Genomic DNA, 144,179 nt, shown 5'->3' with positions numbered 1-144,179 from the left:
TTAAATCTGCACAGTTCCTTACTGATTACAGTAAGATTTCATTTATTTTCTTCTTGTCTGGCGAAGCCCTAGCCTAGGCTACACCATTATGGGAGCACAAGAGTTCCATAACTTCTGATCTCCAAAATTTCTTAGCCATATTCCATACCATATTTGAAGAACCTGGTTGAGTTTTGTCTAATGCGTCTGTTCTCCTAGAGTCCAGGATGGCTGTGCAGTAGGACATAAAATTTAGCACATTAGCTTCAGAACTATAATGGAATGACTAGGCACTTCAGATAGAAAAAAATATGACCTGGCCAGCGAACATACTTAAAGAATCTCAACTCCTTGGCCTCTATAATTAATACTAGTAATTATTAGGAAATTATAGTACCAGTGTTTCTGGTGGCACAATGCGCCACACAGCTGTGCTACATGGTACATCCGTTATGATCCCCGCACATCCCACAAACAGCTCTATTACATGCATTCTGATTCACACATATCACACACACACAGCTGTGGTACATCCATGCTGATTTTCAGACATCACCAGCTCAGCAGACTCCTGGATACAGTGATCAGCCCCTGGTCACGTGATCCCTGACTCCACCCACACAGGTGATCACATGAATGATGTGTCCGAGACCTCCTGTACTCCTCTGTAATCATATTCATATTTTCTTGCGATCTTCCTTTGCACCGCAAACAAATTAAGACATATGATAAATGTCTGCTTGAACAGTCCAGTTTGTCCTTTCTGGCGTACATCATTTCTGTAGTTCTCAGCTGGCCTAAACCTCAGAGTCTGAAGGCTATGCAACGATTTTTGGGGTTTGCAAATTATTATCAGCAGTTCATACCACACTTTTCCTCTTTGACTGCTCCGTTGTCCGCCACGACTTGCTGGACAAGCAGAAAAGGGAAGCATTTAATATCAATATACAGGAAAGAAGAGCCATCTATGCACTTAAGAGGAACAAGGAGATCACCATTAAGCCTGCAGATAAGAGTGGCGCTATAGTCCTCATGAATATATCAGATTACACGAAAGAAGCACAATGACAGCTAACGGACACCGGATACTACACCAAACTGGATCAAGACCCAACTCAGAAATATGTGATGCAATTGAGAAAGGTCATCAAAAGCCTGTCTATGGACTCCACAAAACTTTTGGACTTGATACCGGAGAACCCCTAGGGTTGGAGTATTCTATATGTTTCCCAAACTACACAAAGCTGGCAACCCAGGGAAGCCAATTATCTCGGGTGTGGGAACCTTCACTGAAAAAATCTCAGGATGGGTGGAAGGTGTCCTGAAACTACTGGTGAGGAATACAATTAGCTACTTGCAGGAAAATACGGACCTACTAAACAAACTGTCAATCATAGGTCCCCTCCCAGATGGTGCAATCCTGGCCGCAATGGATGTGCAGTCCTTATACACCAACGTCCCACATGAAGATGGACTAACCACTTGCCAGGTGCACCTTGAGGCCAATGGGGTTACTTCTGAGTTGGTGTTACAACTCACAAGATTCATCCTCACACACAATTATTTCTCCTTTGAAAAAGAGATATTCCTGCAACTCACTGGGACTGCCATCAGCAGTAAAATGGCACCACAATATGCCAACCTTTTCATGGCAAAACTGGAGAGTGACTTTTTGGCCTCCTTCCCCAATAAACCATTGGCCAACTTCCACTACAGTGATGACATCATAATCATCTGGACCAACACTAAAAAAGAATTAATAAAATTCCATGAGAGATTCACCCCACCATAAACCTGACATTAAGCTACTCATATACAAAACTCAAATTTTTAGGCACCACCATAAAAATTTCGAACAACTCAATACAGACACACCTATACTGGAAACCAATTGATTGACCCACATACCTCAGATTTGACAGTTCCCATCCTAAACATATCAAAAAGTCCATCATCTACAGTCAGGCCATCAGATACAACCGAATTTGCCCCAACCCAACAGACAGAGAGGGACATTTACACAATCTCCAGGATACCCAGAAATCAACTACTCAAATACAAGAAGAAAGAAAAAATGGATATGCACCTCTAGTAGTGACCTATAATTCACAGCTAGAGGTACTGAGGAAGACTGCAAAGAAACTCAATCATACTCTACACAAGGATGACCGTTTGGGGGGGCGAAGCCTGACCGCTGACTGAGATGGAGTGTTGAAAGCAGAGCTCTTTCTCACCGACACCTCTGGGACCCGATACAGCAGCAATCTTCAGCTAAATATGGGCAAGATCGGCAGAGACAGAGGGGGAGACACTCAGAGCACTCCCAGAACACAGAAAGGACAAGCTGATATGCAGCGATATCTTAAAGAACGGAGCACCCGCTCTCCACGCGCTCCGTCCAAGATGGCGCCGGCTCCGGAGACCGCAGCATATAACAGTAAGGAGGGAGATGATGGGGCTTCCACAGACGGAGAGGAGTGGGAAAGCATCTCTAAGGGATTTATGAGAGAGTTGTTCTCTCAAGCGCTGCATCCTCTGAAAGCAGATCTAAGTGAGATAAAAGACGATCTTAAACACATGGGGTGCAGGGTAGAGGAGCTGGAGACCGCTGCAGCCTCTATCACCTCTCATTCTTTAGACATGTAAAGAGCAATTAAGGAGCACCACAATCAACTTAACAAATCTTTAATACTACAAGAGGACATTGAAAACAGGAACAGACAAAATAACATCCGCAGCAAAGGTCTGCCGGAGTCCTGGGCAACTGATTGCCTGATAAAAGGGGCTAAAGAGTTGTTTGTTTTACTTCTTGGAGAGGAAGGAGCTGCAGGAATAGTTATTGAGCGAATTCACAGAGCCCTCAGACCCCCTCCCCCTGCTTCAGATCCCCTGAGGGACTTTGTGTGTAAACTGCTCTCATTTCCAGATGCGGTGGCAGTTCTGAGAGCAGCAAGGCAACATAAGGATTTATGTTATGCAGACGCCCCACTGCAGCTTTTCCAGGATTTGGCCCCTTCGACCTTGTTTAAGCGACGTCTGCTGCACCCACTTCTGGAAGCACTCAGGGATAAAGGAATAAGATATGCCTGGTTATTCCCCTTTGGCCTGGGGATAACCCATAAGGGGCGCAAAATTAACATCCGCTCTCCTGAAGAGCTCCAACAGTGTTGTCAGCTCTGGATATTGCCCCTATTGAAATCCCAAGCTGGCTTCCTCTTCCTGAGCTTCCCAGGTTCCCCAATCTTAAGGCATCCAAAGGCTGGATCCCGGTTAACAACCATAAATCTCCAAAGGGCAAGAAAAAGAAGGTCAGAGATGATACAGATCTGATGGACACATGAGACTGCTCCCTGATTCATCTCATAACCATCCATCCGATGACGGTGCTGTCAGTTTCCTGCCAACGTTCCCTGTTACGTTATACGTTCCGTCCTACCTCTGAGACTCTCGATATTTTGGGGTCTCCTGCGAGGGGGCCAATGTTTCTAGGAGTGGCAGGTGGCGCATGTTCTAGACTCTAATTCAGACTCTGATTCTGTTCCTCTGGCTGCCCCGCCTCTGGTGTGACAGCCGAGGTAGCTGAAGCGTCCCCCCCTCTGTCAACAGTGGGTGGATGGGGGCTCCTCCTTTCTTCCGTCACTTACAGATATTCCTTAGTTTCCATATGTTGATAATCGGCATAACATAAGGATAAATATGCATGTTGTATATTCTTTTCTTTACTGTTCTGTTTACTTAATGTCTCCCTCCTTCTCGGCTAACTCTCCCTGTAATAGACAGGGCCCCCGACCGTGCCTATCAGGTCAGGCCGAGTGTTCTTTTATCTTTGTTATTATAGGTATCGCCGTTGCGCTACCTTGTAGTGGCTAGCCCACCTAACAGAGAGGATCACACAGTTGTGATAGACCTCTCTACTTTAAGCTAAATTGTACTACACGAGTTAGTGTAATTGTTTCATCTTTATTGCTATTTCATCTTTTCCCCCCTTTTTGTTGTTCGTCTCCCTCCTACCCCTTTGTACACTCCCCTCTTGTTTCCGCCCCCCCCCCTCCTTTTACCTCCTTTTATCTCCTCTTCCTCTCTTCTTCTCACCTATTACCGGGGGAGTCTCCCACGTATATGATAAACCCTACCTTAAGTGTAATACTCTCTCTTTGCTTCCCCACCGGACAAGCAGCACGAAATGGAAGATCTTCGCATAACCTCCTTCAATGTTCGGGGCCTCAACACGCCAGAAAAGCGCCATGATATCGCCCTACTCCTCAAAAGATATGCCACGAAAATCCTTCTTCTTCAGGAGACCCACTTCAAGGGGGACAGGTGCTTCGCGTTGCCAGGTAAACATTTCCCACAGAGCTTTCATAGCACCTATGCTACATCAGCCTCCAGAGGGGTTTCAATACTCTTCCACAAAACTCTCAGCTTCACTTGCAATTCGCAATATACTGATGGAGACGGAAGAGTGTTGTTCCTGAAGGGCTCCATAAAAAACAAAATTCACAATCGCCAACTTATATGCACCCAATACCGACCAGGTTCCCTGGCTACTTACCCAGCTGGAGGTATTGAAACACTTCGCAGAGGGTCAGATTATCATGGGGGGCAACCTGAATGCTACCCTAAATCCCAGTCTTGATGCATCCACAGGCCGTTCCCATATCTCACGGGTGAGGCTGAGGAAGCTTAATAACAGTCTGCAGGAGCTTGGATTGGTGGACGCCTGGCGTCTTCTACATCCAACAGCGAAGTATTATTCATTCTTTTCGCAGGTACATTCGACCTATCAGAGGCTCGACTACCTGTTCATTTCCTCCGGTTCCCTTACTGCACTAGTAGGAGCTAAGATAGACATGGCAACTGTCTCCGACCACGCACCCGTACATATAACGCTTCGGCCCCTCCACCAGAGTCCCAGGGAATGGAGATGGAGGCTTAATGCGTCCTTACTGGACACAAAAGAAGAGGTTACAACTATGAATAATTTGATTGAGGAATTCTTCCAACTTAATTCTGGAGGGGAAGTGGATCTACCCACAGTGTGGGAGGCCCACAAGGCCTTCTGATCGCACTAGGCTCCAGAGAAAAGAAGCGTCTACAGAGAGAGATAGATGATAAACTGTCTCAAATAGCTAGAATAGAACAGATGGCAAAGCTCTCACAGACGGAATCCCTCCTAGAGAAACTAGCGGAGTTAAGAGGAGAGCTGTGGCTCTGTCTTGACTCAAAATTCAATAAAAAACATCCATTCATGAAGCACATTGTCTATGCCCAGGGTAATAAAGGGAGCAAATACACGACCGCATTAATTAAAAAAGCACGGGCTAAAATTGCGATCAATGCTATCAAAACCACCCCGGACAAGCTAGTGACTTCATCCAAAGAGATTGCTAAAGAATTCCAACTCTTTTATTCAGACCTGTATAACCTTCAGAAACAGCCACCAGACGAAAACGCCCTCAGTGTTGAGGACCAAATCGACGCTTTTCTCCGACGATTGCCCATACCAAAACTTAAAAGTGAAGAAGCATGCGAACTTCTCATACCTGTGACACAAACAGAGGTGAAAGATCTCCTTGCCTCCTGCCCACCAAATAAAAGCCCAGGTCCTGATGGCCTAACCCTTCCTTATTACAAGGCCTTCCAAGCGATATGAATACCCAGGATAACTGACCTGTTTAATGCTCTTCTTACGGGAGCATCTCTAACCAAACAAGCACAAGAGGCCCACATTACCTTGATACACAAGGACGGTAAGGATCCCACCCTATGCGGTAGTTACAGGCCTATTTCGCTCATCAATTTTGACACTAAGTTATGGGCGAAACTCTTAGCTAAAAGACTAGACGGACTAGTACCAATATTGATCAAAGCAGAGCAGGCTGGATTCGTGGGGGGGAGGGAGGGCAGAGACAATTGCCGTAGACTCCTTCACGCCATACGCTACACCCAGGCACATAACATTCCACTGGCCTTTTTAGGCACCGACGCAGAAAAGGCGTTTGATTGAGTCGATTGGAATTATATGAGATCTACATTATTGCAATATAATATCCCTGAGGCATTTGTATCGGCTATATTCTCTTTGTATGCCCTCCATCATGCGAGGCTTAAGGTCAATGACGTATTGTCATCCCCCTTCGACATCAAAAACGGTACCCGTCAGGGCTGCCCTCTCTCCCCCTCACTGTTCATACTCGCACTGGAGCCCCTTTTACTTCCAAGTCAGACACAACCTAGACATAACAGGTCTAAGTATAGGAGATGAGGTCTTGTCTACGGCAGCTTTTACAGACGACATTGTCTTTCTCGTAACCAACCCCGAAAGGGGCTTCAACAGATTGGTCGAGCTTCTGGACGCCTTCGGCAAGATCTCGAACTTTAAAATAAATTTTAATAAGTCAACAGCCCTCAACATCTCCATCCCCCACTCTCTCAGCAAATCTATCAGTGCTACCTTACCCTTTGCGTGGTCGGAGACTTCCCTGGTCTTCCTTGGTGTAAGAATACCGAAAAAAATAAAAGACATATATACAATTAATTTTGTTCCACTGCTGAATCAAGTCAAAAAGCTTCTTGACAACTATGACATTCCACTAATTTCTTGATTTGGCAGAAGGAACATTTTGAAATCTTGCATTCTTCCAATAATCTTATATAAAATCAGGATGCTTCCTATTCACCTACCAGCAGATTTCTTTAGAGCTATCCGCTCAGCATTCGCAGCATATGTCTGGAGGCAGAAAAGACCAAGACTGGCATATAGTCTAATGATAAAAAGAAGAACGGAGAACGGCAGGATTTCCCGCGGGATTTCCGCCACTAAAAGCCTGCATAGGAGTGCATTACAATACGCACTCCTATGCAGACGGCCGCGGTTTGGCCGCGCGAAATGTCGCGCGGCAAACAAACCGCGGCATGTCCTATTTTTGTGCGGGGCTCGCAGAGCCTCGCACAGATACGTCACTCACCCGGCCGCCGGCTCCGGTCTGCGCATGCGCCGGCTGCCCGGCAGCCGGCACATGAAAGAGCCGGGGCCGCCGGGCGCGGGTGAGTACGCGCTCGTCTCTGCAGGAGCTCGGGTCGTGTCCCGCGGTGAGAATTCTCGCCGCTGGATCTGACCCGCTCGTCTGCAGGCGGCCTAAGGCTACTGGCTAGACCTAGTTCACCCGACTAAGGATAAGCTACTCCCCAAGATAGCCTTGGCTCGCAACAATGACGTGTGTCTGGACGATCTCTGGGTCCCTACAAAAAGCAGATACAGATCAAAAGATTTCTGCCCCCTATTAAGAGGCCCCTGTGAGGTGTGGGATGGGGCAAGAAAAGACCTCGCCCCAACACCTTCCCAAGTCTTCCCACTAAGCTCCATATACAAATCTTTACACCTTCCTTCTGACCCAGGCACTGCCTCTGTCTGGAAGAAATTCAAAGATCTCAAAGTGGGCGACCTACAGAAGCTAACTCACCTTCCCACTGCTGAAATTATACAGAAACTTCTGCCAGATTGGTCTCCCTCTTTCTTACACCTGGCATCAGTAGGAAGGGCATTAGAAGTTTTCAGTAGGGCTTCCAACTCATCCAGACCCTTGACACCGTTTGAAAGGTCCTTAAAACATAGCAATTTCGGTACGAGAAAAATCACCCTCCTGCGAAAACAATTCATTATTCCACAGACTCCAGTTAAGCCTTCCTTCATTATCTCCTGGGAAAAAGAGCTTAACCTATCTCTATCCCCAGGTGAAGTGAAAACGATTCTGAACACATCGTTCGGTTTATCCCCTTGCATCCTAGCGCAGGAATCACATTACAAATTATTAGTTCGCTGGTATAAGACACCACAGTGGCTGCGGGCTTATAGGTTGGCCCCACACGATAGATGTTGGAGGTGTGACAGGGGAGTGGGTTCATATCTCCACATCTGGTGGGATTGTGAAAAACTGGAACCCTTCTGGAGGGGAGTGGAGTGCGTCTTGAGGAAAATTAAGCCCAACCTCTCACTCACACCGGATATGGTGTTTTTGTGGAGAGTGTCACCTACATTCCATCCCATTAAAGACAAATTAATAGCCTTCTTTATAGACGCGGCTAAGGCTCTGATTCCCTTGCACTGGCAACGCGAGGCACCTCCATCTCTGACACAATAGAAGAACAAGGTTGACATGCTCTATAACCTAGAAGAACTGTCTAGCTGGCATAATAACTCACATGAAAACTTTATCAAAATCTGGTTTCCCTGGCGTGATCTGAGACTCCTTGACATCCTATCTCGCTAACTTGCCATTGCTTCCTCCCACCTGATCCTCCCCCTCTCTTTATTTCTCTTCTACCCTCTTCTCTTTCATTCCCCAACTCTCACCCCTTTTTTTCTCTGGTCAATCAGTCCCTTGTTTTGTCTTAATCTGTATAGTCTAAAGATTATATCCATATATTTTTTGTCTTTTTCTCGTGGAACCCTACGTTAGATGTATAAACAACCTAAGGAGCAATTTGTATAAAGCTCTATAGAAGTGAATCCATTTAACCTTTCTCCAGATACCCATCTGAAGCTTGTGTATGTTTTTTTTGTGTTAACGAGAACTGCCTTTACTTGTAACTCTGGAAAACCTTCAATAAAAATCTGATTTAAAAAAAAAAAGGATAACCATTTGAAAACCATATTCCCGGACCCGCCCCTCCTATGTTATAGTCAACCTCCTAATTTAAGGTACTTTATAATCAGGAGTGCATTGCCCTCTGACACACAAAAAGGAACTTATCCCTGTAAGGTAAGGAGCTGCAAGACTTACTCACATATACTGACTGCAGACAGGATACGGATCCCCAACACACAGCAGGACTGTAAGATCCCGGAGACATTCACATTATCCACGTCCAATGTACCTGATCCGCAGCAGTAGAAGTCCTGTTGGGGGGCTTTATATCGGGGAAACAGAACAAAAACTGAGAGCCAGGATGAGATCTAATCGCCACTCAATTAGAGAGAGAAAGACTGAATTACCTGTGGCAAACCATTTCTGTGGTCAGGGACACAGCATAGAGCAGATGAGAATTATCATACTGAAGACCAATTTCAAGTCGCAGCATCACATAAGAATTTGGGAGTACAAATTTATGGCCATGTTTGATACCCTCAAGAATGGAATGAACCTCAGCCCGGGATTCTTGCATAAGTGGAAAATATGAAAGGTCTAAAGAGGGTCAAGAGGGATGTCCTCTTCCCAATAATTTTTTTTTGTTCTTTAAAACGTCATAAATATTCAGAATTTGACTTGTAATAATGTTGCCATCCAATGGGTGGTGCTGCATCTCCTTCCATATGCAGGTTGAAGGAGAGATAAGACACATCATAAAACTGTCACATTCCTGAGCTCAATTGCCTGATTAAGTATTTATGTCTCAGCTCAGTTTATCTATTGCTTAAGTTTTGAGTGCAAAACAATCTCAAATTTCTGTGAGTGAACATTTGTATTTCAATCAAAAGAGGTGTCCTCTCTGCATTTGTATATTATATATGTGCCCCATTCAAACCAGTCCCATTTTAGCCTGAGGAAGAATCGATAGAAGATCCAAAAGCTTGCTGTAACATCATGTATTTTTGTTAGCCATTAAAAGGTATCAGATCTACAGGGTTACTTGGTTTCTCTAACTGAGAACCATCACACTTTGCTCTACTGGCTAACAAGGTACCAAACCTTTTTTGCATTTTACCATGACTTGTTGGGGTGCTAAGCCTAAGGATTTATTCTCCAAGGCTCCAGGACCTTTGTTAAGCTGAAACACACGTTTGCCAGTGCCCCCATTTTTCACCACCTGGAAACCTCAAAACCCTTTTATCTGGAATTCAAAGCTTCTTCCCTGGGGGCAGGAGCCCTTTTGCACCAAAATAATTCCAAAGTCCTTGTTCATGTTGTTTATGTCATAGTAACTTTAATAATAATAATCTTTAGTTGTATTGCGCCAACTTATTCCGCAGCACTTACGAGCATCTCAACAACTATAACATCCTACAGTCTAAACTTTAATCAACAAGATTCCCTTGTCCAAACAAACATAAATGTAGCTGATAGAATTATGCACCCCCTTCTACCATTCTTCCTCATCTGTCCTTTGGCAATTTTCCTAGCTTCCTATGAGAATGACTGTAGAATTCAAGTCACTGTGATTTACCATATCCATTAATAGCTCTTCCTCACCTTTATATCACTGACCTCTAATCCACAACTACTAATCTAACCTCTCACACTTTCTACTATAGTCTTTTGCTGTGATCCTCCCTCATTATTTTTTCAATGAACAGTTACAGAAGTTTTCCCCATTCTCTGGAATTTCTTTGCCTTGCCTTACAAAATCTTTACAACGTTCAAACAGTCCCTTGAAAGATGCCCCTTTAACACCTTAAGGACCGTATTCCTTTTTTTTTCATTTTTGTTTTTCTTCCCCCTTTAAAAAATCATAACTTTTTTATTTATTTATTGACATAGTTGTCTGAGGGCTAGTTTTTTGCAGGAAAGTTATATTTTTCAAAACTCTTAGTGGAGTAAAATGGAAAAAAAAATTATGCGGCGTACACACTGCAACAAAAATGACCTGATAACTTTATTCTATGGGTCAGGACGAATACTACGATACCAAACTTACATCGTTTTTTTTTTTTGCTGAACTACTTTTATTTATTCAAAGATGTTTGATTTTTTTTTAATTATTTTCTGCTGCCATCTTCTGACAGCTATAACTTTTTAATTTTTTTTATCAACATAGTTGTGCAATGTCTCATTTTGTGTGGGATGTCCTGTAGTTTCTGTTGTACATTCTGGAGTACATATGACTTTTTGTTCGCTTTTTATTCCATTTTTTCTTGGAGACAGGGTGACTAAAAAAAGCACAATTCTAGCGCTCTTTTTTTTTTCCTCACATCATTCACCATGCAAGGTAAATAATGCATTACCTTGATAGCTCAGACTTTTATAGAAGCAGCAGTACCAAATATGTATTTTTGTTTTATTAATTAAATTCTTTTTAAATAAATAAGTCAAAAGTGATTTTTTTTCAAACTTTTATAACTTTAAAAAAAAATAAAAAATTAAGTTGAAGTTTTCTAAAATTAATCTTTACTTTTTTTTGTCCTCATAGGGAACAAGAACTCGCGATGCTTTGATCGCTCCTGCAGTATGATGTAATGCCATAACATTACATCATACTGCGATTGGACAGGTATTCTATCAAGCAATTCCTCAGCAATGGCTTGATAGGAATGTTGCTAAGACAGCCCTGGGGCCTCTCAGAAGGCTCCCGGCTGGCATAACACCCGCATGGCTCCCTGCAATCTCATCACAGGGGGCCGTATGTGACCCCTGAACATCAGTGGGGTGAATTAAACCCCGCTGTCAGAACTGACAGCGACATTTAAAGGATTAACAGCTCAGATGAGCCACGAAATTTCTTACAGCCAGCGTCCACATTGTATGGAGGGAGATCCCCCCACAATCTCCATTCATACATACCCCGAACATGCAGGGCATAACCATACATCCTGTGTCATTAAAATTGATCTCCTACTCCATGTTCATCTATACGTATCCAGTACACAAATATAAGGGCTCCTTCACAGCGTTGGTGGTTCAGCTAGAAAGCAAAACAAAATAGTGCATTAAGCTGCCTTATTTAGTCCTGAATTTTTAACAAAATGCCGGACTGCTGGCCAGAAATGGAACGGATCACTTTATAAGCAATGGGTATGTTCAACGTCGTTTGGTTCCATCACTAGATGGATCTGTTATGACAGGAGTGCCATTTTCCTGTTCCTTAAATGGCAACCTGTACCATGACAACTTGTGCCATTTTTGCCCCCTAACTCGGGGGTAAGAATGGTACTGGTTGTCATAAAAGACATACAGATGATGCTTCATGTGAAAAGGGTAACTCATATCAGCCTAACAAAAGACTCCATCAAAAGGAAGAGTGGCCCATCTGTAGACAGTCAACTAATTATGGCAATCAATATCTCTAGGTACTATGGGGACCTCTATCTTACCTTTCATTTCCCTGGGAAAAAGTGACCATAATAAAATACATTTTAACTTGTCTTTCAAGAGACAGTTTACAGGGCTGCTACAAAAATACTAAACTTTAAGAAAGCAAAGTTAAATCAGCTCAGAGATGCCCTTAAATTTACTGACTGTGGCAATGTCCTCAAAAATAAGAGTGCAGACAATAAATGGGAAATGCTTAAAAACATCCTAATTACTAACTGAGACGGGCTCATACCTTACAGTAATAAAATAGTTAGTAATAGGATAAAACCAATGTGCTTCAAGATGTAAAGAGAGCAATAAACAGCAAAAAGAAAGTGTTTAAACTACTAAAACAAGAAGATAGCGAAGAAGCAATAAAAACTTGATAAAAGCAGCTAAGATGGAGACAGAAACTTATTGCCAAAGAGAGTAAAACTAACCTGAAACTGTTCTTTAACTATATAAATATTGTAGTAAAAAGACTAATACTGAAAGTGCTGGGCCTTTAATAAGTAATACACTGTAGAGGGTAATGAGGAGAAAGCAAATCTATTAAATAGTTATTTCTGCAGTGTATTCACAGAGGAAAATGAAATGTTAGATAAGATGCAGAGTGATAATGTAAGCTCTCCACTAAATGTCACCTGTCTAACCCAGGAAGAAGTGCAGAGCCATCTTAAAAAGATTAAAATAGACAAATCTGCGGGTCTCGAAGGCATACACCCCCCCCCCCCCCCCCCGATTCTGAAGGAATTAAGTAATGTGATATACAGACTAGAGATGAGCGAATGTACTCGTCCGAGCTTGATGCTCGCTTGAGTATTAGGGTGCTCGAGATGCTCGTTACTCGAGACGAGCACCACGCGGTACTCGAGTCAATTCCATTTCCTTCCCTGCATGTTTTGCGCCATTTTCTAGTCAATAGACATGCAGGGAAGGCATCACAACTTCCTCCTGTGACGTTCCAGCCCAAATCCACCCCCTGCAGTGAGTGGCTGGTGAGATCAAGTGACCGCCAAGTATTTAAAGCGGTCCCGCCCGTGGCTTGCCTCAGACACATGCTGGCAGAGATTAGGGAGAGTGCTGTTCCTGCTATAGGGAGAGTGTTAAGCTACTGTTAGTGTCTTCATGAACCCCAACGGTCCTTCCTAGGGCCACATCTGACCGTGTGCATTACTGTTGTGGCTGCTGGGAGCAGTTTTGCACAAAAATTTTTTTTTTGTCATCTTGAGCTGTGGAGACTATAGCGTTTTCAGTCTGCAGTCAATTATACAGAGTATAGGGGCAGTACTGGTGAGGCAGGGACAGTGGTAGTGTAGAATCCTGTCAACAAGTACCCCAACGCTCCTTTTTAGGGCTACAGTGTGTGCATTACTGTTGGGCTTCTGGGAGCAGTTTTACACAATCTTTTTTTCATCTTGGGCTGTGCAGGCTATAGCGTTCTCAGTCTGCAGTCAATTATACAGAGTATAGGGGCAGTACTGGTGAGGCAGCGACAGTGGTAGTGTAGAATCCTGTCAACAAGTACCACAACGGTCCTTTTTTGGGCTACCTGTGACCGTTTGCATTTTACTGCGTGGCTGCTGGGAGTTGTAGTGGCTCATTCTTACCCAGCTAGGCTTTTTTGCAGCCTTGAGTATAATTTTTTTGGCCTACAGTGTGCGTAACATAACCGCTGTCAGCCTCCAACTGCAGGCCAATAATTGCATAATTTTTCACACCGCTCTGTGCGTCCCGTCAACTTCACGCACACCGCGCGGCAACAGCCCCTAATAGAGGGAAAGACATATACACGCTATCTAGGCTGTTTGCTTTTTAAAAAAAATTTGAAAAAAACCTCCTTCTTAAGGCTACCTGTGACCGTGTGCATTTTACTGCGTGGCCGCTGGGAGTTGTAGTGGCTCACTATTACCCAGCTAGGCCTTTTTGCAGCCTAGTGTATAATTTTTTTCAGACTGCAGTGTGCGTTACATAACCGCTGTCAGCCTCCAACTGCAGGCCAATAATTGCCTAATTTTTTTCACCACTCTGTGTGTGCCGTCAACTTCACACACAGCGCGCGGTGACAGCCCCTAAAAGAGGGAAAGACATATACACGCTATACCTTTGCTACAGGAATATTACAGGGGTCTGTGTATACTAAGAATGCACTAAGTCTTCCCATTGCGGTGTTCTACCTATCTGGACCCCCAAAAAACCCAGACTGACTAGGGCATGGATTGTGGGCCAAGGCCAACATGTATTTCCTCTCACGTAACTTCAGCTATCCGGGGCACTGCAATGGGGTTTCTTTATGTACCGTCTGTGTGTTCCTGCTAGCCACCCATGCTGTGGGTGCACACAGACTTGCCATAGTGGAGTTGTACCTGCCTTGCACTTTAAAAAAAAAACAGAATGTCTAGGGCATGGCGTGTGGGCCGCAGCCAAAATGTATTTCCTCTCACGTAACCTCAGCTATTCGGGGCACTGCAATGGGATTTCTTTATGTACCGTCTGTGTGTTCCTGCTAGCCACCCATGCTGCGGGTGCACACAGACTTGCCATAGCGGAGTTGTACCTGCCTGGCACTTTTAAACAAAACCAGAATGTCTAGGGCATGGCGTGTGGGCCGCAGCCAACATGTATTTCCTCTCACGTAACCTCAGCTATCCGGGGCACTGCAATGGGATTTTTTTATGTACCGTCTGTGTGTTCCTGCTAGCCACCCATGCTGTGGGTGCACACAGACTTGCCATAGCGGAGTTGTACCTGTCTGTCCCCAAAACACTGACAGACTTGGGTAGGGTGCACAGTGCAGATGGTTTACCCCTTGCGTTGTCGATGAGGTATCCGACACCGAAACAGAATGAGTAGTGTGTGGACACATGGAGTCCCCATTGCTATGTCACTCGCAGCACCTTGGGCCACACAAGGTGTTTGCTGGGACAGAGGCTGACCCAGGGCCCGCTCACATACTTCCCACACCGAGTATTGCTGCATTGTGGAGATGTGTAGAAGTGCTGGGCTGGCATCGGACTCCCCTTTATGCCCACGTTTGCAGCTCCTGACGGAGGTGGCAAAGGATTGGAATGAAGATGGAACGTCAATCTATTATCAATTCTCAACAGCATTGTGGGCTATCCCCCCCCCCCCTCCCCACTTCGAAGAGGGTCGCTGCCTGGCCCTGCCAACCCTCTGCAGTGTGTGCCTTTGGTTCCTCCTCATGGCAGACGCACTTATAAATAGACATGAGAGTGGTGTGGCTATGAGGCCAGCGTGCGGCATGAGGGCAGCTGAAGGCTGCGCAGGGGCACTTTTGTGTGCGCTGCGGACGCAGGGTCGTGCGCGCGGGGGGGGCAGCATGTAACTCAGGAGAAGAGGCAGCGGTGTGTCCCGCAGGCAGTGATTGTGCTTGGTTGGAGGTAGAGTGGTGCTTAGCTAAGGTATGCCTTGCTAATGAAGGTTTGTCTGAAGTAAAAATTGTTAGGGGGGGGCACTCTTGCCCCTATTGTGGCTTAATAGTGAGACCTGGGAACCCGAGATGCAGCCTTGCATGTTGCCCCTCGCCTGCCCTATCCGTTTCTGTGTCGTTTCCATCACTTTCGTAGCTTTTGCAGATTTTCACAAATGAAAACCTTAGCGAGCATCGGTCATATACAAAAATGCTCGAGTCGCCCATTGACTTCAATGGGGTTTGTTACTCGAAACGAACTCTCGAGCATCGCGGAAAGCTCGACTCAAGCAACGAGCACCCGAGCATTTTGGTGCTCGCTCATCTCTAATACAGACCCTTGTTTCTTATATTTAAAATCTGTTTCATTGGATTGGCACTTAGTCAATATGGTACCTATAGTCAAAATGGGGTCAAAAGGTGAACCTGGAAATTACAGGCCACTAAGTCTTACTTCCATTGTGGGTGAAATTTTTGAAGGGTTAAAAGAGATACTATCCTGGAGTACCTCAAAGAAAATAGCTTTATAACTTCATATCAGCATGGGTTTATGAGAGATCGCTTGCTCCTGTCAAAGCAATCTGATCAGCTTCTAGAAGGAGGTAAGTTCTAGACTGGACCAGGGAGAGTCACTGGATCTTGTGTATCAAGACTTTTCCAGTGTTTGATACTGTGCCACAAAAAGATGTTGGTATATAAAATGAGAACGCTTGATCTGGATGAGAATGTGTGCAAGTAACTGGCTCAGTGATAGAAATCAGAGGGTGGTTATAAATGGTACATACTCTGATTGGTCACTGTTACTAGTGGGGTACCACAAGTCAGTTTTGGACCCTATTCTTTTTAATATATTTATTAATGACCTAGTAGAATGATTGCACAATAAAATATCCATATTTACAGAAGACACAAAACCATGTATTAACATAAAAGAGGGCACGAAGCGGTTGCAAGAGGATCTGGAGAAGTTGGGGCTTGGGTAGAAAGGAGACAAATGAGCTTTAACACTGATAAATGTAAAGTTATGCACAAGGGCAGGAGAAATCCATGTCACCATTACACACTAAATGAGAAACCACTGGGAAACACTGACATGCAAAAGGACTTGAGGATTTTAGTTAACTGCAAGCTTAATTGGAGCAACTAGTGTCAGGCAGCTGCTGCCAAGACAAATAGGAACAAATATGGGGTGCTTCAAAAGAGGTCTAGAGGCACATGACAAGAACATTGCTTTTCCTCTTTACAAGTCACACGTGAAATATTATGTACAGTTTGGGGCACTGGTACTCAAGAAGTACATATCAGAACTTGAGCAGGTTTAAAGGCGGGCAACTAAAGTAAGACATGGAATTTGCAGACTACAATAACCAGAGAGGTTATGATTTATAAAAAAGATGGCTATGGGGGGGACTTAATAACTATGTATAAATATATCAAGGGACAATACAGAGATCTCTCCCATGATCTGTTTACACCCAGGACTGTGACTGTAACAAGGGGGCACCTCTACATCTTGAGTAAAGAAGGTTTCTACACCAACATAGAAGGGGGTTCTTTACTGTAAGAGCAGTGCGACTATAGAACTCTCTGCCTGAGGATGTGATGATGACAAATTCCGAAAAAAAAGAGTTTAAGAGGCTCCTGAATGTCTTTCTGAAGTAGTACAATATTATATGTTATAATAATTAATAAGTTCATAAAGGGTTGTTGATCCAGGGATCATTCCAATTGCCGGATTGGAGTCAGGAAGGAATTTTTTCCCTTAAATGTGGAAAATTGGCTTCTACCTCATTGTTTGTTTTTCTTTTGCCTTCCTCTGGATCAACATTGGGGGGGTTATAGGTTGAACTGGATGGTCATATGTCTTTTTTAGACCTTACATACTCTGTTTACTATGTATTCTTTCTTTCATATTACCATTCTTTGTAGATTGTAAACCTATCCGGGCAGTGCTGTACTTTTTCTCTTGTTTCATCTCTTCACAGCTTAACTTTGTAATATGTATTCTCTATTAAAGCTTACCTATATATTTTTTACCATATAAATCAAAAGTGTATGCAGTGATAAAGTTTCTAATATATGTTGTTAAAGAAAAATGCCTCTTTCTCCATTCATTTCATATCTCTTTCTCCTTATAGATGGCTATATCACTGTCTGTAACTGTACAAACTGGGTGAGCTATGAGGCACAAAATTCATCAGAGCTTTCAATTTCACTGAGGGATCGTATAGTACAGACCAGAGGTGCAGAGAGACTTTGTGAGAGATAGCTTGGCAACCTGCACACACTTTACATCTGTCTTTTGCCTGTCTGCACTATTTTGCCTGCTGGACAAAGTATTTTATAATAAACTTTACTATTTCGTATCAGTTTTCGACTGAGAGCACCAACGCTCAGTCTTTTCAGTATAAACTATTAGTTTCAATGGAATGCTAATTCTCATGTATCATGAAGGAGCGCTCACACAGCCGACTGATCAAAACATTCAGTTAGTTTATTACAAGCAGCCACAGTAATCTGTGCTGCGGACAGGGTGCAGCAGGAGAACAGTGGCGTTCCCTTTTGGAGCTGAGCTCATGAAAAACTGACTATTAGATATGGAGCTTACAAGGAGGTAAAGCTGCTAACAAATGCAGAATTGTTCTGCAAATTTTAATTAATTATATGTAACACTACCCAGTGCTGAGTAATTTCTTCTTATTATTGTCCTCTAATGTACTGTAAATAAGTTAAAAGCTAAGGGATGGATCATCGCATTGTTTTCAATGTTAACAATGAAACTAGAGTAGAGTATTGATGTAAATTTGATGTACTGAGAAAATAGCTCTAGTAATAAACAAGAGGAGGTATGAAAGATTTAAATATATTGTCGTTAATAAGCATATTTGTAAATCAAAAATGACTACTTTTTCATCCGTAAAGATATTTGTAATAGCTATATTAATCTATAAAAATGTTTTCTAGTTTGCATTGAATTCTTCCATGAGCACCTGACAGCTGCTGCTCAGAAGTGGGTGGAGAATACAGCTGGGTGTAAAATTAGATAATATGCATCAATTGTTTTCTAGCAGAGAAATACAAATTCATAAACTATTCTTAAATGATTATCAAGATTGCATATTATTTAGTAGTACATAAATTAACTATAGCACGTAGTCTGGTATTTTGCAGTAATTGTAATGACATCTGTATTATAATCTAGTACAAGCACAAACACATGGCAACAGAACTCATACACATTTAATATTGGAATAAAAATGTATAACTGTTATATATACTAACCACATCAAAATGCAAGGCGCTTAATGCATATTTTGATCAAAACCTGTGGACCCAATCGACACATCCAGGTGATCAATTGCTTTTGGATGGGTTCCTAACGCTAACAGTTAGCTTTCTTTGTGCATGTGCCTCAATGGATTCAGGGAAATAGGTTTCCAGGCTGCATAAATAAAGGGCCTGGGACAGATCAGTTAATGGAGTACATGACAAAAGTTAAAGCAGCCACTCCTCCACAAATGTAAATGTAACAAAAAATAAAGTGCATTTTTATATGGTTAGTACATATAAAGGCTTTGACAGATGAGTGTATGCACAAACATGCTTGCCGCAATGGAGTGTATTTGCGGATAACCAAGGTTTGGTGATGACAATAATCAGGCTATTATGCACTTGTCAGAGCATAGTACTATAATTTTTGTGCTTTTCCGTGGAATAGAATGGGTATTAAAGCCTAAAAAGGGTCAGCCGTATTCTTTTTCCTGCATTTTGCGCCATCCTTGGTTTTTGTTAACTTGCTGAAGACTTCTATGGCAACTTGCTGCGTAAAATGCAGAAAGATAGGGCAAGTCCTATCTTTTCACTCATGCAGAAATTGCGTGCAAGAAACGTGCTCATGAGAATGAACCCATTGAAATCAATGGTTCTATTCACCACGCTTTGTGGCGTGATTTTTATGCGCACAAAGACAATCCCAAACACCTTAGTCTATTTAAGCCCTCACACTTAGGGCTTATTCACATGAGCATATATTGGCCAGCGTTTTCACAATCGGCCGATGTACGCTACCATCTGATGCATCGGATTCCAACGCATCAACTCACACAGGCATTTCTACGGTGGGGCAGGAAGGATACTCTTGGAACTATCTTCCTGGCCTGACTACAGCCATTGCCATAGACTCCTATGGGAGCCAATGACAGCGGCCGGAGAAGGGAGGTGGTAGGGTGTTTAGCAGCGTGTCTGCTAAACTCCCTTTCCCTTCTCTCCTCCTCTCCACTCCTTGCTGCTGTTTGCAAAGGGGGGTGGGGGTGGAGCTAAGCACCACCCCGACCATTGCTAGCTGCAGACAAGGGGCAGGGGGGGGGGCAGGAAGGGGTTAGACAGCCCCCATCCTGCTTCCTCCCATTGCAAACAGCTGGAGGGGAGGAGAGAGGAGGGGAGACGGTGAGGGGGAGGGAAGGTGGGGACAGCTTCAGTTTAACAGAGCTAAGATGCCTTTCCACACCCAACAGCCTATACGCCGAGCCCGTGGATAACATGGTAGTGTATATAGGTCGGCCGTGAAAACGCCGGCCGATATACGTTCATGTGAATAAGTTCTTAAGGTCCATTCACACCTGTGTTAGGGCTCCGTTAGGGATTTCCACATTTATTTCACTGAATTTTCAAAAAACAAAAAGCAAATGGAAAGCTTTCAGTTTCCTTCTGTACCGTCTGCTTACTGTTTTTTGTTAACTGAACAAATAGCTATGGCACACATGTACCCATGTATTTATTTAATTTAGAAAACAATGACCTCCGGCACTTCCATGGATACCAGGATAAAAGCTGTATTTTATTTTGACATCATGGATAAAAACATCTTCCAAAAAGAGTTTTTTGCGCTTACATGTTTTGAACAGAGTTCTTATTCATAGCATCAGTAAGAACTCTGTTCGAGAAATGTAAGCGCAAAAAAATATTTTATCCATGATGTCAAAATAAAATATTGCTTTTATCCTGGTATCCATGGAAGTGCCGGAGGTTTCAGTTTTCTATTGCTGAGGAGTGTGTCTGCACCTGTCCGTGCACCCGACGGTTGTTGTATCTGTGCGGTCAGCTGGCATTTTGGATTTACATTATTTATTTAATTTGTTTAAAGTGCTGACTTTGTTTTTTGTTACAGAGAAAAAGTAGAATGCTGGAACTGTTGGTAATTAGAGATGAGCGAGCATTGCCCTTAGTGAGTACCTGCCCGCTCGGGAGCAAAGATTCGGCTGCTGGCGGTGGGGGGAAAACGGCAGGGGAGAGTGGGGAGGAACGGAGGGGAGATCTCTCTCTCCGTCTCTCCCCCCCCCACTCCCCTATGCTCACTCCCGCAACTCACCTGTCACCTGTGTCGGCAGCCGAACCTTTTCTTCCGAGCGGGGAGATACTCGCTAAGGACAATGCTCGATCGAGCAATTGTCCTTACTGAGTATGCTCGCTCATCTTTATTGGTAATGTTGGAAATGCTGGCCCTCAGTGCCACACAAAATAACATACTATATTACTTTCTGCAACATTCACTTCTTCCATGACTGTCATGCTCAAGGCATATGGCCCTCTATGACTTTGACAATAAACATACATAATTGACTACCAGACTTCTGTATCTAGTAGTATTTACTTGTCTTGCTAGTGGGAGTTTCGTAGAAGAACTAGAGGGAATTGAGCTACAGTAGGTGGTGCAGGCTCTTGAGCAACGATGTATTTTACCCATGCTATAATCAGACCTTGATTGCATATAACTTTTTGTACTTTATAGACAAGGGAGTATGCTTTTCTGGGTTTCTGTCATGTTTGACATATGACTGTAAAGGCTATGTAATTGTAAACATCATAGATTCTACACAGGCCATAGTACTTTGATAACTACTATGGAAACTGAATGTGAAAGAAGTACCAATTCAATCTATGCATCAGGGACGAATTGGCCATTCCTCATCTGATTGCTGCTTTCAGTCCTCGGCCTTACTAATATTGAGGCCAAGGACTGGACATAGAGATCACATGATCGCACAACCTGGAAGTCAGTGGAGGACCAATAAAGCGCAAGATTATGGGGCCTGTTTGGAGTACAATGAAAGGTGATGGGAGCTGTTTGGGGGACTTTGGAAGATGATGATGGCTGTTTGCAAGTCATTGGAGAATGATGGGGGTTGTTTATGGGACATTGGAGGATGATGGGGACTTTTGGGAGACATTGGAGGGTGTTTGTTGTTTTTTGGGAGACATTGGAGGATGATCAGGTTTGTTGAGGGGACATTGGAGGTTTATGGCTGCTTTTTAGATGACATTGGAGGATGATTTGACTGTTATAGGGACATTGGAGGGTCATAGGGGTTATTTGGGGGACATTGAAGAATGATGGGGGCTGTTTGGGGGACATTGGAGGATGATAGAGGCTGTTTGGGGGATAATGAAAGATAGTGGGAGCTGTTTAAGAGACTTTGAAGGATTATGGAGGTTGTTTGGGGGACAATAGAGGATGCTGGGGGAATAGTTGGGGTACATTAAAGGAAGACAATAGTACATGATAGGTGCTGTTGGGGGAACAATGGAGTATTATGAGGACTGCTTGGGAACATTGGAGGATGATGGGAACTGTTTGGAGCGCAGTGGAGGATGATGGTAGCTGTTTTCAAGACATTGGAGGATGATGATGGCTTTTTGCAGGGTATTGGAGGATACTGCAGGCTGTTTGTGTTGAGCTGCTTTTTTAGTACATTATGCATTATGTGAGTATTATTTAACCCCTTAGCGACGACCCCATCGGGAAACTATGTCCTCAGTAAGTGGGCTTTAATCCTAAAGGACGTAGTATTATGCGTCCTCTTAAGATAAATGCCCACTTGCCTGAGGACGGGACAGCTCCATGCTGTCGGTGCCCACAGGTAGCCGACAGCATGGAGCTGTCACCCTGGGCTGCGGGCAGTCCCCCCTGGCATTGCGATCGGCGCTATACAATGGATAGCGCCGATCGCAATAAAGTAAATGAAACTGTGAAAAATGTTAAAGATTCAGCTGCCCTGATGGATCGGATCCATCAGGGCAGCTGAAAATACTCACCTGGCTTGTCCGCGATGCCCCGCGGCGAATGGTTCCTCCAGGACCCGGCGCCGCTCTTCTGCGCATGCGCGCCAGACGTATGACGTCATGCGCAGAAGGCCAGGAGCCCCGGCACATTCAAAATCTCCTGTCTCCCAGCTCCTGAAGGTAGCCAGGAACCAGGAGATGTTACCGGGGACCACGGTGAGCAGTCCCCAGGCCCGCGATCGCCGCTATCCATTGGATAGCGGCGATCGCGAAAAAGTTCAATAAGTTTTTTAAAAGTACAAGTTTCACCTCCCCTCATGGATCTGATCCATGAGGGGATGTGAAAATACTCACCTCAGGTCCGCTGATGTCCCCGATGTCAATAATCGGGCGCGTGCACAGAGGGGCTCGAGCCCCGGGAAATTTAAAATCCCTCTGTTACTGGCTGCCATGTGTAGCCAAGATCAGAGAGATTTCACTGGGGACATGATCACTGTTATCCTATGGATAACAGTGATCATTTCAAGTAAGGAACTGTGTAAAAAGTAAAATAAAAAAAAGTGTAAAAAGTAAAAAGAAAAGTTTAAAAAAGTAAGAAAAAGTTTAAAAAAGTTAAAAAAAAACGTTAAAAAAGCTTCTGTTTCATCTCCCCCCACGGATCATATCCGTGAGGGAGGATGAAATGACGTCCCTAAGGCCCGCGGATTTATCCGCGGACCTTACCTCAGCTTCTGCGCACGCGCCCGTCACCAAAATGGCTGGCGCAGCGCAAAAGCCGTGGATTGCCAGGGTAAATTAAAATCTCCCTGCTCCTGGCTACAAACCTTAGCCGAGAGCCTGGAGATTTCACGGGGGGCGCGGTGAGCAGTTCCTGATCACATGTTCGCCATTATCCAATGGATAATGGCGATCACGTAAAAGTTAAAAAAAAGGTGAAGGTTCATCTCCCCTCACCGATGCGATCGGTGAGATGAGATGAAACTTTTTACTGGAGGCCTCCGTATTTGCACCCCAACGCGATCTTTCTCCGTGAACTTTCCCGGATTCTGCACATGCGACCGCCGGCAAACGACTGGACACATGCACAGGAGGCGGGGAGCCCAGGAAATTTAAAATCTCCTTGCTCCCAGCGACCAACGGTCACTGAGAGCCTGGAGCAGTGACCTTGTTAAGCGGTCGCCAGTCACGTGATAGAAAGGTAGCGATCTACCTTTGGCCGGTCACACATGACCGGATAGGAATTACGGATTCCACACGAGTCTGATCCGCGCTAATACGCAGATCCAATCGCATTGGATTACACAATTCCGCTCACATTAGTGGGTCGGAATTGCGTAATCCACTCACAGAAAAGAGAACGCAGCAGGTTCTATTTTACCACGGATATCCGCAACATAGAGCCCATTGTGCTCCATGGTCGTGGATATACCCGCAGCCCATACGCAACTACCTTGTATACAGGCTGCGGGTACCCGTGTCATCGCTAAGCGACGGTGCGGGAAATGCAAACAAAAAAAAAAAGTACTGCGCATGACCGCCTGTGTGAGTAGGCAGTTATGCGCAGCACATTACGTGGCCGTACGCAGAGTGACAGCTGGGCTCACAGCTGAGATCTGCTGCAGACCTCTGCAAGCGGACTCCACCTACAGCTGCGTGAGCCTGGCGTTATTCAGACCGCTACCTGTAATACGCAATTTACAAGAAGCCCGGGAACGCTTGCCTTCCTGCAGTTCCAGGAGCAGCTTGTTGAGCGCCTTCTGTGTGAGACCGCCGCATCTCATCAAGCTTACGGAGACTCACAGAGCGCCACTTTTTACACCCCATACCTGCTACTGAGGTCACGAAATACCCCCAAAAAGCATGAGAGGAGGGAGGATACACGCTTTTATTGCCCCATGTACCCATCCCAACCAGCCTCCGTAATTACCCCTGTCTTTGGAAATACTACACAGTTCATATTATTACTTTTATCTAAGATTTGGGGAACGCCGAAAAGGGCGCGGATTGTGTGTGGGGGGGATTTTTTAAGGTGTCAATTTTTATTCCGTACAAGTGGGCAATGGGGCCTGGAATTTATTCAGTTGTGCCCTGCAATCCAACGGGTGTTCCCTCCATTATAGGCCTTGCCATCTGTCCTAAAGGTAGATTAGGGCCACAAGGGGTATGTTTATGAACACGGGACAAACAGGGGTATCCATTTTGGGGTGAAGGTCAATATTCCTATGTACACTGTACAAAAAAAAGAGTTTTTAAATTGACAAAATTGCCAAAAAAATGAAAATCGTAATTTTTTTCCTTCTGCTTTGCTTAGATTCATTCAAATACTGTGGGGTCAAAATATGCAATACACCCCTAGATGAATTCATTACAGGGTCTAGTTTTCAAAATGGGGTCATTTGTAAGGTTCTTTATCGTTTTGGACGCTCAATGGCTCTACAAGTGGGCAATAGGGCCTGGAATTTATTGCGTTGTACCCTGAAATCCAACGGGTGCTCCTTCCATTATAGGCCCAGCCATGTGTCCTTTAAGTAGATTAGGGCCACAAGCGGTATGGTTCTGAACACGGGACAAACAGGGGTATCCATTTTGGGGTGAAAGTCTTCATTCCTATGTGTGCTGTACAAAAAAAACAGTTTTTAAATTGATACAGCTGCCAAAAAAATGAAAATTGTAATTTTTGCCTACTGCTTTTCTTTGATTTATTCGTTAAGGGGTCTAGTTTTCAAAATGGGATCATTTGTGGGGGTTCTCTGTTGTTTTGGCCGCTCAGGGGCTCTGCAAGTGGGCAATGGGGCCTAAATCACCTTCATGCTAAATTTCTGTTCTGAAAGCCACCGACTACTCCTTTCATTTTGGGCCCTGTTGTGCATCCAGATAAAAGATTAGGGCCACAATGGGTATGTCTCTGAACACGGGACAAACAGGGGTATCCATTTTGGGGTGCAAGTCTTCATTCATTGTGTGCTGTACAAAAAAAAGCAGGTTTTAAAATGACAGAATTGCCCAAAAAACAAAAATCTAATTTTTTTCCTTTTGCTTTGCTTGAATTCATTCAAAAACCTGCGGTCAAAATGGGTAGTACACGCCTAGATAAATTCGTTAAGGGGTCTGGTTTTCAAAATGGGGTCATTTATGGGGGTTCTCTTTGGTTTTGGCTGCTCAAGAGCTCTACAACAGTGCTATGGGGCCTAAAACGCCTTCAAGCTAAATTTATGTTCTGAAAGACACTGACTACTCCTTTCATTTTAGGCCCCGTTGTGCATCCAGACATAAGATTAGGGCCACAATGGGTATATTTCTGAACACGGGAGAAACAGGGGTATCCATTTTGGGGTGTAAATCCTCATTTTCATGGGCACTATAGGAAAAAATATGTCTTAAAAATTACATATTTGCAAAAATATGAAATTTTATTTTTGCTCCTCTAAATTGAATTATTTCCTGAAAAAAACGGTGGGGTCAAAATACTCCTGACCCCCCTCAGTGAATACATTAAGGGGTGTAGTTTTTAAAATGGGGGGGGGGATATCTATTATTCTGACACTCATGAGCCTTTGCAAACTTGGCTTGGTGCAGGAAAACAAAGTGTTCCTCAAAATGCTGAAAAGTAATGTTAAATTTGTACATCATCTAAATGGTTAAAAAAAACACAAAAGTTTTTCAAATGTGCATTCAGAATAAATTTAACAGATGGAAATATATATCTTATCAAAAATTTGTACAGTATGTTTGGACATATTTGAGATATTACAGTTGAAAATGTGAAAAAATGACAATTTGTTCAAAATTTTTCCAATATTGGTACTTTTAATAAATATACACAAATTATATCGGTCTCTTTTTACAACCAAAATGAAGTACAACATGTGGTGAAAAAACAATGTCAGAATCATTTGGATATGCAAAACCTTTACGGAGTTATGCTATGTTGAACGACGCATGTCAGATTTCCAAAATGTGGCTCCGTCACTAAGGCACAAACAGGCTTCGTCACTAAGGGGTTAAAGGTACTCTTGAACTGAATAGCTGTGTGTAATGCTGCCTTATTCTAAAAAATATATATACAAAATGTTCACAATATATGTGTGTGTTTGTGTATATATATATATATATATATATATACACACACATTTTTTATTTACTTGTATTTTTTTCTTGGCTGGGTAGGGCACATTCTGAGTTTTACCATAGAACCCCGTGAGTTCTTTGAATGTTCGTGCTTTTATTTTCAGCTTAATTACTTCTTAGTTCCCTGTCATGCTGCAGGTTCTGGTCAGTAGACCTGCAGTAGGGCTGGTATACATTTGTAAAATACGCCATTAAACTGGCCATATAAAGAAGAAATACAGTTCCTGACTTTGGTTCTGTATGCATGCCTAGAGCTTGCTCTGCTGCTCTTTTTTATGCACTAACCTTGGTTCTGGTATTGTACAGTCATTGTCAAAAAATCAAGCATGTAGAAGGAGTTTTTCTAAATCAAATTAAACTTTATATGTGTGACTGTGATTTTAATATAAGTAAGTGATCACAATATAAAATCAAAAGGATACTTTATTGCTGAAAACTGAACATTTGAAGGGAGGCTCTAGTATGCTTTTGGTACCCGTATGGTTTCTTGTGGCATATCAGTCCACATTTGCTGTAACTGAGCCTCTAGATCATACAAACTTGCAGGCTGTTGAAGTTAGTATCCCAGATGGTCCCATACATGTTCTGTTAGCGATATATTTGATGACCGGGCAGGCCATAGAAGTGTGGCAATGTTGTGGAGGAATTCCTGGGACACATTTGCTGTGTGTGGCCAAAAATTATTCTAATGGAAAAACCTCTTCATAGCCCTCCAAATAGAGGCAATACATATGGCTTGTAGCATATATCCAGAACATGTTGCTAAGCTGTCATTGTTCCTCATACCACAGGAGTGACTGACTTTTATAAGCAATAGACCCCCTGCCATCACACCAGCAGTGGGGACAGCGTGCTGCTCTACAGCAATGGCAGGAATAAGGCGCTCACACCTAGACCTCCTGACACAAACATGAGCATCGTCAATGCTCAAATAAACCTGGATTCATCACTGAAGACAACCTGGTTCCACTCTGTAGCAGTCCAGTTTTTTCATTCGCAAGACCACTGCAAATGGAGGCAATGGTGAGTGGGTTCCAAAGGCATATACTGTAAATGTGGACTATATGTCTTTCATTACTTTTTTGTTCCTGTTTGTTTGAAATAAATAACATTTTGGACTCCCACACCAGCCTGTTGAGGTTACTTAGAGCTGACTTGGATTATAGAGAAGTCCAGCAGATCTAGAGAACACCTCTATGAAGTAAGTGAAAAATTTCTCACCTTCATTGTTTGTCTGCTATTTCTTTTTCTACCACCAGGAGCACAGGAATGTTTTACTTTTAACTGTGCTTGTTTATATGACCGTGGTATCATTACAACCTGAGGATTTCGCTATGCATCAGGACACCTATAGGGGATTTGGTGGTGGATTGGATTTCTAAACACATTGAAGGCAACTTTGGATTGGTGATGTTGACACCTGTCAACTGACAGGCGTTCCACACCAGGTGAGTCCTTCCTAAACTCCTATTTATTTTTTTCCTATTGTTCGGGGAGCACTATCCATATTTATATTTCTACCTGTGTCTGGATGTCGGACAACGAAACAGTTGGAGCTGCTCATGCTTGTCAGACAATCAAACGAACCTGTTTATTGGTGGTCTGCCAAGGGCATCCTGAGTCCAGTAGCATTGTGTGCCTGTCCCCATGCATCAACTGGTCCCAACACCTCCTAACAATCTGGTCAGAATGGCCCAGGTAGTGGGCAATTCGTCAATATGACCAGCCAGCTTCTCAGATTGCAATAATATGCCCCCTCTCAAACTTTGTTGACTGGGTAAAAATTATTTGATTACTTTGTAGAGGCATGTCTAGTGATCAATAAGCTCTTTATGAGCAGAAAAAGAAGTCTAGTGAACATGAGTAGCCTCTGAGAGCCTTTTCACAGGCCAAGGTCGAACCACTTTTAGGGCCTCATGTGGCAAGACTATTCGTCTAATCACACCACAACTCCAGTCATTTGCATATCTGCCTGAGATGTAACTGCATGCCAGGTTTTGTAGTAAAATGACTGCTCCTTCTGGATGCTTGATTTTTTTAAAAAGTGTAGTTATGTACTGAGCTTTATTCTGCTGCTGTGTTTATGTAATAGGTTTTGTTCTGGTGCTGTATATTATGAGCTTGGTTCTGGTATTGAATCTATGTACTGAGCTTGGTTCTGGTGTTGTATTGATGTTATGACCTTGTTTTTGGTGCTGTATTTATATTATGACATTGGTTCTGCTGCTGTATGTATGTACTGAGCTTGGTTCTGGGTTCTTATTTATGTACAAAGGTTGGTTCTGGGACTGTATTTCTTGTGAATTAGATAAACAAGTTAAGGACGAAAGGACACATTGTGGCTGGTCACACACAAACAGACTATGCTCACTCACTGTGACCCGTGGCCATGTACATTTGCCAGTATTTTGTGAAGCCAATTGCCCCGTGTGTTTCCACCCTTTGGGTCCACATGGCGGATTTTAGTGCAGATCTGCACCAAAATCTGCAGCATAATATTTGGGCTGCAGATTTTTATGCCATTTAGCACCAAAATCTGCATCAAAATCCTAACTATATGGTGTGTATTTTGACACAGATCCACAACTGATTTCACCTTTTCAATTGGAGGAGTGAAGTTTGATGAAGATCTGCATTTGGAGGCATTTTTTTAATTAAATGAATGTACTTTAGTATGAAAAACATATTTGCGGTAAGGTTTGATTAAAAATTTTCCACCATTTGGCTTCTGCTACTTCTGCTTATTACTGTATATAGTAAACTGCAGACTCATTTCAATAGGGTTCCGTCAGGGTGCTGGACTGATGGCTTACACTGGGTTCACATAATGTTTCACGAATCAAGTGGAATCAAGTGCAGGTTCTATCCTGGTTTCTGTTCTCCATGAAAAAAACCTGTATGAGCACAGAAACCAGGTTGGAACCTGAATACTCTAAACGGGTGAATTCTGCATGTGAGACAGAGACCTCTTGAAGGTGAAGGTCACATGTTTTTTCTCCCGGCGCTGCAGAGAGACCTCCGTCTTGAGGTACGGCCGTCTTTCTCCTGCAGTAACACAGGTGCCGATGCGCCCGTGTGATTGAGCCCTCATATAGTTTCCATCCCTGTCAGTCTTTTACATTGGATAGAAAATCTTCATAGACACCTTCTTCTTCCACCTCCAGGTATAAGGAATGATTCTCCAATCACTCCCTCCCAGGGATACTCCATACCAGACCGAGGTACTACCCTTTTGCCTTACCCTCTGCTCCTACTGTTTCTTCCCTCATTTCATTATTTTTGTAGTTCTGCGATGAAGAATGTCTGCTATGTTTGTGTAAGGATGCAATCAGATCTTCTGTTGATATCCTTGAGCACATACATACTCTACAGTATTTCCTTTAATAGATGGTTATAAAGATGGGTGTTTCATAAGGTTGGGATATAGTGGAACGCCCACTTCCATATCTATCTACTTTATGTATGTCCATGTATGTAAGGGAATATTCAAGGGTGTTCAGCATATTTAACAGTTAACAGATTTCCACCAATGTGCATATTTTAGACTATTTTTTCTTGATTCACTTTGGTTCAAAATATTTAATTTGAAGTACTGGAAGACGCATTTGAGACTTTGAATTCAATTGTCTGCAAAGTCTTTGTTGAGAAGTATAAATGGAATGAATGAAAAGAAACTGAACCAGAAATAGAACCAAGGATATGCAAAGTGCAAAAAAAAATGATTTAGGCTTCTGGGTTTGATAGCAAATCAAGTGTAAAGTAAATGTCATATTTCTGTCTTGAGTGTTCCAGATGAGCGAAAATAGTGAACACAAAATGATTGGCCTCAGCGACTGCACATAGAGAATAGTAAAGAAAAAACATTGCAGGAATGCAAAAATATTTTATTTATTCTTAAAATAAAGGGAAGATCAAGAAATGTTGCAACACGCAGGCTCTCCTGTTATCCAGTAAATGCTTAGAAATGTAGTTTAAGGGCAAAAACACATAAGCGTGTATATCGCCTTTATACAGCTATGATAATTACCGCTGTATAACTGTACAAAGTGAAGCCACTGATTTCAATAGGATTTAAGTGGTTTTGTTTTCACGGCTCTGGCCCAGACTTTAAAAAGCTGGTGAGGGAGAAGAAATTTTCTCCGTTCAGGTACAACTATGCTCCATAGCGGTGAGCATACTTGCACCCACGGCAGTGAGTTTTTGCCCTTACTAGGGAGTTATAGGATGAAAGCCACTAACATATGTATATGTTAGCTCTCTTGCTGTCTAAGAGACCTTTAATACACTAAATAAGTCGCACGACACACCACGAGCCGCGGTAAATGCGCACCAAAATCCACAGGCTATCTGCAGATTTCGATGCGGAATTAAAAATTGCTTAACAACTACCTGCAATTCCACGCAATGTGCAGTTGGACCTGTGGATTTTGGTGTGGAAGTCCACAGCTGCAGATGTGGCTGTGTCCTGTGACATAGTTCCATCCAGTCTGAAAGGTCCATAAATCCAGTTTTCCATGAGTTGTCAGTTCAGATTATTAGATCCATTGTTGGACCAGCACATTTAACCATAATACGGGCAAAGACATGCACCCATATAACGCATGTGTTGAATGTACTAATAGTTTAACTAAAAGATTTCAGCTGCAGTCCTTCCTTTGCTCTGTGACATAAATTATGATAGTTGTCCAATAAATAATCATTCAGCAGACACCAGTCAGTCCTGATTCAACTAGTCCCGATGTTGTGTACCTGATCCTGTGCAGTGAATGTTCTGTTGGGGGGGGGGGGGGGCTTTATGTTGGAGAAACAGGACAAAACCTGAAAGCAAGGATGAGGTCTCATCATCACACAATTAAAGAAAGAAAGACAGAATTACCTGTGGCCGAGCACCTTTCTAGTCACAGACACAACATAGAACACATAAAAGTCACCATTTTAAAAGGCAACTTCAAATCACAAAGCCATGGAAGACTCTGGGAGTGCAAATTTTAAACAACTTTTGACACTTTCAACAGAGGCCTAAATTCCTCAAGAGGATTCATGCGTGACTGGGAAGTGTGATAAATCTATAGCACAGATGACCCCCTGACACTAATTCAGAGACCATAAAACTTTCACATCTTTACCAGTGGACTATTTATGTATTTATTTCTCTACTTATCCTTTTGTGATATGCTTTTAAATACAAATTAATCACATCCATGTCTGTGCCTTGTCATAAGTATGTGTATATATATGCATGCCGCTTCGGATCTATTTTACAAATTATCATATGTCCAATGCACAATTAAAACTGATCACAAATACTACATCATGTCGGACACAAAGATCCAAAATTCATGATAAAATATACATTTACTCTTCTATAAGATATAATTAAAAAAAAAAATCATAAAAACAAATAATAAAGACACATGCTGGCACTGATACACAGAAGCAGATAATCACCCTAGGAAAGTGAGATAATAATGCATAACTGCACAGTTCTATTACCCCTAGATGAATATATATATCAGAATAAAGTGCAAGTGCAATAAACTAAATTAGAAAAACCATACATAGTGAATACGTTCCCGGGCGAAGCATAGGCGAAACACACATTGGGTGCGGCTGGTGTTCTCCCCAGTAGTATTATTATCATATGCACTTGTAGCTTATGAAGTTTCTTAAGTATTCACTATGTATGTTTATTCTAATGTAATTTATTGTACTTGCACTTTAACATATATTCATCTAGGGAGTGACAGGACTGTGTTAGTTATGCTGTATTAGCTATTTCACTTCTCTGGGGGATTATCTACTTCTCTGTATTATTGCCAGCATGCATCTTTATCTGTTTTTAGGATTTTTTTATATATGTATGTAAAACATATATTTTATCATGAATTTTGGATATTTATTTGTGCCCGGCATGATGTAGTACTGGTGATCATTGCATAAGATATAATAAAGAGGAATGTGAAATATTAAATACCTTCCTTGCTGCTTCTCACCAAATCAGATACCATCAATTGATTACACACACAAGCTGAGGAAGTGAATTGAAAAAAAATAGGAGGTGGGAGGGAGAGGAGTGAAAAAGAAAGAGTTTTAAAACTTACTGCTAAAACCAAGTGTGCAGCCCGTAACTGTAACAATCCATATGAAAAATACCCACTGTAATCCACTAATGATAGAATAAATAAGCGATGACCACCAACATCCAGAGGGACACAAATATGTTCTGTACATAAAAATATAACAGACATGTTGCTAACATAAAGGTGGTTTCACACCTACGCCCAGGGTTCCTCTTTCCAGCTTCATTTGGGGAGCAGGAAAGGTGAATTCCCGCAGTTGAGTCACCGGACAGAACTGAACGGCGCCAAAGGGACCAGAGAGCATCGCTCTTCTCAAGTAACTGCATTTTCATCCGAGTAGGGTCGGGGGGCGTCGGGGGTGAGCGGGAGGGGGGGGGGGGGGGGAAGAGAGATCTCTCTCACTCCCCCCCCCCCCGACCCCCCTGAGCCTGCTCGGATGAGAATGCAATTACTTGAGAAGAGCGATGCTTGCTCAAGTAACTGCCTTATCCGAGCATGCTCGCTCATCTCTAATATTTACCCTTACATGAATGCTAGGATCCACGGCTGCAGTTCACTACGGTCCCAGGGTTTGTTGTGACAGAAGATGTGACCATTGCAGTCAATGAGCAGCTGTGGCATTACATTTTTAAACTCCTGGCATCATGGTGCTCAGCATATAAGTACCGATGCCAGATGAATCTCTGAGACCGCAACGAGCTGAACACTGGATCCCAGCGGTTGCGGAGGAGTAAGTATCTGTCTCATTATTTTACCTCAGGTGGTCCTATTGGAAAGGGGTTGTCCAGTAACTTATTCTGCTTCTAGCTGTTTCTATAGACCACTTTGGATACCCCCGTTGTTTCATTCCAATGCAAACAAGCAACTGTAACCATTGGGTGTCATCAAAGCAATTTCTTCTTGCTCTGCATAATTCACCCATAGGAATAGCTTTCTCTGTTTGTTTAGGATGACAGAAGGTTGTGTGCAGCATCAAAAGTATTACCATGAGAAGTGAGTTTTAGGCTTTAATGATTATTATTCATATAAAGACTGGTATTGATGGTTCATTGTATACCAGTGTCCCAAATAATAAGGAGGCCAGCTATGTAACATCCAAACCTGACCAATAAGCCAGGCAAGCCAACATTCGATGAAAAGACAGAAAATATATACATTTCCTACCAAGCTATAAAATTGAAACCCTGTCTCCCTGAAAATAAGACCTACCTCAAAAATAAGCCCCATCATAATTTTTCAGGGGTTTTGTAGATGCAGAATGAGTTTTCAGGATTTTTGAGAATGCTTGAAGTATAAGCCCTACTCCAAATAAAGCCCTAGTTACAGTTAATAAAAAAGACAATATAAATAGTGTCTCGGCAGCTATACATGTAAAAAAGTTAAATCTTTTGGAGCAAAAATTAGTATAAGACACAGTCCTATTTTCGGGAAAACAAGGTGGCAAGAGATGTGTAATGTCCACACACATATGTATGTTTGTGACAAAGAGCCTAGTTAGGGCGGCTTCAGACAACTGTTTGTGTACATATGCTCAGCTCAGCACAACATATTTGTGCAGTGAATGAGGTTTATTTGCGCACATATTGGCGCATAGTACTGTATTTTTTCTGCATGCAGGGCGTGTTCACATGGGCACGTGACATACCCCTACCCGAAATTAAAAGACTGTATTTGTATTTTGTAGGATGAGTTCTAGTCTAATGAACCATTTTTGAATATGTATATAATATTGAATAAATTATTTTAGTTAGGTCATTAACCCCTTAACGACGGCCTCAGAAAGTGGGCCTTAATCCTAGAGGACGTAGTTTTATGCATCCTCTTTGGATTGATGCCCACTGGCCTGAGGACGTGACAGCTCCATGCTGTCGGTGCCCGCAGGTAGCCGACAGCATGGAGCTGTCATCCCAGGATGCGGGCAGTCCCCCCCGGCATTGCGATCGGCGCTATAAAATGAATAGCGCCGATCGCAAAAAAGTAAAGAAAACAGTGTTAAAAAGTAGTAATTCAGCTGCTATGATGGATCGGATCCATCACGGCAGCTGAAAATACTCACACGGCTTGTTGGCGGTGTCCCCCGGAGATCTGGTCCTCCCGGACCCGCCGGCGGCCTTCTGCGCATGCGCGCCTGACGATGACGTCACGCGCACGCGCAAAAGCCCGGGTGTCCCCGGCAAATTTAAAATCTCCTGGCTCCCGGCTCCTGAAGGTAGCCGGGAACCAGGAGGTGTTACCGGGGACCACTGTGAGCGGTCCCCGGGCCCGCGATCACCGCTATCCATTGCGATAGCGGTGATCGCGAAAAAGTTTAAAAAGTAATACAAAAGTGAAGTTTCACCTCCCCTCATGGATCGGATCCATGAGGGGAGGTGAAGATACTCACCCCCGGTCCTCTGCGATGTCCCGATGTCCCGGGACCCGAAATCCCCGTCTGCGCATGCGCGCCCGATGATTGACATCGGGCGCGTGCACAGAGGGGCTCGAGCCCCGGGAAATTCTAAATTGCTCTGCTCCTGGCTGCCATGTGTAGCTAGGAGCAGAGAGATTATAAAAAAAAAGTGCAAAAAGTAAAAAAATAAAAATAAAAAAAGGGGTAAAAGGTAAAAAAAAAAAAGTGCAAAAAGTAAAAAAAAAGTTTTAAAAAGTTAAAAAAAAGCTTGCGTTTCATCTCCCCCCACGGATCATATCCGTGAGGGAGGATGAAATGACGTACCTAAGGCCTGCGGATTTATCCGCGGACCTCTCCTCAGCTTCTGCGCACGCGTCCGTCACCAATGTGGCAGGCGCATGCGCAAAAGCCGTGGTTTTTTAAAATCTCCCTGCTCCTGGCAACAAAACTTAGCCGAGAGCCTGGAGATTTCACGGGGGGCCGCGGTGAGCGGTTCCTGATCACGTGTTCGCTGTTATCCAAAGAATAATGGCGATCACGTAAAAGTTAAAAAAAGGTGAAGCTTCATCTCCCCTCACCAATGCGATCGGTGAGAGGAGATAAAATTTTTTACCGGAGGTCTCCATATTTACACCCCGACGCAATCTTCTTCCGTGAACTTTCCCGTATTCTGCGCATGCGACCGCTGGCAAAACACCGGACACATGCGCAGGAGTCGGGGAGCCCAGGAAACTTAATATCTCCTTGCTCTCGGCGACCAACGGTCACCGAGAGCCTGGAGCAGTGACGGGTGGCCTCGTTGAGCGGTCCCCGGTCACGTGAAAAAATGGTAGCGATCTACCTTTGGCCGGTCTCACATGACCGGATAGGAATTACGGATTCCGCATGCGTTTGATTAGCGGTAATACGCAGATCAATCGCATTGGATTACACAATTCCGCTCACATTAGCGGGTTGGAATTGCGTAATCCACTCACAGAAAAGAGAACGCAGCAGGTTCTATTTTACCGCGGATATCCGCAACATAGAGCCCATTGTGCTCCATGGTCATGGATATACCCGCAGCCCATACGCAACTACGTTGTATACAGGCTGCAGGTACCCGCGTCATTGCTAAGCGACGGTGCGGGAAATACAAACAACAACGAAAAAAAGTGTACTGCGCATGACCGCCCGTGTAAGTACGCAGTTATGCGCAGTACATTACGCGGCCATACGCAGGGTCACAGCCGGGCTCACAGCCGGGATCCGCTGCGGGCCTCCACAAGCGGATTCCCCATACGGCTGCCTGAGCCCGGCGTTATTCAGACCGCTACCTGTAATACGCAATTTACAAGAAGCCCCGGGAACGCCCGCCTTCATGCAGTTCCAGGAGCACCTTGTTGAGCGCCTTCTGTGTGAGACTGCCGCACCTCAGGGAGCTTACGGAGACTCACAGAGCGCCACTTTTTACACCCCATCCCCGCCGCTGAGGTCTAAAAATGACTCCCAAAAAGCATGAGAGGAGGGGGGATACCCGGTTTTATTGCCCCATGTGCCCATCCCAACCAGCCTCCATAATTACCCGTCTTTGGAAATACTACACAGTTCACATTATTACTTTTATCTAAGATTTGGGGAACGCCGAAAAGGGCGTGGAGGGGGGGGGGGGATTTTAGGGAGTCAATTTTTATTCCGTACAAATGAGCAATGGGGCCTGGAATTTATTCAGTTATGCCCTGCAATCCAACTGGTGTTCCCTCCATTACAGGCCTTGCCATGTTTCCTGTAAGTAGATTAGGGCCACAATGGGTATGTTTTTGAACACGGGACAAACGGGGGTATCCATTTGGGGTGAACGTCTTCATTCCTATGTAAACTGTACAAAAAAAAAAGTTTTTAAATTGACAAAATTGCCAAAAAAATGAAAATTGTAATTTTTTTCTTCTGCTTTGCTGAAATTTATTCAAATACTGTGTGGTCAAAATACGCAGTACACCCCTAGATGAATTCGTTAAGGGGTCTAGTTTTTAAAATGGGGATATTTGTGGGAGTCTTTATAGTTTTGGACGCTCAATGACTCTATAAGTGGGCAATGGGGCCTGGAATTTATTCAGTTGTACCCTGAAATCCAACGGGTGCTCCTTCCATTATAGGCCTAGCCATGCGTCCTTTAAGTAGATTAGGGCCACAAGGGGTATGGTTCTGAACACGGGACAAACAGGGGTATCCATTTTGGGGTGAAAGTCTTCATTCCTATGTGTGCTGTACAAAAAAAACAGTTTTTAAATTGATACAACTGCCAAAAAAATGAAAATTGTATTTTTTTTCCTACTGCTTTGCTTAGATTTATTCAAAAATTGTAGGGTAAAAATACACAGTACACCCCTAGATTAATTCGATAAGGGTCTAGTTTTCAAAATGGGATCACTTGTGGGGGTTCTCTGTCGTTTTGGCCGCTCAAGGGCTCTACAAGTGTGCAATGGGGTCTAAATCACCTTCATGCTAAATTTCTGTTCTGAAAGCCACCGACTACTCCTTTCATTTTGCGCCCCGTTGTGCATCCAGACAAAAGATTAGGGCCACAATGGGTATGTCTCTGAACACGGGACAAACAGGGGTATCCACTTTGGGGTGCAAGCCTTCATTCATGTGTGTGCTGTACCAAAAAAGCAGTTTTTAAAACGACAGAATTGCCAAAAAAACGAAAATCACAATTTTTTCCTTTTGCTTTGCTTCAATTCATTCAAAAACTGTGGGCTCAATGGGGTCACTTGTGGGGGTTCTCTTTGATTTTGGCCGCTCAAGAGCTCTACAAAAGTGCTATGGGCCTAAAACTCCTTCAAGGAAAATCTATGTTCTTAAAGCCACCGACTACTCCTTTCGTTTTGGGCCCCATTGTGCATCCAGACATAAGATTAGGGCCACAATGGGTATGTCTCTGAACACGGGAGAAACAGGGGTATCCATTTTGTGATGAAAGGCTTCATTCATGCGTGTGCTGTACAAAAAAAGCTGTTTTTAAAATGACAGAATTGACAAAAAAATGAAAATCACAATTTTTTCCTTTTGCTTGGCTTGAATTCATTCAAAAACTGTGGGGTCAAAATGGTCAGTACACCCCTAGATAAATTCGTTAAGGGGTCTAGTTTTCAAAATGGGGTCACTTGTGGGGGTTCTCTTTGGTTTTGGCCACTCAAGAGCTCTACAAAAGTGCTATGGGGCCTAAAACGCCTTCAAGCAAAATTTATGTTCTGAAAGACACCGACTACTCCTTTCATTTTGGCTCCCGTTATGCATCCAGACATAAGATTAGGGCCACAATGGGTATGTTTCTGAACACGGGAGAAACGGGGGTATCCATTTTGGTGTGTAAATCCTCATTTTCATGGGCTCTATAGGAAAAAAATATGTCTTTAAAATGACATATTTGCAAAAATATGAAATTTTATTTTTTGTCCCCTAAATTGAACTAATTCCTGAAAAGAACTGGTGGGGTCAAAATACTCATTACACCCCTCAGTGAATACACTAAGGGGTGTAGTTTTTAAAATGGGGTCATTTGTGGGTGTATCTATTATTCTGACACTTATGAGCCTCTGCAAACTTGGCTTGGTGCAGGAAAACAAAGTGCTCCTCAAAATGCTGAAAAGTAATGTTAAATTTGTACGTCCTCTAAATGGTTAAAAAAAACACAAAAGTTTTTCAAGCGTGCATTCAGAATAAAGTAAACAGATGGAAATACATATCTTATCAAAAATTTGTACAGTATGTTTGGACATATTTGAGATATTACGGTTGAAAATGTGAAAAAATGACAATTTTTTCAAAATTTTTCCAATATTGGTACTTTTAATAAATATACACAAATTATATCGGTCTCTTTTTACAATCTAAATGAAGTACAACATGTGGCGAAAAAACAATGTCAGAATCACTGGGATATGTAAAGCCTTTACGGAGTTATGCCACGTTGAACGACGCATGTCAGATTTCCAAAATTTGGCTCCGTCACTAAGGCGCAAACAGGCTTCGTCACTAAGGGGTTAAGGGCTCATGCCCATGACCGTCGCGGGATTCGCCCACTTGTGATTGCGGAAATGTGTGCATTTTCCATGGTCTCCATTATTATTATGTTAATGTGAGACCTCCCACGACGTAAATCCGTGGTAAATAAAACATGCTGCGATTTATTTACCACTGGGGAAATCCACTGTAAAATTCCACGTGCCGGCATTGGCTGGCAGAAAAGCTATAAGGCTCAATAGAACCTAATAGCTGCAGAATTCCATCGCAGATTTATGCTACGGGAACCGCGGTACAAATCCATTTGTGGGCATTTGGCCTTAATGGGAAAAAATAGCAATTTCACCATTGTTTTTTAAACTTTATTTATTATGGTGTTCATCATGTTATATACAAAGCAAGCTTACTCTATTTTGTGATTAATTACATTACGATTACAGCAAAACCAGATTTATTTAGGCTTTGTTAGGCTTTATAGGTTTTATTCAATAAACACATTTTTATATGAAGTATGCTTTTATGTTGTCGTACTTCTACTTCAAGACACATAACTTTTTATATTTTTTGCTAACAGACCCGTGTGAGAGCTTATTTTTTGTGCTTTTTTAAATTGTCATCATTTGGGATTACATACAACCTTTTTTTCAACTTTTTTTTTACATTGTATTTCTGCTTCTGGAAGGCAGAATAAAGAGAAAACAAAAATTCTGGTAATTTTTTTTTTTCTTTTACAGTTTATATATGGTCACTAATTTCATAGTCAGGGACCTTTCACATGGACCAGAATTAGGATGCACAATGCACCCAAATCTGCAGCTGGAGAATTCAATGGCAAAAGCCACAGGTCTAGCTACAAATTTTAATGTGGAATTGCAGGCAGGTTTTAAGCCATTTTCAATTCTGCATCAAAATCTGCTGGTATCCCTTATGTAGAGTTGTACAATTTGAATAAATCTGATAGCCATCTGAGGGCGGCCAAATATAAAAACCTTAAAGGGGTTATCCCGCGGCAGCAAGTGGGGCTATACACTTCTGTATGGCCATATTAATGCACTTTGTAATGTACATCGTGCACTAAATATGAGCCACACAGAAGTTATTCACTTACCTGCTCCGTTGCTGGCGTCCCCATCTCCATGGCTCCGTCTAATTTCGATGTCTTCTGGCGTTTTTAGACGCGCTTGCGCAGTCCGTGCTTCTGCCTGGTGAATGGGGCCGCTCGTGCCGGAGAGCTGGTCACCGCGTCGTCATCGTAGCTCCGCCCCGTCACGTGTGCCGATTGCAGCCAATCAGGAGGCTGGAATCGGCAATGGAACGCAAGGAAGGTGAAGAAAATCCACGGTGCACCATGGGAGAAGACCCGCGGTGCACAGTGGGAGAAGACCAGCGGCGCCATCTTTAAAAGAAGAAAAGAAGAAGCTGCAGAACACTGATGCAGGTAAGCGCAATGCTATTTTTAAAAACTAACCTATGCTTTCTTTTTAACAGGGCAGAATGCGGGGGTAAGTGAAAAAAAAAATTTTTCGATTCCGCCGCGGGACAACCCCTTTAAGGGTTTACTATCCTCACTCAATCTTCTTTCCTTGAGCAGGAATGAGGCATCCACACTGACCTCACCAGTTTCCCTTGAAGAATTAATTTCAGTCCTAAATAGCTGCCCACTACACAAAAGCCTTGGCCCAACTGGTTTCCCCTTAGCATACTACAAAAAATACAAAGAGATTTTATTACCCCAATTAGCCCTAACATTCATTACCCTGCTTGAAGGTGCTCAGTTGCCTAAGCAAGCACAGGAAGCCTATATTACACTAATACATAAAGAAGGGAAGGCCCCCCTCCTCTGCGGTAGCTACAGACCTTGATATTAAAATATGGGCAAAACTCACTTCCAGAAGGATTAAGAAAGCCATCCCAAATCTAATGAACAAAGAATAGAGATGAGCGAGCATACTCGTCCGAGCTTGATGCTCGTTCGAGTATTAGGGTGCTCGAGATGCTCGATACTCGAGACGAGCACCACGCGGTGCTCGTCTCGATTAAACGAGCACTGACCATTGAATTCAATGGAGCCGGCAATACAGCCGACTCCATTGAAAGCAATGGGCTGCCGGCTAGCGCGGGATGAATTTTCGGGAAGGGCTTAAAAATATAAGCCCTTACCTGAAAATCATCCTAAAATGTGTAAAAAGTTAAAAAAATATATATACTCACCTTGTCCCGGCAGAACGATGTTAGCCCATTGAATTCAATGGAGCCGGCAATACAGTCGGCTCCATTGAAAGCAATGGGCTGCCGGCGATCGCACAATGAATTTTCGGGAAGGGCTTAAATATATAAGCCCTTCCCTGCAATTCATCCAGGAATGTGTAAAAATAAAAAATATATATACTCACCTGGTCCCGGCAGACGGAGTTCAGCTGCGGCCAGCTGGCAGTTCTCCTGAACTGCTCTCTGTAGTATTCAGCAGCCAGGGATTTAAAATCCCCGCCTGCTGAATGAGCTCCCTCTGATTGGTGACAGCCTGACCAATCAGAGGCAGCTCTCACTCACACCCATTCATGAATTCATGAATGGGTGAGTGAGTGCTGCCTCTGATTGGCTCAGCGCAGCTCTCAGCTGAATGACAGCAGTTCAGCACCACAGTGCAGGGGACAGCAGGAGAAGACGCGGCTGTGCCCCAGCAGCTGAAGGGAGGTGAGTATCTATTTTTTTTGTTTTTTAAATCACTTTTAATTCATTTCCAGGGAATGGCTTATATGTAAAGCCCTTCCCTGAAAAAGAATTCAGGTGTGCCAGCGGACCACTGTCTTTAATGGAGTTGCCGGCAGCGGCAGCGGCTCCATTGAAGAGAATGCCTGCATTTTTATTCTTTTTTACACTAAAATCTTTCTTTTTCAGGTAAGGGCTTATGTTTTTAAGCCCTTCCCGAAAATTCATCCCGCGCTCGCCGGCAGCCCATTGCTTTCAATGGAGCCAGCTGTATTGCCGGCTCCATTGAATTCAATGGGCTAACATCGTTCTTCTCTGCCACAGCTGTTACAGCTGTGGCAGAGGAGAATGATCGTTATGCTGATAGTGGGGGGGGTCTCACTCTTGCCACTATTGTGGCTTAATAGTGAGACCTCGGAGCCCGAAATGCAGCCCTGCATGTTGCTCCTCGCCTGCCCTACCCATTTCTGTGTTTTTTACATGACTTTGGTGATTTGCTAAGATTTTCACAAATGAAAACCTTAGTGGAGCACCAGTCATATACAAAAATGCTCGAGTCGCCCATTGACTTCAATGGGGTTCGTTACTCGAAACGAACTCTCGAGCATCACTGAAAGTTCGACTCGAGTAACGAGCACTCGAGCATTTTGGTGCTCGCTCATCTCTAACAAAGAACAATCTGGTTTTGTAACGGGAGGAGAAGGAAAAGACAACTCTGCGCGCCTCTTACACATAATAAGATATGCACAAAATAAAAGGATCCTATTAGATCTATTAGGAATTGATGCTGAAAAGGCGTTTCATAGAAGTAGATTGGACCTTTATGAGAGCAGTCTTAAACAAATTCAGCCCTGCATTAATTCAAGCAATCTTCCAATTATATTCAAAGCCATACGCTAAAATTAAAGTCAATGACACTTTTTCCCCTCCCTTCTCCATCAACAACGGCACGCGCCATGGATGCCCTTTATCCCACAGCCTCTTCCTCCTCCCATTAGAAATTCTCATTCAGACAGTAAGAGAGAGCAAAAACATTCAAGGAATAGAGTTAAACCACTTCTCATTTAAAACAGTAGCATTTGCAGATGATATATTTTTCATTTTAACCAACCCAAAACAAGGCCTCTCAGAAATTAAGAGAATTTTGCAACTCTATGGCTCTATCTCAAATTTCAAAGTAAACGTATCCAAGTCACCCATGCTCAATATCACCCTTTTGCCGGCCGCTGTAAAAAATCCTCAAATGACCTCTCAATTCAAATGGGTTGACTCCCACATTAAATATCTAGGGATCCAAATTACAAAGACCCTAGAGAATTTCTATGGCAAAAACTACGCCCTACTCCTAAAAGAAATCACTTCACCGTTACAAACTTATGACTTACCAGTGCTTTCCTGGTTTGGACGTAAAAACCTTTTACAAACATATATTGTTCCCCAAATATTGTACAAACTACAAATGCTACCGATTTATCTTCTAAATACCTTATTCAACTATGTAAATCGATTTTCTAATGAAACAGAGGAGACCACAGCCTCTTGGTTCGCAGGATAGAGAGGGGTGACATTAACCTCCCGGACATGTCTCAATACTACAAGTCAATCCAATTAAAAATCTAATTGTGAGCTGCTTGACCCAGGCATCTTATGTAACAACCTTATTAAGGGACCTGTGGTAACCTTTAAGGAAAAATAATAGGAGTTCTTTCTTTGGCACTCTCGTGAGGGTGCGTGCAAAATCTAGGACTCTCTCCGAGGAGATCTAGCTCCATACCTATCACCTACAGCCCGTCTGAACCTTGTCCTAGAATGTTTAGGATTGAAACGGAACATTCACTCAAAACAGGTCTGATCATTCCTTAGTGGTCTTACTATAGCTGATCTTTGGCCTCAATGCACATTTAAAGGCACACAACATACCGGAAAATTACTATCTGAGACAACAAGCCCCCCTCCTCAATTCACTACAAATAATTCACCTATCCAAAACCTTAGATAAATGTAATAAATCCTTCCCAGCCACTCGTTTGCTAACTGATTTGGAGCGCATTATCATGGCTCTATGCAGCTGTAGCAGAAAAATGTTGTTCCTCAAAAAGAAGTTCACTGTCTCATAGGACACCTCTAGGCCAACATGTATTCAGTCCTAGGAGAGAGAACTTAACATTAAATTGACAGATAGAGAGGTAAGGTCGGTCTTGGGCAGTTCAGATGGTACAAGATAATCACTTTAAACTACTGACAAGATGGTACAAGTCTCCTGATTGTTTATTTGCTTATAAGCTATCAGACTGCTGGTGATGCAATGGCCACGTGGGCTCCCTAACACACATCTGGTGGTCTTCTCCGGTATTGCACCCCTACTGGAACTAGATTGAAGGAACAATATGAGATAAAATCGACAGCTTTTTTAATCTCTTTCCTGCACATGTGTTCCTGTGCAAACCCTCTGCAGACTATAGACTCTCTGCAGACTATAGACTCTCTAGGACCAACCTCATTATTCACCTTATTTCTGCAGCAAAATCTTTAATCCCCCTAATGTGGTTACAACCCCAGGTACCTACAATCACCCAATGGATAGCTAAGGTAAATGAAATACACAGATTAGAGGAGTTAACGAGCCAGTCTAATACAGCTCATGAGAAATTCAAAAATACATGGGGACCCTGGTTGAGAGGACATTAAACTTCCCCCACCGTGCTGTCACCACAAATTGGGAACATGGCCTATTCCTATGTTACATCTGTCCTATGTTTTCAGTACCTCTGGCAAAGCCTCCCCAGAGGCGTTTCTCAAATTGCATGTTTTGGTGAGCTGATATGTAATTTTTTCCATTTGCACGCCCTCCCACCCATCTCCCTTTCCTTCCCTAACCCCAACCCCTGGAAAATGTTAAAAATTTACATATGTATTTCCCTGAAAATAAGACATACCCTGAAAATAAGACATAACATGATTTTCCAGAATTTTTGAGGATGCTTGAAATATAAGCCCTACTCCAAAATTAAGCCCTGCTAACAGTTAATTAAAAAAGTCAAGTTAAATAGTGTCCAGGCAGCTATACATGTAAAAAAGTTAAACCTTTTTGAACAAAAATTAATTATTTTCGGGGAAACACGGTAATATATCAAGATGTTTACACAAGTTTTATATGATGTGTCTGATGTCGGAATTACCCTGTTAAACTTGTAATTTTAATAAAAAAAAGAATTTGCCAAAAAAAATCTCCAGGTATACTATGGATACTGGTGTGCAATTTACCTAGATTTCTGGTGTGCCCTGGATCCTTATTTCGGCCCGTGTGAATGATTGCTCAGTGGAAAAACAGCAATGGATTGTCTCTTTAATGACCATGGTTTGCCCTTATAACCACACCCATTCCTATCAGGTGAATGATGGGTGCTTATGACAGGTATGCAGTCTCCCTCTGCATCAAAGTACATATTTAAAATTAAAAAACCATTTTTGAGTTGTGAAATAGGCATTTTTTAGGGTAAGAATTATTTGTAAAATGGAAAAAACCACAGAAGAATATATGACTTACTTGAGTCTTCAGTACTTCATTTTTTTCCTACTATTTATAAAAAGTGATGCTAATCTTGTTTGTATTTTTAATTGTACAGATGCCACCACACTGTAGTCATAGAGGTGGTTACTGCGCCACCATATGTTAAGTACCTAAGGTTTATTAATTGAATTTGTTCCCATTTAACTACAGTAATTATAATACTTATATCGCATACAGAAACTTCCTTTTAATTTACCTAGAAGAAAGTAATCTGGGAAAATAGCAGGTGGCGGTTTTATATAAGACTCAACTGTTTGAGCACATGAAGGTGCTTACAATTAATTTTAGCTTCATAAGCACCCGTAAAAATGATTGTATCCATCCTTCAAAACTTTACATTCTCACACAGAAAGGTGGCACACTCTGACACAAGAGACCTGACCAGCAGGTCCAATTCTCTTAATTAATCCTATAAATCTACTTTGAAACTATATTATTTGGGTGAGTATTTTGCAGCAGTATTTATAAACCAACAGCAGCAGTGGTCGTGGAATAGGTACAAATGTTTCCATTATAAGTTCTCTCTGTAGGTTCCACTCTTGGTTTTGGCTTAGAAATACTGATGGGAAGTAGTAACAAAATACTGCAGTGTAAAAGGGGCTTAGCCTTAGATTCTATAAAACAAGATTGCATTGGATAACTTATTTTCTTCACTGCCTAGGAATGCACTAGATAACTAGACCACTGAAATGCTGCACTAATAAAGTTATAAAAATCTAGGTAACCATAGTATATTTGCATGGGTTCTGACAATACCTCTGGGAATAGTGTAAGCAAAAATTATCAAAGTGACCCTTCAGGCCTGGACAAACAAAAATGGCCATTCTAGTTTCTCTGACTACCTGATGCACACTGTGTATTAATATACATCATTAGTATAAGACACTACACCTGCTTTGATTGACTATTGTTTTCCACATGAGCAGTGCTGACCAGTCAGAGCAGCATGTAGTGTCTTAGACCACCTGCACTCTGCAGAGCTGCATTCCAGATGCAGAAGCCCACAGCGGAATGCGGCATCCGCGCATACCTGTCACTTTTCTTTTTCTTCTGCACTGCAGATGGTCAGCATGGCGAGCGTTCAGATAGGCAAAATACTGATTTTTTTTTAACTACTGCTTTTCCCGCATCATTGCCTTGAATTGATGCAGAATCCGCAACCTTTCCGCAATGTAATTGCGGAAGGGCTGCAGATCAGAAGGCTTCCATTAACTTCGTGGATTCCATGAAAAAATGGAGCATGCTGTAATTTTTTCTCCGCTTGCAGAAACCGCAACTGGTTTCTGCAAGTGTGCAGGAAGAATTGATTTCCATAGCATGCTATGGGCACTATTTGCTGCAGATCAGTGCTGCAGATCAGTGCTGCAGACAGGTCCAGATTGCTATAGTGAAGAAACATAAAAAAGGAGAGGATCAGCACTACTGCCTGTGAGATAAGGAACCAGGAATATTGTGTAGAAGACACAAGCCTTCTAGGAATTTTTTTCTATTTAAAACGTCTCAGAAGTGTTAAAGTTTTTTTTTTTTTAATCACATCATCTAAGTAATTTTTTGGATGCTTTTCAACTGCTTGAAGGTAATGTTCTTAATGGTGGGTAGCACTTGTGTAGTTAAGGTAACTATTGATGTCCATATCCCTGAAGTGTGATTTAGTCTGGAGCTGTCTATCTTGATCAAAATAAATGCAAAAGCCCAAGAATACAATTTGTTGAACAGAGTATTGATAGGTGAGAAAGAGACCAAAGTGGTTGGGATAAATCTTAATGTGGCAACTAATATTTATTAATGCAGTGATTTTATGGTTGGAGCATTAGTTTCAATAAGGTGATTCTGACTTACATGTTTTTACTCATCAAATGATTAAGTTAAAGTCAATTTATCACTATAAGGGCTTATTCAGACGACCATATATCGGCTGGCTTTTCACGCCGAGCCGATATATAGTGTCCTTTTCTGCAGGGGAGGGGATGGAAGAGCCAGGAGCAGGAACTGAGCTCCCGCCCCCTCTCCACCCCTTCCCCGCCGTATACTGGTATACTAAGGAACCATTCACACACGTCAGGTGCTGCAAAGCATTTTATAGAAAAACATGCCCGGTCCCTTTAATCCTTTTGTTTTGAAGGTACTGAAATAGTTAAGAAATAGAGATGAGCGAACGTACTTGGTAAGGGCGATTTCGCAGTCGAGCACCGCGATTTTCGAGTACTTCACTACTCGGGTGAAAAGTACTCGGGTGCGATGTGGGGCGGGGGGTTGCAGAGTCATTTTTACTGCACCATGAATGCCATAAAAATACTCCCGCCTTCCCCCACCAATTGCAGCTATTTTCCCACTTTACCCCACTTTGAATTTTTAAAAAACTTTCAACACTTTATTTTGTTCATTAAATGGTACCATTGACCATTGACAGCCTGACCAATCAGAGGCATCCCTCACTCACACCCATTCATGAATTCATGAATGGGTGAGTGAGGGCTGCCTCTGATTGGCTCAGGGGCAGCTCTCAGCTCTCAGCTCTCAGCTGTCCCTGCGCTAAGCCAATCAGAGGCAGCCCTCACTCACCCATTCATGAATTCATGAATGGGTGTGAGTGAGGGATGCCTCTGATTGGTCAGGCTGTGACCAATCAGAGGCATCTCATTCAGCAGGCGGGGATTTTAAATCCCCGGCTGCTGAATACTACTCACAGCTGTTCAGAGCAGTTCAGGAGAACTGCAGCCTGCCGCGCTGAACTCCGTCTGCCGGGACCAGGTAAGTATATATATATTTTTTATTTTTACACATTTCTGGATGAATTGCAGGGAAGGGCTTATATATTTAACCCCTTCCCGACAATTCATCCCGCGATCGCCGGCAGCCCATTGCTTTCAATGGAGTCGGCTGTATTGCCGGCTCCATTGAATTCAATGGGCTAACATCGTTCTGCCGGGACCAGGTAAGTATATATATATTTTTTATTTTTACACATTTCTGGATGAATTGTAGGAAAGGGCTTATATATTTAAGCCCTTCCCGACAATTCATCCCGCGTACGCCGGCAGCCCATTGCTTTCAATAGAGCAGGCTGTATTGCCGGCTCCATTGAATTCAATGGGCTAACATCGTTCTTCTCTGCCACAGCTGTTACAGCTGTGGCAGAGGAGAACGATCTTTACGCTTCACTCTTGCCGCTATTGTGGCTTAATAGTGGGACCTGGGAACTTGAGATACAGCCCAAAATGTAGCTCCTCATCTGCCCTATTCGTTTCTATGTCGTTTCCATCACTTTCTTGTGTTTTGCAGATTTTCACAAATGAAAACCTTAGCGAGCATCGGCGATATACAAAAATGCTCGAGTCACCCATTGACTTCAATGGGGTTCGTTACTCGAAACGAACTCTCGAGCATCACTGAAAGTTCGACTCGAGTAACGAGCACCCGAGCATTTTGGTGCTCGCTCATCTCTAATCAATAACCCTTGGTCATAAAAGGGTTAAAAACACCAAATCAATTTTAAAATTGTATGTTTGTAATAAAACCTGACTAAAATATTATGTTGTTTTCTGAGAATACATTCCTTTCACGTTTTTCAGTGAGTTTGTGTAAAAGACATGTTAAGAAATATAATGCTTGCTTCTGTAATGAGCTGTACGGGAAACGTACTAACAGAAAGATAATATACAGCATGCTATCAGATGACACAATAAGCTTGACTAGTCTATCTGCAGGTGTTGCATTGTGTTGGTGTGGTGAATTCTGGAACGCATAATTTATTAGGTTGTAAGACGATGTCTTTCCGTACCAGCAGGCGCTAAGGATTCTCAAGGGTTAAACAAAAGTACATAAAAATATATGATCCTTTTGAAAACTCAAACACCTGGGATCCTTTAGTGTGGTGCTCTGCTGCACAGTCAAACATCATTTGCTACAAAAAGGAAAACTGCAGTGCTCACTAATGTCTTGTAGTCCTTTTATTGACTTTACACGTAGCAATAAAGTATAGCCACAGGCTTAAAAATGTGAGGTTAACACTTCATCCTGACATCTATATGGTGATATGTTTATATACAGTACTTATCCAATGCACATCATAATAGCACATTGTAACATAGTTGCAAATAAAGCTAAGTTTAACTTGACACTTAGGCTTATTTCACATGGGTGAGTGCAATATCGCTCTCGCCAACATGCGATGACCCCACAGATGCAAGGCGTTTTTTGCATTGCCTTAGGAAAGTAGCAATCCACTCTTCTTTCATCACCTGCAGTTTTAAAGAATGCCCAGGCTGCACAAGTCTGAGAACCTGGAGCTAGCACCTCCATTTCCATATCCCCCAGAGTACACATTGCACTGACCCACCCTCATCTTTCTCTTAGGTAGAAAAACATGGTTGGGCATCAGTGCATTCAATGTCTTAGTCTTCTCCATCTAGTTGTTTGAACTGCCCCATTGTCATCCATGACACTAAATGATCAAATAGCTCCTCAGACTAATCCATGTGGATTGCTTTGGAGGGTGTGGGGAATTCGGCACAGGGTGGAGTAGAAGGGGATGCTCATGGCCAACTGGCACAGACTGACTGCTGTGTGCCTGAGACTTGGAGGAAGAGGAGGTGGTGTTAGAACATTGAGCTGTTGCTTCAGTGGGAGCCACTTGAAGTGCCAACTTGGTCTATCCTCTACTATCTCCAACACTACCACTATCGACATGTCCCCTTCCCTTTGATTTCTTCATGTTTCCTTTTTATTTATTTGTTTTAATTATTTATTTTGTTTGTTTGTTTAATTTTTTTGTGTAGCTTTATGCATCTTATTAGCTGACTTTGTAGTTTGCATAAAACCAGTGGCCGAACTGGCAACTTTGAATGATGGTCGTTTCACACACACACACACTGTATATATTTAGTGTTTTTCTGTTGGATTTTCTTTTTGTTTTATATTAACAAAAAAACCCACCACCAACTAAATAAGCCCAAATCCCTGGGCAGCATAATATGTGAGAACAGAGGGCCACAGAGTATAGCTTGTATTGTTCTGAGCTGTCCCTGTGTGGTGCAGCATAATTGAATTCCCCAAACCCCACTGTTAGCTGTATAAGGCCTGCAAATAATTCATAGTGGCCTGACTTGTGAATGAATGACAACTGAAGCCACTGACACATACTGCATGTATTTGCTGTTTCCCTGTTGGGCTTTCATTTTGTTTAATATTTTTTAAAAAACACCACCAGCTAAATAACTCACAGTCCCTGGGCGGCACAATATGTGAGAACACAGGGCCACACAGTATAGCTTGTATATTTGTGCACTGTCCCTGTTTGGCACAGTATAATTGAATTCTCCAAACACCAACATTGATAAATGTAAGGTTCTGCACATGGGCAGGGAAAGTACATGTCACCATTGCACACTAAATGGGAAACCATTGAGTAACACTAACATGGAAAAGGACTTGGAGATTTTGGTTAACTGTAGGCTTAACTGGAGCAACCAGTGTCAGGCAGCTGCTGACACATGGGATCATGGGGTGCATCAAAAGAGGTCTAGGAGCACATGATGGGACTATGTTCTTTCTCTTTACAAGTCACTGGTCACACCCCATGTGGAATATTGTTTACAGTTTTGGGCAGTGGAACTCAAGAAAGACATAGCAGAGCTTGAGTGGGTTCAAATGCAGGCAACTAAAGTAATAAATGGAATGGGTGGACTACAATATCTAGAGAGGTTATCAAAATTGGGTTTATTTACTTTTGGCAGGGCTTCCAAGAGGCATTTTGCAGCAGGATAATGCTCGGCCGTACACAGCAAGACTGTCACAGAAAGCCTCCACAATATTGCCACACTTTTGTAACCTGCCCCCGTCACCAGTTTTACTGCCAATACAATATGTATGTGACCATCTGGGACACCAACTTCAGCAGCCTACGAAATTGCATGATCTAGGGGCTCAGTTACTGCCAATGCGGAGCACACGCCACAGGATACCATACGAAACCTGTATGCCTCCATGCCTGCCCATATCACATCTTGCATCCAAGCTAGAGCGGTACAACAGGGTACTAGAGCCTCCCTGCCCACCCATATAACATCTTGTATCCAAGCTAGAGGCAGTACAACAGGGTACTAGAGACTCCATGCCTGCCTGTATCACATCTTGCATCCAAGCTAGAGGCAGTACAACAGGGTACTAGAGCCTCCATGCCCACCATATCACATCTTGCATCCAAGCTAGAAGTGGTACAACAGGGTACTAGAGCCTCCATGTCTGTCCGTATCACATCTTGTATCCAAGCTAGAGGCTGTACAACAGGGTACTAGAGCCTCCATGCCCGTCCGTATCACATCTTGTATCCAAGCTAGAAGTGGTACAACAGGGTACTAGAACCTCCATGCCCACCATATTACATCTTACATCCAAGCTAGAGGCAGTACAACAAGGTACTAAAGTCTCCCTTCAAGTGTTCAGTTTTCCACAATAATTTATCTTTTTGCTCTAAAATAGTGTAATCACTTACTTATATCAATGCTACAATAGCACAGAGAAAGTTTTGTTCCATTCCGACAACTCCTTCTATATACAGATATACAGTATATGTTTATATATAATTTTTGGACTCTTTCTTTACAGTGATGACATTTGCTTTTCAGCAAGCTTTTCATTGTTCTTACTCCTGTAGCTAAACTTTCAGAGTTGTAAATTTAATTGGCAGCGTCTGTTCTTTAACAATCATAAACTTGTAATTTGCTCAAGCCTTGCCATAAGTTCTATGACAGCTGCTTTGCATAGATGTTAGCATCCCATTAAATCATTCTACCAAATCATCTTCTTTCAGCTGAGATACCATTCATGACTGATTTATTTGTGAATTTTAATGCAGAATTCTTGCAAACCCTGATGTATAGGCCAAGGTAATAATATTTCATGTCTGTCAAATATTACACTTCATATCATGAAACTACTTATAAACTTTTCATTTTGAAAGAGTGCATTTTTTATTTGATTTGAATTAGAAAGGTATTCTGCAGCAAGTTCGTAAAATTACAATAGAGAGAGAGAGACAGAAAGGCAGGTAATTGTGTTACTTCATGATCATTTTTAAAAATGTAAACACATTACATCAATATCACATGAAAGCTTATACTCTGTTAAACCATGCACTAGTTAAGGCCCATTTAGACACAAGGATAACCACTCAACAGATGTTGCTCAAGCGACTTTTGATCGATCATCGTGTCATTTACAGCGCAAGATGATGGCTCAAGATGAGCGATCACCTTGCACTGCCAGCAGAGGGTGCAGAAGACAAGCGGGGTTTCCCCGCTTGTCTTCTGCATCCAGCTGTCTTTGCTCTGAGCGCTCCAGCTGTTATACAGCTGAGCGCTCGGAGCGGAGGAGGCAGAATACAAGCTAGGTGTCCCTTCTTGTCTTCTGCCTACAGCTGTTCCCCTACTCCAGCGTCTGGCTGTTATACAGCCGAGCGCTTGGAGCGGAGGATGCAGAAGACAAGCGGGGTGTCCCTGCTTGTCCTCTGCATCCAGATGTTTTCTGCACTGAGCGCCCAGCTGTTATACAGCTGAGCGCTCTGTGCCAGGTATGGAGAACAGAGCTGGACCGCTCTATTCTTAATACTCAGCCTGTTATCAGGGACGGGATACAGCTGAAACAATAGTATCAGCCGTATCATCACTTAAAGACAACGATGAGCGACGGCTTAACGAAAACTGCACGATATCAGTGCAGTTACACACAATGATTATCGCTTAAAAGATGGCTTTTGAGTGGCCCTTGAATTAGGGTTGCTTCACACTGCTTTTTTTGGAAAATGCACCTGCATTTTTTGGTACTTGGTACTTTTTTTTAGCCAAACCCAAAAGTAGATCAAGCAGGAAGGAAAAGTAGAAGTCTTTTCTTTTTAGTCCTCATACTTTTTTAATCCACTTCTGGCTTTGGTTTTTAGGAGAACTGCAAATGCGTTCTCCTAAAAAAAATGCTTTGTGTGAAGCTAACCTTAGGGTGCTTTCACCCAGGTCATAAGCACACAGGAATTTCTACAGCTGATCTTGCTGTGTAAATTCTGCACCATTCACAGCAAAGGCCAATTGGAGGAAATTTCAGAAATCTTCTTTACATGTTGTGGAAATCTTCTGCAACAAATGTGCAACATTTTCGAAAAACACTGCAAATTTTAAATTCACAGCATGCTGCAGTTTTAAGGCTTATTCACACAATTTGTAAACTATTAGCAACATTAACTTATTATTTGCGGAATTGACAATGATATAAGCCACCTATTTTGGGGAGCTCAAGTTTACAATTTTGACCCTTGTTTGGAAACAGGCCAGGGCTGCATCATATGCCTGGTGCCAGTTCCTAGCCAGAGGGTGGTGTGATGGCCCTTGAGGTCTATAATTTTCAAAACGGGTTTACAGCATGTCAATGATGACATTCCTGTGTGTCGCAGAGTTGTAAGAAATCCCCCCACGCTTTAACAAAATTTAGGCTGAGGGAAGGATGAAAGGCAAAGTGGGCCATTGTAGAGCACAGTTTTTGTGCTACATTAGCATGTTTCAATCTGCTTGAATACAAATCTTGGCAATCTGCTACAGCCAATATTTGGCAAAATGTGTCAAGAATATGAGAAAACCCATTATCCATGGAGTAACTACAGAAAAAAACTCAGATAATGACCTCTGCATATTCTCAGTGTAGTTTGAATTGGGGCTTGTTGCCCAGCAGTGGTCTGTGTTGATAGGTGCAGCCTGGCCTTCTCTCTGCAATGGCACAGAGGCTGTGTACACTAAACGAGCTATCAATATTAGAACTCAGACAACCCTTTTATGCTTTCAATTTTTAATTCACCTTTCCACCACAAAATGTTTTTCTACATTTTTGTTGTTTAAAAAAAACATAGACATTATCATATATTTAGGCAAAATGCCCCGTATAGTTGATACTTTCAACTTCCTTTTTTAATTGTCAACAACCACAATTGCCTAATGCTGATCTGTATGATGAAATGGAATGTTTGATAATGTACTTAGCTAACCACAATTGAAATGAGGGAAGATCATTGCAAATAGACAACAATTGAAATTCACTATCTTTTTGAACATGAGACAACATGGCGGATCAGCCCCAAGAGAGTGATGCTGGATGTGGGGAGTGGTGGCATAGAGGAGGCTATCTCATGACCAGCATCAGCCGGGCTTAACCCTGCAATGATGTCCAAGGAGCTATCATCCTCTCTAGCTACCATGGTTCGGGGACCATAACTCACCCATACAACCACAAGATTACAAAGACTCAGGGTGGATGCCCCTGTAGCCATACATGTGGACCAGCCCCGATCCCCACTACCTGCAGACTCAAAGTCATGCAGACTGGGCTGATCACTTTGCCCAAAAAGTGGCAGACAGTCTTATAGCATTGCCATCAGCGTTTCATTTTTTTGCTCAAGGCCACAATAATGACCCTCATTGAGATCTCTGTCCTCTAAGTGATCCCTGGTATTTTTACAATGGAATTCACCGGTATCAAATCAATTGCTGAAGACCTCCTTCTTTTCTGTCCCAACAACCAATGCAGGTGCCGTCCCAAACCCAGTCTCCTCATCAGTTACATCAGCCACAGAAAGCCTACTTAAGCCAAAGGTCAGAACCCCTGTGCACCAAGACCAGGACTGTTCTTTCTATTCCAGCCTTGAACAGAGTTAACCACAGCAACAGCCTGGGCCATCACAAATGTCTGATCAAGCTGAAACTTTTATGTCTCTTTAATATTTTTTACAAAGCCTTTTTTTTCTTAACAAGTGTACATATTTTTCACATTACAATGTTGCAAAAGTTAAGTTTATTTATTCCCCCACTCCCAAAAAGAATGTAAAAAAAAGGTTTTCGCTTGTCAAAATTGAATTTATTTAAATATTCTAGTTGATATGTGTCTTTTTCTTTCTCATCTAAACAAAATGTGTTTTGTTTAAATTAAAAAAAACACTAAGCACCTCAACAGTGCTGGGCAAAGTTGTACACGGGCTAACACAAGTAAAAAAGGAGATAACCTAGAACACATGACTAAAACTAAGAGCTATGTAATTAGCTTAATGATTGATCACAGTGCTCAGCCAATCCGAGGCAATGCTTTCTGGAGGCAAGCATTTTTTCAATCCCTAGCTACCAGAATACAGAAAAAGACTACCGTGGAAGAGGAGAAGAGATGGACAGCGCTTCTAGGTGAGTTAACTTTTTTTTTCTATAGCTAGGGATGATTTTTAGGGTAGGGCTTATAATTTAAGCCACCCTCCCCGAAAATCATCTCTGCAGGGGTTGCCTTTATCCCATTGCTTTCAATGGGGTGGTAGTATCCCTGGCCCTATTGAGAGCAATGGGATAGCATCGTTGTCCTCTGCCACAGCTGTGACAGCTGTGGCAGGAAATTCTTTCATCCCTGCTGCAGTTACCTCATCACTGAACATTGTGAGAGTGCTGTCACAGTGTTCAGTAATGAGGGAACTCCCGGCGGGGATTAATGAAAATCTCTGGGAGTCCCCTCATTCCCACGGGGACTAAGGGGTTAACAGTGGGACATTTAAAAGGTGCTTCTGGCCTGAAGCACCTTTTAAATGCCCTGCTGTAAGCAGCGGGGAAACTATTCCCTGCGCAGGAGTTTCCATTAACCCCTGCTCCCATAGAAGTCAATGAAAACTCTGGCAAAATGCACACCTATGTCCTATCTTTTTAGGTCCGTGCTGTTTTGGGTTTCAAATTCCGCGGATATGAACACTTCTATAGGAACCTATTGGTTCTTTTAGAAGCGTGCATTATGCACGCACAAAACACACGCTTGTCTGAATGAGACCTGAGGAAGTATAGTAGCGCTTTCTTCATCTACCATATTTACCATATTTGGACGATACTATCTGGTTATATCATGACAAATATATCATAGAGTCTTTAAATATTTTAAATAAAAACTTGATTAAAAAAGTAAATATTCATCATGCATATTGAAATATTTATGAATCAGAGGCAATTAGCAGCTAGTTCCTAGTGAATACAGTGCCCTAACTTTCTTGTTTACTGCTAATGTCGTAATAGCAAACCCAATCAATGAACCACAGCATACAACTATTGTGAATATCAATTACATGTGTCCTTACCTAAGCCACCCAGCAACCCTGTTTGTCATTTGTAGCTTTTAACATTTTTTTGATCAGAGTTAACTCATCAACTAGTTTTAACTAGAAATATGACTTTTATTGCATGCTGCTTATATTATTAATGGCGCACTATTAAAATGATTTTCTTCCCAATGCCCTCTATGTTTGGTACTTGAAGCTTAGATCAAAAATTAAAGCAATCTTCTGAAGTACTTAGATGAATAAAGCAGCACAGTTTATTAAGCTAGAACTGCAATCTTTCACTCAAAAGTGTTACATCTTTATTAAATTCAAATTAAAAAGAATAGCTGTCGAAACATTTTCTGCATTAAGCGTTTTGTGCTTCAGTCAGTTTTTAATACTCCATGTGCACTAAGATGTTGGAAAGTGACAAGATCATCATTTTATTCCTTTAAGTGAACATATGAGTGCCCTTCATTTTTATGAATATGTGTTGTTTTATGAGGCATGCCTACACTTTGCTTTGCTTTGTAAATATATGCAATCTGTTCAATCTAGTAAACCATTCCCTTCTGACGTGAAATTTCCTTTGTCAGTTTAAATATAAAGAAAGATAAAAGGTAATTACGCAGTGACCAAAATGTTAAGCAATTCAAGAATGTCTCATTTTTAACTCTTCAAGGTCGCCACCTCTTGACCTGTTAACAGTTTTGCACACTGAGGTAAGATCAGACATTAGAGGAAAAACTTTGACAAACCATCATATGTAGCTTTTACATTTCCACATCTAATTTCATTATTGGTTTAACTCACCAGTTCGACTCACCTAAAACAATCTTTATTTGGACAGGTGACAGTGGAGACTGGTTTTTAAAAAGCCTAAAGATGAGTTTTAGGTCATAACGCTGTTGAAAAAAATGCAATTAGCCAACTGGGGCTAGAGCCTCACTGCATTCAATACTTAAAGGGGTTGTCCCGCGCCGAAACGTTTTTTTTTTTTTTTCAACAGCCCCCCCGTTCGGCGCGAGACAACCCCGATGCAGGGGTTAAAAATAAAAACCGCACAGTGCTTACCTGAATCCCCGCGCTCCGGTGACGTCTTACTTACCGGTTGAAGATGGCCGCCGGGATCTTCTCCCTCGGTGGACCGCAGCTCTTCTGTGCGGTCCATTGCCGATTCCAGCCTCCTGATTGGCTGGAATCGGCACGTGACGGGGCGGAGCTACACGGAGCCGGTCTCTGGCACGAGCGGCCCCATTGAGAAAAGAAGAAGACCCGGACTGCGCAAGCGCGTCTAATCTGGAGATTAGACGCTGAAAATTAGACGGCTCCATGGAGACGAGGACGCTAGCAACGGAACAGGTAAGTGAATAACTTCTGATAACTTCTGTATGGCTCATAATTAATGCACAATGTATATTACAAAGTGCATTAATATGGACATACAGAAGTGTATAGACCCACTTGCTTTCGCGGGACAACCCCTTTAAGCAGAAGTATAATTTATTTGATATTGCTCAATTTGTATATATACGTCCTGGGTAAGAAATGATTGCAGTGAAATGATTTATATTTATGTCATATGGATGACATGGGCTCAGAAGTTGAGCTCGAGCCTTCAACAGCAGGAGCCAGCTGTGACTGACAGCCGACCTCCTGTTGCAAAAGTGGTGATTGGTGAGAACACCGATTTCCATTGCTAACACTTTAAATACCATGATCAATGTTGATTGTGGCATGTAGGAGGTTAACAGTGGACCAATGATGTCACAAAGAGAGGGCCAACGATGTCATAGAGGGAGTAACCTTCCACTGTTAGCCTCCTACATGCCGTGTGTCATAGGCAGAAATAGTGATGATAGTGAGTACAGAAGTATTTCAGTGTATTATGTGAGTGATCGTGAGATCGCAGGTTCGACTTCCCTACAGGAACATAAAAAATCCAAAAAACATATAAAAAAGTAAATGCATAAAAATTTGTACACTTTTCCCCTCTTTTGTTTGAAGAAATAAAAAAAAAAAAATAAAAGTCACATGCTTGGTATAATTATATCCATAATGAACCTTACAAAAAAAAATGTGAACGCTCTTTTTATCTGGCTTGGCACACTCTATAAAAAAAAGCTGAAAAAATTTGAGCTAAAATGTCCCTGCACTCAGCCAATCAGAGGCAGCACTCACCCATTCATTAAATTCAGCCATTGATTGAATTCAATGAATGGGTGAGTGCTGCCTCTGATTGGCTGAGTGCAGGGACCAATCACAGGCAGCTCTCAGCTGTCATTCAATAGCTGAGAGCTGCCTCTGATTGGTCGGAGTGCTCAGACAATCAGAGGCAGCCCTTTTAGCAGGCAGGGATTTTAAATCCCCGCTTGCTGAAAGCACTTCATAGTAGTTCAGGAGAAGACCCGGCTAGACACGCCTGAGCCCCAGCAGCTGCAGAGAGGTAAGTATATATATTTTTTTATTTTTACATATTTTACGGATGATTTTCAGGGAAAGGCTTATATTTAAATCCCTTCCCCGAAAATCCCTATAGGGCTTGCCGGTAGCCCATTGCTTTCAATGGAGCCGGGTGTAGTGCCGGCTCCATTGAATTCAATGGGAGAACATTGCGGTCACAATGCTGTCACAGTGTTCAGTGACAAGGGGAGATGAATAGCTGTGGCAGAGGATTGCAATGTTCTCTGTATGTCAACGGGGCTGCTGATGCTGCCACCAGCCCCATTGCACAAAGCTGAGATCCCTGGATGTGACAGCATCCAGGGGTTTCACATCCAAGGAATCCCCTGCTGCAGCTGTCACAGCCGCAGCAGGGAAGAATGGGCAGCGCACTTTTTGTGCGGAAAAATGCAGCAAGGTCTGTTTTTTTCTGACTGCTGCCCACTTTGGTCATGCGAACTTTAGAACGCATGCGTTATGCGCACAAAAATTCACACATTAAAATGCCCGTGTGGCTGAACCCTAAGGCTACTTTCAGACAAGCATATTTTAGCTCTATATTTGATCTGTGTTTTGGGGGTTGTACTACAGTGCCAATATAAATCTATGTATCCATTCACATGGTCATATTTTACATGTCCATTTTTTAAAAACACAGTGATTTACTATTTTGTGCTTCTACCTCCATATTGCCATCATTTTTGTTTAGACAAATATGGATCAGTATTTGCCCAGTAGAAAATAAAAAGCAATACTGATGAAATACTATTGACATATGGTTGTAATTAGAGAGCGGTGAGTTGCGGGAGTGAGCAGGGGGGGAGTGGGGGGGGAGAGAGTGAGATGTCCCCCCCATTCCTCCCTGGTCTCTCCCGCCGCTCCCCGCCGGCACCCAGATCTTTAGAGACGAGCGGGCAGGTACTCGCATAAGGCACTACTCACTCGAGTAGTTTGCCTTAGCGAGTACGCTCGCTCATCTCTAGTTGTAATGTGATCTGTAACACGTCGCTAATACGGATCTGAATAAATACGCTCCTTTTCAAAGTGTTACAACAGGCAGCAAAAATATGCAGAAACAACATACTGTACATTGAACTTGAAACTAATTTGTTACAGTAGTAAATAATATGAAATTCCACTCCTAATAACTATCTGTGGTGATGTCCAGTATTCCCTTGCATAGTTTAAATATTTTCCTTTAGCTATTCTGAAATATTATTTATTTCAACTCATAAAATGTCCAAGATGAAGCCATGTAAGTAGGTTAAATTAAATCTACATATAAGAAGCATAATTCAACATAATATCTTTGATATTTAGTTATGGAATATCTCAAAAGAGTTGGTTAATCAAGAATTAGTGATATAGTGTGTCCAAAAAAGAGAAACTTAGTCCATGGAGCAATATGAGAAATAATTTAATTTCAACTTCTAGTGATAGATTGAAATTTCAAAAATGCATCGCAGCTATCCATCAGCAGCTTCATTTATTGAGTAATAATTTTGCTTAATAACTATCTCTTGCTCAGCTGTTTTAATAATCATCTGTACAAAAAATGCTAAAATGCAATCACATTTTTTTTAACATATAGATGCCTTCACTTTCCAGTTTTTTTTATTTTGCTATGGACTCCCAATTTCTGATAATACAAAATCAATGAATTATCAAACAATCCAGCAGAAAGAAAAGTATACATTAAACATAACTTAAAAAAAAAAAACATGGGACACTATGGAGATTGTTGCCCTTACTGTAAGAAGTTGATGTTGGTCTGTCAAATAGTGCACCAATTGGTAGTGTGTGTAACTTGGATTCTGCTGGGTCTCTCTACTGCTCTGAAATGCTGAAGGAAAAGAGTCCCAGTCCTTCCCGCTGGGTTTGTTTTTTTCATGTATTGTAGCTAGGGCTTTTTTTTTGGGGGGGGGGGGGGTTGTATATTTCAAGCCCCCATCCCCTGGAAATCAGGGTAGGGCTTATTATCGAGATGGGGCTTATTATTGGGGAAACACAGTGTACCACTCTATATTACTTTCTTGCAGATTCATCAACTCCCCAGCCTTTTCTTGAAGACATTGAGCACTTTCTTAATAGTGTTTCCCTTCCACATATTACAGAACAACAAGTGGCACAGCTTTCCCAACCTTTTACTATTTCAGAGACAACTAATGTCATAAAATTCCTAAAAGGTAACAAGTCTCTGGGCCCAGATGGTCTAACTAATCATTATCATACAGTAAAAAATAGATTTTTATGTTAGCCCCATTCCTGGCAACTCTATTTAAAAACATAACTGAAGACTTTGCCCCTCTGAAGAAATACTCACTGCTATAGTAGTAACTTCCCAAACCCAGTGAATCGACAGATGGGCCTGCATATTTTAGACCAATTTCTCTACTTAACACGGATCTTAAACTTTTACCACTTTAATCTTCACAACATTAGCTAATATTCCTTCATCGTTAATTTGTAATGACCAAGTAGGCTTCGGCAAGCAGCCACAGACTTTGGATGGAACCTGATGCTTCAATAATATCATAGCTGAACCATAAAGATCTCAAGCATCTTCTCTACTACTTAATTTGGAAACAGAGAATGGGTTTGACAGAGTCAATTGGGGCTATTTAAAGATGGTCCTGATCAAGCTTGGCTTCAAAGATCATTTTTTTCAGGCCATATATGGCTCTGTACTCCTGCCCCTCAGTACAAATATATACAGCTGGCCCTCTATCTAAGCCCTTCAACAATAGCATTGCTATAGGGGTCTCAATTGCGACCTGACCCCTAAACCTGGGGGGCCCAAAATCCCCACAAACCACATAAAGAGCCATGGCCACCAGCCCCCAACCGCTCAGACGGTGCAGTTACTGTTTTTCCTACTCATACAGCAGATGCAGCACTCACAGTGCTTCTCACTGTCTAACATAGCTCAGCTGCTCCCCACCCTTGCACCCGTCCACTCTACCTATAGAAAGTGCCAGACCCAGGAGGGGTAGAGAGGAATAAGCTGATCTTTATTAGAGAGTGAGAAGTGCAGTAAGTGCTTTATCTGCTCTGTGAGTAGCAGTAACTGCATGGCATGAGCAATCGAGAGCAGTGAGCAGCATGACGAGGTAATACAGAAAGTTAGGGCTTAGCTATGTTCTGCGGCACGTGTGCACTGAAAAGGTTACTACTTTTAAAATGTAAATTATATAGGGGCCACAGTGGCAATAATTGTGGTAATAGTGGCACCCTCAGTGCTTTCACACCCTAATAGTGACAGCTTCTGTGCCGTCACACTCTTAGGGCATGTTCAATTAGCATACACTGTGGCAGAATTTTCCGCAAGGAATCCACCTGTAAAACAGCAGCAGAAACCTAGGACTATCCTGCTGCAATTTTTTCCATGGATCCACAGCAAGTACTGTTGCAGAAAAGCCATGGATTATTGCTGCCATTTTACAGAAAATGGCGCAGTAGGATCCACCATGTGAACACACCCTAAGTGTACACTCACACGTGGTGATTTTGGTGATTCACCATGCAGCATGAAATTCGCAGCATAATTTGTGCTGCAGACTTTGGTACTGATCCACACCAAAATCTTTGTCAAAATGTGCACTATAGCTTGCAGATTTTGATCCAGAATTCAACGCTGATTTTGGTGTTGATTTTCCGCTGCACAAAATCTTCACCAGTTTCATTATTTGTGAACACACCCTAATAGTGGTCCAGCCACTACTAGGGTGTAAGGGCAGAGGAAAGGTCACAGTTTGCATGTTAAGGCACAGAGTAATGCAAACCAGAAAGCAGATCCTCTGCAGTAGCTCCCATGCAAGGAGTGGCTGGAAACCACAACTGATGCACAGGAAAATGGAGAAAGTCCAGCGTTGGATTAAAAGTTTTCAGTCTTTATTAAACAATCCAGACAGACATAAAGGAACAGAGAGCAAGTGCCATCTTACATGTTTCAGGCAAGCATGTTGCCCTTAATCATAAACTGTGATTATGGGCAACATGGACTTTCTCCATTTTCCTGTGAAGCCACAGAGTGGACCACTATTAGAATGTGGAGGCATAGAAGGGGCAACTGTAAGAACATGGAAGCACAGAGGGACCATTATTAAAATATGGGAGGGATCACTATTGGTTTGTGAAGCACTATAGGTTTGCAGGGAATGGAGCATTATTACATTTTGGTGGTGGGGTACAAAGGAGAAGAATTTCTGTGTTAGGGTTACAAAGGGGACACTATTACTATGTGAAGACATTGAGAAAAATGGTTAGTAGCCGGATGGGGAGAGATTATTCATGTACAGAGACATGTTTTGGCTGAAAGTCTTCATGGTGGTCTGGACCAAGTTAGACAGGAAAATTGAATATGGACATCACAAAGAAGATGTCACCTGTGATCATTGGAGGTAACAGTAATGTAATCACTATCACTGTGTAGAACCGGTATGTGACTATTATATTGTGACCACATTATTTGGAGGTGTATTAGAGCTGAGCTCTATCTAAGCATTTTCTAACAAATATTCCCTCTATACTTTATTTGTTCTCTTTTGGCAGGTGAGTGAGGGGTGATGCATGTGTTTCTGAGATTGTGCCCTTTTACAACTCTAGCAATGTCCCTCACTATAAATACTGCATCAGTGCGCCTCTTAAGAGACCCAGCAATACTGTGGAACCATTGACAACCATCTTGTTTCTCGCTGTCCCCCCGCTAAGGTCTGTGCCCGGTCGCCCATGGGTCTTTAGCACTTCAATATCACCAATGGCATTCGACAAAGATGTCCACTAACCCAGTTAATTTTCAATCTTATAACAGAACTCTTAGCCCAACACGTGAGGGAATTCCCTAACATTACTGGTATTGAGATCGGAGGAAGAGAATAAAAGATAGGCCTATTTGCCAATGATGTGATCCTGACTATATTCTCCCCAGAGACTTTCTCGGCTTGAGATGAGGTATCTTACAACAAAGTCAACTCTTCTTCTTATTTTGGACTTGGGAGTGCCCTAGAGATAAGAACTAGGCTCAAAATGACGTTTTCCTGTGGTCAGATGACAAACTCCCATAACTGGGTAGCACTCTCACAAATCCTATCTCTGAACACCATGATAGTAACGTCACTAATCTTATACAGACAATACAGAAACAAATCAATGTGTATGCAAAAATTCTAAATTCTTGGTTTGGGTGAATCACAACTACTAAATTGATGCTCCTCCTTAAAATCCTATACCATTTCAGGAATATTTTTATCAACTTCAATCTCCCTCATTCAAAGCAGCTACAATTTTTAATCATGTCTTTTATTTGCCGAAAGAAACTCCCAAGAGTAGCTTCCTGTACCTGTTTGCTGTGGTTTACCAGGGAGGTTTGGGATACCATGTATAGTTAATAGATCTGTGTAGGAGCTGGTAGTTTAATCAATGGCTAATTATGGAAACGGATATTGCAGGAATTAATACCTTATCTTGTCTCTTATGGTTACATTCTATCCCCTGCCCTCCCCTCCAAATGTCAGAACCTGACAGTCATAAAGCTTTTGCTGCCTATCCATCTCCAAAACCTGCCCAACATGTGATTTCCTGATATAGATTTCTGTTCCTGGATAGAAAGATGAATAACTTATTAAAGACATCTCTTTAGGATTAACTCCTCTGATATATTTGAATATATATCCAAAACCTTTAACATCCCTCACAAAGATTTTTTTAGATACTAAAGACTTAGATATTGTCTCACCTTCTGTCTCCTATTTCCTCCTTTGAGTTTTTTTTTTTACATCGACCCTTCAAAATCCTATAGGGCTTGTCTGTTTCACATAAAGCCTTACATGAAGATATATCAGCTCATGATTATATATTTCTTTCGACATGGGAGAAAGACTTTAAAAAGGATTTGCTAGCCACCAATAGAACTTCATTTTTATCCTAAACTATAAAGCTTCTAATTGCTCCAGTTACCTAGAAGTATCGAGGAAATTGTTCTACAGGTGCTACCTAACTGTATCTCATCTTGCAAATTCTACGTTAACATATATACTGTTTATTGGAGATTTAAATCATTTAATCATTTAATATGGTGACACTGCAGTAACCCCTTCCCCATCTGTGTACATCATAGGGGTGGGGGGGTGGGTGTGAAACAGGCCTGAGGGGCTGAACCTGCTACATACCTGGTGAGTGCTGGCTGTTGCAGTTTTCAGATTAATAGGTAATGATGGTATAATTTTGCAGGTAAATCACAGTTATCTGTAAAGCCACATGACTGATAACATTCATTGGCATTAGCAGCACAATTTTCCAAATAAAACTGGTTTACCTGTAAAATCATGTGACCATCAACTATCAGTTTGAAAACCTTGCCCTCTGCATGTGGGCATGGTTTCATCTACATGCAGCCACCAATATGTAGAGCCCTACCCTAAGGGCTTCTTCAGACGGATGTATGTGTGCGCGTTTTTGCACACGTAAAATATACAACCACAGGATGCAGAGAATAAAACCCATTGATGTCAATGGGTTCTTTCACATAAAACATTTTTTTTCACGCAAAAAGTACCTGCACTATCTTTCTGTGCATTTGTGCAGCAAAGGTCCCCATAGAGGTCTATGAGAGGTGCGCAATTGCAAAATATGCTGCACAATTCCATGGAAAAGAGAACACATCTAGACCTTATTAGGATAAATAGCATTTAAATCAGGGTTGGGGGTGTCACATGCGCATATGAACAGGCCTTGTGTGTGCAGAAAGGTACAGTACAATGTGCCGATATGCAGGCTAATCAACGGCGTTCACTGTGCAAATACATTGTGCTGAGGCTGGTCTGAAGAAGCCTTGAGCTTGGACTTGGAACACCTTACACCTAGGAGTTTCCTTCATATCATACAATTTATGGTGATCTGCAGTTTACCACCGGGCACAATAATATCTGTGTATGATATATGATAGTATTATAAATATGATAGTATTCTGTAGTATACATAACTAAAGTAGCCACTTTATCCAAATGATTAGTAAGCACTTATTGGATAAAAGTAAAATTTGCTTTAGCTTTTTAATACTTTTATTCTTTTTCAAAAGCTCTTGAAGATTCTGCAATATCCTTGAGGGTATGGTCCAGTGATGCTAAGAGAGCAGTATTATCGGAGAAATCTACAGCCATTGGCCACTGTGAGTGGGTGGGGTTTCAGGCACATGTAGTTTTCCACATCATGGGAATTTTCCCTTAAGGCTGGGTTCCCACAGGACGGAAATCCCACGGAAATCTCTCGGAATGTCCGCAGCGGAACCATACAGAAATTCTGGGAGATTTCCGCAGCTTAAGTCCCACGGGTTTTGGCACGGGTTTTGAAGCGGCTTATTTCCGCAGTGGAAACGGCTATACAAATGACATGCCGCAGCTCTGAATTCAGGGCAGCATGGCAGTTCCAGTGCAGCAAACTGTCTGCAGCGTGCAAATCTCGTCCACTATGCTGCTTAGTCTCAGGCCCAAGATAGCAGGCAGAATTCCCGTGTGGAAAGTGCAAGGAAATTCAGCAGCAATTCTACCCCGTGTGAGTCTTAAGCAACCATCTACTCATGGACAAATGGGTGCAGCGCTCCTCTGATGCACACTGTATCTCACGCAAGCTGTCATGCGCAGTCTGACTTGTTTCACTTTTTTTTTAATTTCCTGCCCCTTCGCTTAGCGACGTTGTGTATAAACGCCGCACATGTGCAATGTAATTGCGTATGTACAGTGTTAATTACACACCCATAGTGAACAATAGGACTCTGTCGAGCGTAATATGCGGCAAGGGTTTATTCACACGACCCTATTTATGCAGATACATCGTTACGTAAAAACCGCACCTAAAATACGACCATGCGAAGCATTGGATTTCAATGTATTCATTTAGATGATTGTGGGGGGGGGGGGGGTGTGCGTAAAATATATGAGCTTGAAAAAATAGGACACACACGATCATTTTCGGCCTTATATTTTATACGGCGTGTGAAAAGATAGGTCTTGGCCTATCTTTCAAAGTGATATGTAGCAAGCTTCCATACACATATGGCAGCAGGAAATGAGGGGGAGAGAGTTACCCAGCGTACAATGCTAGGAAAAGAAGACAGCTCTCCGTAATTAGGTATTTTAATGCCATTCTGAGGATTTCTGCCGATCATTGCTTGCCATCGCTCCTGCGTATTTTTTAACATTCACTCAGCAGCGCCGCATGACTTTACATGGCTTTACATACGCGAATTAAGATCAGGACTTAATCATGTCAAAAAGTCATTCCTGCATATATACGCAACGCATGGGCAAACGTAAAATTTTACATTTATTACGCCACCCTATTGACTGCTGGGCTATTCAGAGAGCAAAAGTCAAGTTTAGAAAGAATACATCTGTATTTGATCAACATGATGATTGATTCAATATGTCAACTTCAATTTTATTGCATAGAACATCTTAAGATCTAATTACTCAACATTGTGCATTTTTCTATTGCTATCAGACTAGGAATTAATTACACATACATACTCAGACACAGCCTTTATATATCAACTTTAGAAATGATATGTCTTCAATATTTCTGTAATGAAATCTAAATGATAGGGAATGAGTTTTTGAAGCATTTGTTTTACAAAACCTTTTTCGACTCTATCTGCTTAATAATCTTAGAGGTTCAGTCACTGGGAGTATATTTTGTTTATCAGCATTTGCATGGCTTTTCTATTTTATTCATAACCTGGAGCTAACATGTTTATCTTTTAATTACAAATCCAGCCTCAAAAGCATGGTCGCATTGTCTTGAAAGAGTCTGTTCAATATCATATAAACAATTTATAATAATAACTTTCCGCACCTTTATATCATTTGTTGCACTTCTTTTGTTGGAAATCATTGGTGTGAAACTATTTGGTAGTGTTCATCAATGAGCACAGGATAATTATTTCTGTCTTTTGAATTTTATTTTTGAACTTTAAATATGATGCAGAAGGCACATTTATCCTTACTGGGGTTGTGGCACAATTGTAAGTTATTCCCTATCCACAGGTTAGGTGATAACTTGCTGATTGGTGAGAATCGCCCTACTAAGACCTTGAATGATCTCAAGAGTGGGAGTCCCATGTCCCCTGTTCTCCTTACCTTCGCAGTGACGAGGAGACTGAGTGGAGCGCTGGTCACGCAAGGGCACTAGCACTCCATTTACTTTCAATAGGTCTATGGAGGTACTCTAGCGGGCGTTGTTTGGGTATTTCCATCAACCCTATTGAAATGAATGGAGCTCTGAATATGCATGCTTGGCCAACGCTCCATTCACAGTGATGTCACTGTAGAATGAGAAGGGACTCCTGTAGTGGCAGGAGAGCAGTACACAGGAGTCCCATTTTCCTGATCAGTAGGGTCTCAGTGGTAAAACACCCACCAAACAGCAAGTTATTCCCTATCCTATGGATAAGGGAAAACTTGCAATTGTGGTACAATCCATTTTATTCCTTCTGTAACAGCTCTTGAAACAAATGATCACTATCTTTCTATCGCTCTCTTTGTCTCTATCGCTCTCTCACTCTGTCTCTCTATCGCTGTCTCTCTTTGTCTCTCTATCACTCTTGGTTGGGCAGTGTATGGTGCAGCTTTGCAATGTATGCTGTGTTGCTTAGCAACGCTTCACTCATTCTAGTGCATGCCTGAAGCATAGCAGCTAGAGGTGAGCGAGTACGCTCGTTTAAGGCTGATGCTCGATCGAGCATTGGTCTTGTCGAGTAACTGATTACTCGACCGAGCACCATGCGGGGGGGGGGGGGGGGGCAGCGGGAGGGAACAGGGGGAGAGTGAGAGAGATGCCCATAGATTTAACATTGTAACTTTCAACCTGGCTGACAGGGTTCCTGAATGTATTAAACTCACATTTGATGATTTTACGGCTCCGATGAGCATGTGTGTCATCTAATGACACAAACATCATGCACCAAAGGTAAAGGAAAGAGGTCAAAGTGTGGTGCAAGAAAAAACATGAAGGCTTATTTATGTTAGATACTGTATATCTACTATGTATCATTTAAGATCTTTTGATTTGCCTTTTTGTTTGGTGTTGTCTTTGTCACTTAAGTAAACTATGTTAATTCACTTAGCTTTGTGTAAGAGCCTATTTGCAGTCTTGATGCTCAAAAGGCATTTGATCACTTAAGGCCCATTTACACAGGACAAGTGTCAGGCAAATGATGCCCGACACTGGTCCCTGTGTCTCCGCGTTCCCATGCTCCTCCATGGGAGCTAGCACAGCTGGCAGGGTCACGGAGCGGCCAGCAGGGGGTGGGGCAGTGCAGGAGATTTCTCTCCTCTCACTCTCCCGCCCCTCTCCATTGAGATACACAGAGGCCGTTCCCTATGTAATGGCGGCTGTTTAAACTGAATGATGAGCGATAAGCTCATCGCTCGTCACTTATGCTGCATAAAAAATGAGCGATGAAGCTGATCGATCATCGTTCAGTTTAAACAGCTGCCGTTTCATAGCGAACGGCCGCTGTGTATCTCAATGGAGAGGGGCGGGGGAACGAGAGGAGAGAAATCTCTTGCACTGCCCGGCCCTCTGTTGGTCGCTCCGTGCGCGAGCAGCTCTGCTAGTTCTCGTGCAGGAGCGCATAGACACAGGGACGAGTGTCGGGCATCGTTTGCCTGACACTCATCCTGTGTAAATGGGCCTTTAGCATGGTCCCTTTATATTTGAAACATTGTGATCTTTTTGTATCTATAGTTCTTTTTTGATAATTATTTATAAAACTTTCATTTACAGTTCTGATAACTCACTATTAGATATAATTACATGGATAGGTAGGAATCAGACCTTTGTCAGCATATTGCCCCTGCGTTTTGGAAAATAATTTGAAACAAAGCTTCCAAAACTTCAAATTGTACCACTTATAAAGAGACACAATATAAATGAATGATGTGCCAGTACCGTGCCACCAAACTGCTCCAAAAACTTACCAGTACCTTTTCCCCTTCAGTTAATCTTGGAGATTCTAATCCGATATTTGCTTTCTCCACATCTTCTGAGTCTGCTAAAGAATCACCTCTTTCTGAGAAGAAGTTCATATTGTATTCTTAGTGGTGTTACACCAAGATCTATCCGTCTTATTACCTTACTGTTTACCCCTAAAACCAGAGGTAAAAGGTCTGTCAGGTCATTCCTTAATATTCTCGCCCTGCAATAACTCTTATAGCAGCAAGCTCCTCCATCTCACCTTGACCTTCTCAGCCCTTTAAAGCAGATCATCTCTTGAAAATTTGATGTCCTTTAAAAAATACTTTAGATCTCTTCCAAGTCATATTAGATCCTTGAGACTATTTTTGTACTGTCATGAATTGCTGACAAAGTCCAGTTGTATTCAATATATTGCCTGTTATATTATTGAAAATACATCACTCCTTCTTCACCTCTCCTATTTTCTTTTTCTTTATCCAATTATGTAAGCAATGAAATGCTGTTTGTGAATATATGTAATTAAAAAATGATTTATGTTGTTCTATTTTTACAACCAATCTTATGGAATATAATGCAACTGCCAGAGCTATAAACTATTTGCAGAGTGAAAGGGCTTTGTGCTATGTAAACAACATAGGTGCGCTACTGTATGTTAACGGTGTAGCATGTCACACGGCTTGCTTTACATAAAAGATTGTTTTCTTTCTATTCACTTTTGTGACATTAGAAAACTTTTGTAATAAAAATGACAGCTAAAAAAGTGTTATATCTATGGGAGGAAACACTCTGCACAAAGCTGTCCTTATTCTATGAAGCTATGCTAAATGAAGAAAGGCCCAACCGTTGAATGTCAGTAAAGTGATACAGTTTAGGTCCCCATACACATTAGTATTTAGTTGTCCCAGCCCTCCAATAATGGTGGGCCCACATGACTGTTTAATGAGTGCAGAGGTGGCTCAACTTTCCCTGAGAGATAATATCAGGGGAAAGAAAGCTTGTGGATGCTGAATTTCAACACCCCATCCTTTTGTTCAATGGGAAATAAGCCGTCACCAGAGCTCTATGGCTGCAGTTTACCTCTGAAAACATACAAACATTTGGCCAAGCTGAACATTCATGAGTATGAGGCAACCAGAAGAAAATGCTGTCAGACAAATGACCATTCAGCCAGCTTTAACCTTATACACAGCCCACTGCTACCCATACCAAAGTCAACAGAGTCTATGGTGTTACAGTTATGTCTTTCGCAAAGTCGAATGTAGGGTTATGCTGTAAACATATTATCGCTTCCCCCTTTTTTAGGAGATGGGGTTGGGGTTTGCTTATTTAATTTAAAAAAAACACATTATTGCAAAATGTTACATAAACTTTTAAATTTGTAGTACTGAAGTAATATATTGTGAACCTAAACTTGTTTCATTACATCAGTGTTTCATTTGCATTTCCTTTGAAATTCAGCACAAGTATTCGTATGGAATCTATCCAAACATGCTCTAATAGGTTTACAAGATATGTTTTCATAAAAAATAAAGCTATGATCTTGCCTAATGGACCACTAAAATTCTTTAGTATGTGCATTCATTAGGTTCTCTTTCCTTTCTATTAAAAAGGGAAACAATTCCTTAGAGCTATTTAATTCAATAATAAGTTCTATATACTAGTTAATCATACCATTATCTAAACATAATAAGAGGAACTGACTAATCGTAATTTCAAGCATACATTCCATCATAAACTTTCATCATAAACCTATTTTCAGTAAGAAAGAGGATTTATAATAACTTTTTTTTGTCAATATATTTAAGGGTACAGTGCTTAATTTCTTACCTATGGATCAGTAGTATGCCTAGAGGAGGAAAAATAAAGCATACACTGATCAGAGTGAAGCATGGCTATAGCTCAGTGATGCTCTGGAGGTGCCTTGTTTCCTCTGGCACTGGAAACCTGCAGCACGTGAAGAGCAAGATGGATTTAATCAAACATCAGAAAATCCTCGGGAAAAACAAATTAAGGGCTCAGTCACATGGGCGCATCGGCACCTGTACACAGGCGCCGATGCGCCCGTGTGACTGAGCCCTTCCTGCAGGAAGAAGATGGCCGTACCTCAAGATGGATGTCTTTCTGCAGCGCTGAAGAAAGAACACATGAACGGCAATGAAGCCGGTCACATGTTCTTTCTCCCGGCGCTGCAGAGAGACGTCCGTCTTGCGGTATGGCCATCTTCCTCTTGCAGAAACACGGGCGCCGATGCGCCCGTGTGACTGAGCCCTAAGGTGTTCCTAAACCTTGCTGCCTGTACCAGTGAACACCATCACAGCACTGTGCCAGGCAGTATGAGCATACACACAATTTGCGGGGTGGTTTGCCATTGCCTTCTCCAGTCATCTTTTTACCCCCCAGCAAGCTGGGTACTCATTTTACCGACCTCGGAAGGATGGAAGGCTGAGTCATCCTTGAGCTGCCTACCTTAACCACACAGGGGTTGAACCCGCAACCTTCAGGTCGTGAGCGAGAGCTTAGGACTGCATTGTTTTCTTGAGAATGCATGTTGTTTTTTTGAACAACACTGTTTTGTCCTTTTTGGAAATGTTTAGCTGGCCATGGATTCTACCACCAAGATCAACTGTTGCTATGCTTCTGCTACAATCTAAAAAGAGTTATCTCTCATGAGACAACCCCTTTATCCCTTTAAAGACTGCCCCATCGGGAAACTACGTCCTCAGAAAGTGGGCTTTAATCCTAGAGGATGTAGTTTTATGCATCCTCTTTGGATTGATGCCCACCTGCATGAGGATGTGACAGCTCCATGCTGTCGGTGCCCGCAGGTAGCCGACAGCATGGAGCTGTCATCCCAGGATGCGGGCAGTCCCCCCTGGCATTCCGATCGGCGCTATCGCAAAAAAGTAAACAAAAATGTATAAAAAAGTAAAGATTCAGCTGCCCTGATGGATCGGATCTATCAGGGAAGCTGAAAATACTCACGCGGCTTGTCCCCGGTGTTCCCCAGAGATCGGGTCCTCCCGGACCCGCCGGCGGTCTTCTGCGCATGCGCGCCAGACGATGACATCATGCGCATACGCAGAAGCCCGGGAGCCCCCGGCAAATTTGAAATCTCCTGGCTCCCGGCTCCTGAAGGTAGCCGGGAACCAGGAGGTATTACTGGGGACTGCTGTGAGCGGTCCCCGGGCACGCGATCGCCGCTATCCATTGGATAGCGGCGATTGCGGAAAAGTTAAAAAAAAGTTTTTTAAAAAGTCAGTTTCACCTCCCCTCATGGATCGGATCCATGAGGGGAGGTGAAAATACTCACCTAAGTCCTCCCCGATGTCCCGGGACCCGAATCCCCGTCTGCGCATGCGCACCCGATGATTGACATCGGGCTCGTGCACAGACAGGCTCGAGCCCCAGGAAATTTAAAATCCCTCTGCTCTTGGCTGCCATGTGTAGCCCGGAGCAGAGAGATTATACCGGGGACATGATCACTGTTATCCAATGGATAGCAGTGATCATGTAAAGTAAAAAAAAGTGTAAAAAGTGGAAAAAAAAGTGTAAAAGTAAAAAAAAAGGTTTAAAAAAAGTTTAAAAAGTTAAAAAAAGTTAAAAAAGCTTGCGTTTCATCTCCCCCCACGGATCATATCCGTGAGGTAGGATGAAATGACGTACCTAAGGCCCGCGGATTTATCCGCGGACCTTACCCCAGCTTTTGCGCACGCGCCCGTCGCCAAAATGGCGGACGCATGCGCAAAAGCCGTGGATTGCCAGGATAATTTAAAATTTTCCTGCTCCTGGCTACAAAACTTAGCCGAGAGCCTGGAGATTTCACGGAGGGCGATCACGTAAAAGTAAAAAAAAAAAGGTGAAGCTTCATCTCCCCTCACCGATGCGATCAGTGAGAGGAGATAAAACTTTTTACCGGAGGCCCTTGTATTTGCACCCCGACGTGATCTTCTCCCGTGAACTTTCCCGGATCCTGCGCATGCGACCACCGGCAAAACACCGGATACATGCGCAGGAGTCGGGGAGCCCAGGAAATTTAAAATCTCCTTGCTCCCAGCGACCAACGGTCGCTGAGAGCCTGGAGCAGTGACGGGTGACCTCGTTGAGCGGTCCCCAGTCACGTGATAAAAAGGTAGCCATCTGCCTTAGGTCGGTCTCACATGACTGGATAGGAATTATGGATTCCGCATGCATCTGATCCGCGGTAATACGCAGATGAAGCGCATTGGATTACACAATTCTGCTCACATTAGTGGGTTGGAATTGTGTAATCCACTCGCAGAAAAGAGAACGCAGCAGGTTCTATTTTAACGCGGATATCTGCAACATAGAGCCCATTGTGCTCCATTGTCGCGGACATACCCGCTGCCCATACGCAACTACATTGTAAACGTACAATACAAACAAAAAAAAGTACTGCGAATGATCGCCTGTGTGAGTAGGCAGTTATACGCAGTACATTACGCGGCCGTACGCAGGGTCACAGCCGGGCTCACAGATGGGATCCGCTGTGGGCCTCCGCAAGCGGATTCCACCTACGGCTGCGTGAGCCCGGCGTTATTCAGACCGCTACCTGTAATACGCAATTTACAAGAAGCCCCGGGAACGCTCGCCTTCATGCAGTTCCAGGAGCACCTTGTTGAGCGTCTTCTGTGCGAGACCGCCGCACCTCATCAAGCTTACGGAGCCTCACAGAGCGCCACTTTTTACACCCCATCCCTGCCGCTGAGGTCACGAAATACCCCCAAAAAAGCATGAGGAGAGGGGAGGAGATACCCGGTTTTATTGCCCCATATACCCATCCCAACCAGCCTCCGTAATTACCCCTGTCTTCGGAAATACCACACAGTTCACATTATTACTTTTATCTAAGATTTGATGAATGCCGAAAATGGCGCGGAGTGTGTGGGGAGGGGATATTTTTAGGGAATTCATTTTTATTCCATACAAATGAACAATGGGGCCTGGGATTTATTCAGTTGTGCCCTGCAATCAAATGGGTGTTCCCTCCATTATGGGCCTAACCATGTGTCCTGTAAGTAGATTAGGGCCACAATGGGTATGTATTTGAACACAGGACAAACGGGGGGATCCATTTTGGGGTGAAAGTCTTCATTCCTATGTACACTGTACAAAAAAAACAGTTTTTAAATTGACAAAATTGCCAAAAAAATGAAAATCATAATTTTTTCCTTCTGCTTTGCTTAGATTTATTCAAATACTGTGGGGTCAAAATACGCAGTACACCCCTAGATGAATTTGTTAAGGGGTGTAGTTTTTAAAATGGGGTCATTTGAGGGGGTTCTTTATCGTTTTGGATGCTCAATGGCTCTACAAGTGGGCAATGGGGCCTGGAATTTACTCCGTTGTACCCTGAAATCAAACGGGTGCTCCTTCCAGTATAGGCCTAGCCATGTGTCCTTTAAGTAGATTAGGGCCACAAGGGGTATGTATCTGAACACAGAACAAACAGGGGTATCCATTTTGGGGTGAAAGTCTTCATTCCTATGTACATTGTACAAAAAAAACTGTTTTTAAATTGACACAACTGCCAAAAAAATGAAAATTGTAATTTTTTTCCTACTGCTTTGCTTAGATTTATTCAAAAATTGTAGGGTAAAAATACACAGTGCACCCTTAGATGAATTCGTTAAGGGGTCTAGTTTTCAAAATGGGGTCATTTGTGGGGGTTTGATGTCGTTTTGGCTGCTCAAGGGCTCTACAAGTGGGCAATGGGGCCTAAATCACTTTCATGCTAAATTTCTGTTCTGAAAGCCACCGAGTGCTTCTTTCATTTTGGGCCCCGTTGTGCATCCAGTCTTTTTTGTCTTTAAAATGACATATTTGCAAAAATATGAAATTTTATTTTTCCTCCTCTAAATTGAATTAATTCCTGAAAAAAACTGGTAGCGTCAGAATACTCATGACACCCCTCAGTGGATACATTAAGGGGTGTAGTTTTTAAAATGGGGTCATTTGTGGGGGTATCTATTATTCTGACACTCATGAGCCTTTGCAAACTTGGCTTGGTGCAGGAAAACAAAGTGTTCCTCAAAATGCTGAAAAGTAATGTTAAATTTGTACGTCCTATAAATGGTTAAAAAAAACACAAAAGTTTTTCAAGTGTGCATTCAGAATAAAGTAAACAGATGGAAATATATATCTTATCAAAAATTTGTACAGTATGTTTGGACATATTTGAGATATTACAGTTGAAAATGTGAAAAAATGATAATTTTTTCAAAATTTTTCCAATATTGGTACTTTTGATAAATATACACAAAATATATCGGTCTCTTTTTACAACCAAAATGAAGTACAACATGTGGCGAAAAAACAACGTCAGAATCACTTGGATATGTAAAGCCTTTACGGAGTTATGCTACGTTGAACGACGCATGTCAGATTTCCAAAATTTGGCTCCGTCACTAAGGCGCAAACAGGCTTCGTCACTAAGGGGTTAAAGTATATTAACAAAAGGTATGCTTCCTGGGGCAAAGAAAAATGTTAAGAGGTATACTTTAAGTTCTGTATATCTAAGCAAAAGATTCTGCTTATACTACTAGAATCCTAGTCAGCAATACAAGAAACACAGCATAGTGTGATACATTTATTGCCAGGTAAATAAAACAACAAGATTGATAGATTGAACAATCTAAAATGACAAAGTGACTTCATTTCATTGTAGATGCTGCTTAAAATGCAGTAGTGTCGCAATACCTTATTACTGATAGCTGGTTTAGTAGTAGATTATTGAGTCTAATGGGCCATTAAAATCATATGCATTCTGTCACTCGTATGCTAAGATATTGTACTTTATAATATACAGTAGAAAACATCTGTTAGTTAAATGCCTTTACCTATGTAATGGATGTAAACCTAGCTTCTACATAGTGAGTGTTGGGGCAATTCAGGATCTGTACTCTCTGTTTAGGAATCGATTGTAACTTGGCATTTTCTTTTGATATATTGTGCAGCTTTGTCTTGAAAAGAATCAATAGCTTCGTAATATTTCTTACAGGTTTAAAGGGAACCTGTTATCTGCCTCAGGCCGATCTCACACTCAACGCTTTTTCCATGATTAGCACGGCGTCCCAATCACCGCGCTAACCTCGGCACAACACTGCCATTGATTTCAATGGGAAATCGCAGAACAGCGCTCAAACGCTGCGATTTTTGAGCACTGTCTATTCTATTTTTCAGCATTTTCATGTTTTTTAACGTACCCCATCACCCATCACAATGATGGAGTGCGTTAAAAAGAGCTGTCAAATGCTGTATCATGCGTTCAAAAATGCTGCTCGAAATTGCAATAAACTGCAGCAGTTTCGAGAGGCGTTTAACTGAATGCATATGTGCGATTGACCCAAACGGCCATAAACTAACTTATGTAGCCAGCAAAAGTAAATAAAAGAGCCCTGCGCTCTTGGGACTGGGAATATTACCATAAAAATACAGTATGTAGTCACCGCAGTTGTAACATGTCTTTTTGTGCTCCAAGAATGACATCTGATAAAGTCGTTCCATCACTCGGTCAAAAGATTCGGGTGCCGGCGGGGGTGAGCGGTGGGTTTAGGGAATGAGCAGAGGGGAGTGGGGGTGGGAGAGAGAGATCTCCCCTGCTGTTATCCCCCCCCCCCCGCGCGCTCTCGCCCGCCTGCACCCGAATCTTTTCTGACGAGCAGGCAGGTACTCGAAAAGGATGATACTCGCTGGAGTATCTGCCCTTAACGAGTATGCTCGCTCATCTCTAGTTCTGATCACCTCCGGTGACTACATACCGTATTTTTATGGTAATATCCCCCAGTCCCAAGAGCGCGGTGCTCCTTAATTTACTTTTGCTGGCTACATTCTTTACTAGCTCCTGGTGACCCAGGTAGCTTTCCTACTCCAGACGACTCTTGCGGACTTGGGGGTTTTTCTACACATGAAGGTCCCCTGTCTGTGGGCGGCAGATCTCCACTGTGGGAACCGCCGCCCGGGAGCAGGAGCGGGCAGACGGTTCTCTGCGGGTCAGCCTATCTGACTGATAGGCTGACCGCGAAGAATTGGGGCAATTCGCACAATGCTGCGAATTGCCATCCATGAGCGGAAAATCGCAATGATTCTCCGCTCGTGGAGATGGGGGCAGCACTTTCCATAGCAACACTATGGAAAGCTTCAGACAGCGTGATTCGCCGGCAAAATCACGCCCGTGGGCACAGGGCCTAACTTGGACTTTGGGTGACGGTGGGATTTCCCTCACCAGGGTTAACCCACTAAGCACCAGGTGAGTCTGTTTTACTTCTCACTCAATATAATGTGTGTATTCCACAAGGCGCTATTCTTACATATCTTTCTTAAATAAACTAACTTATGGTGCTGTTAGGTGAGGTGACAGGGAGTCTGGTGCTGTACTTTTTATACTCACCCACTTCCTGGTTCCCATGGTGTCCGCCGATGAAGTCTATGTGCTGGCCGAAAATCTGTCTCATAGTCTTGTATGGAAGAGTGCATGCATGGTACTCTGAGGTGAGTCAGATTTTCGGTCGGTGCACAGGCAGACACTGTGGGAACCAGGAAGTGGGCGAGTATGAAAAATACAGCACCCCGCCCTCGGTCACCCACCTTGCCTAACAGCACCATAAGTTAGTTTATTGTGCTTAAGGCAGGTGACAGGTTCCTTTTAAAATAAATCTGTCAGGATAAAACCAGTCCTTTAATAATAAAAGCCTATGTAGCTAAAAACATGAAGGGGCAGATTTACTAATACTGCCTAATAGTGAAAATTTAGAATAGATTGCCTTAAAAACCATCAGATCTATTACAGTGGCTCTACTGAATGATAAATATGTTGACTCTTTTGGCTATCTAGTCTACCTTTATACCACCTATTAGTTGGCTTAGTAAATTAAGCTAACTCTTTACACAATCTGTGTCTCCTAAAAAAAAGTTGGCTAATATGGCTATGTATGTTTAATGTTGCATGATTTTGATGTATTGGGTGACAATCTAATGTGTTTGGGAGCTATTTGATTGTCCAAGAATAGCAGATATTGAGAGGAAAGAATGTTTGGACATACTAAATTTCAATGCTTTCCCATCTACTCCTAATACTTATTCTTCGCTGCTCTGCCTAACATACATATGGGGAGTTGGAACGTGCAGCCAGTGAGTGAGCATTTCTAAGTTTGCTAGAGGCATGATCAATAGAGATGAGCGAGCACCAAAATGCTTGGGTGCTCGTTACTCGAGACGAACTTTTTGCGATGCTCGAGGGTTTGTTTCGAATAACGAACCCCATTGAAGTCAATGGGCGACCCGAGCATTTTTGTATATCGTCGATGCTCGCTAAGGTTTTCGTTTGTGAAAATCTGGGCAATTAAAGAAAGTGAGGGGAACGACACAGCAACAGATAGGGCAGGCGAGGGGCTACATGTTGGGCTGCATCTCAAGTTCCCAGGTCCCACTATTAAGCCACAATAGCGGCAAGAGTGGGCCCCCCCCTCCCAACAATTTTTACTTCTGAAAAGCCCTCATTAGCAATGCATACCTTAGCTAAGCACCACACTACCTCCAACAAAGCACAATCACTGCCTGCATGACACTCTGCTGCCACTTCTCCTGGGTTACATGCTGACCAACCCCCCCCCCCACGACCCAGTGTCCACAGCGCACACCAAACTGTCCCTGCCCAGCCTTCAGCTGCCCTCATGCCACGCCACCCTCATGTCTATTTATAAGTGCGTCTGCCAGAGGAACCGCAGGCACTCACTGCAGAGGGTTTGCACGGCTAGGCAGCGACCCTCTTTAAAAGGGGTGGGGCGATAGTCCACAATGCTGTACATAAGCAATGAGAAATCCAATCCTGTGCCACCTCCATCTTGAGCTGCACACGTGGGAATAGCAATGGGGAACCTATGTGCCACACACTATTCATTCTGTCAAGGTGTCTGCATGCCCCAGTCAGACCGCGTTTTTTTATAAATAGTCACAGGCAGGTACAACTCTGCAATGGGAATTCCGTGTGCACCCACAGCATGGGTGGCTCCCTGGAACCCACCGGCTGTACATAAATGTATCCCATTGCAGTGCCCTGGACAGCAGAGCTAACGTCAGATTAAATGCAGGTGGGCATCGGCCCACACTGCATGCCCCAGTCAGACTGGGGTTCTTTAGAAGTGGACACATGCAGTTACAACTCCCTGTGGACCCACAGCATGGGTGGCTCCCTGGAACCCACCGGCGGTACATAAATATATCCCATTGCAGTGCCCAACACAGCTGATGTAACGTCCGCTGTAATGCAGGTGGGCAAAAAATTAATTGGATTACACTGTAGGCGAGGGCCCCAAAAAATTGGTGTACCAACAGTACTAATGTACCTGAGAAAAATTGCCCATGCCCAACCAAGAGGGCAGGTGAAACCCATTAATCGCTTTGGTTAATGTGGCTTAATTGGTAACTAGGCCTGGAGGCAGCCCAGTAAAAATAAAAATTGGTTGAGGTGAAAGTTTCAACGCTTTAATGAGCATTGAAACGTATAAAAATTGTTTAGAAAAATGATATGACTGAGCCTTGTGGGCCTAAGAAAAATTGCACGTTCGGCGTGATTATGTGAGGTTTCAGGAGGAGGAGCAGGAGGAGGAGGAGGAATATTGTACACAGATTTATGAAGCTAAAAGGTCCCCGTTTTGGATGGTGATAGAGAACGATGCTTCCATCCGCGGGTGCAGCCTACGTATTGCTTAGGTATCGCTGCTGTCCACTGGTGGAGAAGAGAAGTCTGGGGAAATCCAGGCTTTGTTCATCTTGATGAGTGTAAGCCTGTCGGCACTGTCGGTTGACTGGTGGGTACGCTTATCCGTGATGATTCCCCCAGCCACACTAAACACACTCTCTGACAAGACGCTAGCCGCAGGACAAGCAAGCACCTCGAGGGCATACAGCGCGAGTTCAGGCCACGTGTCCAGCTTCGACACCCAGTAGTTGTAGGGGGCAGAGGCGTCACCGAGGACGTTCGTGCGATCGGCTACGTACTCCCTCACCATCCTTTTACAGTGCTCCCGCCAACTCAGCCTTGACTGGGGACCGGTGACACAGTCTTGCTGGGGAGCCATAAAGCTGGCAAAGGCCTTGGATAATGTTCCCCTGCCTGCGCTGTACATGCTGCCTGATCTCTGCGCCTCCCCTGCTACCTGGGCCGCGGAGATGCGCCTTCGGCCACTAGCGCTGTCGGATGGGAAGTTTACCATCAGTTTGTCCACCAGCGCCCTATGGTATAGCATCATTCTCGAACCCCTTTCCTCTTCGGGAATGAGAGTGGAAAGGCTCTCTTTATACCGTGGGTCGAGCATTGTGTACACCCAGTAATCCGTAGTGGCCAGAATGCATGTAACGCGAGGGTCACGAGAAAGGCATCCTAACATGAAGTCAGCCATGTGTGCCAGGGTACCTGTACGCAACACATGGCTGTCCTCACTCGGAAGATCACTTTCAGGATCCTCCTCCTCCTCTGGCCATACACGCTGAAAGGATGACAGGCAAGCAGCATCTGTACCCCCAGCAGTGGGCCAAGCTGTCTCTTCCCCCTCCTCCTCATGCTCCTCCCCCTCCTACTCCTTCTCCTCCTCCTCTGGCCATACACGCTGAAAGGATGACAGGCAAGCAGCATCTGTACCCTCAGCACTGGGCCAAGCTGTCTCTTCCCCCTCCTCCTCATGCTCCTCCCCCTCCTCCTCAACGCGCTGAGATATAGACATGAGGGTGCTCTGACTATCCAGCGACATACTGTCTTCCCCCGCCTCCGTTTCCGATTGCAAAGCGTCTGCCTTTATGCTTTGCAGGGAACTTCTCAAGAGGCATAGCAGAGGAATGGTGACGCTAATTATTGCAGCATCCCCGCTCAGCATCTGGGTAGACTCCTCAAAGTTTCCAAGGACCTGGCAGATGGCTGCCAACCAGGCCCACTCTTCTGTAAATAATTGAGGAGGCTGACTCCCACTACGCCGCCCATGTTGTAGTTGGTATTCCGCAATAGCTGTACGCTGCTCATAGAGCCTGGCCAACATGTGGAGCGTAGAGTTCCACTGTGTGGGCACGTCGCACAGCAATCGGTACACTGGCAGATGAAACCGATGTTTCAGGGTCCGCAGGGTGGCAGCGTCCGTCTTGGAGTTGCAGAAATGTGCGCAGAGCTGGCGCACCTTTCCGAGCAGGTATGACAAGTGTGGGTAGCTTTTCAGAAAGCGCTGAACCACCAAATTAAAGACATGGGCCAGGCATGGCACGTGCGTGAGGCTGCCGAACTGCAGAGCCGCCACCAGGTTACGGCCGTTGTCACACACGACCATGCCCGGTTGGAGGCTCAGCGGCGCAAGCCAGCAGTCGGTCTGCTCTGTCAGACCCTGCAGCAGTTCGTGGGCCGTCTGACTCTTCTCTCCTAAGCTGAGTAGTTTCAGCACGGCCTGTTGACGCTTGCCCACCGCTGTGCTGCCATGCCGCGCGACACCGACTGCTGGCGACGTGCTGCTGCTGACACATCTTGATTGCGAGACGGAGGTTGCGTAGGAGGAGGAGGGTGGTTTAGTGGAGGAAGCATACACCGCCGCAGATACCACCACCGAGCTGGGGCACGCAATTCTGGGGGTGGGTAGGATGTGAGCGGTCCCAGGCTCTGACTCTGTCCCAGCCTGCACTAAATTCACCCAATGTGCCGTCAGGGAGATATAGTGGCCCTGCCCGCCTGTGCTTGTCCACGTGTCTGTTGTTAAGTGGACCTTGGCAGTAACCGCGTTGGTGAGGGCGCGTACAATGTTGCGGGAGACGTGGTCGTGCAGGGCTGGGACGGCACATCGAGAAAAGTAGTGGCGACTGGGAACCGAGTAGCGCGGGGCCGCCGCCATAATGCTTTTGAAAGCCTCCGTTTCCACAAGCCTATACGGCAGCATCTCCAGGCTGATCAATTTGGCAATGTGCACGTTTAACGCTTTAGCGTGCGGGTGCGTGGCGGCGTACTTGCGCTCGCGCTCAAACAGTTGCGCTAGCGACGTCTGGACGCTGCGCTGAGAGACATTGCTGGATGGGGCCGAGGACAGCGGAGGTGAGGGTGTGGGTGCAGGCCAGGAGACGGTAGTGCCTGTGTCCTCAGAGGGGGGTTGGATCTCAGTGGCTGGTTGGGGCACAGGGGGAGAGGCTGTGGTGCAAACCGGAGGCGGTGAACGGCCTTCGTCCCACCTTGTGGGGTGCTTGGCCATCATATGCCTGCACATGCTGGTGGTGGTGCCTCCCCAGCTGATCTTGGCGCGACAAAGGTTGCACACCACTGTTCGTCGGTCGTCAGGCGTCTCTGTGAAAAACTGCCACACCGTAGAGCACCTTGACCTCTGCAGGGTGGCATGGCGCGAGGGGGCGCTTTGGGAAACAGTTGGTGGATTATTCGGTCTGGCCCTGCCTCTACCCCTGGCCACCGCACTGGCTCGGCCTGTGCCCACACCCTGACTTGGGCCTCCGTGTCCTCGCCCGCGTCCCGGTCCTCTAGGCCTACCCCTACCCCTCAGCATGCTGTATTACCAGTAGTGCAGAAACAGAACGCTGTAATTAAATGTGCTGCTTATTGGCCTGTGGTTGGAGGCTGACTTCGCTTATGGAATGCCAGTAAATAATTTTGTGCAAGCCTGCTGTAACACTTAGCTGGCTGCGTATGAATTTGGAGAACTACTACACCCAGCACAGACCCAGAACACTGAGGACACTCACAGGCAGCCCAAATAGAGTTTTTCCCACAAATTTTTTTGCAAAGGCCCACTGCCTATATTCAATCAATAATATGTCTTCTGTCCCTGCCTAAGCGCTTCTGGCCCTAGGGTATGTCACAGAACTGCAGAGTGTTGCACTGTGAACTGCAATACAGCGGTGATTTCAGAGCCCAGATAGAGCCAGGAAATAATTTTGCGCAAGCCTACTGTAACACTTAGCTGGCTGCGTATGAATTTGGAGAACTACTACACCCAGCACAGACCCAGAACACTGAGGACACTCACAGGCAGCCCAAATAGATTTTTTCCCACAAATTTTTTTGCAAAGGCCCACTGCCTATATTCAATCAATAATATGTCTTCTGTCCCTGCCTAAGCGCTTCTGGCCCTAGGGTATGTCACAGAACTGCAGAGTGTTGCACTGTGAACTGCAATACAGCGGTGATTTCAGAGTTCAGATAGAGCCAGGAAATAATTTTGTGCAAGCCTACTGTAACACTTAGCTGGCTGCGTATGAATTTGGAGAACTACTACACCCAGCAGAGACCCAGAACACTGAGGACACTCACAGGCAGCCCAAATAGATTTTTTCCCACAAATTTTTTTGCAAAGGCCCACTGCCTATATTCAATCAATAATATGTCTTCTGTCCCTGCCTAAGCACTTCTGGCCCTAGGGTATGTCAAAGAACTGCAGAGTGTTGCACTGTGAACTGCAATACAGCGGTGATTTCAGAGCCCAGACAGAGCCAGGAAATAATTTTGCGCAAGCCTGCTGTAACACTTAGCTGGCTGCGTATGAATTTGGAGAACTACTACACCCAGCAGAGACCCAGAACACTGAGGACACTCACAGGCAGCCCAAATAGATTTTTTCCCACAAATTTTTTTGCAAAGGCCCACTGCCTACATTCAATCAATAATATGTCTTCTGTCCCTGCCTAAGCACTTCTGGCCCTAGGGTATGTCACAGAACTGCAGAGTGTTGCACTGTGAACTGCAATACAGCGGTGATTTCGGAGCCCAGACAGAGCCAGGAAATAATTTTGCGCAAGCCTGCTGTAACACTTAGCTGGCTGCGCATGAATTTGGAGAACTACTACCCCCAGCACAGACCCAGTACACTGAGGACAGTGACAGCCAGCCCAAATAGATTTTTTCCCACAAATTGTTTTGCAAAGGCCCACTGCCTATATTCAATCAATAATATGTCTACTGTCCCTGCCTAAGCACTTCTGGCCCTGGAGTATTACTGCAGGGCGCAATGCTCTGCACGGCCGATATACCAAAAAAAAAAAAATGTGCAACACTGCTAAAAGCAGCCTCCACAGTACTGCACACGGTTAGATGTGGCCCTAAGAAGGACCGTTGGGGTTCTTGAAGCCTAAAATGCTCCTAACGCTCTCCCTATAGCAGCTCCGGCACCAGCAGCACTGTCCCTGATCTCTGTCAGAATGCATCTGTGGCGAGCCGCGGGAGGGGCCGATTTATATACTCGGGTGACACCTGATCTCGCCAGCCACTCACTGCAGGGGGGTGGTATAGGGCTTGAACGTCGCAGGGGGAAGTTGTAATGCCTTCCCTGTCTTTCAATTGGCCAGAAAAGCGCGCTAACGTCTCAGAGATGAAAGTGAAAGTAACCCGAACATCGCGTGGTACTCGTTACGAGTAACGAGCATCTCGAACACGCTAATACTCGAACGAGTATCAAGCTCGGACGAGTACATTCGCTCATCTCTAATGATCAACCAACAAATAAGTATTTGGTCAGCTGACCATTGTCCCTTTAACGCAGCCCAATGATTGGCTAATGAATGTTCAGCTAACATTCATGCCCTTTAATCGGGCTGTATACAAGGCGCTTGAAGGATATGGGTACCATTGGGGGCATTTTTTTTACTTAACTGTATACATTTTGGGCTGAAGATCATTTTTGCAAAAGGATTTATTTAAAAATTTTGCACAGTTTTGGCATTTCCAACTTTTATATATTACTGTATACACTTCACCTCCATCAGTTCCACTAATGGCTTGTTTTCAGTCCTTATCTCTTCTCTCTTCTTCTGTTCTTATTAACTAAGTTATGACCACGACAAAGACAAACTTTTGTTGAAGAACTTTTAGGAAAAGAGAGATGAGCTGAAAACTAATGGCCCTTTTACATGGGACTGCACAAGCACTGACGTCACCTCTAAGTCATTAGTGCTCGTGCAGAGCAATTAGACAGAAGACAGACTTCGCCACTGGATCGCTGGCTTCTCGCTCAGCGGTTCCCCCTTTATGTGCAGCGCTGAGCCGGGAACGTTTACGCAGAACGAGAAGCCAACGATCCAGCAATGCTTTTTATGCTGACTAAAAAGTCAATGATAATGGCTTGAGAGCAAATAGTAAGCATTTTTTTTTTCATTTACACTGTATGATTATGGCTCAAATTAGTTTGTCTTGTTTTGAGCCATAATCGATACATGTAAATGTGATATAAGCCATCAGTCCAGTTCTCTGATGGATCAGAAGTGTTAATTCTTCAGCTTCATATAAGGATATAGTTCAAAAAGGACCTGTATGCCTTTCCTAAAGGAAATACTATTGAAGGAAAGCTATACAGTATATATTGGTTTGATGCTTTGTTGGTTTAGGAATTTATTTTGATTTCTGTAGTCAGCAAAGCATGTCCTCCAAATATGATGAAAATAAAAAGTTTGGTACAGTGTTAGCCAGTAGAAAAAAAATATTTTGCCCTCAGCATTAAACAAATAACAGACTAACAGAATGAACTTGGAGAGTCATTTTAATTAATCCACAGATAAGAATGTGAGAGCGTTATTGTTTCTAAATTGATGTAGGTTTGGAAACCTGGTGCCCCCACCAGCCTTGGACCAGATTGGAAGTCTAAATGTTGAAGAAACAGGACTAAAACCTAAAGTAAAGATGAGGTCTCATTGCTACACAATTAAAAAAGGCTGATTTACTTGTGGCTGAACATTTTTGTAACCAAGGACACATATGAGGGTTGTTATAGTAAAAGGCAACTTCAAATTCCAAAAAGACATGTGGGTGTGGGTGTACAAATTTACAAAAATGTTTGATACTCTGAACACTGGACTGAGTCTCCACCAAGGATTTATGACAGGTTTCAACATCTGAGTAACCTGTTCCATGATAGTGGGAGCACCAGGTCTCTGAACCTACAATCTACAGAAACAATAAAACTCTTGCATTCTTAACTGTGGACTAATTAAGGATTTAATGCCCATTTACATGTAACGATTGTTGCTCAAGATTTGCTCAAACAAAAGTGTGCGATAATTACATCTAAACGCAAGCCATCGTGCACTTTTTGTTCGCTTTTCATTTGTTGCTCAGTTTCAGCCTGCATAAAAATCCTTATTGGTTCACTCATTTCATTACATTTAAAAGCTCCCTACTCAGTGTTTAAACTAGGATATGAAGCACTCAGCGAGAAGTGAACGATTCCCAATGATGATCTGCCTGTTTAAACAACTATGAAGAATTAGTCACTCGCTCATGCGCTCATCAAACGACAATTGGCTCGTGTAAAAACGGCATTACTCCCCAAGTTCATCCTGTTTTTAGTTTTTTTAAGTGAAAATTAATCATACGATGTCTCTGCTCTTTGCTCTTTTGTGTACATATATATATGTTTCTTCAGATATTTTGTCATACTATAAGTAGTCTTGTAAGATTGTGCTGTAACATAATCTCCTTTTGCTAGCCATTAAAAGGCACCATATCTACATTAGGGGGAATACCCACTTGCGTTTTTCTCGTGCGTTTTTTCACGTGATATTGCGGCATTTTTTTAAGTCAATGGGACTTCTAATGTTAAAAACGCATTGCACAAAAATAGCAAAGCACCAACTTGCAATGCGTTTTTAACATTAGAAAGTCCCATTGACAATCGCGTTAAAAAGCTGCAGCGATATCATGTGAAAAAATACCTGCAAGAAAAACGTAAGTGGGTATTCACCCTTACTGAGAGCAATCAAACGACTAACGACGACCTGTCCATCCGTGCGTGAGTGAATGAGTGAGTTTGTGAGTGACTTACATGCTCTGCCCCTGATCACATGACAATGATGTCATCAAAGGTCCTTCATTCCCCAGTGAGGGGATCATCACAGGTCTTGTGCACACACGGCTGCTGTCCAGCTAGGTGTTCATTAGTATTCCATAGCAACTGAGGCCACAGGGGTTTCTAGTTAACCTATAATCTGCACAAGGATGCAGGACCCTTTGATGACGTCAGGTCATGTGATAAGGGGCGAAGCATGTACTTCCCTCACTGGCGATGAAGGACCTTTGATGTAGCAGTGCTGTGCATGTGCTGTGGATGTAGCACAGCTGTGTGGCTCATTGCTCCACTAGAAACACTGGTACTGTAATTTCCTAATAATTACTAGTAACACCTAATCTGAAGGAGACTGAAACTACTTAATAGGGACTCTTTGTCCGCCTTCTCAATCAACACTTTACAGTAAAATTTATGGTTGGACTTGATGAACCTATGTCTTTTTTCAACCTTACTATTAATATAGACCTGAAAATTAGAAGTTTGTTTTGTGTAAGAAAACTCAAGCAGAGATAGATTTATTATTTGAATTGCTTAGCCATAAAATAATTTTACAGGTTTGGATTGAGTATATTATGCTAAATTTAACATCATCTCATTAGCAACAGTCTATCTAATTAATGAGACCTTTACTGACATTTTTTTCAACACTACATTAATGTAGTTTTCCAGTATTGTGAAGAATGGATGGCTAATACTCTATGTCCTGCAGATAATAGCTCAGTGCATGAGCAAACCAGCTCGGTGAACAGCTGATATTTGGGGATCCTGGGCAGCAGACCCCGCTGATCTACTATTGATAGCCTAACTTAAGGATAGGCCATCAATATTTACAACTGAATAACCCATTTAATACAACAAAAGCCATTCAAAAGACAATGTATACTGCAACTGTGCATTTAATGCATTACATGTTAATGTTTGCTAAATCTGTATGGGGTTTTTACAGCTTCTTTTTGTACTTGACAAAGCATTAGTAAATTCAAGCAACTGCCTAGCAGTAAGTAACATTTACTGTAGTGATACTGGCCCCCAGGGTACCATAGTGACATTTCAGGTAGTGTCCTTAAGTATAAAATAGAGGGGATGGTAGCATACAACAATACCATGTGCGACTAACTTTTCAAAACCTTGCTTTTCAGGAATGTGATTTATTTTGGACATCACATCCAATAATTCCTTTTCTGTGTGCAGTAGTACACATTATAAATTATGCAGAGATGAGGGATGCAGAATTTGGACTTGGGATGTAAATTAAAAAGTTTCACCACGTTTTACTGCTCATTTGGCAGCAATCTATGAAGATGTAGCATACCTCTAAATATAGTTAAGACCAGTGCCTGCTGATGCTAGATTATATGCCCATAATTACGACACACTCAGTAAATAAGCATAGTCTAGCATTGAAACAGCGTTATTATTCAATTGTTGAAGATGACCGATGAGCTGATCACTGATCGCTCAGTGTAAATAGTAGCTGTTCAGTACTGAACGGCCACTATGTTAAGGCAATGGAGAGGGGCGGGGGAGCGCGAGGAGAGAAATCTCCTGCAGCCTCCTCGCTGTGAGCCAGCGATACTAGCTCCCGTGCAGCAGCATGAGTATGTGTGAGGACAACTGTCGGGCATCGCTTGCCCGACACTCATCCCATGTAAATGGGCCTTTACAAATAGCCAAATCTTAGTTCATTTACTTCCCTGCAAAGCATTACTGAGGTTGTGCTGCTGGATTTTTCTCCTATATCTACTATTAGTTCATTTACTTGTATTTACCCTAACTAGCCCCAAGATGTTCGGTTCTAAAATCCTCACTAATAATAGTCTATCCAATTGGAAATTATTATCAGTTTTTTTACTCTAGTTTGATATGATGTCTAACATGCCTCATAAGAGCCAAACTAGCTGAAATCCCAATAAGTAAATATAACAGAAGTTTCAGAGTAAAGGACACTTTTATAATATATGCTGGACTCTGCTTCAAACATATAGTTGCGTACTGATGAATTACCAACAGGAAATATCTAGGGACATAGGAACATCCTGGTGTGCAGTAGGTAAAGTCTTATTATTACTATTTGACAGTACTGTTGAACATCGAGGAAAATAAAAAGTAATGAAAGGAACTGAACAGCAAGAAAAAGCTGTAATAAATATATTGATAGTGCTGCATATCCTGAATCATGCAACTAAGAAGAACATTGCCTGGAGGAATAATAGCCATCCGTCACACAATCTTGACTTATCTACAGAGGCTTACTGGATAAGTGCTGGGTTTCAGATTGCTACTACGATAATGCCAAATGCCACTTTCACTGATTAAGATAGTCAGTGATTATTTTTAATTACTTATTAACTCCCCATACTTTATGTACATGAGCATCCATTATTGAGAAGTGTTAGTTTATTTCTTCTTCTGGCTTTAAATATTCATTAGCATACTTGACAAGACTTTGCAGTGTATCTGGAGAAGTAGTTTACTTATCTTTCTTCCTTGGCCCACAGTTTCTTCTAAAAAAGATACTTGGTGTTGCTGCAGAACATGACAAATTAAGTGAATTATGGTAAAAGCCTATGACATAAACAAAACAGTGGGGTTATTGAAGGTTTTCTGTGCCGGGTACAAAACAAATTGATTTTTAACCATCTGGCCATCTGATTCTCTATTTTGGCTGCACGAACATATAAACCAGTAAGTCATGCTGTTTACATATAGTTTACACCATTTCCATATGGTTTGTGGGTAGAAAAAAACACTAAGTCCATCAAGTATAAACTTTTAAACTCCAGTTTTACATGGATCTATACTTTCAGCCATCACTGGAAAATATTTCATAATTTAACAATTCGGAGAGTAAATTCTTGTTTTCTAATTTCAAGATAACACTGTGCTCCCCTTAATTGTGAGCACTGACTATGTGTTTTTAGTGGGGTCCATTCATTTTTATATATCACACATACACACATTTTTTTAACTATATTCAGTTCACTGATTATTTTTAATGAAATAATCTTCAAAATTGCCCTCCGTATTCTAAATCACGGAAGGTGGTGAGTTCTCCTTCAATGGAAGTGTTCAAACAAAGGCTGGAGAAATATCTGTCTGGGATGATAACCCTGAAGGTCCCTTCCAACTCTACCATTCTATGATTCTATGAAATGATAAAAAATATGGCCCCTCCAATGTTTATAAAATGGTGCAATAATATTTTTTATTCCCTAGAAGCCATGCTCTTTCTAATGCAAGACAATACTGTGTTAGCTTGTGATGCAGCAGACTGACATTGTGTTCTATAATTTTGTGTATGATGAATAATTACACTTAAATGCTTCCCATTATAGATGTGCCCAATAGTGATTCACTTCGGATATAGATAGCATGTATGTTGTTTCTTTTTTTTTTGTCACCCTGTGTATAAGCTTATTATTCTGACTCCATGATCAGGCTGCAAGTGTTAGGTTGAGAACAATCTCATTATGCCTGACTATACTCACACACAAAAACAATGTCATATATTGTCAACTCAGCTAAGGAGGCAGAAGATGAATCCAGTGAAGTTATTTCAGGATCAAGTTCTTGAAAACGTACAACCATCAGTAGGTGAAAAGATGATGCTTAGACAGCTGAACGGAAACTGACTCAACATAAGGTAAAATGAAACTAAGGCACAGCAAGAGGCAGGAAGGAGAGAGGCGCTATTGATATCAGAAGCTCCACTATAGGAAGATGACAAGAACAAACTTAGAAAAGAACAGCAAGATGACAGAAATTGAATTTTTAGGTCGTAGAACATGATGCACTAGTCAATACTAAACCTCATTTACCAATTTGCTTTTATTTACTTAGTTTGTGCAGGTCATGCTGTAGGGAAAGTTGTTCTGTCTAGTAGTTACAATATTAAGGAACTTTGTGTCATTTGCAAATACAGAGAAATCGCTATGAAGCCCAACTTCTGCATCATTTATAGACATGCACAATGAGGCACTCTGCTTGAGTCCAGTTGAACTAACTACTCTTTAGATATGGAACAGAGTCTGTTCGCAAGTAGGGGATTATCAGTATCTTGGTTGGTACACCTTGTTTTTGTCTATTTTTGTTTGTCTATTTTAGTTTTTTGTAAACTGGCTTGAGAATCCTCCTTTTAAACTACCATATATACTCGAGTATAAGCCTAGTTTTCAGCACATTTTTTTGTGCTAAAAAAGCCCCCCTCGGCTTATACTCGAGTCAGGGAAGGGTTAAAAGAAAAAAAAAACCTTTATACTCACCTCCCAGTCGGTGTCTGTGTCCCCGGCGGTGGTGCGGCAAGCTGCTTGAATTCCTGTGTTCCCAGCGGTGATGCGGCAAACTGCTAGAAATCTCCCCGCTGTCATCCCCCGCTGTCCTCTCTGCTCGGCTCTGTCATCCCCTGGCGTCAATGCTGTGATTGGATCGAGCGCCAGCCAATAACACCCAGTGCTCGATCATTCACAGCTATCGCAAGCTGCTTTAGAATTTTCCCCGCTGTCATCTCCCTGCTCGGCTCTCAAATCCCCCGCCGTCAGCACTGTGTCAGTAAGCGCTGTGATTGGATCGAGTGCCGGCTGTGGTTGGCTGGCGCTCAATCCAATCACAGCACTTACTTACACAGCACTGACAGGCTTATACTCGAGTCAATAAGTTTTCCCAGTTTTTAGTGGTAAAACTTATTGACTCGGCTAATATTCGGGTCAGCTTGTACTCGAGTATATACGGTATTTAGAAATAAAGGTTATTTTTAAAAAAAAGAAGTCTATTCTTTTAAGAATCAGATCAGAGATTTTATTAAAATCCAAATGCATTAGCAGTGTTCATAAATGTTTGATATTTGGTAGAAAAACCTGCCAAGTTTACTAGGATCCAGTTGCAATCTGATGTCTATGGCTGTCCACAGAAACTTTCAAATTTTACTTAATTTTACTTCCAGAAAGTGCAGTCTTAAAATCTTGCACTTTATGACTTTTAAAACTGCTGTTTCTGTTAGCCTTACACAAATAGCTTAACCTTTTCCCGCACACACTATGAGAACACAATGGGTTTATGTACATTAGTGGGAAAATAAAAAAGTTACGACGAACAGAAAATATGATAAAAATCGCAGTGCCCTAAAGGTCTGATGCAAGCTGTGTCCTTAAGGTTTTAAAGGGATATTATCTCCAAAAAGTTGTGTGCCACGTCTGCTTGGAATATTTTATTGTGTTTTCATTCGTTTAATCAAATTCTATACATCTATTTTTATTATGTTTGAGTACAGAATCGCCTTAACACTCACCACACATTCTCTTCACAGCAGGAGAATAATGTTTTACAATGCCGAAAACCAGGTTGGACAGCACATCAAAAACAAAGTGAAATAAATGTATGCAGGTGCACATTGTTGCGGCTGTAATACAAAAGCAAACATACAGAAAGGGTGCAACTGCAAACTCCAAATGTCCAGAAATATGCCAAGATTGAATATGTAAATTCTGAATGGCATTACTTTTATATTTGCTATGTATATAAATTGGAAGTTCTTCACACATATTTTGAAATTGTTAGCCCTTTGTGTTTTCCCATCATAGTAAGTGAAGATATATTACTAGGATATGCAGTATCTTCATCTAATGATTGATGGGATCTGGCCCTTGGGACCACCAAAAATCAATAGGATGAAGCAGTGGCTGAGATTTTCTCTGTATAGTGCCATTCCTGAACAAATATAACTCCATTTGAGTCCCAACTATCACTACATCAATAGTGATACTGTCTGTAGAAAAAGACACTGGGGCCGATTTACTGGACCCATTTTATGAAGCGAAGAATACTGTCTTGCATGCTTTGCACCACATTTATTACATATTTTAGACACTTTGAAACACTTCTATCAGTGCATAAGAACAATACGCATCACCCATTAAGTGGTCGAGATGCCTGATACCCATTGAATAGCAGGGGTATATAAGAGACGGTTTTCTTGACTGAGGTGCCAAGGAATAAAATTATCTGTTTTGTCATCAAAAAGATACATTCCTGAGGGCCCTCAGAATCTATTATATGTCTTGAATATTGTATAATGTTGCAAATCTTACTGAGCTAACAAGCTAACTAATAGGTGGTATAAAGGTATGGCCCCTTTACATGGGTCAGCAACCACATGAGTGCTGATGTCACTGCTAAGGATGTCAGTGCTCGTGCAGAGCTTCTCACTTAGCGCTTACCCTTTAATGTGAAGCGTTGAGCGGAAAGCATTTACACTCAATGAGAAGTTTGCGATCAACAACTGCAAATGAATAGTGAACAACTTTTTCACATTTGCACTGAAAGATTATCGCTCAAATTTATTTGCATTTAAATGAATTTTGAGTGATTATAAGAGATGAGCGAACGTACTCGTCCGAGCTTGATACTCGTTCGAGTATTAGCATGTTCGAGATGCTCGTTACTCGAGACGAGTACCACGCGATGTTCGAGTCACTTTCACTTTCATCTCTGAGACGTTAGCGCGCTTTTCTGGCCAATAGAAAGACAGGGAAGGCATTACAACTTCCCCCTGCGACGTTCAAGCCCTATACCACCCCCCTGCAGTGAGTGGCTGGCGAGATCAGGTGTCACCCAAGTATATAAATCGGCCCCTCCCGCGGCTCGCCACAGATGCATTCTGACATAGTTCAGGGAAAGTGCTGCTGATGCCGGAGCTGCTATAGGGAGAGCGTTAGGAGTGATTTTAGGCTTTAAGAACCACAACGGTCCTTCTTAGGGCCACATCTGACCGTGTGCAATACTGTTGAGGCTGCTTTTTGCAGTGTTGCACATTTTTTTTTTTTGTATATCGGCCGTGCAGAGCATTGCGTCCTCAGTCTGCAGTCATTGTACAGAGTATAGGGCCAGTACTGGTGAGGCAGGGAAAGAGATATTCAAGCTATATAGGCAGTGGGCTTTTTCCAAAAAATTGGGGAAAAATACTATATTTGGGCTACCTGTGACCGTCTTCAGTTTACTGTGTGTCTGCTGGGGGTAGTAGTCCTAATTAATACGCAGCTAAGCGTTACAGCAAGCTTACGCAAAATTGTTTCCTGGATCTGCTGTCTCTGTTACATCAGCGCCGTCATCCCACCAGAGGGAAACAGTATACATAATATTATACGCTGCCTACAGTATCTATCTGCTGGGGGTAGTAGTCGTAATTAATACGCAGCTAAGCGTTACAGCAGGCTTGCGCAAAATTGTTTCCTGGATCTGCTGTCTCTGTTACATCAGCGCCGTCATCCCGCCAGAGGGAAACAGTATACATAATATTATACGCTGCCTACAGTATCTATCTGCTGGGGGTAGTAGTCCTAATTAAAACGCAGCTAAGTGTTACAGCAGGCTGGCGCAAAATTGTTTCCTGGATCTGCTGTCTCTGTTACATCAGCGCCGTCATCCTGCCAGAGGGATACAGTATACATAATATTATACGCTGCCTACAGTATCTATCTGCTGGGGGTAGTAGTCCTAATTAATACGCAGATAAGCGTTACAGCAGGCCTGCGCAAAATTGTTTCCTGGATCTGCTGTGCGTTCCGTAAGGGAAGTCAGCCTCCAACCACAGGCCAATAAGCGGCACATTTAATTACAGCGTTCTGTTTCTGCACTACTGGTAATACAGCATGCTGAGGGGTAGGCCTAGAGGACGTGGACGCGGGCGAGGACGCGGAGGCCCAAGTGAGGGTGTGGGCACAGGCTGAGCTCATGATCTAGGTGTATCACAGCCGAATGCTGCGGGATTAGGAGAGAGGCACGTTTCTGGCGTCCCCACATTCATCTCACAATTAATGGGTCCACATGGTAGACCTTTATTAGAAAATGAGCAGTGTGAGCAGGTCCTGTCGTGGATGGCAGAAAGTGCATCCAGCAATCTATCGACCACCCAGAATTCTGCGCCGTCCACTGCTGCAACTCTGAATCCTCTGGCTGCTGCTCCTCCTTCCTCCCAGCCTCCTCACTCCATTACAATGACACATTCTGAGGAGCAGGCAGACTCCCAGGAACTGTTCTTGGGCCCCTGCCCAGAATGGGCAGCAATGGTTCCGAATCCTCTCCCACTGGAGGAGTTTGTCGTGACCGATGCCCAACCTATGGAAAGTTCCCGAGGACCGGGGGATGAGGCTGGGGACTTCCGGCAACTGTCTCAAGAGCTTTCAGTGGGTGAGGAGGACGATGACGATGAGACACAGTTGTCTATCACTCAGGTAGTAGTAATTGGAGTAAGTCCGAGGGAGGAGCGCACAGAGGATTCGGAGGAAGAGCAGCAGGACGATGAGGTGACTGACCCCACCTGGTTTGCTACGCCTACTGAGGACAGGTCTTCAGAGGGGGAGGCAAGTGCAGCAGCAGGGCAGGTTGGAAGAGGCAGTGCGGTGGCTAGGGGTAGAGGCAGGGCCAGACCGAATAATCCACCAACTGTTTCCCAAAGCGCCCCCTCGCGCCATGCCACCCTGCAGAGGCCGAGGTGCTCAAAGGTCTGGCAGTTTTTCACTGAGAGTGCAGACGACCGACGAACAGTGGTGTGCAACCTTTGTCGTGCCAAGATCAGCCGGGGAGCCACCACCACCAGCATGCGCAGACATATGATGGCCAAGCACCCCACAAGGTGGGACGAAGGCCATTCACCACCTCCGGTTTGCACCGCTGCCTCTCCCCCTGTGCCCCAACCAGCCACTGAGATCCAACCCCCCTCTCAGGACACAGGCACTACCGTCTCCTGGCCTGCACCCACACCCTCACCTCCGCTGTGCTCGGCCCCATCCACCAATGTCTCTCAGCGCACCGTCCAGCCGTCGCTAGCGCAAGTGTTGGAGCGCAAGCGCAAGTACGCCGCCACGCACCCGCACGTTCAAGCGTTAAACATGCACATAGCCATATTTATCAGCCTGGAGATGCTGCCGTATATGGTTGTGGAAACGGAGGCTTTCAAAGGTATGATGGCGACCGCGGCCCCGCGCTACTCAGTTCCCAGTCGCCACTACTTTTCCCGATGTGCCGTCCCAGCCCTGCACGACCACGTCTCCCGCAACATTGTACGCGCCCTCACCAACGCGGTTACTGGCAAGGTCCACTTAACAACGGACACGTGGACAAGCACAGGCGGGCAGGGCCACTATATCTCCCTGACGGCACATTGGGTGAATTTAGTGGAGGCTGGGACAGAGTCAGAGCCTGGGACCGCTCACATCCTACCCTCCCCCAGAATTGCGGGCCCCAGCTCGGTGGTGGTATCTGCGGCGGTGTATGCTTCCTCCACTAAACCACCCTCCTCCTCCTCCAATGCAACCTCTGTCTCGCAATCAAGATGTGTCAGCAGCACGTCGCCAGCAGTCGGTGTCGCGCGTCGTGGCAGCACAGCGGTTGGCAAGCGTCAGCAGGCCGTGCTGAAACTACTCAGCTTAGGAGAGAAGAGGCACACGGCCCACAAACTGCTGCAGGGTCTGACAGAGCAGACCGACCGCTGGCTTGCGCCGCTGAGCCTCCAACCGGGCATGGTCGTGTGTGACAACGGCCGTAACCTGGTGGCGGCTCTGCAGCTCGGCAGCCTCACGCACGTGCCATGCCTGGCCCACGTCTTTAATTTGGTGGTTCAGCGCTTTCTGAAAAGCTACCCACGCTTGTCAGACCTGCTCGGAAAGGTGCTCCGCTTCAGCGCACATTTCCGCAAGTCCCACACGGACGCTGCCACCCTGCGCACCCTGCAACATCGGTTTCATCTGCCAGTGCACCGACTGCTGTGCGACGTGCCCACACGGTGGTACTCTACGCTCCACATGTTGGCTAGGCTCTATGAGCAGCGTAGAGCTATAGTGGAATACCAACTCCAACATGGGCGGCGCAGTGAGAGTCAGCCTCTTCAATTCTTTACAGAAGAGTGGGCCTGGTTGGCAGACATCTGCCAGGTCCTTGGAAACTTTGAGGAGTCTACCCAGATGGTGAGCGGCGATGCTGCAATCATTAGCGTCACCATTCCTCTGCTATGCCTCTTGAGAAGTTCCCTGCAAAGCATAAAGGCAGACGCTTTGCACTCGGAAACAGAGGCGGGGGAAGACAGTATGTCGCTGGATAGTCAGAGCACCCTCCTGTCTATATCTCAGCACGTTGAGGAGGAGGAGCATGAGGAGGAGGAGGAGGGGGAAGAGACAGCTTGGCCCACTCCGGAGGGTACCCATGCTTCTTGCCTGTCATCCTTTCAGCGTGTATGGCCTGAGGAGGAGGAGGAGGAGGAGGAGGATCCTGAAAGTGATCTTCCGAGTGAGGACAGCAATGTGTTGCATACAGGTACCCTGGCACACATGGCTGACTTCATGTTAGGATGCCTTTCTCGTGCCCTCGCGTTACACGCATTCTGGCCACTACGGATTACTGGGTGTACACACTGCTCGACCCATGGTATAAGGAGAACCTTTCCACTCTCATACCCAAAGAGGAAAGGGGTTCGAGAGTGATGCTATACCACAGGACCCTGGTGGACAAACTGATGGTAAAATTCCCATCCGACAGCGCTAGTGGCCAAAGGCGCAGTTCTGAGGACCAGGTAGCAGGGGAGGCGCAGAGATCAGGCAGCATGTACAGCACAGGCAGGGGAAGACTCTCTAAGGCCTTTGACAGCTTTCTGGCTCCCCAGCAAGATTGTGTCACCGCTCCCCAGTCAAGGCTGAGTCGGCGGGAGCACTGTAAAAGGATGGTGAGGGAGTACGTAGCCGATCGCACGACCGTCCTCCGTGACGCCTCTGCCCCCTACAACTACTGGGTGTTGAAGCTGGACACGTGGCCTGAACTCGCACTGTATGCCCTGGAGGTGCTTGCTTGTCCTGCGGCTAGCGTCTTGTCAGAGAGGGTGTTTAGTGCGGCTGGGGGAATCATCACGGTTAAGCGTACCCGCCTGTCAACCGACAGTGCCGACAGGCTTACACTCATCAAGATGAACAAAGCCTGGATTTCCCCAGACTTCTCTTCTCCACCAGCGGACAGCAGCGATACCTAAACAATACGTAGGCTGCACCCACGGATGGAAGCATTGTTCTCTATCACCATCAAAAACGTGGACCTTTGGGGGCGTGGCTTGACAAGGCACCGGAACGGCAGCAGATCCTTAGGCTCCGTTCGGCCAAGGCACTTATCGCATTTAAAAAGCGCTTACCGGAGGCTTCACTGCTTTCCAAAGCAGTAGGAAGGTCCCAAGGCACCGGAGATGCCCAGAAGGAGAGAATCCAAGCAGACTCCGGTGAGACTGGAGTCCTTCTTTGCAGCGCGCGGCTCCGCTCCTGTAATGGCCGCCGAGGGGACACCGGATCCTGCAATATCGGAGCTGGAGCTGAGAGAGTGCAGCAGAGCCCCAGCGGAGGACGGAGAGGCAGAGAGACAGCTGCAGACACCGGAGGAAGCTAGCGACAGCTCCCAGCACAGCATTAACCCTTCAGATGCTGCAAGGTCAGTCCAGAGGGGAATGAGCAGTGTTAAGGTCCCCCCACCTAAAATGGCGCCGGCCATGCAGCTCCCCAGCACCAGATCCCCAACTAGCAGCCCTGCCAAGCAAAAGCAGAGAATGTCTGCTGTAACAGAGGGTGCTGATGACACAACTCCTGCCAGTGAATGTATAGCAGAAGGAGGGTTAATTAGCCTTGCTGCATCCAACAGGCCAGTCACTGAGATTTACATTAAAGAGGCAATAATGGCCCTCAGGGACACCATACAAACAGACATGCTTATGTTAACATCAAAAGTTAATTCCTCAGTCCAGGAAATTAACAACAAAATAGACAAAAGTGACAAGAAGATGGAAGAGATTGTCGCCTCACACAATTCCTTAATCGATGCGCATAACGAGTTAGAAGACAAAGTAAACAAACTTCAGCTCAAACTGACAGATTTGGAGGATCGTAATAGGCGCAACAATGTGAAGATAAGAGGCATATCAGAAAAAATATCTAATGCAGAACTAACAAAGTATATTACGCAGTTTATGCAAGCCCTTCTCCCTAACATGTCAGAACACGATCTAAAAATTGATAGGGCTCACAGATTGCCGCGTCCGAAATTTCTGGACGAGAATGTCCCCAGAGATGCGATAGTCCGTATACACTATTTTAAGACAAAAGAGGAGCTTATGAACGCGGCAAGAAAAACCCAACCTTTTCCGCATCCGTATTCTGATTTACGTCTATTCATTGATCTATCTCAAGCCACACTAGATGAAAGAAGAAAATACGCAGAAATCACCGCTGCCATGAGGAAGGCAAAAATACCATATAAGTGGGGTTTTCCTACCAAAATTATTACAAACAAAGATGGCAAATACCACATTTTTCTCAATCCCAAAGCTGCCATAGATGCTTTGGCATCATGGGGTATACCCCTCCAAACATCACCAAACCCACTTCCTAAAAGGGATCCAAAAGCGCGTCAACAAGCTAGCAAACAAGATTTCCACATCGTGAAATGAATCACTTTCAAGAAGCCGCCGGTAAATTTATACTACCATTCACTGTAGTGCCTGCCTATTGAAGCTGGACTTTCTCCCCCACGAAATATGCAAGTCCAATCTTGCTGTATCCAGTTCGTTTTGTTCCTGTTCTGGGTTCTCCACGTAACTGTCTTTAGCTACCGTCCGTGGCTACTTTGCAGACCACCATACATGGAGGACTCCGTTTTGGTTCTGTGTTTTGTTTTTACAGGCATCTTCATATTTCTGGATCTCCCACTCCTGCAGCACTTTCTCCAACTTCCACCATCATGGCGGTGAAGCTACTATCGTTAAACGTCAATGGTTTGAACTCACCCTTCAAGAGAAGAAGCGTTTGGAAAGAAGCGTTTACACAGAACGCCGAAATTGTATGTATTCAGGAGACGCACCTGTTAGATAGCGATTGTAGTAGAATGTTACATAGTTCCTACCCACAGACCATCTTTGCTTGTGCTAAGAAAAAACATGCGGGTGTGATGATGGCATTTAAAGGGAGCACGCCGTTCACTATAGAAAAGCAAATTTGCGACCCTGGGGGACGCTATATAATTTTAACGGGTACCTTTAAGAGTCAAAAAATAACCCTGGTTAATGCATATGTACCCAATACAAAGCAAATTAGTTTCCTCAACAAATTAATGAAAAAAACAAATAAAATTGCTCAGGGGCCAATACTAATGCTTGGAGACTTTAACTTAATTCCAGATAGAGACATAGACACTACTAATCCTACAGTCAAAAGAAACGCCACTTTGAATAACTGGCTATATAGAAACGCGTTGTATGATTCATTTAGATGCTTTAATGCCTCGGCGAGGGAGTACTCGTACTACTCGCCGAGACATAGGACTTTCTCCAGAATCGACTTGTGCTTGGTGGAGAGGTCTCTTCTATCGTCAATTACTAAGGTGGAAATTGGTACGGCTACGTGGACTGATCACGCGCCACTGGTCTTACATTTAATTATAGATGGCCCTAATAAGCCCAACAAAACATGGAGAAATAATATATACCTAATGTCCATCCCAAAATACAAAAAAGCTATTCAAGAAGCTATTTCGGAATATTTTGAATTTAACGATGTCCCACAAACAAATCCAATTACTCTATGGAACGCCCATAAAGCGTTTATTAGAGGCATTCTGATAAAGTTGGGGTCTAAATATAAAAAAGATAAATCAAGGAAAATAGATGAGTTGCTTACAAATCTTCATCTCAAAGAAAGAGAACTCCAAGTTAATCCCTCTATAAAAACACACGAGGACATGCACAAAATTAGACTAGACCTTCGTAGGTATCTCCTGGGCGACTTTGAGAAAGAAATAAACGCTCAAAGAGCCAACATATACACTTCACTAAACAAACCCACACGCTGGATGGCCAATCTATTAAAGAAAAAAACTATAAAAGCTAATATTCCCTATATTTGGAGCCACCAAGACAAAAAAACCAAACTGACCCATCCTTCGCAAATAGCGAATGCATTCTCGTCATACTATGGTAGCCTGTATAATTTAAAGGGGGACGCCCAAACGACCCAGCCTAATAACATCTCAATTCAGAACTTTCTTAAACTGGTGAATCTTCCATCCTTGAGCCAGAAACAGGCGGAGATGATGGATGAGCCAATCACTATAGCCGAGGTGTCCAAGGTTTTAAACTCTATGAAAAACAATAAAGCTCCTGGCCCAGACGGGTACTCTGCGGAATATTTTAAAAATTTCTCAAAGTCATTAACAAAATATATGACGGGTATGTTCGCAGAAGCCATGCAAAGGGGTACCTTTCCCCAAGAAATGTTACAAGCCACGATTGTAGTGTTACCAAAACCCGGGAAAGAACCGAATTCCCCAAAGAATTTTAGACCCATATCCTTGTTAAACACGGATATTAAAATTTATGCTAAAACTCTTGCACAGCGCATTCTTCAGGTCCTCCCACATATAATCCATTCGGATCAGATGGGATTCGTAAAGGGCAGACAGGCCTCGGACAGCACTCGTAAAATTCTAAACCTATTACATTTGATAGAGAAAACGCAAACCCCAACCATCTTGTTAACTTTAGATGCCGAAAAGGCTTTCGATAGGGTCCATTGGGGGTATATCTTTAAAACGTTAGAGAAATTTGGTTTTGGTGATGGAATCACGGGTGCGGTCCGGGCTTTATATTCCTCCCCAACTGCAAGGGTCCTGGTGGACGGCGTGCTCTCTGATCCGTTATCAATTACCAATGGAACAAGGCAGGGGTGCCCGCTGTCCCCACTTTTGTACGTAATGGCTATTGAGCCTCTAGCGGAACTGATCCGCGTTGACCCAGATGTGAGGGGTGTTCCGGTGAACCACAGGCAGTACAAATTGGGACTATTCGCTGACGATGTAATTTTGACATTGACCCATCCTCTGGGATCCCTGCGTTCTGCCTGCGCGATACTGGAACACTTCAGTAGGGTCTCTATGTATAAGCTAAATGTGGACAAGTCCCTCATACTTGGCACTAACTTGCCAAAAGACCTAAGAGAGGAGATTCAAGCGGAGTTCCCATTTGTGTGGCGTGAAAAAAACATCCCATACTTGGGAATAGTCTTGACACCGCTGCTAAAAAACTTAGAAAATGAAAACTACCCCAAGCTACTAAATACTACCCAAAAAGAGTTAGACCACCTTGCTAAGTTAAATTTGACATGGTTTGGAAAGATCATGGCATATAAGATGAAGATCCTGCCCCTAATATTATACTACTTTAGAGTTCTGCCTATAGCAACATCCAACCTTACTCTAAATAGATTCCAAAGACAGCTGAATGCGTTCATATGGAACGGGAAGAAGCCTCGCATAGCTTTATCGGTCTTGTCCTTACACAGAAGGAATGGAGGGGCAGATATACCTAACATAAACGCTTACTACAAAGCTACTGTATTGAACCAATCTAGACAGTTGCTGCCCACCAGTGGTGACTTGGGCTGGCCTACTATAGAAAGAGGTTTTTTAAAAAACATTCCAGGTCAAGCTTTAATGTATGCTATCTCTGTCGAAAAACATCTATACCCAAAAAAATTAAAATTACAACTTCCCGAGGCCCCCGCGACATTGAGAACCTCAATTGCTATGTGGGGAGAGCTTTCGGACAAAATAATGTCGGAAGAGAGCATGAGCAGACCCTCATTACCCATAGAATTACTATACCTATACTTGCCAGACGTGGACTTGAGGCCATGGATGGTCAGAGGCATTAAGCGAATTGGGGATCTGGTTGTCTCAAATAAAATCCAATGCTTCGAAGAACTGCAGCTCAAATATGGCCTCCCAGTGAGTGAAACCTTCAATCATTTGAAGATAAGCTCCTTCTTGAAAGACACTTCTCTACACAAAATCGCACTCCCGGCGCCGTTGATTAATATAATCAACCTCTCGGGTTTAAGGAAAAAATCTGAGACAAGAATTTACTATGACATCATGACTAACAATACATCCCTGAAAAAAAAATCATTCATGATAAGCTGGGAAAAAGAATTGAAAGCTAGCATACCAGAAAATTCTTGGTCTAGAGCATTGTCGCTGGCCTCCAAGTCCACAAAAGGTTTGGGTATACTAGAAACCCAAACTAAACTAACATTAAGATGGTACTTTACACCCTCATTAATCTATAATAGGTCGAAAATAGGGGATGGCTTATGCTGGAGGGAGTGCGGTCAAAAAGGAACGCTTGCCCATATTTTTTGGTCTTGCCCCAGACTGAAAACGTATTGGGACAGGATATTCACTTTCTTGGAGTGTACACTTGCAGTCCCCATTCCTAGATCAGCAACACTAGTCTTACTACTGTTGGGATCTGAAGAGCTTCCAAGACAAATAAGACCCTTGTTAGCGCATTCATTAATGACAGCCAAATCTATAATTGCAAAGTACTGGAGGAAACCAGACCCCCCGGAAATAGAAGAGTTCAAACACCGTTTAGCTGAGCAGTACGCTAGTGAAAAGTGGCTAGCGTTTCGTAATAATACCATCGAACAGTTTGATGCACAGTGGGAGTTGTGGAGATCTAAGTATGACCATTGAAGATACATCGTACTCACAGATGCCATGTTATTGTTTATTGTTTATTGTTTAACGTTTTTATTTTTTGCTTATGGTTTACACCTAATAGATATAACCAAGTTATTTTATCGCAGTACAACATGTCCACCCCATCACTCTCTGCTATGATGCATATGGACTTTTATGACTCTATACTTACCAGTATATTTACCATGGCCAGCATCACCATGAAGCATGGACATTGCGCCGAATCTTTCTTTGATTTTCATCTTCTTGTAAAGCTGCCCGTAATGTCTTGACCTATTGTACTGTAAATCGTTTCATTGCCAAATTTTTGTTATGTAACATCAATCTCAATAAAAAAAGTATTACAATAAAAAAAAAAAAAAACGTGGACCTTTTAGCTTCATTAATCTGTGTATAATATTCATCCTCCTCCTCCTGCTCCTCCTCCTGAAAGCTGACGTAATCACGCCAAACGGGCAATTTTTCTTAGGCCCACATGGCTCAGTCATATAATTTTTGTAAACAATTTTTATACGTTTCAATGCTCATTAAAGCATTGAAACTTGCACCTGAACCAATTTTTATTTTAACTGGGCTGCCTCCAGGCCTAGTTACAAATTAAGCCACATTAACCAAAGCGATTAATGTGTTTCACCTGCCCTCTTGGTTGGGCATGGGCAATTTTTCTGAGGTACATTAGTACTGTTGGTACACCAATTTTTTGGAGCCCTCGCCTACAGTGTAATCCAATTAATTTTTTGCCCACCTGCATTAAAGCTGACGTTATATCAGCTGTGATGGGCACTGCAATGGGATACATTTATGTACAGCCGGTGGGTTCCAGGGAGCCACCCATGCTTTCAGTCCACACGGAGTTGTAACTGCATGTGTCCACTTCTAAAGAACCCCAGTCTGACTGGGGCATGCAGTGTGGGCCGAAGCCCACCTGCATTAGACATGACATTACCTCAACTGTGATGGGCAGTGCAATGGGATATATTTATGTACCGCCGCTGGCTTCCTGGCACCCACCCATGCTGTCGGTCCACACGGAGTTGTAACTGCATGTGTCCACTTCTAAAGAACCCCAGTCTGACTGGGGCATGCAGTGTGGGCCGAAGCCCACCTGCCTTTAATCGGACGTTACCTCAGCTGTGATGGGCACTGCAATGGGATACATTTATGTACAGCCGGTGGGTTCCAGGGAGCCACCCATGCTGTCGGTCCACACGGAGTTGTAACTGCATGTGTCCACTTCTAAAGAACCCCAGTCTGACTGGGGCATGCAGTGTGGGCCGAAGCCCACCTGCATTAAACATGACATTACCTCAGCTGTGATGGGCAATGCAATGGGATATATTTATGTACCGCCGGTGGCTTCCTGGCACCCACCCATGCTGTCGGTCCACACGGAGTTGTAACTGCATGTGTCCACTTCTAAAGAACCCCAGTCTGACTGGGGCATGCAGTGTGGGCCGAAGCCCACCTGCATTAAACATGACATTACCTCAGCTGTGATGGGCAATGCAATGGGATATATTTATGTACCGCCGGTGGCTTCCTGGCACCCACCCATGCTGTCGGTCCACACGGAGTTGTAACTGCATGTGTCCACTTCTAAAGAACCCCAGTCTGACTGGGGCATGCAGTGTGGGCTGAAGCCCACCTGCATTTAATCGGACGTTACCTCAGCTGTGATGGGCACTACAATGGGATACAGTTATGTACCACCAGTGGGTTCCAGGGAGCCATCCATGCTGTGGGTGCACACGGAATTCCCATTGCGGAGTTGTACCTGCCTGTGACTATTTATAAAAAAACGCGGTCTGACTGGGGCATGCAGACACCTTGACAGAATGAATAGTGTGTGGCACATAGGTTCCCCATTGCTATGTCCACGTGTGCAGCTCCTGATGGTGGTGGCACAGGATTATATTTCTCATTGCTTCTGTACAGCATTGTGGGCTATCGCCCTGCCCCTTTTAAAGAGGGTCGCTGCCTAGCCGTACCAACCCTCTGCTGTTTGTGCCTGCGGTTCCTCCTCATGGCAGACGCACTTATAAATAGACATGAGGGTGGTGTGGCTATGAGGCCAGCGTGTGGCATGAGGGCAGCTGAAGGCTGCGCAGGGATAATTTGGTGTGCGCTGTGGACACTGGGTTGTGCAGGGGGGGGGGGGGTTGGGCCGCATGTAACCCAGGAGAAGTGGCAGCGGAGTGTCATGCAGGCAGTGATTGTGCTTTGTTGGAGGTAGTGTGGTGCTTAGCAAAGGTATCCATTGCTAATGAGGGCTTTTCAGAAGTAAAAGTTTTTGGGGGGGTGGGCCCACTCTTGTCACTATTGTGGCTTAATAGTGGGACCTGGGAACTTGAGATGCAGCCCAACATGTAGCCCCTCGCCTGCCCTATCCGTTGCTGTGTCGTTCCCATCACTTTCTTGAATTGCCCAGATTTTCAAAAATGGAAACCTTAGCGAGCATCGGCGATATACAAAAATGCTCGGGTCGCCCATTGACTTCAATGGGGTTCGTTACTCGAAACGAACCGTCGAGCATCGCGAAAATTTCGTCCCGAGTAACGAGCACCCGAGCATTTTGGTGCTCGTTCATCTCTAGTGATTATCGTTACAGATAAACAGGCCATTAGAGAGTCTTTATAAAGATGGGACAGATTTATCATCCAGAATGAATCGGTGATACACCAGGCACATTCTAAGATTGTTTACACTGTCTATTAAGCAGTATTAGTATATTTGCCCTATTGTGATTTACTGGTACCATATATACTAATGATATGGCATGATTTGGTGGGAAAACCCTAGTAGTGTACCAGTAATCCTGTGTAAAACTATACATTACACATTGTGATATCGCAATGAATTAAACCAAATTACAAATCCAGCTCTTCTGCATTCATTTAATATATATGTATATAAATAGGAGTTGTTGTTCCATGTTGCCTTCCTTACAAACAAAGACTGTTGCGATACATCTCCATTGCTGTTACATCAATTATTCCATCTATGCTTGCTTCAAAACAATTTAATCTGGAAAAGAAGAATTTAAGATATAAGAGAATGCATATTATACAGTTCATTGCGCTGGCAAACTAACTGAAAACGAAACCTGTTAATTAAAGTCTAGTTCGCTTTTGGAGCCTCACTATTGTAAATATAAGCAAATTACAGAAGGAGAAAGTAAGGGAAAGAGATGAAAAGAAAAGATTCTCTAACTTATACTTCCCCTTTGTTTTAGAACTACTCTTGGCTTTGGCACAAAAAACTGTAATAAACATAATGATTATTGTTCAGAAAATCGTTAAAATGAGCTAAACTGAATGATAATTGTTCAGTTTAAAACCGACTTGCAGTTCTTGTTTGTTGTTCCATTTCAGCCAGTATAAAAATGCATGCTCCCTAGTTCACTTGTCCGCCAGTTTAAACGCTGATCGTTCAGTGTTTCACATAGGCTGTCCGAGTATGAACAAGTTGGTGATGACGTTGCCAGCTTGTTCGCTCGGGCAAACGTGAATCGTGAGATTCCCTTTGTGTCCTAAAATACCATTAGATTACCATTTCTATGGTGATTTAAGTCTCTCTTAGTAAAAATGTAGGACTGCTCACCTCTATATACATGTCACTCAATTAACATCACTTGTAGCTATATTAATACTAAGTGCTTCACTTGAAGCACAACCTAGTAATTTTTGCAACATTTGTGTTTGGGGAATGATATCTCACAGAAGTGATTACTGATACCTACATTATACTGCGTTTAGACATTGGATTATTTCTCAAAAGATCATTCAAACAAATGAAAGTGAACGATAATGTTTGGCCTAGACGCAAGCCAACCAACGAGAATCCTGCACCTTTCGTTTGTCATTCAGTTTCAGCAGACCTAAAAATCATTGTTGGCTCATTCACTTATCATTGCTTTTAAACACTCCCCACTCAGTGTTTCACATAGAAATATTGAAAGGGTTATAATGTAACACCGAACAAGGGGTGAATGAGAAGTTAATGATTCTTAACGATGATCTGCCTGTCTAAACAGGTTGAATGAGTCTGAATGAATTAGTAGTGATGTCACTAACTCGTTCAAGTGAGAATCGAGTGACATCACTACTAACTCAACAATAAGGACAGTACCAACAACAAGGACAGTATTACTATTAGACAGTTTTTATAAATGAGCCCCCCCTTCTCCAGAAATACGAAATGCATGTCAGCAATTGCTGCCCCTTGACGGACAATACAGCCATGGCAGGAAAAAGGACATGAGTCCTGAAAATGAGTACAGTTCTACACAACTTGCAAGCTGAAATAATAGTTTTACTTTGAGTGAAACCCCTATTGATGACTTAGAAGGGTCTTAATGAGTTTATATAGATGGGTCCTTCCTTAACTTGTCTCTAAGGGTGAATGCAGACGGCTGAGTCGGATTCCAACTGCAAGAATTCTTGCAACAAGATACGACCAATGCCCCTGCAGTGATCCGCGGCTCACCTCCTCTGGCGTCTTCTCCCTACTTTGCGATGTGCCAGTTGCCGCACAGCCGCACATGTGCAGAGCAGAGTCGGCACATTAGCGGTCTCGCACACAACATGTCGCGATTTTGTTACCACATGAGTTTTCATGCAGTCAAATCGCGGCTGTCTGCATGGTATTGCATAAACTAATGCAATGCTATGGTAGCGTGCAGTGGTGGTAATTCTGCGTGAAATCTCGCCCCAGAATTTCCGCCCGTGTACATTCAACCTAAACCTGATATATTCAAAAGGAATAGCACAAGATGTTCAACAAACATGAAAAACAAAGTATGCATTCCAAAAAATGACATCTATCAGCCACCCTTCACCATAGATTCCAATGTTAAAAAAATTATACATTGAACATATGCCCTTTTTTTTTTTACACAAAACATTATTGAAAAAGACATTGGTGTACATCCACATATTATACATTGACCTAGAAGTTCTCAGCAATATTTTTTAAACACAAGGTTCTTTGTTCCATTTTGATTAAATTGTATAAGCACACTACCACGTCTTCTTTTTTCTAGACCCCCATGATAGCAAGCACAGCATCACATGGCTACCCCTGTCACCATATTACAATGCCCACATGGTGAACCAGTTGCCCAACAACACCATTACTGCCAGGCTAAGTGCCCACAGTTATGGGCATTACTGCACACCAACACAGCAATAACAGCTGCCATGCAGCACCGCACCATCTGTACTGGACTCTACTGTTTACCTGTCCCAAAAACAGTTTGAAAATCAAATAGAAAATCACCCTTATACGTTCTCCTGCTAATTTAGATAGTTTTTTTTTAATGGAATGGTGTAAGATTGTTTTAAATTGGTATTGTGACAAACTGTAAAACTTAACAAAATTTTTAGGATGAAAACATTTGGATGTGAATGGATGCTATCTGTATGTTGTCAGTTAGTGATGAGCGAAAAACTCACTTTGCTGGTTCACCAAATTTTTTCAAAATGTTTGGTTCGGTCTGAATTAGTTTGAGTCGAGTTGATGCTCTGGTTCATCAGTTAGCATTGTTGCCTTGCAGAAATGGGGTAATTGGTTCAAATCTGATTAAGGCCTCATGTCTACGAGCACGCACGGTTTGTTGAGTCACGCAGCAGTTTCCACCCATGCCCGTAGCCATGAGGCCTAAAATGACACTTGCTCACCTGTCCAGACGCCGCGGGGCTCTCCTCCATCGTGACTGGATCTTCTTACTTCTGCCTGGCGGATGCGCCTAGCACGCCGGCGGTGTGTCGTGCACATGCGCCGTGCTTTTTTCTTTTTAATCTCCAGCTCTTCCGTGGATCCACGACACGAACGCAGTGACAGCTGTGGGTGTGCCACGGATATGACAGCTTCCATCGACATCAATGGAAGCCGTCCCTGCGGGATCCACAGAAAAATGGGGCATGCTGTGATTTCTTCTCACGCGTGCGATCCGCATACTGGGAAAAATAATCACATATGCATGCATTAAATTGTGCTGCAGATGCTAATGCATCCCTATGGGCTTCTGAAGCTGCGGATCTTCCACACAGAAGACACATGCAGATTTTATAATTAAAATCCGCCTGTGGACATTTGGCCTAAGGATCACATCTGCATGAAGTTTATATGTTCTGTCTTAGAGTATGAGTTTCCTCCTATGCTCCAAAAGCACACTATTAGGTGAATGTAGAGAGTGAGCTCCAATGGGGATAGAAAATATCAAGTGATGTAAAGCACTGTGTAATATGTAAAACTGGCTTACTTTGTAACTATACTTTTAAATGTTTTTTTTTTATAAATCAATAGTAGAAACAAATATAAGAAACTTTGTAACATCTTATTAGAGAAAAAGGCTTCTTCCAAGACTTATCAGTCTCTTCTCCTCCTGCCTCCAGCACTGATCACTCGCTCTGCATGTATTGATAAGATCCATACATCAAGCCTGCACACAGACAGATCAGATTACCATAGAAGTAATTGAAAAAACACATAGACGTCTGTGTCAAATTCAAATGTTTTATCAGCAGGATTAAATAAACAATTTGCATTGTCAAAGCACGTGGAAATAGGGATTGAGAAATAGGGTAATGTTAAGGGATGAGGGATGGGGACAGCTAAGGGGTAGGGGGCATAGCAGTCCATAGCATATCATGCTCCTCTCAGTCTATGGCAAGCACTAACATAGTGTGTAGCAATGACTGTGTTATTGTTGTCTTCTGCCAGCAGAATGTAGAGTTTCTCTCCATGGAACTGAAGTCTGGGAAAAGACAGGAATGTCTCCTGAGGACAGTGTCTCTCACGGCTGAGAATCTTGGCCATCACAGCAGGAACTGGGCCTTCTCCTCCTTTACCTTCTGGTTGCACTGTTGGAAAAAGCTTCTCTCCCTGGGCTGGTAGTTGTGTCTGTGCCACCCTGATTCAATGGCCAGGCTGTGGACATTCAATCTGTAGTGGATCAAGATCTGTCAATTTCTGGAGTTTGGTAGTATTTTCAGATAAGGGGCCAGTTTGTTCTCAGCCTGTAGACCCCTGGTATATTTTAAGTTTCTGGAATATTCTTATGTTGTTCTGCCAGTCAGTTATGTTTTCTTACTGTTCCTTGTTTAACATTTTCTAGATTTTGGTTTTTGTGAGGCAGTGCTCCTTGCTGTTTGGGCCAGGCTGAGTTTGGGGAAATTTTTCCAGGATGTCTGGTTTGTGTTGGCCATTTGGTGCAGCATGGCCTTGTGATAATAGAAACTTGGACTGCTACTTTGTAGGTGAGCATGGAAGGATAGCCTAGTGTTGTTCAACATTTTTATAAATGAACCGGAAAAGGGAATTGATGGGTAACTGATCAAATTTGCAGACAACACAAAGCTAGGAGGAATAGCTAACACTAGAGGTCCAGGCCTGTGGTTTCTGTTCAGCACAATGTTTTTCATTTCTTTGGTCATTAGGCTGATGCCTTTTGTTGTGCAGTCTTTGTAGTTGCATCAGCGGCTCTGCTATTTGCTGTTGCTATTCCTGCGGTTGTTTGTACCCAAAATATATAATAATATGTTTAAGATTGGTGAAATGTGGATTATTCATGGTGACCGTTACTTGATCAACTCTTGGAGGTGGGAGTGGGAGCTTCAGATTAAGGAGGAATTTTGTTTAAGGTTGTTAAAAGGAAGGTCACAGGTAGGGTGATAGAGGCGAGAAAGTAGATATAGGGAGGTGCAGCACTGTAGAGAGCTTTATGGATGAGTTTGAATTGTATGCTATAGTGGATGAGCAACCAGTGCAGTGACTGGCACAGGGTAGAGGCATCAGTGTAACAGTTTAACAAAAAGATAGGATTAGCTACTGCTTTCAAGATAGATTGGAGATAGCTTAGTAAGAGGAAGACTGATTAGTTGCAGTAATCAAGACTTCTATGTGTCTGTTCTATTACTTCTGTGATAATCTTATCTGTCTGTGTATGGACTTGGTGTATGGATCTTATTAGTACATGCAGAGTGAATGATCAGTGCAGGAGGCAGGAGAAGAAGAAAGAACAAGCTGATGAGTTTTGAAAAAAAATATTTTGTTAAATATATTACAAAGTTTCTTGTATTCACTTGTACTATTAATTTGTGAAAAAAAAGATTAAAAAGTCATTTATTCCTTAAGCCAAATCATATGTATAAAGTGCTTGGCAGCAGTCTATGAGCATGTAACTTTTACAATATGACTCACACATTGGTATAACCTCCCACTGAATGTTGGCTCCATTGTGCTATCATCAAGATTGTGTTAGTTCCAAACATGATTCTGCTAACACAGTTTGTCTGTCCAACAGAGGTAGTCGAGCATTGGGTTCAATCATCCCAGAGTATGCACAATATTGCAAGCACAATGAAACATTCCAAGTACTGAACTTACAATTTGCTTTATCAAGGAAAACTGCATGAACAAGCTGTTGCTCATGGCTGCTGAACCACTGATGTGTGCAAGCCCTATGAAGGGCCAGCTGTGTCCAAAACTCATAATCCTTGTACTTTTAACATGCAAATAATGCAATTTACATAGACCTCTGGCAGTCTGAGTGCTGATGGGAATGGTGCTGTTTCTATTATGCAGTGAATACATGAGACACTAGAATTTAATAGTTGGTTGACTTTTATAAAAGAGAAGCTCTCATTGTTTATCCAAGCAAAGCATAGTACGCTTGATTGTGGTTGTACCTACTGTAGTACTGCAGTGAGACTGAGCTGCTGTGCGGTGTAGTACCCGGGACAGCAACAACTAAATGTTTGCTGTTGTGTTTGGGTGCTCATACAATGTAAAAAACAACCTGGGAGCCAAAGCTACAATATATAAGGGACAAACATATAAATGTTATGTGATAAGATGTTTTATTTTAAGATTGTAGCCACATACATAGTCCAACTGCAATCTTTTTCAGACTTTGAAATGGTATTTTATGCCTCACGCGCAGAGCATGTAAGGCTGTGGACGGAGTCCCTATAGTTCTGTATTGCACAGCCATAAGCACTCCATGAACTTCTATATGATGCTTTTGAATGGCATCCAATTGAAAATGGGTGCTATTTCTATGGGTGCTATTAACCCCTTAGTGACCACCAGTACGCTTTTTTTACAGCTGTCAGTAGAGATGAGGAAACGTACTCGTTAAGGGCGATTTCGCAATTGAGCATCGCTATTTTCGAGTACCTGGCTACTCGGGTGAAAAGATTCGGGGGACGCCGGGGGCGGCGTGGTGGAGCGGGAGGTAGCAGTGGGGAACAGGGGGTAGCTCTCTCTCTCTCTCTCTGCCCCCCCCCACTCCCCTCTGCAACCCCCCGCTCACCCCCGGCGCCCCCCGAATCTTTTCACCCGAGTAGTCAGGTACTCGAAAATAGCGATGCTCGATTGCGAAATCGCCCTTAACGAGTACGTTCGCTCATCTCTAGCTGTTAGTAATGGGCTTTAAACCTGCAAACATATCTTTTTAATGCAGTAGCTTAGCTGACTACTGATAGCCAAGTTCCTGCTCTAACAGCAAGGAATGGAGAAACCTCAGATCCTGGCAGTTTAACCCCTTACATGCCACGATCAATAGCTACTGCAGCATGTGAGCAGATGACAAGAGGGAAAGGGTTCTTTCTGTCACCCATCAACACTTCGCAGTGCAATTGTAAGGGGCCAGTAGATTCTATGGAAACCGGAAGCCTGAAAAAGGCCTCCATGTCTGCCATGTAACTCAGTCTATTAGGTCCCGCCTTCCAAGGAGTTTAATAGGCTGTTGTCATAGGCTTAGTAGAATACACTACACAAGTAATGCAGCTTATTATGTTAGTAATTGAATGAACACATGAAGATAAACACATCTTCAAGTCTCCTTCATGGACTAAAAAAAGCATTTAAAAATGTAACTTATAGAAAAAAATCCAGTTAAAAAAGTACATATTTTTCCCCACAAAAAACTATCTTGAATGGAAAAAGTACGAAAAAAATGCGCATCTGGTATTACCAAGTTTGTAATGACCCAAACAATAAAAATATTTTGTTATATATCTTGCACGTGGAACACCGTAAAAATCATTTAAAATACTAATGCCAGAATTACTCTTTTTTAAATTTATTTGCCTCCCAAAAAATGTAATCAAAAGCAGTCCAAAAGTTATATGTAACGCTAAATTGCAATAATAATAATCTTTATTTATATAGCGCCAGCATATTCTGCAGCTCTTACAAAACAGAGGAGAAACAGATAAAAAACAAAAATACAAAAAACACTGTGACATGTAGAAATCAATTGATAGAAACAGAAGGGGTGAGGGTCCTGCTCCAACGAGCTTACATACTTCAGATAGTGGGGTTATACAGAAGGTAAAGGGGCTGAAGATGCCCTCGGTATGGCGAGGTGGAGAATGAGGGATGCTATACACATAGACAATGGTCAGACTTAAGTCATATAGTGGCTGAATCAATATGACTGCAGGGGTGGTTGATTACGACTAGCAGGGATTGTAGTCAGTAGGAAAGGTAGCATGTTATCAGGTGGGGTAATGAGGGGTTTGGTTTAGGAGATATGGTATGCCTCCCTAAAGAGGTGCATTTTTAGAGCACACCTGAAATTTTGTGTCAGGGATTGTCCGGATAGTTTGAGGTAGCGCATTCCAAGGGACTGGTGCTGCTCTGGAGAAGTCTTGGAGATGGGAATGAGTGGTTTCAAATTAAAGGGGCACTTAGTCTGATTTCGTTAGTGGGTGGTGGATAGAGATAAAGGAGGCAATGTAGGGTGGTGCTGTGCTATGGAGAGCTTTTTGAATGAAGGTAGTGAGTTTGAATTGTATTCTATATTTGACAGGCAGTCAGTACAGTGACTCACACATGGCAGAGGCTTCCATGTAGCGCTGGTTAGGAAGATGAGCCCGGCTGCTGCTTTCAGGATAGATTAGAGAGGGTAGAGTCTGGTGTTGGGGATGCAGATCAGCAGCGAGTTGCAATAATCAAGCTGAGAGTGGATGAGGGCAACATTGAGTGTTTTTAGTGTGTTCACGGTAAGAAAGGGGGGGGGATGCTTGCAATGTTCTTGAGGTGCAGGTGACATGTTCGGGCGAGAGATTGGATATAGGGGGTAAAGAGTTGCATAACTAGGTGTCGTCAGCATAGAGATAGTACTGAAAGCCAAATCTCCTGATGGCCTGTCCATTTGGGGCTGTGTAGATGGAGAAGAGGAGAGGGCCAAGGACTGAGCCCTGGGGGACCCCAACAGGAAGGGGAAGAAGAGGGGAGGTAGAGCCTGCAAAGGAAACGCTGACTGAGCGGTCAGATAGGTAGGAGGATAACCAGGAAAGAGCATTGTGCTTTAGGTCAATGCAGCGAAATATGTTGAGGCGGAGTTTGTGGTCAACCATGTCAAATGCTGCGGAGAGGTTGAGGAGGATCAGTAGGGAGTCCCTCAATTTGGCCGTCAGGAGTTCGCTTGACACTTTGGTAAGGGTGGTTTCTGTTGAGTCTAGAAGGGGCGGAAGCTGGACTGTACGGGGTCAAGAAGAGAGTTTTCTGGTAGATCACTTACAAGTAAACCAGGCAATTTAATATTTTGGAGATGAAGGGGAGATTTAAGATGGGTCGTTAGTTGGCAGCACTGGTTGACTCAAGAATCGGTTACTTTAGCAGTGGTGATATGATAGCATGCTTGAATGATGAGGGGATAATGCCAGAGGTCAGAGGAGGTTGAATATGGTGGTGAGATGGGAGATGAGCCTCATGTGGCGCAGAGTGTAAGCTCTCACCTACGACCTGAAGGCTGCAAGTTCGATCCCCACATGCGTCAGGTAGCCGGCTCAAGGTTGACTCAGCCTTCTATCCTTCTGAGGTCGGTAAAATGAGAACCCAGCTTGGTGGGGGGTAATTAAGTAATAATTACCTGAAAGCGCTGCGTAATAAGTTGGCGCTATACAAATACCAAGATTACTTGAATTACTAGATGACGACAAGGGAGAGGGACCGGAGAAGGTGTGAAGGAAAAGGGTCACTAGTGCAGGTGGTGGGGCGAGCAGAGGAATGCAATCTGGAGACTTCTTCCTCTGTGATTTGCCTGAGTACAGAGGGTGGTGAACAGGAGCTAGATGCAGTACTAAAGAGAGTGTGGTTGGGGCTAGTCTGGGATTGGGAGGTTATTTCCTGCAAGATGTTGTTGTTTTTCTTTTTGAAGTAAGCAGCCAGCTGTTCGGCACTGAGATCTGTCACAATCTGTAGTTTAGGTCCAAATAGAGAGTGAAAAGTGTCAAAGTGTTGTTTAGGGTTGTGAGATAGTGAAGAGACGAGAGAGGTGAAGTAGACTTGTTTGGCATGGTGGAGAACTAGGTTGTAGGTTCTGAGCATGAATTTAAAGTGGAAAAAGTCTGCGGACGTTTGTGACATTACTATATGGTGGCAATAAAAACTACAATGCTTCCCAAAAAAACAAGGCCTCATATAACTCTGTAGCCAGAAAAATGAAAAAGTCATGGGTTTTAAAATGCATTGCGGCAGATTCAATTATTTTTCTTTAAAAACGTGTTTTTATTGTGCTAAAACATTTTTACATTTTTGTTTAAATTTGTATAAATTTGGTATTGCAATAATCATGTTGATCCAGATAAGTTATCTTTTTATTTTTACCGAATAGCGAACACTGTAAAAACAAAACCCCAAAACAGTAGCAGAATTTCTGGACGTGTTTCCCATCTGCCTTCCCCAATAATGTAATAAAAGTTATACAATATGTGTACCCCAGAGTGGTTTCATTAAAATATACAACTCTTCCCCCCAAAAAACAGGCCTTATATGGCTATGTTAACAAACTACGACTCTTGCAATGCAACAATAAAAATCACTTGGTCCTTAAGGCACAAAGAAAGCTGGTCTCTAAGGGAGTATAACTTGGAACCTATATTAAGCTGTAGTATGGCCCTGTGCATGAGGCCATACTTAGATTACCTTGTCAATGTTGGCATTCATTGTAATAAGATACCTCACAATGTTTTTTACTATATATAAAAGGGAAGATGAAACAATACCTCTGCTGCACCATCTATTGAAAGACAGCATTCCTGCAAGTCAATGTCAGACTTTTTAGACAAGCCTTATAACAATAGCTGGGAATTGTAAGCCAAGCCAGAATCCCATACACAACAGCTGTTTTGGGGTTTTGCCCCCCAATTAGTGTGCTGTAGGTTTCTGGCTTGGCTAGTGAGATGCCTATAGACGTGGGTTAGGAAGGGTATAATTTCTCCTTAATTAGGGCACGTATTACTATATATATAGAATGTGTGTTTTTTAAACTACTATGGAACTGGAAAAAGTTTCAAGCTAACTCATATCTGCAGTTTAGCAGAAATATGGAAATGGAACATACAGAGATTAATTTAAAACCCACAGGACTAACTTGTCTACAAATCAACATAATTGCAAGTTAAAATAATGTCAAGATGAAGGTTTCTATCCAGCAGACACTCTCATGTTACCTAAGATTCACTGACGATAAGTAATATGAATTGACATGCAGTCTTTCTCCAGGAGATAAACACATGCCTTAAGCCGTGCATGTTGTATTCAAGTGACGACAGTGAAAAATCAGCATGTAAAGGAAGAAAAAAAGACTTTAAAAAACATTTCTTATCGTTGGGGAGCAATTATTCCAGGCAGTGACAACTACTAAAAGTATTGTTTATTTTATCATTTTCATTTTATAGTCAAATATTTGCAATTGTATCATAATACACTTTTAGTTTTTTTTACTTCAAATACAGATACAGTATACATTAATCTGTTTAAAAAATGGCTGACAAACGTGCAAATCTACAGTATTATTTACCATTCTTTCCATATAATTGCTTTTCTTCCACCCAACTCTTACCCCCAAAAATCTACTACAAAGATGTATAGAAAGCAAGTCATTAATTGTGTCATTAACGGCTCCGATTCACAGCAAATTAAAAATTCTATAAACTAAAGGCTTTGATAGCTTGTAAATGGGAAGTAGACTGCACTGTATGTATTCAGTTTTCAGTATGCATTATTTTCCGACTTGTTTTTGTCCAGATTGCAGAACACAGACCACTAATTTATTAAAGGGGTTGTCCCGCGAAAGCAAGTGGGGGTATACACTTCTGTATGGCCATATTAATGCACTTTGTAATATACATCATGCATTAATTATGAGCCATACAGAAGTTATTCACTTACCTGTTCCGTTGCTGGCGTCCTCGTTTCCATGGTGCCGTCTAATTTCAGCGTCTAATCTCCCGACTAGACGCGCTTGCGCAGTCCGGTCTTCTCCCTTCTGAATGGGGCCGCTCGTGCCGGAGAGCTGCTCCTCGTAGCTCCGCCCCGTCACGTGTGCCGATTCCAGCCAATCAGGAGGCTGGAATCGGCAATGGAACGCACAGAGCCCACGGTGCACCATGGGAGAAGACCTGCGGTCCACCGTGGGTGAAGATCCCGGCGGCCATCTTCGCAAGGTAAGTAAGAAGTCACCGGAGCGCGGGGATTCGGGTAAGTACTATCCGGTTTTTTTTTTTAAACCCCTGCATCGGGTTTGTCTCGCACCGAACGGGGGGGCTATTGAAAAAAAAAAAAACGTTTCGGCGCGGGACAACCCCTTTAAGTCAGACGACCGTTTTTTTGCCGCGATTTGCGGATCGCATGACGGATGCGCATCCGCAAATCGCATGACCGGGGCCGACAATTCGCCGAAAAATCTGCAGCTAGCAGCGTTTTCGGCAAAACGGGCCCGATCAAAGGAGCGCTGTCCGCCCATTGAAATTCAATGGAGCCAGCAATACAGCCGGCTCCATTGAAAGCAATGGGCTGCTGGCAAGCGCAGAATGAATTTTCGGGAAGGGCTTAAACATATAAGCCCTTCCCTGCAATTCATCCAGAAATGTGTAAAAATTAAAAAAAATGTATACTCACCTTGTCCCTGCAGCCGGAGTTCAGCCGCGGCCGGCCGGCAGTTCTCCTGAACTGCTCTGTGTAGTATTCAGCAGGCAGGGATTTAAAATCCCCGCATGCTGTATGGGCTGCCTCTGATTGGTCACAGCCCTCACCAATCAGAGGCAGCTCTCACTCACCCATTCATGAATTCATGAATGGGTGAGTGAGTGCTGCCTCTGATTGGCTGAGCGACGATCTGCGATTTCGTGTCCTATAATTTATCGCATATCCGCATAAAAAGCGGACATGTGACCGATCCCATTGCGAAGCAATGGTTCTATATATGCGCAGATCGCATGCACATCCGCAAATCGCGGCAAAAAACGGTCGTCTGACCGAGGCCTAAGGCCGCTTTTAGATGACAGTAGTTTTGGTCTGTATTAGGTCCGTGTTGAGGGGACCATTATATAGAGCTAATGGAAATCTGTAGGGCTAATCACATGGCCATAGTTCTTACGGCCATTTTTCAAAAACAAAGCGTATTCTATTTTTTGTTTATTTGCCTTCATATTTGTATTTTTTCTATTGAGCAAATACAGCTCAGTATTTGCTCACTAGAACATGATAAAAATATAGAGGCAAATGTAGATGAAAAATTGAAACATTCGGATGCCATGTCTTTTGACATACCTCCATAATACAGACCTGTATTACGAACGTGTTTAATATAGTAGCCTAAAGCGCACATTAAATAATTTATAGCTCCCCAGAAAGAGAAATCTAGTTGCTAGTCTTGCAGGACAATTTAGTTCAGTAATAGCATCTTCAAGGAGGAGTTTATTGCATGTCTGGTACTTAACCCCTTAAGGACATGGCTTATTTTGGGCTTAAGGAAGCAACAATTTTTGGCGGATTTTCATTTCCATTTTTCAAAAGCTATAGCTTTTTCTACTTTTCTGTCGATGCGGCCGTATAAGGGCTTGTTTTTTGCGTGGTGAGCTGTAGTTTTTATCGGTGCCATTTTTGGGTACATAGACTATATTGTAAAACTTTTATTATTTTTTTTATGATAACAGGGAGAGAAAACGCATCACTTCTGCCATAGATTGTTGTTTTTTTTTTTTTTACAGCGTTAATCATGCAACCTAAACGACACAATATATTTTTTCCACGGGCCAGTATGATTACGATACCAAAATTCTTAAATTTTTTTTAGGTTTTTCCACTTTTCTGCAATAATAACCCTTTTTTGGAAATCTTTTTTTTTTCTAAATCGCTGCATTCAAAGTCCTGTAACTTTTTTATTTTTCTATGTATGGAGCTCTGTGAGGGCTTATTTTTTGTGAGATGAGCTGTAGTTTTTATTGGTAGCATTTTGGGGTACATACTTTTTTTGATCACTTTCATTGCGTTTTTTGGCGTTTTTTGCGGTGCAGAATAAAAAACATGTGCAACTTGTTGTACATGTCATTATGGTCGCGACGATACCAAATATGTGGGATTTTAATTTTTTATGCTATATGAGAAAAAGCACCTAAAAAGGGGTTCTTTTAAATTTTTTTACATTTTTATTTTTGTACATTATTATATCGTTGTTTTACACCACTTGTGTCCCTCTAGGGGACTTACACCATAGCACTGATGATCGCTGTGATAAGGCATTGCAGGACTTCTCTCCTGCAATGCCTTATCACTGATTACAGTGATCACAAGCACTGGCAATACAGGACACCCGTATCTGGTGTCCTATTGCCATGGTAACTAGCCGGGCTCTCTACGATTATATCGCGAGAGCCCAACAACATCAAGCTCCCTTTATGAACCCCTACCATGTCGCGACCTACATAGATCGTGACAGGGAAGGGGTTAACATCGGGAACGCACCTCCGAGATCGCTTATGAAACTTATGCCCTGGAGCGGGAAGGGGTTAAACTACTCTCTTCATGGACGGCAGTGGAGTGTGCAGCTTTCTTGTAGACTAGTGCATTAAATTTTGAAAAAGAAAGAAGAAAGATTGTAAACAACTATAGCAATTTTAATGTAGATCTTAAAGCTAGCTGTCCATAAACAACTATTCTGATAAATGGGCTAAGCTTGCACGCTTATTTCATTAGGGGCAGGAGACTAATGCCTTGCAAAGGCACCTGCTTATTTCTCAGGAGGACAAAGATGCCAGAATAATCCAATTTAACTGATCCTTCTTCTTATCCCTCAACCACAGAGACTAAATGAGAACAGGTCAGTCATAAAAGATATACGCTTTTGATTATAAATTTAGCTAATCTTGATCAGTCGGGTAGTAAAATCACCCAGATTTTTCCAAATTGAATAGGGTAAGTCCAGCACCAAATGTGTCCTCCATCTTGAATATCGGCATCAGTTTCGTTGGATGCCCAGCATCACATGATCGAGCCATATATAAAATAGGCACAGTGTAACCAGACCTTTTACAGCTGAACACAGGACAGAGAAGCTTCATTATGTTTATATGCTTATATAAAATGTGGTCTGTTCTTAGGGGCTGATATTCTACAGAGGGTATATTGCTGCTAGTATGAAAGCCTGAATACTAGAGTTGTATTGGAGGGTCCAGAAAAAGAATCTGTAACACGTTTATATGCCTATATAAAATGGGGTCTGTTCTTAGGGAGTAATATTCTACAGATTATATATTCCTGCTGGTATGAAAGCCTGTATACCATCAGAGAAGTTAAGCGGAATTGTATTGCAGGGACCAGAGAAAGAAGTTGCATTACATTTATATGCCTTTCTGAAACCTGGTCTGCACATTTGGAGAGGGTATATTTCTGCTGCTGTCATCATATATAACAACAAAGCAGACCGACAAACTATCCTTTGGTTGGGAAATATTGCAATTCTCTATTTGTGGTCTCAGACATCGTTCAAAGTTGTCATTCTGGTCACTACAAATATTTGCAGGCATTACATAGCTAGCAATAGGATGAAGGGAATAAAATTGCACTGTGCAAAACAGGGACAGTTCACAATATACAATCTATACTATGTGGCCTTCTGTTTTCACATATTGTGCTGCCCAGGGATTGCGGCCCAGTTAGTTGTCGGCGGTTTTGGTTGAATATTAAACAAAAAGAATACCAAACAGGGAAATAAATATATATAGTGTGTGTAAACAGCCTGAGATGTTGTTTAAAGTCACGAGTCTTGCCCCTATGAATTAGTTTCAGGCCTTTTGCACCTAGCTGTGGGGTGAAGGGAGTTTAAATTACACTATGCAAAGCATGAACAGTTCACAATATACAATCTAACCTATGTGGGCTTCAGTTCTCACATATCTGACCACTAAGTTTTCAGTGTTTTTGTTGAATATAAAACAAAAAGAATCTCCAAAAGTGAAACAACAAATACACATAGTGTGTGACGGCAGCCTCAGATGTTGATTAAAGTCACAGCAAACTGAAGTAAGCACAAATGTTACATAAAGCTAACTAAAAAGTAAACAAAAAAAGGAACTAAGTAAAAAAATAAAAAAGAAACATGAAGAAAGGAGAGGGTAAGGAACTTGTTGGTAGTGGTGGTGGTGGAGATAGAGGAGCATCTAAGTTGGCACTTCAAGTGGCTCCCAATGAAGCAACAGATCCATGTTCTGTAAGAGGCAAGGCAAGCTCGCTACCATTTCCTAGAAATGGTTCTGCATGTGCATGACATACACAGCACATAGAACAGATCATAGAGTAGATTACACAGCATGCTTTAAGTACCATCACCTCCTTTTCCTCCCAGCACCAGACACACAGCAGTCTGCAACAGTCATCCATAAGCATCCCCCTCTACTTCACGTTGTGCCCAATCCCCCACATACTCCGAAGCAGTCCACGTTGTTTGATCATTCAGTGTCATGGATGTCAATGGAGCAGTCCAAAACAACTAGAGGGAAAAAACAAAGATATTGAACACACTAATGCCCAAACATTTATTTTCCTCCGAAGAGGAACATGAGCAGAGATCAGTGTGCTTCGTAAGCCCTCCACAGGCAATGTGTACTCAGGGAGATGCAGAAAAAGACATGCCAGCTCCTGATCATCACTTTAACATAGAGTCCACTTCGAAGGAGAAGAACAATGAAGAGAAAGAGGAGGTGGAGAAGGATGAGGTACTTAATCTAACATGAAGAGGTTGGGAGAGTCATCATAGCAGCTTACTGGAGTTGGAGGAAGAGGAGGATAGTCACCTCAGCAATCTCACACATGTATCTTGCCTGGCCCATGTAATGAACCTGGTAGTGTAGCACTTCCTAAACCATTACACATTTTTACATCCACTGCTGGAAATATCCATGAAACTGTGCATGCACTTTCAGCGGTTACTTCCAGCCACCTCTTGTCTGGCAGATGTGCAGTGGCAGTTCGGGCTACCAGCCAACTGCCTCACCTGATATGTGACTACACGGTGGAATTCCACATGTTGCAGAGTCTAAGCCAGAAGCAGAGACCGATTATGGAGTACCAGATTGTGTGTGCCGCTAGCAGGCAGTGTATAGCAGTCGATCACTTGATGCCTGTGGCGTGGCTGCAGATCAAAGATTTTTGTATCATTTTAGCCTGCTTTGAGAAAGTGACCAAAAAAGTCAGTTGTGAAGACGCACTGATCAGTATGACCATCCCTGTTGTTTGCCTGATGAAATAAACGCTGCAGGGCTTCAGGGACAATGATGTGCTGTTGTCACAGGAAGAGGAGGAGGAATGGATACCAATATCCCAACTGTCTAGCCAGTCCACCATTAGTCAATACTGCAGGGAGGGTGGTTTTGCACAAGAGGGAGCTATGCAACATTCCTTCTACCCATCAGTACCCCAGCTATTTTAAGTGGATGGTGGCTCCCAATTTCGGAGAGCAGCACAGTGTTCATCAGATGTGCGGCTTTGGCTGCATTGGAGATCTTCTGAAGGGCAAATTAGCTAACCTGATTTTTATTCCCATTGACTTGGATGTTGGATTAAGCCAACACAAGTCACGATGATCTTGGTGAAATTGGCCTGATGCTGACACAAACCGATTATTATTATTCTAATCGCTCATCACTAGTAGCCACCATTAACTTGCTATAGCTTGAATTTCATTCAGTTATACAACTTTCTATGATAGCAATTAATACAATCTTGTGCCATCCATTAAGAAAATAGAATACACTTTTTTTTACATGGGAGCCCATAGGTCCTGGATACATCCATCAAGGCTTCTGTTGGAATGCATATTTTATTTTTCATGTTTGTTTAACGTTTCATTGTATAGATCTTAGAATATGTCAAGAACAGAGACAAATGGAAGGACTCATCTGTATATTCCCTCAACAGTCTCACATACATGTACATGGGTAACCTAAGGCACACACTCAGAAGGCTTTTTCTTAGATCACGGGAAATGTGCTTTAAAGGGGGTGGTCTCAGCAGGCCCTCTTAGGCCATATGGAAATCATAGAGGTGAGTCCAATGCTTGTGACCCTTCTCTATGTGCCAGGATAAAGAGAGATCCTGAAAGAGCGGCTCTCACTCTGGTGGACCAGGCACATCAATTCATTTCATGTACAGCCATTCATTTGAATATCTACCAAAAAAAGAAAGATGGAACAATACTTCTGCAGTGTCACCTATTGGATGTCAGCATTCCTTCAAATCAATGTACGACTTTTTAACAAGTCAGTAAAACAATGATTGGGAATAGGAAACCAAGCCAGAAAGCCATCCAACCCAAGTACATGTAAAATTAGACCTTTATAAGCCTAGACAAAACTTCACCCTAAAATAATAGCTAATCACTGAGGATAGTTAGAAGTTTTGTTTTAAAAAGGGATTGTATTTGAGGCAACCCCTTTCAATGAAATAGGGACCTAATGCTCATACATTTCCATAACATTTCTTTAATTTTGAGGTCCAACAAATAGTTAAATAGAAAATGTCAGCATTATTAAAGAGCAGAAGAACTAAGAAATTATTTTTTTTTGTATTTTGAGAATCAGACCAAATGTTTTATTTTTTCTGGCTGACTAGTGCCTTTTATAGGAAAGAACATTATTCATGGACATTATATATAACCATACAAAACTCTTACTATGCATTCATTCTGATCTCAGAAAATTGTTTATATGAGCAGTATAGCCATCAATTGTATTATTCTAATGTTTTGTATTGTCCAGACTGTAAATAGATCACAGAAAGAGAAATTGCTGAAAGGTGACATTTGACATAAAAGGGTTATGTTTGTGGTGCAATGGGTGACTTCTTTGCATACATTACCTTTCTCCACAATTTTATATTTAATCTTTTCTTCTGAACCTGTCACGCTTTTCTGTTCACCGTGTCGACGTCTAACTGGTTTACTAGTTGCAATAACCTAATCAAATACAAAACATAAGATAAAGGTTATAAAAATAAATGCATACATAAGTTTGCAGTATACATGCAAGCCACCTGCAAACCCAAAAGACTATTTAATATGTACCAAAGACCTCTGCTTTTTGCCTTGGATAACCAATGCGAGTGCTATGAGAACTCTATTCTAGTTGGAGCTGTAGCACCCTACTTAACTGCATGGTGTCAACACGATCGGGACATTTTAATAGTGAATTGCATTGGAAATTGCATTCTTCTATCATGCTGCAGGTGATAAGACTGTTATCTGTACCAAGATGTCCTATAACTGGAACAGATGGGATGACCTGTCAAATAGGGAGATTAAATTCTCTGCCATTTGTGGGAAAAGATGTTCTGCAAATTGGTAGAGATAGTACCATATGTCCATATACAGTAACTAAGGGCCATGAGTTGTCATGCAAAATGGGAAAGGTGTGAATATACATATGTACATTTCCAGGGGCTTAGGAAGCTCATGATGTAGTCCATGGTAAGAAGAGCCCCCATCTCTTTTTTTGATAGTAACAGAGCTACACCAGTTTAGCTGGACAGCAGACCTCCCAACCGGGATGATTTTAGTGGCATAATAAGGAATTCTAGATTTTTATTTTAACTAAAAAATCTTAAACTCATGCAAAGGGTTGAAATCTGTATTTTATATCTAGTAATTGGAAAATATTTGAAGGTAATCTGATAAATGCTATCACGGAGTTTACTGATGAAAATAACCGTATAACTTATTATTAGTTATGGGGTTAGGAGAGATTGGTCCTGTCAGACTAATCTGATCAGTTTCTATGAGGAGGTAAATTCTAGAACTGACCTGTGGTAATGCTGTGAATTTTGCATGTCTGGACATTTCAAATCATTTGATACTGTGCCATGTGGAAGCTCAGCACATGAATTGAGAATGATTGGACTGGGTAAAAAAATGTGTCATTGGGTTGACAAACTGAGGGTGGTTTGGGGTACATTCCCATACTGAATCACAGTGGGTTACCACAGGGGTCAGTATTGGGCCCTCTTCTTTTTATTATGTTTATAAATGACCTAATAGATGGTTTACAGAGTAGAATTTCAATATTTGCAGATTGATACTAAGCATTATAAGGAAATCAGCACAGAGGAGAATGTTATAATATTATAGTGGTATTTGAAAAACTGGAGGCTTGGGCCGAGTATTAGAAGTTTTATGTGGATATGTGTTAGGTTAAGCACTTCGGTTGAAGTTATAAATTCTGTAAATGTGTGTTAAATAGTTAAACACTGGGTAAAACTGCCGCTGAAAAAGACCTGGGGATAGCGATGGTCAGTTATTGCAACCAATTCCAGGTAGCTGCCAAAGCAAATAAAGTCATGGAATGCATCAAAAGAGGCATAGATGCTTATGACGAGAATACAGTTTTGCTTCTCTACAAGTCACTAGTCAGAACACATGTGAAACATTGTGCAGAATTTTGGGCTGTGTAAGGCCGCCTGCACACGAGCGTTCCGGATTCCGCTAGCGGATTTTCACGCGCGTATGGTACCTAAATGTGCTTGCGGATAGCTGCGGATGCGTGAAAAATCACGCGCGGATATACGCGGATGTGTTGCGGAAAAAAACGTGCAGAAAAACCAGCAGACACCCCTTATTGTAAACCCAACCCCTAGAGAACTGCCCATTCCTTGGAAAACAGCTTAAAAACCAACACCCAGACTCCGTTTTGTCCCTCTTGCTTGTGCGAGCACCGTTAAATTATTCTGGCAACATGCTTTCACCCGGTGAGCAGATGTCTTTGTGGGCATGGTTGATCCATGTAACTTTTTTCGGGCGCTTCTCCAGCGTGACTTTATTTCAGTCACTGCAAAAAAATTCACAAGAGGAATTCATTACTACAGATTTTGCATTCTTACATCCTGCATTGGCAAGAAATACTACCTATCTCCCTCTACAAATTTGCCTGTGAAGCTCTGTGCTGTGTGTTGGGACGCCTCCTACCATGCCTACTTCCTGTAGTCATAGCAACCAGTGACTCCATCTGCAGCTGCACTCCGGATGTACTGCGTGAAAAAACGCACCCATTCACTTGGATTGGAGGCTTCACGCGCAGAATCCAACCCAAATTAGAACAGGTCGCAGATTTTTTCACGCGCGTGAAAAAACGCGATACAAATCCGTCCGTCTGGGGACAACTGCGGATCCTCATAGGAGTATATTGGCTGCGGTCTGGGGCAGATAATGTGCCTAAAATAACGCGCTGGAAATTCCGTTCGTGTGCAGGCACCCTAAGATATAGCTGAACTGGATAGGCTGCAGGGGAGAGCAACTAAGAGTCCATTTACACCAAACAATTTATTGTTTGAACAAGTGAATGATGTCAAAGTTTACTTTTTTGCTTGTGCAGCCAGTTCATGCAGCAAATTACATAATTGGCTGATTCCAACAAGAAATCGTTTAGTCGTTCGCATTCACTGTAAAAGTAAATGAGAACGACTGAATGATGGGTATTTTAATCAAACCATTAGTGCACAAGCCAACAATGAATGAAAAGCCAACACTTTATGATTCATTGTTTGATGGTTGGCTGCATTTACACTGAACAATTCTGGTTTATTTTTGGTCCTTTGAACAATAATCATTCCATGTAAAAGGCCTTAGGATAATTAAGGGAATGTGTGGATTGCAGTACCAAGAAAGACTATCAAATTTAGAATTTTAAACTATGAAAAAAGATGAGTTTGTGGTGATCTAATAGCAATCTACAAATATATGAATGGAAAGTACAGGGATCTTTCTAACGATCTTTTTATACCTAGACCTACAACTATGACAAGAACCTATCCTCTACATGTAGAGTAAATTAGATTTCACCATAGAGAGGGATTCTCTACTGTAAGAGCAGTGAGACTATGAAATGCTCTTCCACATGATGTTGTCATGGTTGATTGAGCAAACTCAGGGAAGTCCTAAATGCCTTTATTGAAAATAGAAATATCAAGAGTTGTGTGCTACTACAGTCAGCACAGAATTTTCCCTTTAATGTGTGGTAATTGGCATCCGCGTCTGTATTATTACTGTACAAATATAGGCTGGAATTGATGGACCTGCATCTTTTTTCAAGCTTATCAGCTATATAACTATGATTTTTCTTTTTGTTTATAATGCAAATTCTTATCCACTCTTGATGACAACTTTACCTTTCAAGTGATGGAAGAGAAAACAAGGGGATCTGCTATCTTGGGCCCAATTCTAATAGTCCCTTTAGATGGGACGAGCTATCAGGCAAACTATCCCTGACAGCTCATCTCTCCGATGCTTACTCCTGTGCTGTTACACAGGGTCAAGTATTGTTGGCATTACAGAATCACAGACTGAGTTGATCAGAAATATGTGGTGGATATAGTATATCTTGGCACTAGAAAAAGTGTCTCAAACCATACTTATTGAAAATATGAGCAAATTTGAGATCAACAAGGCAACTGTTAGGTGGATTCACACCCGGATGAATGATCATACTCAAAAAGGAATCATAAAGGGTGGCACATACAACTAGAAGAATGTCTCAAGTGGGGTACCACAAGGCTCTGTCCTGGGCCCACTGTTGTTCAACATTTTTATAAATAATCTGGAGGAGGGAAATGAGGGGAAACTGATCAAATTTGCAGACTACACAATCTGGGAGGGACAGCTAACACTAGAGAAGAGAGAGAGAGGGAGAGAGAGAGAGGGGGGGGGGGGATTTCAAAAGATCTAGACAAGCCTGAAAAGTGGGCGTCAACTAACAGAATAGTATTTAACAAGGAGAATGCAAAGTCCTTCATCTGAGCAAGAAAAATGATAAAAACACTTACAGAATGGGAGGAATTGTGCTAAGCAGTAGCACATGTAAAAAAGACTTGGGTATACTAATAGATCACAGACTGAACATGAGTCAACCGTGTGATGCAGCACCAAAAAGAGGGAAACTAAATTCTGGGATATATTAAGAGAAGCATAAAGTCTAGCTCATGTGAGGTTATTATCCCCTTCTACTCTCCCTAGATCAGACCTCATCTGAAGTACTGTGTTTAGTTCTGGGCTTAAAAAATACACTGGATCAATTTCAGAGGGGAGTTACCAAGATGGTGAGCGGACTGCAAATCATGTCCTATGAAGAACGGTTAAAGGATCTGGAAATGTTTATCTTGCAGAAAAGAAGGCGGAGAGGAGACTTAAAGGGGTTGTCCCGCGCCGAAACGGGTTTTTTTTTTTTTCAACCCCCCCCCCCCGTTCGGCGCGAGACAACCCCGATGCAGGGACGTACAGAAAGCTTACCGGAGCGCTTACCTTAATCCCCGCGCTCCGGTGACTTCTATACTTACCTGTGAAGATGGTCGCCGGGAACCTCTTCCTCCGTGGACCGCAGCTCTTCTGTGCGGTCCATTGCCGATTCCAGCCTCCTGATTGGCTGGAATCGGCACGTGACGGGGCGGAGCTACACGGAGCCAGCATTCTGCACGAGCGGCTCCATAGAAGACTGCAGAAGACCCGGACTGCGCAAGCGCGGCTAATTTGGCCATCGGAGGGCGAAAATTAGTCGGCTCCATGGGAACGAGGACGCTAGCAACGGAGCAGGTAAGTAAAAAACTTTTTATAACTTCTGTATGGCTCATAATTAATGCACAATGTATATTACAAAGTGCATTATTATGGCCATACAGAAGTGTATAGACCCACTTGCTGCCGCGGGACAACCCCTTTAATAGCTGTCTAGAAATATCTAAAGGGGTGTCACAGTGCAGAGGTATCAGCCCTATTCTCATTTGCACAAGGAAAGGCTAGAAGCAATGGGATGAAACTGAAAGGGAGGAGACACAGATTACATATTAGAAAGAACTTTTTGACAATGAGAATGATCAATGAGTGGAGCAAGTTACCATGGGAGGTGGTGAGTTCTCCATCAATGGAAGTCTTCAAACAAAGGCTGGACAGACATCTGTCTGGGATGATTTAGTGATCCTGCACTGAGTAGGGGGTTTGACCCGATGACCTTGTAGATCCCTTCCAACTCTACCATTCTATAATTCCATGATACAATAGTGAGAGGAAAAGTCTGTTCCTTAGGCCTACTGTGTTGAAAACCAGCAACCTGAATTCAAACTGAAGTGTTGTATTCCTTTGCATAGGATGACACTACGTCTTAACCTCCCATCATTGCTGGACTATGTACAATACCTTATTTTGAAAAGATAGTGTTTTGTGGATAATATGTCTGCATATTTTCATATTACTGAGGGAATTAGGACATCATTTGCTGTGCACCATAAAAAAAGTTAAAATATTTTTTGAATGGGTTGTCCTGGTTATAAGAATAACAATGTGATTTCCTCTTTATTCTATGGGGATGCTTAAGCCTAAAACGTTGTGCTGTTATTTCTATAGGCCCCAGCTATAATCATTGATCTAATTGCTAGTAGGATCAGGGTTTCCTCTGTTGAGTCAATTGGAAACACTCTTCTCATATACTGTGCATAGTGTTTTTCTATTAAAATGTTAAAGATCCTTCACCTGTGTCCTGTTGTGTTATTCTATACATTAGGTTGCACATGTAAATGCATTAAAAGCTAATTAAAATAAGCAAAACTAAATGATAAATAGCAAGGTATACTGTATTGTTCTGCATCACAAAATTGGTAGTAAACAAAACAAAATGTATTCAAATGGAAAACAGAATAATATTAATAATTTTTTAAAAATCACCCGAATATTTCTATTTTGTTTTTCTCTTCAAAAAGTGAAATAAAATGATATAAAGAACAACTGTGTATATAATTTGTGTGGTTAAAGAATGGTCTACTGTCTCTAACCTGCAGCATATCTGAAAAGAATAAATTCACAATTGGTTTATTTGTTTCAGAATATATTATGTTGGTTTTTTTGTACCTATTTAAACTGAGTAACCTTCTATTCCAAAAGTGCAGCAAATTCCAGACTTCCATCTGAGGTCGTAGATTTCCAAAGGATTTATACAATGACACCATTATGCTGTCACCTTGTCATCTATATCCTGCTTTATGCATGATAATATCTTATTATTTTCTGCAGCTGTTCTGTGACATTGACAGTAAGACACAGCCAGCTGCCTCTGTGCACTTTCAGTTATTCGTTATCAGACGTTGACCTTATTGTACCCTGCTAAGTTTCAGGCATAGTACATGTTTTGTTTTACTTACTAAACACGTAAAGTTAGAATGTATTCTTAACACCATACAGAGGGATCATTATGCTTTATTACCGCAGCAAATGCTTTCTCTTTGGTCATTTTAAATACATTTATCCACTGCAACAATAGCAAGTCAAACCTGACCTGAAAGTGAGACAGCAGGCATTACCTCATCCTTAGTGCCCATCATGCCTTTAAATTAGAACTACATGGCAACCTGAGCCATGTGATTCTGGCCATAGATGAGTCATGAAACTGAGGTCTTGTATTTAGGCTTCATCTAGGTTTAACAATGTTTTAAAGTTTTTTTAAATTTCTTTTTACCTTTTTTGTTTCAGAAATGCTGCTGTCAGAAGTCAGTTTTAAAGTCTCAAGTAAGATATTTTAAAGGTTTCTGTGTAAAAAAAAAAAACAACTCTTCAAAAGTATTGGGGCATATTCAATGCTGTTTGTTCTCCACTTTTCCCGCATACAAAAGTTGCAAAAGCCTTTTGGCTCCACAGGAAATTTATATCCTCCCTGAGATCAACTTAGCAACACACACCAAAATTGCTACTTTTAACACTGCCATTTTATACTAGGTGCTACCACAAAAGGTGAACTGGGCCCAGTGTTACCCTGTTTTCCTGAAAATAAGACCTACCCTGATTTTTTCGTGTTTTTTTCGGGATTTTCAGGGAGGCTTGAAAGCCCTAGATGCATTACACAAATTTTAAAAAAAAACTTGTACATTCCCTAGCAGGCTCGGTCCAGGTCCCTTCTGCTGCTCTCCGAAGCTCCAACGCGCTTCTTGCAGTCCTCAGCCGCCCACAGAAGATCACTTCCTGGTTACAGGATTCATAAATCCCGCTTCCAGGAAGTGATGGCTCTCGATCGAACCTGAACACAAAAGTGCATGTGAAGCTGAGGTAAGTGCTTTTAGATATTGTGACACATGAAGGAGTATTTTCGTCTCAGACACTGAAGTTGGTTATCTATGAACTAATGTTCAGACCTAAAATAGTGCACTCGTATGTGAGTCACTACTTGGTATATAAGTGTTGTGCATTGTTAAATTGTGAATTATACTATACATGTATTGTTATTTTCAGGTGTATAAAATAGTGATCATCCTTCTTAGTTAATGATAATCATGATTGTATACAGTATTGTGAATTTTATTTGGTTCTTAAGCCCTTAACTCAGCAGGGCATACATTTACTTCCTGCAGTGTTGGGGTATGTATGAAGGGAGATCGCAGGGTGATTTCTCTCCATAAAACACGTACGCAGGGTATTTCTTACAGCCGACATGCGGTGGCAACAGCTCCGATAACCACGTGACTGATCGGAGCTGTTAGCCCTTTAAATGCTAGTGTCAATTATGACAGCAGTATTTAAATCCCCTGAATGAAGTTTGGGGGTCCCGTAGAACTAGAGATGAGCGAACGCGTTCGTCCGAGCTTGATATTCGTGCGAATATTAGGGTGTTCGGGATGTTCGTTATTCGTAACAAACACCATGCGGTGTTCTGGTTACTTTCACTTACTTCCCTGAGACGTTTGCGCGCTTTTCTGGCCAATTGAAAGACAGGGAAGGCATTACAACTTCCCCCTGTGACGTTCAAGCCCTATACCACCCCCCTGCTGTGAGTGGCTGGGAAGATCAGGTGTTCGCTTAATATAAAAGTCGGCCCCTCCCGCGGCTCGCCTCAGATGCCTGGTGAGTTAGATGAGGGACAGTGCTGTTTGTACCGGAGCTGCTGTAGGGAAAGAATTGGTAGTTAGTGTAGGCTTCAAGACCCCCCAAAGGTCCTTATTAGGGCCACTGATAGCTGTGTGTTGGCTGCTGTTAGCAGTGGCATTTTTTTTTTTCTCAAAATCGGCTCTGCAGAGCGTTGCACCTGGCATTAGGGACAGAAGTGCTGCATAGGCAGGGAGAGTGTTAGGAGTGAGTGTAGCCTTCAAGAACCTCAACGGTCCTTTCTAGGGCCATATTTATCCGTGTGCAGTACTGTGCTGGCTGCTGTTAGCTGTGCTGCATTTTTTTTGGGCTTCTCAAAATCGCCTCTGCAGAGCATTCCACCCTCCATTGATACTGCAGGGAAAGAATTGTATAGGCAGGGCCACAACACAGTTATTATTCATTGAATATACGCAGTGCTGCCTTTTGCTTGTAAAACAAGTGAAAATAATTCTATTTGTCCTGCCTCTGTCCGTCCTAACGCCTGTGGACACGTGTGAGCTGCGTGAACAACATTGCTAAATCATACGCACCCAGCTACGCTTTACTGCTGGCTTCGCCATTTGCTTTCCTTAATTGGGAAAAAAAATACCTGCTCTGCCAGAGTTATAATAACTCTGCTACCCTCACGTTCTGTGACACATAAGCAGGGACACAGCACAGTTATTAAACTTCTCATGTTCATTGAATATACGCAGTGCTGCCTTTTGGTGGAAAAAAACTGAAAACAAATCTATTTGTCCAGCCTCTGTCCGTCCTAACGCCTGTGGACACGTGTGAGCTGCGTGAACAACATTGCTAAATCATACGCACCCAGCTACGCTTTACTGCTGGCTTCGCCATTTGCTTTCCTTCATTGGGAAAAAAAATACCTGCTCTGCCAGAGTTATAATAACTCTGCTACCCTCACGTTCTGTGACACATAAGCAGGGACACAGCACAGTTATTAAACTTCTCATGTTCATTGAATATACGCAGTGCTGCCTTTTGGTGGAAAAAAACTGAAAACAAATCTATTTGTCCAGCCTCTGTCCGTCCTAACGCCTGTGGACACGTGTGAGCTGCGTGAACAACATTGCTAAATCATACGCACCCAGCTACGCTTTACTGCTGGCTTCGCCATTTGCTTTCCTTCATTGGGAAAAAAAATACCTGCTCTGCCAGAGTTATAGTAACTCTGCTACCCTCACGTTCTGTGACACATTAGCAGGGACACAGCACAGTTATTAAACTTAGATTATTCATTCACTAGAGGCAGTGGGGCCTTTCGTTTTCCAAAAAGGGCAAAAATTATATTTGGCCTGCAGTCTTGCACCAATTTATTTCCTGCCTGTGAAATCAAATCACTGGTAATACAGCATGCTGAGGGGTAGGGGTAGGCCTAGAGGACGTGGACGCGGCTGAGGACGCGGAGGGACAAGTCAGGGTGTGGGCACAGGCCGAGCTCCTGATCCCGGTGTGTCGCAGCCGACTGCTGCGCGATTAGGAGAGAGGCACGTTTCTGGCGTCCCCACATTCATCGCCCAATTAATGGGTCCACGCGGGAGACGGTTATTAGAAAATGAGCAGTGTGAGCAGGTCCTGTCCTGGATGGCAGAAAGTGCTTCGAGCAACCTATCGTCAACACGCAGTTCTGCGCCGTCCACTGCTGCAAATCCAAATCCTCTGTCTGCTGCTCCTCCTTCCTCCCAGCCTCCTCACTCCACTACAATGACACCTGCTCAGGAGCGGGAACACTCCCAGGAACTGTTCTCGGGCCCCTGCTCAGATTGGGCAGCAGCGGTTCCTCTCCCACCAGAGGAGTTTATAGTCACTGATGCCCAACCATTCGAAAGTTCCCGGGGTCCGGGGGATGAGGCTGGGGACTTCCGCCAACTGTCTCAACAACTTTCTGTGGGTGAGGAGGACGATGACGATCAGACACAGTTGTCTTGCAGTGAGGTAGTAGTAAGGGCAGTAAGTCCGAGGGAGCAGCGCACAGAGGATTCGGAGGAAGAGCAGCAGGACGATGAGGTGACTGACCCCACCTGGTGTGCAACGCTTACTCAGGAGGACAGGTCTTCAGAGGGGGAGTCAAGGGCATCAGCAGGGCAGGTTGCAAGAGGCAGTGCGGTGGCCAGGGCCAGGGGTAGAGGCAGGGCCAGACCGAATAATCCACCAAGTGTTTCCCAAAGCGCCCCCTCGCGCCATGCCACCCTGCAGAGGCCAAGGTGCTCTAAGGTCTGGCAGTTTTTCACAGAGACTCCTGACGACCGACGAACAGTGGTGTGCAACCTTTGTTGCGCAAAGCTCAGCCGGGGAGCCAACACCAACAGCCTCACCACCACCACCATGCGCAGGCATATGATGGCCAAGCACCCCACAAGGTGGGACGAAGGCCGTTCAGCGCCTCCGGTTTGCACCCCTGCCTCTCCCCCTGTGCCCCAACCTGCCACTGAGATGCAACCCCCCTCTCAGGACACAGGCACTACCGCCTCATGGCCTGCACCCACACCCTCATCTCCGCTGTCCTCGGCCCCATCCAGCAGTGTAGTTCAGCGCACCGTCCAGCCGTCGCTTGCGCAAGAGTTCGAGCGCAAGCGCAAGTACGCCGCCACGCACCCGCACGCTCAAACGTTAACCGTCCGCATCGCAAAATTCATCAGCCTTGAGATGCTGCCGTATAGGGTTGTGGAAACGGAGTCCTTCAAAAGCATCATGGAGGCGGCGGCCCCGCGCTACTCAGTTCCCAGTCGCCACTACTTTTCCCGATGTGCCGTCCCAGCCCTGCACGACCACGTCTCCCGCAACATTGTACGCGCCCTCACCAACGCGGTTACTGCCACGGTCCACTTAACTACGGACACGTGGACAAGCACAGGCGGGCAGGGCCACTACATCTCCCTGACGGCACATTGGGTGAATTTAGTGGAGGCTGGGACAGAGTCAGAGCCTGGGACCGCTCACGTCCTACCCACCCCCAGAATTGCGGGCCCCAGCTCGGTGCTGGTATCTGCGGAGGTGTATGCTTCCTCCACTAAAGCACCCTCCTCCTCCTCCTCCTCCTCCTCTGTCTCGCAATCAAGATGTGTTAGCAGCAGCATGTCGCCAGCAGTCGGTGTCGCGCGGTGTGGCAGCACAGCGGTGGGCAAGCGTCAGCAGGCCGTGCTGAAACTACTCAGCTTAGGCGATAAGAGGCACACGGCCCACGAACTGCTGCAGGGTCTGACACAGCAGACCGACCGCTGGCTTGCGCCGCTGAGCCTCCAACCGGGCATGGTCGTGTGTGACAACGGCCGTAACCTGGTGGCGGCTCTGCAGCTCGGCAGCCTCACGCACGTGCCATGCCTGGCCCACGTCTTTAATTTGGTGGTTCAGCGCTTTCTGAAAAGCTACCCACGCTTGTCAGACCTGCTCGTAAAGGCGCGCCGGCTCTGCGCACATTTCCGCAAGTCCCACACGGACGCTGCCACCCTGCGCACCCTGCAACATCACTTTAAGCTGCCAGTGCACCGACTGCTGTGCGACGTGCCCACACGGTGGAACTCTACGCTCCACATGTTGGCCAGGCTCTATGAACAACGGAGAGCTATAGTCGAATACCAACTCCAACATGGGCGGCGCAGTGGGAGTCAGCCTCCTCAATTCCTTTCAGAAGAGTGGGCCTGGTTGGCAGACATCTGCCATGTCCTTGGTAATTTTGAGGAGTCTACCCAGGTGGTGAGCGGCGATGCTACAATCATTAGCGTCACCATTCCTCTGCTATGCATCTTGAGAAATTCCCTGCAAACCATAAAGGCAGCTGCTTTGCGCTCGGAAACGGGGGCGGGGGAAGACAGTATGCCGCTGGATAGTCAGGGCACCCTCCTGTCTATTTCTCAGCGCGTACAGGAGGAGGAGGAGGAGCATGAGGAGGATGAGGAGGAGGGGGAAGAGACAGCTTGGGCCGCTGCTGACGGTACACCGGCTGATTGCCTGTCATCCTTTCAGCGTGTATGGCCTGAGGAGGAGGAGGAGGAGGAGGAGGAGGATCCTGAAAGTGATCTTCCTAGTGAGGACAGCCATGTGTTGCGTACAGGTACCCTGGCACACATGGCTGACTTCATGTTAGGATGCCTTTCTCGTGACCCTCGCGTTGCACGCATTCTGGCCACGACGGATTACTGGGTGTACACACTGCTCGATCCACGGTATAAGGAGAACCTGCCCACTCTGATTCCCGAAGAGGAAAGGGGTTCGAGAGTGTTGCTATACCACAGGACCCTTGCGGACAAGCTGATGGTAAAATTCCCAGCCGACAGCGCTAGTGGCAGAAGGCGCAGTACCGAGGGCAAGGTAGCAGGGGATGTGCGTAGATCGAGCAGCATGTACATCCCAGGCAGTGCAACAGTCTTTAAGGGCCTGGCCAGCTTTATGGCTCCCCACCAAGACTGTGTCACCGCTCCCCAGTCACGGCTGAGTCGGCGGGAGCACTGTAAAAGGATGGTGAGGGAGTACGTAGCGGATCGCACGACCATCCTTGGTGACGCCTCTGCCCCCTACAACTACTGGGTGTCGAAGCTGGACACGTGGCCTGAACTAGCCCTGTATGCCCTTGAGGTGCTTACTTGTCCTGCGGCTAGCGTCTTGTCGGAAAGGGTGTTTAGTGCGGCTGGGGGAATCATCACAGATAAGCGTAGCCGCTTGTCAACCGACAGTGCCGACAGGCTAACACTCATCAAGATGAACAAAGGCTGGATTTCCCCAGACTTCTGTTCTCCACCAGCGGACAGCAGCGATACGTAAGCAATACGTAGGCTGCACCCGCGGATGGAAGCTACGTTCTCTCTCACCATCCAAAACGGGGACATTTCTGCTTCATCAATCTGTGTCTAATATTCCTCCTCCTCCTCCTCCTGCTCCTCCTCCTGAAACCTCACGTAATCACGCTGAACGGGCAATTTTTCTTAGGGCCACAAGGCTCACTCAAATAATTTTTCAGAACAATTTTTATAAGTTTCAATGCGCTTAAAAGCGTTGGAACTTTAACTTGAACCAATTTTTCGTTACACTGGGCTGCCTCCAGGCCTAGTTACCACTTAAGCCACATTAACCATTGCTTACATGGAACGAAGACTGCGCTCCCGCTATACTGCTGCTTCAGAATTGTTACTGGGGCCTGTCTTGAGTGCTACTATTGCTTACATGGAACGAAGACTGCGCTCCCGCTATACTGCTGCTTCAGAATTGTTACTGGGGCCTGTCTTGAGTGCTACTATTGCTTACATGGAACGAAGACTGCGCTCCCGCTATACTGCTGCTTCAGAATTGTTACTGGGGCCTGTCTTGAGTGCTACTATTGCTTACATGGAACGAAGACTGCGCTCCCGCTATACTGCTGCTTCAGAATTGTTAATGGGGCCTGTCCTGAGTGCTACTATTGCTTACATGGAACGAAGACTGCGCTCCCGCTATACTGCTGCTTCAGAATTGTTACTGGGGCCTGTCTTGAGTGCTACTATTGCTGACATGGAACGGACACGTGGAGAGGACACGTAGTGCCTCAAAAACATCCCCCTCCTCCTCCAACAGGGAAAACATTGTTGGCAAATGCCTTTGCATTGGTTCGTCTGGTGGCAGTCCAAGAATTTCACCTTTACCGACACTACAAGAGAGCCCCCCCACCATCCCCCCGCCACGGCCTACTTAATCCTGGCCACATTCCGGAAACCAACAAAATACAACCGTGCTACTAGGTCCGCAGTCACCACCACATTACCACCAACGCGGTTACTGTTAAGGTGCATATAACCACGGACACGTGGAGAGGACACGTAGTGCCTCAAAAACATCCCCCTCCTCCTCCAACAGGGAAAACATTGTTGGCAAATGCCTTTGCATTGGTTCGTCTGGTGGCAGTCCAAGAATTTCACCTTTACCGACACTACAAGAGAGCCCCCCCACCATCCCCCCGCCACGGCCTACTTAATCCTGGCCACATTCCGAAAACCAACAAAATACAACCGTGCTACTAGGTCCGCAGTCACCACCACATTACCACCAACGCGGTTACTGTTAAGGTGCATATAACCACGGACACGTGGAGAGGACACGTAGTGCCTCAAAAACATCCCCCTCCTCCTCCAACAGGGAAAACATTCTTGGCAAATGCCTTTGCATTGGTTCGTCTGGTGGCAGTCCAAGAATTTCACCTTTACCGACACTACAAGAGAGCCCCCCCACCATCCCCCCGCCACGGCCTACTTAATCCTGGCCACATTCCGAAAACCAACAAAATACAACCGTGCTACTAGGTCCGCAGTCACCACCACATTACCACCAACGCGGTTACTGTTAAGGTGCATATTACCAGTCTGACTGGGGCATGCAGACACCTTGACAGAATGAATAGTGTGTGGCACATAGGTTCCCCATTGCTATGCCCACGTGTGCAGCTCCTGATGGCGGTGGCACAGGATTCTATTTCTCATTGCTTCTGTACAGCATTGTGGGCTATCGCTCCGCCACTTTTAAAGAGGGTCGCTGCCTAGCCGTGCCAACCTCTGCAGTGTGTGCCTGCGGTCCCTCGTCATGGCAGACGCAATTCTAAATAGACATGAGCGTGGTGTGGCATGAGGGCAGCTGAAGGCTGCCCAGGGACACTTTGGTGTGCGCTGTGGGGGGGAGGGGGGGCGGTTGGGCAGCATGTAACCCAGGAGAAGTGTCAGTGGAGTGTCATGCAGGCAGTGATTGTGCTTTGTTGGAGGTAGTGTGGTGCTTAGCAAAGGTATGCCATGCTAATGAGGGCTTTTCAGAAGTAAAAGTTGTTGGGAGGGGGGGGGGCCCACTCTTGCCGGTATTGTGGCTTAATAGTGGGACCTGTGAACTTGAGATGCAGCCCAACATGTAGCCCCTCGCCTGCCCTATCCGTCACTGTGTCATTCCCATCACTTTCCTGAATTGCCCAGATTTTCACACATGAAAACCTTAGCGAGCATCGGCGAAATAGAAAAATGTTCTGGTCGCCCATTGACTTCAATGGGGTTCGTTGTTCGAAACGAACCCTCGAGCATCACGGGAAGTTCGTTCCGAATAACGAACACCCGAACATTTTGGTGTTCGCTCATCTCTACGTAGAACCCCTTCCCCCCTGTGATTAGATCGCAAGGCTGTCATGGCAGCCAGGGGCCTTCTGAAGGCCCCAGGCTTAATAGACTGCCTGCCCGATTGCAGTATGATGTTACCTGTGTTTTCCCACGGGAGTAATAATTGTTCAGTGAATGGAGGTGGAGCGCACCAGAGATCTCTTACAGCTGCCCGGATCTATCCACTGAAAACAGGCAACTGTTCATACATGAATGACTGCCCGTTTACAGGGGCCGATGGTCACCTAATTTTTAGGTGAGCTATAAACCAAGTGACCTCGACAAGAGATTGATTTCTTGGTCACTGTCTTGTTGGTAGCTATGTGTACACAGGCCAATTATTGCCAAAAATCATTGCTTCCTGCAATTATTCTGTCTTTAATTACCCCATGTAAATGTCTAAACAAGGAAGATATAGATAAGCTGTACTCCTCTCTTCATTGTTAAAAAGAGGGTTCCCCAACAATACACATCTCCTTGATTAATTATTGTGTGTTTCCCAATACTGGAAGCTGTCCAAATTACAGAGATGAGCGAACATACCATTGCCTAATCTAATTTTGTCTATACTATTGGTCTATTGGTTGGCTAACTTTGCACCAAAATGTTGATGCAATTTTGGCTTTATGGCTTTCCCAGTAAGCCATATTCTTTTTCTGATAAGCAATGCTTCCTGTTACCAAGAGTGCATAAAGTGTCTAAAACACATAAAAAGGTGATGAAAGGCATGTAAGCGAATTTTTTATGCAAATTAAGTCACAATTCTTGAACATTTGATTTGCTAAATCTCGAGAATATCTTACATTGACATTGATGAGACTGATTTGAATTGCCCCCTGCTTAGAATGTTGTGCCAGACTTTTAGGCTGGGTTCACACAGGGCGGATTTGCCGCGAAATTCAGTGCGGAATTTCGCCGCGGCAAATCCGCATGCGGCCGCTAATCCCGGGATTAGCCAGCCATTTGGACGAGATTTCTCAGAAATCTCATCCACACAGAACGGCAAATCCGCTGCGGCTAATCCGGCAGAAACCGCCGTTGCGGCGCGGATTTGCGGACCGCAGCATGTTCATTTTTTTTTTCTCTGCTGCAGCCACGCTCACCTCTATGGGAGCGCCGGCCCGAGCGGAAGAGTGAGCGGTTGGGCCGCTTCTAAACCGCCACAGGTTTTGAAGCAGCGGTTATCCCGGCGGAAATGTCGCGTTTTTTCGCTGTGGCCAAACACGACATTTCCGTCGTGAATCCACCCCGTGTGACCGTGGCCTTAGTAAGGCCAAGTTCCCATGTACCAAGCCCTCTGGCTTTTTCTCCCTCTGGCACTGTAGTGAAACTATGGAGGGAAACTGAAACTGATGCCAGAAATGTAGTTTTTCTATAGAAAAGTTTGAGGCATCTGGCACGTGAACTTTGATACTGGATGCCTCTCAGTGTTTGCACAATGCAGTGCTACAGGCATATTCTTGTGTTCCAGATCAGGGGTAAAATATGAGCTGCTCTGAAAATCATTCAGGTCACACAGCACTCTGTGTAGTCAAGACTGATTTCATTTATTTGTTAACAAGTACAAGTATTTATAGTCCTTCTAGACAAAAAAAAACAAAACATTGAAAGCGAGGTTAAAGGGCAGCTGACTTATACATATGCATAGAGATTGTAAATTGGTTAGTCTATAAGCATTCCTGAGCTTACATACTGGCAGTGTTTGGCAATCATTAATCAGTTACCTGAGCTTAGTTTAAGACTTATATGGTTGAATATATAGGAATATAGAGAAGCATACAATAGGAAAAATTATCATCTGTTTTACTATTTGCTAAGCAGATTGATTATGCAGCGTAGGTATATTTCTAAAAGTCCAGCTTTAGTCACACTGACCTTTCCCTGTGTGGACTAAGGTCAATTGCATTTTTCTTTCTGAGGTCTTGTAAATGACCTTGTAAACTTCTGATTGTCTTGTTCATGTGCCAAAACATCTGAATACGTGTGTCAAGTGAGTTACAGAATGGAGTGGGGAATAAAATGGAGTACAGAAAACATTATGGTTTCTCTCACAGCAGTGCAGGACAGAAAAATGTTGCATGCATGTTTTTCTGTCCAACTATGGATTGCACCAAAAATTGCACCAAAATATCATCCTTAAGTCTGGCTCTGGCATGAAAACACTGGCCAGAGCAACTGATAGTTGGAAACCTTAACTTATTCACTCTAGCGGAAGAATCTAAATTTTCAAATTCACTTTTTCACTGGGTAGATTCTAATCTCTGTGCTAAAACTTAACCTTTAATAGTAATAAATTAAAAAAATAGAGAAACATCTGACATACAAACAAAAGGTGGACATACGGCCACCTATATAAATACAAAGGGAGGAAAAATAGTGCAATACCCAAAAATGGATAGACGATGCGCTAACAGAACAATCGCATCATTTATAGCAAATCCATGGACTTTAGGGTATTAGTCACAGGAATGACATGGGGTGTTGCACTAGACTCCCTATGTATATTTTCTTTAGCTAGGTGAATTGGTGCTGTATTCCTTTAGCATATAATAGGAGTGGCACCAAAATAAAAGGCCTATTTTGTCTCACTATACAGACAACAATATCCAAAATAATAATGGATAAATGATGCGCTGACAAATAATCCGCATCAATTTACACAAAATCCAGTGACTTTATAGTTATTAGTCACTGGGATGACATTCGATATAAGATGTAGATGTATTTTCCTTAATTAGGTAGATAGATACTGTATTTAAGTGAAACAGAAATGGTATAAGAATGCAGGGCCTATTCGGTGTCACTATCAGACATCAAACTAAAGGTGCCTGACAAGTTTACCCCAGAATTCATCAGCAATCCCCAGAGGTGATTTCTGTGATTTCTGTGGCCAGATGACAGCTGAAGACTGGATAAGTGAAGTGTCTATTGCGTTGCTGCCTAGCTGGGACAATATTACTACTGGGGTCACTATGGTGGACATTATTACTACTGGGACAACTATGAAAGGGCAACTATGAAAGACAGTATTACTACTGAGGTCACTATGGGGGTTACTATTAATACTGGGTCCACTATGGGGGTCACTATTACTGCTAGAACCACTAACTACGTCTCTATTACTACTGTGTCTATTATGAGGATCACTATTACTACTAGGATCACTATGGGTGTCATTATTACTACTGGAGCCATTAAAGGGGTCACTATTACTTTTGGGGCCACTAAGTGGGACACTTACTATTGGGGCCACTAAGTGTCCAAGGAAGAAAAAAAACTCCATTGCGCTCCAAAAAAGTTATTGATATCCTTAATGTTTAATGTCCAAAACATGAGGATTAAAACCAACAGACTGACAACAATGTATGGAAAGTATTTGCCAATTCCAACATGCAACGCGTTTCTGCGCCTAAAAAGCCCTTATGAAGCAAGTTGGGGCCACTACTGAGGGCAATACTGCGCCATCACTTCAAACAAGTCTCAATGGTTCAAATATGTGTTGGGTGTCTTGTGTATTAGCAATTTCAATGCCTGTAAAATTAGTGTGTTTTTTGAGGGTGGGGAGATGCCATTTAACATTTTGCCTCAGACAGCACAAAGGCTTGGGGCACCCCTTTTGGGTAAGGTGTATGGTTAACTCACAAAAAATGTTTTCAATGAA

This window comes from Eleutherodactylus coqui, chromosome 1 (genome assembly GCF_035609145.1).
Source record: "Eleutherodactylus coqui strain aEleCoq1 chromosome 1, aEleCoq1.hap1, whole genome shotgun sequence".
Classification (NCBI taxonomy): Eukaryota; Metazoa; Chordata; class Amphibia; order Anura; family Eleutherodactylidae; genus Eleutherodactylus; species Eleutherodactylus coqui.
Note: the sequence above shows the minus strand (reverse complement) of the source record.